The sequence below is a fragment of the Panthera leo genome, chromosome D1 (genome assembly GCF_018350215.1).
Source record: "Panthera leo isolate Ple1 chromosome D1, P.leo_Ple1_pat1.1, whole genome shotgun sequence".
NCBI lineage: Eukaryota > Metazoa > Chordata > Mammalia > Carnivora > Felidae > Panthera > Panthera leo.
The window spans coordinates 22,785,386-22,907,281 of NC_056688.1; the positions used below are offsets into that span (position 1 = coordinate 22,785,386).

The 121,896-nt window shown below is 40.2% G+C and overlaps 5 protein-coding genes and 1 pseudogene across 14 annotated transcripts; 3 read left to right on the forward strand and 3 right to left on the reverse strand.

Moving 5' to 3' along the window:
* The first annotated feature begins 27,347 nt into the window (after nucleotides 1–27,347).
* On the forward strand, nucleotides 27,348–30,023 carry PATE3 (prostate and testis expressed 3). Its single transcript, XM_042904391.1, has 3 exons — nucleotides 27,348–27,396; nucleotides 29,271–29,393; nucleotides 29,899–30,023. Exons 1-3 carry the CDS (start codon nucleotides 27,348–27,350, stop codon nucleotides 30,021–30,023), a joined length of 297 nt encoding a protein of 98 aa, XP_042760325.1.
* A 14,813-nt stretch (nucleotides 30,024–44,836) lies between these two features.
* On the reverse strand, nucleotides 44,837–87,943 carry LOC122199380 (prostate and testis expressed protein 13-like). Its single transcript, XM_042904390.1, has 6 exons — nucleotides 87,708–87,943; nucleotides 70,295–70,517; nucleotides 66,258–66,504; nucleotides 47,115–47,138; nucleotides 46,628–46,768; nucleotides 44,837–46,310 (listed from the first exon to the last, which is right to left on the reverse strand). The coding sequence occupies exons 3-6, from the start codon at nucleotides 66,313–66,315 to the stop codon at nucleotides 46,120–46,122; spliced, it is 414 nt and encodes a 137-aa protein (XP_042760324.1). The 5' UTR covers nucleotides 66,316–66,504; nucleotides 70,295–70,517; nucleotides 87,708–87,943; the 3' UTR covers nucleotides 44,837–46,119.
* On the reverse strand, nucleotides 58,510–59,984 carry LOC122199378 (annotated as a pseudogene).
* HYLS1 (HYLS1 centriolar and ciliogenesis associated) lies at nucleotides 85,354–99,167 on the forward strand. Of its 8 annotated transcripts, none has more exons than XM_042904386.1 (4): nucleotides 85,354–85,372; nucleotides 90,523–90,566; nucleotides 95,366–95,484; nucleotides 97,873–99,167. In XM_042904386.1, the coding sequence occupies exons 3-4, from the start codon at nucleotides 95,471–95,473 to the stop codon at nucleotides 98,795–98,797; spliced, it is 939 nt and encodes a 312-aa protein (XP_042760320.1). In that variant the 5' UTR covers nucleotides 85,354–85,372; nucleotides 90,523–90,566; nucleotides 95,366–95,470; the 3' UTR covers nucleotides 98,798–99,167. The 8 variants fall into 8 exon arrangements, with proteins under 8 accessions (XP_042760320.1, XP_042760316.1, XP_042760317.1 ...); XM_042904382.1 differs by lacking the exon at nucleotides 85,354–85,372 and adding an exon at nucleotides 87,451–87,573; XM_042904383.1 differs by lacking the exon at nucleotides 85,354–85,372 and adding an exon at nucleotides 87,580–87,743.
* On the reverse strand, nucleotides 92,053–101,358 carry PUS3 (pseudouridine synthase 3). 2 transcript variants are annotated; one of them, XM_042904379.1, is made up of 5 exons: nucleotides 101,299–101,358; nucleotides 94,415–94,841; nucleotides 93,737–94,302; nucleotides 92,639–92,829; nucleotides 92,053–92,497 (listed from the first exon to the last, which is right to left on the reverse strand). In XM_042904379.1, exons 2-5 carry the CDS (start codon nucleotides 94,787–94,789, stop codon nucleotides 92,187–92,189), a joined length of 1,443 nt encoding a protein of 480 aa, XP_042760313.1. In that variant the 5' UTR covers nucleotides 94,790–94,841; nucleotides 101,299–101,358; the 3' UTR covers nucleotides 92,053–92,186. The 2 variants fall into 2 exon arrangements, with proteins under 2 accessions (XP_042760313.1, XP_042760314.1); XM_042904380.1 differs by lacking the exon at nucleotides 101,299–101,358 and adding an exon at nucleotides 99,923–100,042.
* DDX25 (DEAD-box helicase 25) lies at nucleotides 101,092–121,671 on the forward strand. 2 transcript variants are annotated; one of them, XM_042904378.1, is made up of 12 exons: nucleotides 101,092–101,191; nucleotides 103,315–103,381; nucleotides 103,637–103,678; nucleotides 104,171–104,306; nucleotides 106,327–106,419; nucleotides 106,508–106,610; nucleotides 108,112–108,226; nucleotides 109,085–109,262; nucleotides 116,200–116,437; nucleotides 117,532–117,694; nucleotides 119,735–119,923; nucleotides 121,384–121,671. In XM_042904378.1, the coding sequence occupies exons 5-12, from the start codon at nucleotides 106,358–106,360 to the stop codon at nucleotides 121,443–121,445; spliced, it is 1,110 nt and encodes a 369-aa protein (XP_042760312.1). In that variant the 5' UTR covers nucleotides 101,092–101,191; nucleotides 103,315–103,381; nucleotides 103,637–103,678; nucleotides 104,171–104,306; nucleotides 106,327–106,357; the 3' UTR covers nucleotides 121,446–121,671. The 2 variants fall into 2 exon arrangements, with proteins under 2 accessions (XP_042760312.1, XP_042760311.1); XM_042904377.1 differs by lacking the exon at nucleotides 101,092–101,191 and adding an exon at nucleotides 102,561–102,669.
* The last annotated feature ends 225 nt before the right edge of the window (nucleotides 121,672–121,896 follow it).

Consider the following 121,896-nt stretch of genomic DNA (forward strand, 5'->3'; position numbering starts at 1 on the left):
AACTGAGCATATTAATGAAAATTTTATCCTCAGAATTGATGGAATCACATGAGATTATAATCTATTTAGTAGAATATCTTTGTAAATTAATGTTTGCATGTGGGACAAGATGGTCTCCAACTGGATTCCCTATGATGGAGGGGGCATTGCCTCACCTTGCATTGCTTGGAAGATCTTCAAGGGAATAGGACCTGAAGAGCTGAACCACCCAATGACTTTCCACTGGATTCAGAGAGCTGAAGCTCACCCAGATTGCCCTCCTAAAATACACATCTTGAAGCTCACCACAATGTCAACCAATTCATTGCTGTGGAAACAAAATTCTATGGGTTACCAAGTACCAGTATCAGACTGGTGGGGAAGGAGCAGGCCAACCTCCTTGTTGGATTCATTCCTTCGACACATATGTTGGATGCTTGCCACGTGCTAGATATTGAGGAGTTGCTTTAGGTGCTGGGGATACTTCTAAGAACAAAAGAGACCATTAGGGGTCAGGGGCTAGATAGTGTTTTGAAGAAAGACTCAGAGGGACAGAGGGACCGATTTCAATCTAAATGGAATTAGAGATTATGACATGGAGAGTCTAATCATGCTCCCTCAGAAAGAACGGAACTTAAAAAAATGAAAGACTGATTTCCCATAAAAGCCCAATTTAAAGACAATGGAGCCTTATCTCATGACCACTGAACATCTGCCATAAAGCTCTCGCTATACTCAAGCCACTGAAATTACTTCGTGAACGCTGGCTGGACTCCCCCCTCTTTGCATTCCTTGACCATAAGTATAGCCCACCCCAAATCCTGAATGGACTCACCCGTAGCTTGCTACAGCATGTGTTTCCCCAATTGTAATTTCTCTGCTATTACTGAATGAACTCAATTTCTGGCAAGGTAAGCTTGCTTCTATTCACCTCTTTCTTTAGGTAGACAGAAGAAAGCTAGGACCTGGGTCATGTCTGTGAGAAGGCCAACTGAGATAGATTGCACTTTCCTTCTCTTTCCATTGGACTATGGAAATGGTCGTATTTAGTGTGTAGTTTGCATTTTTGCTACACCTATGCCAGCCACTCAGTAAAGTCTGATATGTCCATGTAATTCTGCAAGGTGGTATGTTGGGAATAAAGGAACTAGGCCTTCCTACATTAACTCCTTTATTGAGGCCCATTTCATGGTAGCAGCACCATATCAGCTTAACATAACGCTCCCATGGCTTCTGGTTTCAAATGACAGCTTTACTACATTTGTGACCCTAAGAATGGAACTTAACCTCATGTATTCATAAGGTTGTAGTAAGAATAAAATGAGATAATGTGCGTCAATGGCATAGATCAGCACTCGGCACAAGAAAGTGCTCATTACCTTTTAAATGTAAAAATTATAATAAGTTATTAAGTCAAGAAGGACAGCAGCCGAGGAGTCCCAGAGAGTGACCAGTATCAAATGAACCAGGGCCTATTGTGGAAATGAGATCACACCGAGAACCAGGTATAGGATTAATCTGAATTAGGAGTGAATTTAAAACTAATCTCCTTTTATCTCCAATGTATTTGCAAGAGGAGCCCTTTGAAGGAGGAGTTTACAAAAGTACAGAACCAGAACTTGGAGAGGAATACTTTGAGTTGCTGCTGGTTGAAATCACTGAACCACAAGGGCAGCCAAGTGTGAGAGAGAGACACTGAGTCTGGCATTAGACACTGCCTGGGGTTTCAATGCAGCCGATGCCTCAGGGTAGATGGCCAATCTCCAAGAGCCCTAGAATAGAAACTTGGTTTTGTAGATGGTCTTAGAGAAAGTACATTTCACTTCTGGACACCTGGTACAAGAAAACCAAAAATATCTTTGCTTATATACTGCAGTTTGGTAAATTACTGCAAAGACAGTGCAAATAGGGAACATAGGAACATAGTTGGGGCATTCAGGACTCATTGGAGAAGACTTCTGAGGCTTTGAACAGTGAAACATTACTGTAGGCTCTGAGACTAGAGGAAGTGGAACCAAGGAAAGGTCTATTTGATCTTTCATGTGATTTTTCTCCTTTGCCTCCTGCAGAAACCAGCCTGACCCATTCTACCTGGATACTCCCTATGTAGGAATAAAGCAAGATTTGGTATAGAAATAAGGGAAAACTAAAATAATATAGTAATATGCATGACCTGACATTTTACTTTTTATTTATTTATTTTTTTAGTTTGCTCCCTGCTCAACGTGGGACTGGAACTCACAACCCCAAAATCAAGAGTCCCATGCCCTACTGACTGAGCCAAGCAGGCGCCCATGGTGTGACATTTTTCAACAGATAATACTACATAACAGTAACCTCATCAACCAAAGAATTATTCTGAGAAAGGGTTTCCCAAATTCCTTCATGTTTAATTTGTAATGGAACCTGGAGGACACATATCAGAATATTCTCTTATGGCATAAGAGGAATGCCTCATCCCCCATTAGCCTATGATGCCTATGGTCAGAGGAAGAGAGGAGAAGTGGAGTGGGAGCGGGATAGCAAAGTGTCTCCATTCCTTCTTCCCAACAGGCAGAGAAAAAGGTCACTGTACTGACTCTGGTGACTTATTCTGATCACAAGGGGGGAGTTTAAGTTGTGCCTACACAATGGGGGCAAGAAAAATTAGGTTTGAAAATCGGGATTCACTAGAAGATCTTTAATTATTCCCTTGCTCAATAGTCTTGTTGAATAGAAAAGACAACAAAGACAAATCCAGCAAGGATTCAGATCTTACAGAAATGAGGGCTGGGGTATGCCACCAGGTCGGGAAGCCTATCCAGTTGATAGGCCAGCAGAAGTGAGAGAACAGAGAATACAAGTGCGGGAATGCAGCTGTGACGACCAACCATCTCAGTTACAGGAGTGGGAGTTGTGGCAGCTATATTTCAGATTGCTTCATCATTTCAATGATCTCCCTTGCCCTCCCCCCCTCACTAGAAAGAGCCTTGGTGGTTGCTATTTCACTTTTTTTTTTTTTTTTTTTTTTTTTGGTGATAGTATGGTTGAATTGCTATCACCTCCCAAGGATAAGGTAATGGGAATTTTTATATTCCTGGTGCTGGGACTGTCAAGTTTCCACCCAGGTGAAGAATGGATGCTGAGAGATTAAAGGGGTGAATCCTTGCCAACACCTCTTGTTTCTTGTGTTGTTAATTTTAGCCATTCTGACAGGTGTGAGGTGGTCTCTCATCATGGTTTTGATTTATATTTCTCTAAGGATGAGTGATGTTGAGCATCTTTTCATGTGTCTGTTAGCCATCTGGACGTCTTCTTTGGAAAGAGGTCTATTCATGTCTTCTGCCCATTTCTTAACTGGATTATTTGTTTTTTGGGGTGTTGAGTTTTAAAAGTTCTTTATATAGTTTGGGTAATAACCCTTTATTCAGTATATCATTTGCAAATATCTTCTCCCATTCTGTGGGTTGCCTTTGAGTTTTGCTGTGCAGAAGCTTTTTATCTTGATGAAATCTCAATAGTTCATTTTTGCTTTTGTTTTGTTTCCCTTGCCTCCAGCAACGTGTCTAGTAACAAGTTGCTCTGGCAGAGATCAAAGAGGTTGCTGCCTGTGGTCTCCTCTAAGATTTTGATGGTTTACTGTCTCACAGTCTAGGTCTTTCATCCATTTTGAATTTATTTTTGTGTATGGTGTAAGAAAGTGGTCCAATTTCATTCTTTTGCATGTGGTTGTTCAGTTTTCCCAACACCATTTGTTGAAGAGACTGCCTTTTTCCCACTGGACATTCTTTCCTGCTTTGTCAAAGATGAGTTGACCATGAAGTTGTGGGTCCATTTCTGGGTTTTCTATTCTATTCTATTGATCTATGTGTCTGTTTTTGTGCCAGTACCTAACATCTTGATGACTATTGCTTTGCAATATAGCTTGAAGTCTGGAATCATGATGACTCCAGCTTTGCTTTTCTTTTCTTTTTCCGGGATTGCCTTGGCTATTTGGGTTTTTTTGTGCTTCCATACAAATTTTAGAATTGTTTGTTCTAACTCTGGTGGGATTTTGATAGGGGTTGAGTTAAATCTGCACATTGCTTTGTTTCATTCTTCATTGCTTGTTTCATTCTTTCCTCCAGATTAAGAGAGAGAATCCCAAGTATCGACATTTTAACAATATTTATTCTTCCGATCCATGAGGAATGTTTTTCCATTTCTTTGTGTCACCTTCAATTTCTTTCATACGTGTTCTGTAATTTTCAGTGTACAGATCTTTTACCTCTTAGGTTAGGTTTCTTCCCAGGTATCTTATGGTTTTTGGTGCAATTGTAAATGGGATTGATTTCTTGATTTCTTTTTCTGCTTCTTCACTTTTGTTGTATAGAAATGCAATTGATTTCTGGGGCGCCTGGGTGGCGCAGTCGGTTGAGCGTCCGACTTCAGCCAGGTCACGATCTCGCGGTCTGTGAGTTCGAGCCCCGCGTCAGGCTCTGGGCTGATGGCTCGGAGCCTGGAGCCTGTTTCCCATTCTGTGTCTCCCTCTCTCTCTGCCCCTCCCCCGTTCATGCTCTGTCTCTCTCTGTCCCAAAAAAAAATAAATTAAAAAAAAAAAAAAAAAAAAAAGAAATGCAATTGATTTCTGTACATTGATTCTGTATCCTGCAACTTTTTCTGAATTCATGTATTGGTTCTAGCAGTTTTTTTGGTGGAATCTTTTGGGTTTTTAGCATATAGTATCATGTCATCTGTAAACAGTGTAAGTTTTATTTCTTTGCCAATTTGGATGCCTTTTATTTCTTTTTATTGTCTGATTTTTGTTGTTAGGCCTTCTGGTATTATGTTAAATAACAGTATTGAGAGTGGGCATCCCTGTCTCTACCCTGACTGTAGAGGAAAAGCTCTCAGGTTTTCCCCATTTAAGGATGATATTAGCTGTGGGTTTTTCACATATGGCCTTTATAATGATGCGGTATGTTCTCTCTAAACCTACTTTGGTAGGGGTTTTTTATCATGAATAGATGTTGTACTTGGTCAAATATTTTATCTGTATGTGGTGTATCACATTGATTGATTTTAGAATATTGAACCACCCTTGCTATCCAGGGATAAATCCCACTTGATCATGGTGAATCATTTTTTAATGTATTGTTGGATGTGGTTTGCTAGTATTGTATTGGGAATTTTTGCATCTGTGTTCATCAGGAATATTGGCCTACCGTTCTCTTTTTTAGTCATGTCTTTACCTGGTTTTGGTATCAGGGCAATACTGGCCTCACAGGATATATTTGGATGTTTTCCTTCCTTTTCTATTTTTTGGAATTGTTTGAGAAGAATATATATTAACTCTTCTTTAAATGCTTGGTAGAATTCACCTGTGAAGCCATCTGGTCCAGGACTTCTGTTTGTTGGGAGTTTTGGTAATTGATTCCATTTCTTCTCTGGTTATTGGTCTCTTCCAGTTTTCTATTTCTTCCTGTTTCTGTTTTGGTAATTTACACTTTTCTAGTCCATTTCTTCCAGATTTCCCAATTTGTTGGCATATAGTTTTGCATAATATTCTCTAACAATGTTTCTATTTCTGTGGTGTTGGTTGCTATTTTCTCCCTCTTTGTGATTTTATTTTTGGGGGTCCTTTCTGTTTTTATAGTAACACAAGTTGTTGTGAGTTGGCTTTTGTATACCTACACAAGGATAAATGGAATTGAGGAAAAATTTTGGTAGTTCAAGGGTTTATATTATTGACTGTTCTTTCATCAGTATCTTTGCTATGCAGGCAACATGAGTGATGATCTTGTTATCTGTTTTTACCTAGCCTAGCAAATTGCCAGCAGTATCATAACGGAAGAGAAAGTTAACCAATCTTCTACTTCGATATGTTTGATTTACTGAATAATATAGTGTTGTCCTATTTTTTTTTTAAGTTTATTCATTTATTTTGAGAGCAGGCTCTGCCCTGTCAGCACAAAGTCCCACATGGAGCTCAATCTCACAAACTGTGAAATCATGACCTGAGCTGAAGTCAAGAGTTGGATGCTTAACCAACTGAGCCACCCAGGCACCCCCAGTGTTATCTCATTTAAATTATTTATGTCCTTCATTTAGTTTTTAAGCTACTAAAAATAATTTTATGTTCATTTTTAAAAATCAAAAAGGAGAAAGGGACAAAAATATAAATTACCTACAACATTAGTATTGTCTGAGATTTTTTGTCAAATAGTTCTTTATTATATTTTGCACCTCTCTGTTGAGATTCCCTCATGTCTCTCTTTTTCTGTAAGTTCTTGAGAATATTTATAATAGGAATTTTAAATTCTTTGCCTGTTAATTCCAACATCTGGGTTGTTGCAGTCTTTTTATATATTGATTCTCTGAAACTTTTTCCATGGCTTTACTTCTATAGGAAAAGAAAATAAACTTATGCCAGAAAAATATATCACTCAATGCTTAAAACTAGATAATACATTAAAATACCACCATTTTTCACTATTAAAATTAGTTGAATAAAAAAGTTGATTGAGAGAGAGGTAGATAGATAATAGACATGAAGTGAAAATGGGATCACACTAAACTGCACTATTTTAAAACCCCCTATTTTAATGAACATATTCTAACATGTTTTGAAATCCATATATTTGTATTTATATTATATCACTTCTATGGATGCATGGTGTTTCGGTATACCAATGTATCACATTTGATTTAGGCAATCCTGATTGTTTCTACTTTTTGACTTTTATTATCAACACTGCCACAGAGCTTGTTTCCTCATGCGAATTTTTTTTATCTCGTTTCATTCTTTCCTCCAAATTAGAATTGTTTTCTTGTGATATTTTTTTAAGAATTGGGGTATAATTGACATAGAAATATTAATTTCATGTGTAAAACATTGTGATTCGATATTTGTATAGATTGCAAAATGATCACCACGATGTTTCTAATTAATATCCATCATCACACACATTTACAAATTTTTTCCTTGTGATGGGAACCTTTAAGATTTACTGTCTTAGCAATTCAAGTATGCAAAACAGTATTATTAACTACAATCACCATGCTGTAATTATATCTCTTATTTATTTTATAACTGAAATCTGTATCTTTTGACTTCCTTCACCCATTTCATCCATCCCCTACCCCCCACCTCTGGCAACCACCAATCTGTTTTCTTGTTCTCCGTATCTATGAGCTTGCTTGATTGTTTTTATTGTTTTTCTTTGTTTTTAGATTCCACATGTAAGTGAGATCATATGGTATTTGTCTTTCTCTGTCTGACTTATTTCAATTAGCATAATGCCCTCAAGTTCCATCTATGTTGTTGTAAATGGCAAGGTTTCTTTCTTTTCTGTGGCTGAATAATATAATATATGAATATCTATATGATTGACAAAGCTTCACCATGTCCGTTTAAGGAATTGTGGACTCTTGGTGTTGCCAATTGTTCCTGATTGGCCCTTTGATGTATGTGCGTGCATGTGCACACACAAACACACACACACACACCACTTTCATATGTGGTCAGATCTATCAATCTTATCCTATTTGTGATCGATGTTATGATTCAAAACTTCCTCTATCACTAAATTATATAAATATTGTTAATATAATAGTGAGTTTAGAAAAAGAGAGTGCTTTGGGATTGTGTAGAAATTGGATCCAATTCCAACTGTGCCACTAACTAGTTGTAACAAATTGTATTTTTCAAAGATGGCTGCCACAATATCTCCCCTACCACAAGCTCTCTTTGCTACTCTCCAATCAAAAAGTGGAGCTTGGCCAGGCTTGTGACTCACTTGTAACCAATAGAATGTAGCAGAAGTAATAATGCATGACTTCCAAAGCTAGCCCATAATATGTGACGCAACTTTCACTTTGTTAGAATATACACTTGCCTTTAGAGCCCTAAGCTTCTGGGTAAGAAGTCTGGAGCCTCCATGCTGTGAAGGAGCCCAAGAAAGTCCATATGAAGGTATTCTGACCAACAGCCACAGGTGACATCGCACCTTAAACCAGCATCAACTGCAAAGACATGTGAGTGAAGACACCTCATGGTGATTCCCGTCTTCAGCTCTAGAATCACCTCCAGACTCTGAATCTTCCCACCTGAGGTCCCAGACATCGTGGAGCAGAGACGAGCTATCCCCACTCTGTACTTTCTAAATTGTGATCCATAGTACCAGTCAATACAATAATTTTTTAATGCAGCAATATTAACTGGAAAGCTGTGTAACACTTGTCAAATTACTGTACTTGTCAAATTACCCAATTAGCATCTGGGCAACCAGTCTGTTCTTCAGGTTTCTCCTCCACTAAAATGTCTTACAATAATAGCTACCTCATAGGAAGTTCCGAAGATTAAATGAGATCATACATGAAAAGTACTTAACATGTGTCTAGCACACTGTAAGAGGTTAAGCAATAATAGCCACAACAATATTTAAAAGGTTTTTTGTTTCTTTTTAAATATTTATTTATTTATTCATTCATTCATTTATTTTGAGGAGAGGAGGGGTGGAGAGAGAGGGAGAGAGAATCCCAAGAAGTCTCCATGCTCAGCACGGACCCTATGCAGGGCTCAATCCTACAACTGTGAGATCATGACCTGAGCCACAATCAAGAGTCAGATGCTCAACTGACTGAGCCATCCAGGAGCCCCAGGTTTTTTGTTTATGGCATTTAAATCTTTAATACATGAGACATTTATTTTGGTCTAATGTGTAAGGTTCTATGAATTACTTAGCAGTTGACTCCAAGTTAACACTTAGATTAGTAGTCAAATTATTGTCTTTTAAAAGGTATGTGAAGAAAAAACTCCTGCACAACTACATGCATATATGAAAAAAGAGCATGTGCATTGGAAGATTGATAGTTGGGGTGGTATCGTGTGGGTAAAGAAATTTTCACCTAGGTCTTATTGTGTTCACTTGTTCAAGATGAAAAATGGGACTAAGAAGAAAATCCGAAGATGGGGTGAACCAAGCGGTAATATCCAAGCTTGAAGCACTTATAGCTGGGAAGCCGAATAAGAAAGATTCTCCTCATTCATGAGGATGAATCCATTTATATCTTATACACACCGTCACTCATAGGTACCAGAATGTAACTTCAGTTTCTAACCCAACTTCTCGTTTTAGAGCATCATTCACAGTGATGGTGGAAAATATATGGTCTTCTTACAATTGGAGGGGGGAAAAACAGAAGCAAGGGAGGTCGGCGGGGGGGGCGGGATGTTAACAACTACATGGTCTCAGCTGGGAGACTGGCTTCGGTCAGATCCCCTGGAAAAGCTCTGCAGCACAAATTGCACCACAGGCTCCATCCCATCGCGATGCAAGGAGTCTGCCATTTGTTGGTTGTGGTCTATGCTCAAGTTGGGAGCTGAACATCTGGGCAAAGCAGCTCCTATTTGGCAGAGGGCAAGTCTGCAGAGCAAATAGCTATCAGTTGTCATAAGCCAACACTCAATGCAGCTGGGAGGCAGAAGCAAAACAATGATCTCTGTCTCTCTCTTTTTCCCCCCTAGACTGATGTCTCCCATCCCCATGATTCCATAGGTGAGCAAGCCCCTGTGCAACTAGGAATAAAAATATGTTCTTTCCGTAACTCAAAATATCCACATTACACTGGCTTTTCCAATCTGTCCATTTTGAAAAGGTTCTCTTCATGTCTTGCTTCATCCTGGCTCTGTAAAATCCCAACTGAGAATTCCTCAGAAAGGATCATATTCTCAGACACAGACAGAATGCACCAAACTACTCAAGTAGAGGGGTAGTTGGTTTATTGTTAAGAATTTTACAAGGCCTGGGGCGCCTGGGTGGCTCAGTCGGTTGAGCGTCCGACTTCGACTCAGGTCATGATCTCGTGGTTGAGGAGTTCAAGCCCCACGTCGGGCTCTGTGCTGACAGCTCAGAGCCTGGAGCCTGCTTCAATTTCTGTGTCTCCCTCTAGATCTGCCCCTCCCCCACTCATGCTCTGTCTCTCTCTGTCTCAAAAATAATTATAAACATAAAAAAAAAAAAAAGAATTTTACAAGGCCTAATAAAGGAGAAAAAAGCTCATGGAAATCCAGGACCAGGAACTGCAGTAGGCCTTATAAGGAGAGAAATGCCAGGATTATTCTGTACCCAAGAAAGCTTCATCACCTTGGTCACATTCCACCGTCAGTGCTACTCCATTTCTCTCTGCCTGTTTGTTTCACTCTGTCTGCCTGCCTCTCTTCCCACCACTATTAACTTCTGCTATCTCATACCATCAGTTTACTCATAATGTCATCTTATATAGGACACTTTGTAACTACAACACTACCTCATGGCATCTCTGTTCATTTCTATTGTCTTCAACTACTGTGCCACCTGCTTTATTTTTCTCAATTTTTTCCTCATTCTTTTTTTTTTATTTATTTTGAGAGAGAGAAGGAGAAAGAGAGAGAGAGAGAGAGAGAGAGAGAGAAAGAGAATGAGCGGGGAGGGACAGAGAGACAGGGGGAGAGAGAATCCCAAGCAGGATCCATGCTGTCAGCACAGAGCCCGACTCGGGGTTAGAACTCACAAACTGCAAGTCCTTATCTGGGGCCAAAATCAAGAGTCAGATGCTTAACTGACTCAGCAACCCAGGCACCCCTTTCCTCATTTTCATAAGGAGAGACTGACTGACCATTCTTGCAGAAGGTCTCCATTCCCAATTAAATCACCTTTTTCAATCTGGTGCTAGCTGGTCACCTGGCCATCCAGGGCCCTGATAATTTAAGCCAATTTCACCCACACCAAATTGTCTCTCAAATTTTAGTTTCCACAAACTGAAATGCCCTTTCTTTGATGCCTCATCCTTATGCCTGTCCAGCTTTCTGTCTGCCTGAGATTTCCCTCCTCTAAGAGCCCTACCAAAGAAAGATATGGCTCATGTTGACCACAAATTGGGAAGCCAGAGCTATTTTTTCTTTGATCTCCATAACCCATGGGCAAAAGGAGAGCGCCAGAAGGTGTCAGGGCTAATCCGAAGAGAATCTCAATTCCAACCAGAGGAGTGGATATAGATGAGCATAAAGTATGGCCAGAGAGTTCTTGGTACAAGTTTGTGACTATTTTGACCCAATCCTTTGCATTACCATATAGGAGATAATAAATAACCAGTTCCAAACCCAACTGTATTTGTGGCAACCCTATTTCCATCATAAGGAAATCCAAACTGCCAGATGTGAGCAACAGGGATTTGCAAAACTTCAGTCTAGTTTAGTCTTCCATCGTTAATGAGACTCAGCTACCCTCCACTCTCTCCTTGTGACCTCACTAGCTGGCTTTCTCTCTCACTCTCTACCAGTGGTTGGAAGAGGAAAGCAAAATACAGGTCTGGGGGAAGAGACTAGGGGATGGTGAGTTGAAGAATGACCCCAAGTCCAGGAGAGATATAGACTTAAACTCCCTCAGGGAGGTTGCAATAGTTATTATGTCTGCAACAGATGAGCTCTCTTCTTTTCTCAAAACTCAAGAAGTTGATGTCCTCACAGTTGGTCAAACATGACAGTTTGGAATAATAATACATACTTCTCCCTGAAGAGATGAAAGAGAGAGAACACAATTGTAATGGCTCCATGTCCTTCTATCATATTCCCAGGAGTATTTTCTCTACAGAGCCTCACTAACCTTTCGCTAAGCCCCAATCAGCTATAAGGCTGAATCTACCAATGACTGACCCAGAGAATGGATTGTATTTCCCTAACTGATAGGAGACATCAACTTCTCCTTTACCCAATTTTGTCTTAAGGAAAAGTCTTTGCCATCCCCTCTAAATGACCACTCACCCATGCACAGGTGGCTATTTCTCAGACACTCTCTACTCCACATTACCTTTTCTCGTAAGGAAGTAAAGGTTCTCAATAGCACAGGACTGTTGGTGCTTTAGGATGCAGATCTTCATGGTGTCATAGCATAACCCAAGATGATATTTTTTACATTTATAACATGCTGTTGCAGAGTCTGCGAGACAGAGAAGGAGGTAATTAAAAGATGTAGTCTGGAGAAGATTCTCCAGGCCTGTGAGTTTCTCTACGGGGACTTACTATTGTCTAGTGGTTCCTGATCTTTCTCTGGCATTTGACTCCTTTGATAATCTTGTGAATCAATTGTATATGATCAAAATATCAGAGTTCCTATAAAATTTATCTATGGACGCAAGTAATGAACAAGTTATTTAACCTGATGATTTTGTCCAGTAATGGGGAAAGGAAAGCAAAGAAGGAGATTTCAGCTTCCTTACTCCAAGAAATGGACTAACTTGGTCTGGGAGAAGATAGAGTTCCTAGGATTGTAGAATAAGAATGGATTACAGCCCTCTCTGAAGACTGAGAGGAGGTTTGTTCCTAAACACATCATAAATGATCTGTTTACCAGAGATTGTGGACGAGCCATAATTGTACCTGTCAGATGGTCCTTAAATTCACCTTGGGAAAAAGAAAAAAGAAAAATCTTCTTTTTCATAATCTCATATACATCTGCCAACACCCAAAGAGCCAGTTGTGGAAATTTCCCCTTCCTCAGCATCTGCCCATCTCTTAATCAACAATCAGCTCTCCCCATGTCTCCATGACTTACCATTATTTGAGCAGACCAGAAAGACAATGCACAGCAGAAACACAACAAACATCCTGAGACTTTTATCACGTACAGCTTTCTGTGAAAGGTGCTGGTTGATCTCCAGTCATCTGTCCTTGCGCTACTCATCCAAATCATATAATCATAAAATTTCAGGGACATACAGCACCTCAGTGTTCCCAGAACAAAGCCACCAACTGAAGTTTCACTACCTCTACGGCATCTATTTCAAAATTCTCCTCAATGATGAGATCAACAGTACATATTATATATGATCCATAATATAATATGGAATTATATAGACTATATTATAATATATAACATAAATTTTATATTATACATTATTATATTTATAATTTATTATTATATATATTTTAAGATATATTATATGTATTTTATATATTATATAATATATATCTATAATATATATTATAATCTATAATACAAGATATACTATACTATAATATATAATATACATGTATATAATTTCTATTCATTGTTGCATACCTAAGCCTTGTGCTTTGCAAGTAGAGTCAAATTTCTCTCCTACATTTTAACATTTCGGGTATTTCAAGACGGGATTTGGACACCTGGCTCTTTGTATCTCTCTTCACTAATCTGGTTACTCTCCTCAGAATAATCTCAGATTTGTCTTTGTCTCATGTAGACCAAGGCAGACTCCAGGTATAGTCTGTATGTGTGGGGGGTATTGGAGTACTGCTTTTGTGGTGGAGGAAAAGGAGCTTCAGGAAGAAGGTGAGCAAAAATAAAATTTGTCTAGTTTGCCTTCGGGTGTTATTAACTGATTGATTGGTATTCTAATTAAATAATTTCTAAGCATATACCACATGCCAGTATCACAGGAAGAAAAGATGCTTACGCAACCAGGACGTCAATCAATGGCCTCACTAAAGACATCGAAAAGGACATGGAGCGCAGTTGGCTCTGGACATCTAGATGAAAGTCCTTCAAATTTGACTGCCTGCCCGGAGAAGGCTCCCGTGAAGAAGGGGGTGCTGAACAGGACTTGGAGGGCTAGCAATGTGTGAGCTGGAAAAAGTGAGTAGGGACAGGCACCCAAAGGAACAGCAAATGTCAGAGTACAGAGATGTCAAACAGCCTGTCACAGCGTGAAGAGAGCAGGTCATGTGGCTGCAGAGACATGAGTGTGCCAGAAACTCAAGTACAGAGAGACACAGTCTGCTGGAGATGATGGCGTATGGGTGAAGGGAGGGGCCCAAGGGGACATTGCACGGGTCTTGCTGCTGACACCACTTGGTCCCAAGCTTGCAGGATGGAATTTCTTGCTTGTTACTGTGCACTTGCAAGAGGTCAGTGAAAAGAGCCATTTTCCCCGGAGTTAGGAAAGATATGAAAGCATACACTCCTCTTCAGCACCAATATTGAATTGTGGAAAGGACACATCCTTTAATCCCAGACTCAAGTTTGCCAGTATATGGGCTCAAATCCTGACATTGCTATTTGCCAGCTATGTAATTTTTGGGTGAGTTACTGACGTTGAGAATAATTTTCATATCTCACACGATCAGTATTAGGATTATATTACAGTTTGTGAAGAAAGGGAAGCTCATATTTGTTGAGACCCTGGAAACTATCAAGCACTAACTCCCTGTGTGTTGCTTACAATTTCAGACAAGCAGCCTTGACCCTTTTGCTAGGGTAGGCATCAGAAATTTCCATCATAAGGAGTCATACACAAGAAAGGGCATCTGGCTAGGAAAGACAAGGAGGTAGTGGCTATAGCTGTGGTCTTAGCATTCAAGGGCAAGAGCCCGGCTGTGAGGACGGTATCAGGAGTGTTTTGTCAAGGGTTAACTTTCAATAAGGCTTACATTTGGCTTTGGGTGTTCAAAAAGATGGGAAGTTAATAACAATCTCTTCTAGAATGGACTTTGAAGACAGAAAGTCAGATTCAGAACAAGCTGTCTGAGTTGGCTTGAATAAGTGAGCAGCTGGGAACAAGTTGAGTTCTGATTCACTGAGACTGGGTGAGAACTGGATCCATTCTTAAAGCTTAAGGTAGGCTCCATATGCTTATGACAAGCCATTTTATATCTCTACCTCAGACCCCTATTCTGACTTCTAGATTCACGTCTACAAATAACCATTGAATTTTAGGTGGCTCACAAAGTATCAATCTCAGGCTGTCTCAAAATGAAATCATAATCTTTCTGATTCACTAAACCTGCTCCTACTGCAGTGTTTAGGGTCTCAATAAACCCAGGAATCATTCTTTATAGATACCTGTGCCCTGTCCTCAAAGAGAATCAAATAGCAAGTCTTATCCATTCTACCTACTAACTTCTCCCTCATATGGGTTTATTTTTCTCTATCCACTGCCACTACCATAACCTTCAGCTTCATCTCCTGCCTGGTCTAAGCAATAACCTTATTTTTTGGCCTGCCTGGTTGTAATCTTCCCCTATTATAGTCTGTTCTCTATAAAGTGGTCAGAGAGCCCTTTTATAGGCCATCGATGCCGCACTCCTGCTCAAAACCGTCCAATGACTTTTCATCACGCTTTGAAGAAAATCCAAAGGTCCTCCCATAGCAAGTCTTCCCCAGGCTGAGCAAAGGCCATTCTCCCATTTCATTTCCTACCACATTCCCCTTGCTCATTCAAATGTCACCCTCTCAGGGCAGCATTTCCTGGTTGACATTAGGAAATGTTAACATCCCTTCTTCAACCTTTTCCCTGTTTCTCTTTTTAATAGCAATTCTCACTACCTGAACTTACATATCTATTTGGTCACTTGTTTGATTCTTCCAGTAGCACAGAGCCAAGACTTTGTTTTATTTACCACTGGATACCCAGCATCTGGAGGCTCAGAATATAGGAAACACCCCCCAAATATCTATGGAACAAACAAATAATGATCTTCCCACATCCGCTCTTGAGTCCTTTCAGCCCATTATTACATAGGAACCAGGTTGATCAGATTCATTTTTGTTTTTGTTTTTTTTTTTTAATTTTTTTTAACGTTTATTTATTTTTGAGACAGAGAGAGACAGAGCATGAATGGGGGAGGGTCAGAGAGAGGAAGACACAGAATCCGAAACAGGCTCCAGGCTGTCAGCACAGAGCCCGACGCGGGGCTCGAACTCACGGACCGCGAGATCATGACCTGAGCTGAAGTCAGCCGCCCAACCGACTGAGTCACCCAGGCGCCCCTCATTTTTGTTTTTTAAGTATAATAAGGATGTGAAAATGAGGCTCTTTCTATATTCCAGCTAGGATCCCAAAATAGTAGGTGGCAAGTATTTTTACATTTCAAAGTGAAATGTGCTAGTCATGCAGATTAACAAAGAAAATCAATGAAAACCAGTTTCAGTATCTAGGACCCTTTGACCACCTAGATGGTTTAAAGAAATAAACATTAATGTGTCAAAATAACAAATAAACAGCAGGGGAGTTTTTATAGTCTTGGAGGGGGAGATGTCTTTCAATATATGGCTAAAAATATACAACCATAAAAAAATTTTATATGTTTGGCTACATTTTAAAAAATCTTCTGAAGCAGGAGGTGGGGTTAGGAACCAACCACTAACTCATAAGCAAGGTCCGAATAACAAATAAACAACCAGTTACAAAATATTTGCAACTCATAATGCAGACCGAGGACTGCATCTTCCTATTTTACAAAGAAATCCTAAAAATCGGTTAGAAAGCTATTAAGAATTCAAGAAGAAAGGTAGATAGTTAATAACAGCATTAGTTCACAGAAAAAGGAATTTAAATGGTCTTACGCATATAAAATGTGCTGAGCTTTACTCATAATTTGAGAAATGTGAGCTGAAGCTAAACTCAGATACGATTTGACTTTATGGGTAGATCTAGGCAATCATCAGAATCTAATCACACCCCTAAATTGGTGAGGTTGGAAAGCAGCACTACTCATCACTCATACATCACTACTAGAGGGTAAGTTAATACATCAGTCGGGGGGGGGGGGGGGGGGGGCGGAATTAGACAATGGCTATCGAAATTATAAAGATCTAGGGATCTTACCCAAGTCATTTTGTGGAATTAGCCTTGCACATCTGTGAAAAAGTGAATACACACGGTTATTTATGGCTTGATAACTGCAAGATTGAAAACAATTTATACTGATCTCATTTATATGCAAAATCTTTAAAAAAAAAAAAAAGTCAAACTCATAGAAACAGAAAGTAGAATGGTCGTTACCAGGGGCTTGGGGTGGCAGAATGGGGAGGCTGATCCAAGGGTACATGCTTTCAGGTACGAGATGAAGATGTTCTGGGGATCTAGTAATGTACAGCATGGTGACTATAGTTAACAGTGCTGTACTGTGTACTTGAGAGTTACTAAGAGAGTAGATCATAAGCACTCTCGCCACACAGGCACATGCACATGCGCACACACACAAATACAACGGTAATTATGTGGCGTGATGGATGTGTAATTAACCTGATTATGGTGATCATTTCACAATGTATGAATATCAAATTATCACATTGTACATTTTAAATATATATACTTATGTTTGTTATATAAAACAAACAATAAAGCTGGGGGAAGAAAGAAGAGAAAGTTTATGGACCAGTTGGGAATAGCTACATAAATTGTGATATATCCACACAATAGAATATTATGCAGGCAGAAAAAAAAAAAAAGAATGAAGAAGTTTTTTGAAGTGAATTTAGTAACACATCAAATATACCTTGTAGGCTAAGTGAGTCACATCCTATTCAGCTGAAACTGAATTTATACATCTTAAAATATCTAGGACATGAGGATAAGGCTGAAATTTTACCAAAAAATAATTAGGAGGCTATTACATAAAAATATTGATTTGAAAAGCTTGCTATTATAGCTCAAGTATAGTACTTTCTCAACACCATCAGCTTGTAGATGGCTCCTCTGGCCACTATTCTGTACGTTCGCAATACTAAATACAAGCCCATTTTAAACTGAATTTAGTAAAGGAGTAAAAAAACTTTAAGCCAGCTCTGCCAGTCATAGATACTGATGAATGACATATTACTATCTGGATTTGGACTATTTCTTTCCCGCTAATAATAATTAGTAAAAGACAGTGATCTCCTCTTCAACTCCTGGTCCACGGTGATGATGCAATCTCATTGAAGTCATCCCATATACTGAAACTCTGCATACCTTGCTTCATCATCTGCGTCAGGAAATAGAACTTTGGGGAGGCTGGGTGGCTCAGTTGGTTAAGCATCCGACTTTGGTTCAGGTCGGATCCCTTTCGCATTCCGCTTAAAATATATAAGAGTGCATATTTTAACAATAAGCCCGTTTAACAATAAGCCCATCAAACTAGTGGAGCTTACTACAGGCCAGTTACTTTAAGCTATTTACATTCATCTATAGAACTAGATTTGTGTGGTGTAAATGTGGAGCTATAGATTCATACATATATATTCCTGTCCTCTAACATTGATTCATATTTTAAACTCTTTGATTGTGACTTCTTACTAATAAAGAATTTCTTATTCAAAAAAGTTGAGTAATCCATATCTCCAGTCATTTTCTTTATCAGAAGCATTTTTTCACTGGATTCTTTAGAAATGGCTTATAGGAATAATAATTCTCAAATTCCTGTATGTCCAAACACTTTATGTTCTTTACCTTTGAAGGTGAATTTTGCTACATTCAAAATCTTTGGTTCACATTTTCTTTCCTTACATATCATAAATACATCACTGCCGTTACAAAAGTCTAATGATAAACCAATTTTCTGTCCCTTATAAATTATGGACATTGGTCTAAAAACTCAAAGGATTTTTTTTCTTTTTTCGTAAGTTTGGTAATTTTACAAGAATATGTCCTGATGTTGATCATTCTAAGTTGACAGCATCAGGCACAGTGTGCTGTTGCAATGTAAAGTTTCGAGTCTTTTAAAATCATTTTAGAAAAGTGTTTTATTATGATTATTAATTTTTAGTATTCTTTTCTTTTTCCTTGGTTGTCTTTTTTCAGGAGCTTCTTTATCTGTATATTGAGTCTTTTTGTTTATTTAAAAAATTCTAACCTTTTAGGAGCACCTGGGTAGTGCAGTCAGTTAAGCGTCTGACTCTGGATTTTAGCTCAGGTCATAATCTCATGGTTTGTGAGTTTGAGCCCCGTGCTGGGCTCTGCACTGGCAGTGTGGAGCCTGCTTGGGATTCTCTCTCTCTCCCTTTCTCTCTGTTCTTCCCTTCCTCACTCCTTCTCTCTCTCTCAAAATAAATAAATAAATAAATAAATAAATAAATAAATAAATAAATAAATTTTAACCTTTTAAAATCTACAAATCTCTTCATTTCTTTTAAATTTTAAAATTTCTACCTTTTCACTTTCTCTTTCTCTTAGGTCAATATTCCACTATATATGCTTATATTCTTCAACTTTTGTTAGTAGAGATGGTGGACCACGGGCCTGAGCATCACAGTGTATTCTCGTTGAGTATGCCAAGATGCAAGGCCTTGACCACTCTCTTTTCCAGGCCATCGCCTGGGTTGTGTTCACAGTGAAAAATATTGAAGAATGAGGTAACATCTCCACCAGGACAAAGAGCAGTTGTGCTTCCACTTAGTATATAAGTGGTCAATTCCTCTAACTCAGTGTTCCCTAGCTGTAACGCAAACCCACAGTGAGTAGCATCTACCTGGGCCTCAGCTATGCTGCCTGTGGGACTCAGAGAACTTGAGAATTGATGCAAAGCAACATGGAGTCTGGCTCCTGCTTTTGCCATGAGAATGAAGTCTTCTGTCTCTGATCCAGGAGTTTTGTTTCTTCTACCAGCATCTATAAAACAAGAACAGGCCAGATTATTAGCTCGCAGGTAGGGTAAAATCCCAGACCCTTTGCTGTTCCTGACAGTTTGGGAGATGAGGGTACGATGGTGACAGAGATATGGCTTTCTGGAAGATGAAGGACAAGGGTTCCCACAGGATCGTGTTAAGAGAGAGAGAAGACGTCTGGGGATCCAGTAGCAGGTGTTCTCACCCCAAGGGGCTGGGGAGGTACGGGAAACTTCTTCTCCTAGCTGTTTGTTTGTTATTACTTTTCTATTGTTGCATAACAAATTACCATACACACAGTGGCTTAAAACAACACAGATTTATTATCTCACAGTTTCTGTAGGCCAGAAGTCTGGGCACAGCGTAACTGGATTCTCTGCTTAAGATCTCACAAGGCTAAAATCAAGGTGTTATCCAGGGCTGTGTTTCTCATTTGAAGCCAACAACCAGTTGAACAGCTCAATCTGTCAACACTGTGTGAGTGAACTTGAAAGTGACTCCTCCCCCAGTTGAGCCACAAGATCACTACAGCTTCAACGATACCTTCATTATGTCCGTGAAACACTCGGAAGCAAAGGACCCAGCTAAGCCACACCGATTCCTGACCAACAGAAACTTCAAAATAATATATTTTGTTGTTCTAAGCCACTAAGGTTTAGGAAATTGGCTACACAGCAGATCATGAATATACTGGCTGAAAGCACAGAGGACTGCAGCGCAAAGCCACAGCAGCACCTGATGGGAAAGGAGAGAGCCCCAGAGTGGGGGAGTTATGTAGGAGTGAGGGGGGCCGTACCAATAGTGACAGAAGGTGCGGAGGAGGAGGAAAAAACTTCCCACTGCTCCAGCCATGCCCTACACACTAGCCTCACCTCCTCCCTGCATGCCCCACCCTCCTGACCACAGACTAACAATCTCCCTGCAGCTGTGGTAACCCCAGAAGTGTGTGTGTGTGTGTGTGTGTCTGTGTGTGTGGTAAACAACCTGGACTTTTTCCCTTAGGGGAAAAGCTGTGGCCCACTCTCTACCTCTGAGCCCTTCAACCGTAATGACTTTTCTGAACTATAGACACTGTGGCTGATGATAGTCAGACGTTGGAGCTTCTGGCAACAAAGAGGTAACGTCCACTTGGAGATTGCGACTTCTCACCTCCTTGACACACCTCTAGCTTTTTTGAAAAGCAGCTATGGATCTGCTACTGAGTGCTAATGAAAACTGAAGCCCAGTCCAAGGAAGCCTTGTGATGTATTTTCTAGGCTGATATTCACATTTGGGAGTGAGTCAACTCAGACTTGATAACTCAGTAAAGGGGCAGGGTTCAAAAGCTCAAAAGGCCTCACTAGTCACATGAAATGGTATATTCGTGAGACATATGAAGTATATTCTCAATTGTAGCCTACTGTTGTATTTTCTTAGTAGTGATTTTTAGAAATCAGAAGACTTGAATTTTGATGAAGTTAAATTTATAATTTTTTTCTTTTATGATTTGTGTTTCCATGTTTCATTATAGAAGTCTGCCTACTTGAATGTGGTGAATATCTTCTCTTAAATTTTCTTCTAGAAGATTTATCATTTTAGTTTATATATATCATATATGATCCATGTAAAGTTAATATTTCTGTATGGTGTAAAGGCAAAGTTACATCTTTCGCCATAGGGCTATCCAATTGTTCTTGCACAGTTTGTTGGAAGGACTTCTGATTTGATAATTCACCATTATGTGGATGTTAATAGACACTCTATCAAATTTTAAAAGTTCTCTTCTATTGTTATTTGATGATAATTTTATTATAAATTGATATTCGGTTTTTATCATTGAAGTTTTGTTTCTCTTCTTCCATGAATGGGGACAATTAAATTGATTCCTTCCTCTAATGTCAAACCTTACTTGCATTCCTCAAACTGGTGCAGCCACTCAGGAAAATAGTATGGAGGTTCCTCAAAAAATTAAAAATAGAACTACCCTACGACCCAGCAATTGCACTACTAGGCATTTATCCAAAGGATACAACTGTGTTGTTTCAATGGGGCACAAGCACCCCAGTGTGTACAGCATCTATCAACAATAGCCAAAGTATGGAAAGAGCCCAAATGTCCGTTGACTGGTGAATGGATAAAGATGTGGTACATACATATACAATGGAATATTACTCGGCGATTAAAAAGGACGAAGTCTTGCAACTGCAACAATGTGAATGGAAGTAGAGCATACTATGCTTAGCAAAATAAGTCAGAGATAGATAAATATCATATGGCTTCACTTATATGTGGAATTTAAGATACACAACAGATGAACATAGAGGAAGGGAAGGAAAAATAAGACAAAAACAGAGAGGGAGGCAAACCATAAGAGATTCTTTTTTTTAATTTTTTTTAAATTTTTTTTTTCAACGTTTTTTATTTATTTTTGGGACAGAGAGAGACAGAGCATGAACGGGGGAGGGGCAGAGAGAGAGGGAGACACAGAATCAGAAACAGGCTCCAGGCCATCAGCCCAGAGCCTGACGCGGGGCTCGAACTCACGGACCGCGAGATCGTGACCTGGCTGCAGTCGGACGCTTAACCGACTGCGCCACCCAGGCGCCCCAAACCATAAGAGATTCTTAACTATAGAGAACAAACTGAGGGCTGCTGGTGGGGTGCCGGGAGGGGAGAAGGGCTAAATGGGCAAGGGGCATTAAGGAGGGCACTTGTTGGGATGAGCACTAGGTATTACATGTAAGTGATGAATCATGAGATTCTATTCTAGAAATCATTATTACACTATACGTTAAATAACTTGGATGTAAATCTAAAAAAATTTTTAATTAAAAAAATTTAAATAGTTAATAACCTCCCAAAATAGAGAGCCCCCCCCCTCACCCCGTACCCTCCGTAGGTTCACTGGTGAATTCTGCCAAAAACTTAAGGAAGAAATTATACAGATTCTCTACCATCTCTTCCAGAAAATCGAAATAGAGGGACCATTTCCTAACAAAATATGGAATAAAACAGAATAAAACTACTTATTCTACAGATTTTAAAAACAATAATAATAAACATTATTAATAATTTGAACTTACACAATGTTATATGTCAAGCATGTATCAATAACTCTGGGAAAATATTAATGAAAGGGACAAAAGATTTGAACAGATGTTCAATCTGTTTACTAATGAAGCACACGAAAAGAGCCAAATAAATTGACAACAAATTTTGTATTTCAATTCCATCCTGCTAAAGCTTTTCCCACAGCACTTAAACATTTGCAAGAGGGTGAGAGGGAGATGTTGGCCAATGAGTACAAACTTACAGTTAGAAAATGAGTAAGTTCTAGGAATTGAATGCACAGCATTGCGATTACAAGTCACAGCCTTGTGCTACATTTCTTGAAAGTTGCTAAGTTACACAAAGCTACATGTAAATTATATCTGAATAAAGTTGGGGGAAAAGAACATAAATTTGCAAGGATATTGACCTCTACCTTCTTCTTTAATATCGGCAATTCAGCCAAGAAATCTTTAATTTTTCAGTAACACCTTAACGATAAATACAGAACCTTGAGTGCAAATTTTTATCTCATTCAGATGGTTAAAAGTATCTTTTAGGTGAGCCAGACCATGAATAAAGTCCTCTTTTTCAAATTGTTTCAAGAGTAGTTTTGCTTTTTCTTTAAAAAGTAAACAAACAAATAAAACTTATCAAAATCGGTACTAAAGTTTGTCCCTTTGAAAGCCAGAGAACTTCGGTGGTGACAGAGAAGATTTTCTTATTCCCCGCAAAGGCATTTTTAAAATGTGATGATTTAGAAAATTACTTTGGATAAAGTCGATGGCTCTTTTGGCTGATGACAGAATTTCTTTTAGAGTTGTCTGAATAGTCTTTTGTCAGTGCATGTCTGTCACAAAACAAGTGAGTAGCTAGGAGGTGAGGAAAACCAGACGCCCACCCAGCATTGTAGGAGTTCCGTTCTGTCTGCAGAAAGAGACATTGCTTCCCTCAAAGTTCTGCATGATAAAACCACCTTTTTTACCTATTGACAAAAAGTCGTTCGTTGACTTTTACACTTCCCAGGGGAGACTCATGATGTAAGAATTCTTCGATGGCTTCAGCATGCGCAGAGCAAGCAAAACCAGAAGGAAATGGGAAGCTTGGCAACACTGAAGGTGGCTTTAGTTTCATCCCATTGTAAAATGAAGGGGTGTGGCAGAAGTGCCAATTCCTCAATGGCTGCTTCAAGGTTTTAAAGAAATAGGAACTGTTGGACAAGGAAAATGGATGACAGAGTTTTTTCCTTCGTTGCAGTCCACGAATCAGTGCCGACATGGTTCACCAAAGTTTATCCGATATAAGTGGAGCTTCTATTTATTCAGCAGGCTGGTAAGAAAATGTGCAGAAGCTCCAAGAAAAGGGTTTTGTAAAATGGCACAACTACGTTTAGAAACACGCCAAATCTTTCCAACTGAGCTTTCTTATTAGGAAAAATTCCAAATTCTAAGATATAGTTTCTGGACAGAGAGAAGTGAGATGCACTTTTACTCTATCTGCATTCACAAGAACATTTACACACACACACACTCACACACACACACACACACACACACATACATAAAACCACCGTGACCTTTGTGTCCTAGTAAGTTCAAAGATGCAAATGAAGACATCTGATTCCTGTTTTTTCACTTACTTCTATTAGGAACAAAATCTTAGGCACTGCTAACGTTTTGTAGTTTGTTGCCAACATTGAATATGGAAGGGAGTGATTGATATCCTTCAGAGTGTAGCCAAGAGCGGGATGCCCCAAGATGGACCACTTTGGCATGAAAATTATTTTGAGTTAAAAAGCAATCAATCAAAAGCCAGCAGATTCAGGAAAAGCACCCCTCAACCTCTTGAAAGAATTTAGATGGAGGACCTGCTCCAGGAAGAGAGCTATCACCCATAGATAAAACTCCAACATGGTAAGAGCTAGGTATGGTAGATGGGAGGAACCTAGTTCTCCATGTCCCATTGTTTCGGAGTGGCCCAGCAAATACTTGTTTACCAAATACTTACTCTTTTTTAAAATCTTCCCATAAATTGCATTCCTATCCTCTGAGGTCCCAGACCCGTGCCCCCTTTTCCTTAGTTTGGGGAGATATATATATATATATATATATATATATATATTCTATGTCTGTGTGGATCCGCCATAGATATGCTATTAAATTTGATTTTCTCCTGTTAATCTGTCTCATGTCAATTTGATTCTTAGTCTGGCTAGAAGGATCTTGAAGGGGACAGCAATTCTTGCTCCCTGACAAGAGGTTAGTGAAAAATTTAAAATTTTCTAGCAAGGTTCATGGACCTCATGAAACTAAGAGGCCACTAAACCCCATATTAATAAATTTTGCTCAGGAACCAAGATAAGGTGCTAACAAAAATCTGTTACCACACCTGCATAAATTCAGTCCATAAACAGTCCTGAAAGGGTGTTTTGAAACTTTTCATTACCATCAGGACTTTTCATCTAAAACATTATATTAACAGCAATATTGTGAACAAAGAGAATGTTAGTGACACTGATCTATGCTTGAACCTCAGCCGGGCTGCTTCATGGACGCTTCACCACCAGGGTGTTGTGAGGGCTCCATGAAACGATGCGAGTAGAAGTGGCTGGCCCCATGTGTGGCACGTAGCAAGCACTCAATAAATGCTGGTTTTGTTCTTCTCTCCTTCACCTCTCTTATTACCAGCAATTGGAAGAAGAGGGTGATTTCCCTAGGCCCTGCAAACAGGCTCCTCGCCATCACACTTTTTAAAGATCATTATTTCATACTCTGTATACACTCTGAAAAGCCATTACTTCCCCTGGAAGCCAAGGAACAAAGCAGCCTGACTTCTGACTCTATGTCCGTTCCCTCCAAAAAACAAAAGGGCAGCATTTAGAAGCCAGATTAAGAGGGTTGCTCATCTGTGGTATCACCAAGATTTCAGTTACCAACCCTGAAGCCAAGAATGAATATGAGGACACAATGTTCTGCTGTCTCATCAGAGCAGGACAAATGGCATCTAGGCTGAGTAGATGGCCTTCTTGCCATGGGGCGCATTAATCTGGGACTCTGTATCAGTGGGATTGTGGATAGTGGTATCATGTGAGATTTAGCCGTCATACGCTCAGCACATCACCATGTGCCAGGCAAAATGCTAGGTCAGAATAACAGATCTTAGTATCCATATTCATGATTTACATTATGAAACCATGGAATGTTAAAGTCGTAAAGGACCATAGAATTGTTGAAGTCTAAAAATCACAGATAAATGGCTTGCTAAAGATGCCATGAATTACATAGTAATCAACCAAAAGTCTCAGACTCCCAGGAAAATCCACTTTTTCCATCGTACCACACAGCCTCTAGTAGGTTCTAATACTTATTCTTTCCTATGCCGTGCTAAATGAAGAAGGAAATTGTTTCCAAGAAAAAACTTGATGGGTAAGGTTCTGGGGGAGGATGAGGAGTAAGTCAGGTACCCAATGTTTGGGTAGAATTGCAAAACTTCACAATCTTAACTAGAAATAATCCAGCAGAAAGGAGATTCAAAACTCAATGGGCCTTTCAGAAAGCATCTGCCAAGGGGAACCTTGAAAGAAGAGTAGACACTGAAAACCAACTGCAGTTTAACCTGGAATGTTCTTTACTTCATTTGCTATGGTTTTAGAGTCATTCTCTTTAAACAGATAAATCAGAGAAAATAGGTGACAGATGAAATGCCCTGATAGCCTTGTAAACCCAAGCACCAAAGGCTCAGGGCTTTGCCTTCTTGATAAGCCTTTGAAAAGTCCTGAAAAAAATGCCATCCAGTTTCTAAGATGCCCTCCTGAAATATGGCAGAATAGAAAACTAGACTCAAGACTTCACAATCTGGCTTTTCATTCTAGAATCAATTCTTTTCGAAGAAACGAATTCCCTCATGTTTCTCTTCTTGGGCAATGATCGGCTCCACACTCTGGTCATAGAAAAAGAACATTGTAACTTTTGCGGCATTTGACGTAAGACTTCATGTCACCCAATCTTCACCTGATATCTAAAAATGTCATACTTGATATGTTTTAATGAACATATTGTTCCTACAAGCAAGAATATGTCCTTAAATTAGCTCTGCATGGAAGATTCCCAATACCTCTTGCCAAGGTGCCATCAGCTCACTGACACAGGTTAAGCAGACTTGGGATGCCAGGGTTAGTCATGGTTTCCCAGTGCTTTACCCATGGTGAGCCTTAACTGAGTTAACTTTTGTAGAGATAGATACCTAAATCATAGAAAAACGAGCCAGTTCACAATATAAATTTGGTAAAGATCATGTTGTGTGGTAATTCTAGCAAGAATCTCCCAGCCCTACAGAGTAAATAGTCCCTGACTGTGGAGGACAGATTTCTGCTAAGGTGAAGTCGTTCTGGGCTGAGAATCAGAAGTTCTAGGCTGAAGGCCCAGCTTGGTCATAGATCATACATCTTTTTCTCTTTCATTCTCCTGTTTCTTCCCCATCGGGTGAGGAGCTATGTGATCTTTTCTTACTTATACATTGCTCTACGTGCACACACAGAACTGTACCTGGAACACCAAAGTTCTCAATAATACTTATTCGTTGATTGTATGAATAAATCTCCAAGAGGCATTGAATCAAGGTGGTTGAAAGTGTGGCCTCCACTAGATATGTAATCATGGGTAAGATACTGGACCTCACCAAGCCCCAGTTTCCCTCTCTGTAAAATTAGAATAAGAATGATAATGTAGTAACTATAACAATAATTGCTGTGCTAAAGATTATAATTAAAAAACCAAGTTAGCTTAATGTAAACCCCCAAATTTACTAATTATCTTTATGCTTTGCTATGGGGTAGAGAGAGAATGAACTTGAGCTTCCAGAGAAAAGCTTGTGTGATTGGTTTCCCTTAGGCATGAATAATTCCTGCCCTGTGAAGAAGAAGGTTTCCTCCCTATAGCCTAAAGAGCTGTTCTTGCAGTTCCTGGCTTCTTTTCCTCCTGTACAGAAGACTTCTGGTTCAGGATGGACAAACACTTCTTGATAGTCTCCTTCCTTTTCTGCTTCATTGTAGGTGAGTCACAGACCTGAGAAGTGGGCTCCAGAGGCAGGATCTCAGGAGCCCTTGGAAACTCTACGTGTACAGGAGGTATCCATGGAGGGCTGAGCCTTGACCACGTTTACAAGGGAGGGGAAGCCATTCTTCAGAATGCTCCTTCTGCCTTACGGGCCAACTTTTCTGACCTTTTCAACATTCTGCCATTCCTCACCAGGGGCTCAAGCCTCTATGGCTGCCCCTTCCTACTCTTTCCCCATTCTGTCCCTACCATTCCCCATAATCTAAAATCCTAGCAAGATTTTCCTTAAGTCATCCTTTCCATTCATAAATCTGTATCCCATTTGCTGTGACAGCTGGTCAGTCTATAATGAATAATTTTGTAGTTTGTTTTAGACAATGACTTTTGATACCCTTATCAGGGAGTTTATATGAAAACAAGTGATTATAGGAGAGGAAATACTGGATGCTCTAGAATCAGAATTTTTAAATTGCTGTCTTAACATGGTTGGAACAGGAAGGTATTATGCTAAGTGAAATAAGTCAGTCAGAGAAAGACAGACACCATATGTTTTCACTGGTAAGTGGATCTTGAGAAACTTAACAGAAGACCATGGGGGAGGGGAAGGGGAAAAAAAAAGTTACGAGAGGGAGGGAGGCAAATCATAAGAGACTCTTGGATACTGAGAACAAACTGTGGGTTGATGGGGGGTGGGGGAGAAGGGAAAGTGGGTGATGGGCATTGAGGAGGTCACTTGTTGGGATGAGCACTGGGTGTTGTATGGAAACCAATTTGTCAATAAATTATATTAAAAAAATAAATAAAACAAGAACAATTATTTCTCACTAAAAATTTTTTAAAAATTGCTGTTTTAAAATCTCTGTACCTTTTTTACTTTGAGTAAAAATTTACTTTGAGTAACCTTTGGTTACTCATCTGAGAAATGGGGAAATACTTACTCACGAGGCTCTTGTGATGATTAAATCAGATGCAAAGTGAGAAAGCATGGCCCAAATCAGATGCTCAATAAATGCTACTTTCCTTTCTCACCTAGGTGCACCAGGGAGAGGTTTTTTGTTTGTTTTATTAAACCTGTATTTCTGATTAGCTCACCCCACAATACCATGGGAAGTGTTACTAATATGTTGTAATTCATGAGGACTTTACATACATTCAATTCAAAGTTCAAAATTACAGAGTATATTACCTCATAATATCTAAGCGGCGAATGTTAATAACCTAGCTTGGGTAAAATATTTTTTTCTTTTTTTCTTTTTTAAAAATGTTTGTTTATTTTTGAGAGAGAGAGAGAGAGACAGAGACAGAGACAGAGTGTGGGTGGGAGAGGGGCAGAGAGAGAGGGAAACAGAATCTGAAACAGGCTCCAGGCTCTGTCAGCACATGGCCCGACATGGGGCTCGAACCCACAAACTGAGAGGTCATGACCTGAGCGGAAGTCGGACACTCAACCGACTGAGCCACCCAGGCGCCCCTTGGGTAAAATAGTTTAAAGCATTCACCCTCATTATTACACTCCCACCTATCTACAGTGCTGCCAAGTTGGCTAGGCCATCATTAATAGAACCGTTTTAAAGCTGGAAAAACCAAAGTCATGGGGGCTAAATCTTTGCTCTGAGTTACCTAGGTTAAAACGGCCAAAATAGGGATCCAAAGAATCCTTTTATACTCACAATCGCATTTCTCTGTGATACGAAGTTGGTGAGAGCTCCAACTGCTTACTACCTGCTATTCTACCCACCACCAGCTCCTCATTCACCGCCCCCCCACCCCCCGCCGTCACCCCTACTCCTCCACCCTCCACAATCAGGTCTAGATAATTCCAGCTCTTTCCAAAGTGTCCCTGGTCTGACACCAGCTCTACACTCTCCAGCAGTGACACCTCTGAAGTGCGTAACGTGCCACCTTCGCACACGGACAGATCGCTGTAGAAGAGGCTTTGGTTCCTGTATTGCTCAGACGTTTGAGTCGTGCATGTCTTTAAAGATCTTCCAGGGTAAGGTAGAGGGCCAGTAGAGGTACCGTGAAAATCTTAGAAAATTCTTAGGAGAGCACTTCAGCCATTTTGTATCTCAGACTACGGCCAGTCTAGGAGAGGAACCGACGAGCAGAATGCCTCTGAGCTCAGGTCCCTGTGCATGCAGACAGAAGAGGATTGGGGGAAATGAGACAGGAGGAAGAAGACGGGGGCCCTATATTCCCAACGAAATGGACCAGATTCTAACTCTGAAGACACTAAAGCACTAGTTGCTAATCTACCAGGAAAGGAAATGAAACAGCTATATAGAGTTGTAGGGACCTCAGGCAAACGAACATGAAGGGGGCCGGTGGTTTCTACATCTCCCTGCCTCAGTCCTCATGGTACGGATACGCTGTGAAGCCATCCCTAAACTCACCCTGATGCCTAATTAAATTTCCATGGGCAGGAATAGTGCCAGGTTTGACTTGTCTTTAGAAAACTTAGATCACTGACTTATTTTCTATGTTCTTTCTTATTACAGATAACATTCTGCAGTTATCATATATGGTGTGTCAGAAATTCTGCAGAGACTTGACATTTGATTTCCACAATCGGACTTACGTTCATAAATGTTGCAGATACAATTATTGTAACATCGAAATCTAAGATATTTGCCCTCCCGAGGCCTCACTCTGAAGTGTTGATGTTTCTCACCCTTCATACCCTGCCTGCCCTTGCTTTTTTGCCTTGTCTGTCTTGTAAGTACCCCAGCTGTCTCTTTAATTCAGTGTCACCCTTCCTGGCACTTCCAGCTCGGTTTCTATCTCAGTCAGAGGATAATGATTCTGAACAACAGACCTCTCCCATGACAGGGATTGGCATTTCTATACTCAAGAATCCTGTCCCAAGAGGCTCTGTACAGCGAAATTTAAAACAAGACTGTTCCCAAACCCTATGATCAGCTAAGATAGTTGAGGTGGACTAGAAGCACTTCAGCTGAACATTCACAAATACTTTTTCTTAAACTCCCATTTTTATCATTACTATAATTAAGCAGAAATAGCAGCAAAATGGATGGTGGACACTTGAGATTTTCCTCTACAGACACAATCTTATTTTCCAAGTGGACAGTGTTCACTTCAAACTCAGTCATGATTTTCTTGGCACCTGCAAAGTACACCCGCATACAACGTTAGTATGAAGGAGAAAATAAGGAAATTCCTGCCACTGTGATATTCATAGCTCACACATGGCCACTTGTAGGTCTGTTAGTATGTAGTCCAGATACATCACAACTGTCCTTTCTTCTCTTTCCTCTCCTAATCTTTCTCTGCTGCTTACCTCTATGTTACAATATGCAAAAGGAACCAATTCAAACTGGATTATAAATTGAATAGGAAAAGTACCCAATAAAACTAGAAGAAAGCATAGCATGCATTTATAACTTTGGAATAGGCAAAGGTTACTTAAACATGACCTAAAAAGCAAAATCATTTTTAAAAATTGATAAATTAGACCACATTAAAATTAACAATGTCTGGTCACTAGAATGTATCATTAAGAGAGTAAAAAGGCAAGTTAAAGACTTGGAAGATATTTGCAATACTTATATCCTCCATAGAACTTGTATCCAGAATGCAAAAATAATTCTTACAAAAAGCTGAGGGACTTTATTATTTTTTTTTAATATATGAAATTTACTGTCAAATTGGTTTCCATACAACAACCAGTGCTCATCCCAAAAGATGCCCTCTTTAATGCCCATCACCCACCCTCCCCTCCCTCCCACCCCCCATCAACCCTCAGTTTGTTCTCAGTTTTTAAGAGTCTCCCATGCTTTGGCTCTCACTGAGGGACTTTATTACCACTAGACCTGACTTGCAAGAAATGCTGAAAGGAGTTATTTAAACTGAAATGAAAAGATGCTAATCAATGGCATGAAAACATACAAAAATACACAATACACTGCTTTAGCTTCATGTACAGTCAGACCTAGAAAATTCTAATAGGATGGTGTGTTAACCACCTAACTATATAATACAAAGGGCAAAAGGGAAACCATTAGTATAATTGTAGCTCCTGTAATTATTAATAAATACACAATATAAGAGATAAATAATAACCTCAAAATAAAAGGGGGGAAGCTTTTGTAGACAATCAAAGGAAATTACCATCAGCTTAAACTGGACTATTTAATCTACTTAACACTTGATCTCCACCATCAGACTTAGGTGCAAAAATGATGTAACTACAATTATTGTAACTTCAATAAGACTCATGGTAAGCACAAAGCAAAAACCTAGAGTAGATGCATAAAAGCTAAACAAAGGGGAGAAAGAGCAAACGACCATGGAAAATATCAATTTGCAAAGACAGGCAGAGACAGAGCGAAGAAAGAAACAACATAGACACAAAACAACCAGAAAACAATCAATAAGATAGCATTAGTAAGTCCTTACATATCCATAACAACTCTAAATGTAAATGGATTGAATTCCCCGGTCAAAAAAGGGCACAGAGTGGCTGAATGGATAAAACAAGATCCAACTGTATGCTGCCTATAGGAGGTTCCCTTCAGTTTTAAGGACACACATAGGCTCAAAGTGAAAGCATGGAAAAATGATATTCCATACAAGCGGAAACCAAAATAAAGCAGGTAGCTACACTTATATCACACAAAACAGATTTTAAGCCAAAAATAGTAATAAGAGGAAAAGAAGGTCAATACATAATGATAAAGGAGCTAATTCATCAAAAAGATATGATAATTATAAATATATGCAAACTTAACATTGGAGCACCTAAATGTATTAAGCAAACACTAACAGATTAAAGAAGAAATAGACAATGACACAATAGTAGCAGGAAACTTCAATACTCCACTTTCAGCAATGGATAGATCATCCAGACAGAAAATCAATGAGTAAACAATGGACTTGAAGCATACCTTAGACCAAATGGACCTAATGGACATTTGTAGAACATTCTATCCAACAGGGACAGAATACACATTCTTCTCAAGTGCACATGTAACATTCCCCAGGATAGACCATATAACAGAACACAAAACAAGTCCTAGCAAATTTAAAAAGATTGAAATCATACCAAGTATCTTCTGCCCACAAGGCTATGAAACCAGAAATCAATAACAAGAAGAAACTGAGAAATCTACAAACATGTGGAAGTTAAATAACACACTCCAGAACAACCAATGGTTCAAAGAAGAAATCAAAAGAAAAAATAAGATATATACATACATATATATGTATACATATATATATGTGTGTGTGTGTGTGTGTGTGTGTGTGTGTGTATAGGGAGAGTGGGAGGGAAGCAAAAATGGAAACACATGGGAATGCAAGCTGGTGCAGCCACTCTGGAAAACAGTATGGAGTTCCTCAAAAAGCTAAAAATAGAACTACCCTACGACCCAGCAATTGCATTACTAGGCATTTATCCACGGGATACAGGTGTGCTGGTTTGAAGGGACATATGCACCCCCATGTTTATAGCAGCACTATCAACAACAGCCAAAGTATGGAAAGAGCCCAAATGTCCATTGATGGATGAATGGATAAAGAACATGTGGTATACATACAGTGGAGTATTACTCAGCAATCAAAAAGAATGAAATCTTGCCATTTGCAACTATGTGGATGGAACTGGAGGGTATTATGCAAAGTGAAATTAGTCAGAGAAAGACAAATATCATATGACTTCACTCATATGAGGACTTTAAGGGACAAAACAGATGAACATAAGGGAAGGGAAACAAAAATAATATAAAAACAGGGAGGGGGACAAAACAGAAGAGACTCATAAATATGGAGAACAAACTGAGGGTTACTTCAGGGGGTGTGGGAGGGGGGATGGGCTAAATGGGTAAGGGGCACTAAGGAATCTACTCCTGAAATCATTGTTGCACTATGTGCTAACTAACTTGGATGTAAATTTTAAAAATAAAACTTAAAATCATCGAAACACAACATACCAAAACCTATGATATGCTACAAAAGCAGTTCTGAGAGGGAAGTTATAGCAATGAATGCATATATTCAGAAAATATATATCAAATAAACAACTTAACTTTATACCTGGAAGAACTAGAAAAACAAAACAAAATAAGCCCGCAGCTAGCAGAAGCAAGGAAATAGTAAATATCTGAATAGAAATAAATAAAACAAAGACAAGAAAAACAATTTTAAAAATCAACAAAACTAAGATCTGGTTTTTCAAAAAAAATTAAAAAAATTGATAAACCATTAGCTAGGATAACTAGAGAGAGAGAGAGAAGATTCAAATTATAAAATCAGAAATGGAAGAGGAGACATTACACTGATAACACAAAATAAGAATTATAAGAGACTACTAAGAACAATCATATGTCAACTAATTGATTAACCTAGGAGAAATGGATCAATTGCTAGAAACATACAACCTACCAAGACTGAATCAGGGAGAAATGAAAATCTGAATAGACCAATGATGAGTAAGGAGATTGAGTCACTAATCAAAATTCTTCCAACACAGAAAACTCCTGGATCAGATGGCTTCACCAGCAAATTCTATCAAACATTTAAAGAAGAATTAACATTCTCGCAGTTCATGGGTTCGGCGCCTGCATCAGGTTTTGTGCTGACAGCTCAGAGCCTGGAGCCTGCTTCGGATTCTGTGTCCCCCTCTCTCTCTGCCCCTCCCCTGCTCATGCTCTGTCTCTCTCTCTCTGTCAAAAATAAATAAACATTAATTTTTTTTTCTTTTTATTAAAAAAGGGGTGCCTGGGTGGCTCAGTTGGTTGAGCGTCCGACTTCAGCTCAGGTCGTGATCTCACAGTCCGTGAATTCGAGCCCCGCGTTGGACTCTGTGCTGACAGCTCAGAGTCTGGAGTCTGCTTCGGATTCTGTGTCCCCCTTTGTCTCTGCCCCTCCCCTGCTCATGCTCTGTCTCTCTCTCTGTCAAAAATAAATAAACATTAAAAAAAATTTTTAAAGAAGAATTAACATCAATGTTCATACTCTTTCAAAAAATTAAAAGGAGGGAACATTTCTAAATTCGTTTTACAAGGCCAACATTACCCTGATCCCAAAGCCAGATAAAAACATTATTAAAAAACTATAGACTAATATCCCTGGTAAATATAAACATCTCAACAAAATATTAGCAAATTCAACGACATATTGAAAGGATTAATCACCGTGACCAAAGGGGATTTATGTCTGGGATCTGAGGATGGCTCAACATATGCACATCAATAAATCTGATATACCACATTGGTAGAATAAAAAATTAAAATCATATCATCATCTCAATAGATGCAGAAAAGCATTTGACAAAATATAACAACATTTCATGAGAATAAAATCATCAAAAAAATGGTTATAGGGGAAACATACCTCAACATAATAAAAACTGTATATAACAAGCCCACAGTTAACATTATACATACAATGAAAAGTTGAAAGCTTTTCCTCTAAGATCAGGAAGATGACAAACGTGCTCACTCTCACCACTCTTATTCAAGATATACTGGAAGTCCTAATCATAGTAATTAGGCAAGAAAAATAAATAAAAGATGAGAAAGGAAGAAGCAAAATTGCCATTATTTGCAGATAATATGAACAACTCTGAAGATGTAACCCAAAAGCTACTGGAACTAAGCAACAAATTCAGGAGAATTGGTGGATATAAAATCAGCACAGAGAAATTAGTTGCATCTGTACAAAACATCTGAAAAAGAAATAAAGACAACTATCTCCTTCAAAATAGCATTCAAACAAACAAAAAAGTATTTAGGAATAAATCTAAGCAATAAATTTAAGGAAGGAACTGAAAAATCTGTACAATGAAAACTACAAGACATTGATGAAAGAAATTGAAGAAGATACAAACAAATGGAAAGATATCCCATGTTCATAAATTGGAAGAATTAATATTGTTAAAATATCTATCCATATATCCAAAGCCATTTATAGATTCAACACAATTCCTATCAAAATTCCAACAGCATTTTTTACAGAAATAGAAAATCAATACTAAAATTTGTATGAAACTACAAAAGACCCTGAGTAGAAAACCAGTCATGAGAAAAAGGAACAAAGCTAGAGGCATCACAATTCTTGATATCAAACTATACCACAAAGCTGTAAAAATTAAAGCAGTATGGTACTGGCATAAAAATAGAAGGATAGACCAATAGAACAGAACAGAGAGCCCAGAACTAAACTCTAGCATTTATGGTCAATTGATATTTAACAAGGGAGTCAAGAACACTCAATGAAAAAAGGATAGTCTCTTCAACAAATAATGTTGGGGAAAGTGGATAACCAGATGAAAAAAAGAAAAAGAAAGAAAGAAAGAAAGAAAGAAAGAAAGAAAGAAAGAAAGAAAGTGATTGGACCCCTATCTTACATCATTCACAAAAATTAATTTGAAATGTATTAAAGACTTAAACAAAAGACCTAATACTGTAAACTCCTAGAGGAAAACATAGGAAAGAAACTTCTTAACATTGGTCTTGGCAAAGATTTTTTTAGGTATCACACCAAAAGCACAAACAACAAAAGTAAAATTCAGCAAGTGGGTTTCAATCAAATTAAAAGCTTCTACACAGCCAAAACACAAAAAATAAAATGAAAAGATAACTTGCAAAATAGGAGACAATGTTTCCAAGCCATATATCAGATAATGGGTTAATATCCAAAATGTATAAAGAATTCATACAATCCAGTAACACTAAAACAACTTATGGCATTTATTGAGCACCTAATACATGCCAGGCAATTAATATAAGATCTAATTTCTTTCTTGCAACAACTCAGTAAAGAAGATGCTATCATTTTTGTTTCATAAATAAGGAAACTGGGGTTCTGAGATATTGAGAGTAGTTTAGGGCCATTTGGTGAGATAGTAAGTAACAGCACTGGGATGATTCAAATTGGCATGTTTGGGCTCAAAACACATCACTCTCTCTATGAATCCAAAGGAAGAAAAGAAAGAGAGAGAGAGAAAGGGAAAGAGAGAGGGAGAAAGGAGGAAAGAAAGAAAGAAAGAAAGAAAGAAAGGGAAAGAAATAGAGAAAGAAATAGAGAAAGAAGGGAGAGAGAGAGGGAGGAAGGAAGGAAGGAAGGAAGGAAGGAAGAAAAAAAGAAAGGAAGAGAGGGAGGGAGAGAGAAAGGAAAGGAAAAGAAAATCCAATTAAAAACGGGCAAAAGAACGAAATAGGCATTTTTCCAAAGACTTCCAATGGTCAACAGGTACATGAAAAGATACTCAACATTACTAATCATCAAAGAAATGCAAATTCAAACCATAATGAGATATCACCTCACACCTATTAAAATGGCTGTCATCAAGAAAAATAGAGATACATATTGTTGAGAATGTAGAGAAAAAAAGGAACTCTTGGACACTGTTGGTGGGAATGTAAATTGGTAAAGCTAGCATGGAAAACAGCATGGAGGTTCCTCAAAAATTTAAAGATAGAACTACATATGGTCCAGAAATTCCACTCGTGGTTACGCATCCAAAGGAAATGAAAACAGTATATCAAAGAGATATAAGCACTCCCACGTTTATTGCAGCATTATTTATAGTAGTCAAGCTGTGAAAACAACTTATACTCAACAACAGACTAATGGATAAATAAGAGATGTGATACCCACCCCCCACCATGGGAATATTGTTCAGCCATGATAAAGAAGGAAATTCTGCCACTTGGTGACAACAGGGATGAAATTTTATAGCATTTGAGATAAATTAGATAGAGAAAGCCTATATGTGGAATCTAAAAAAGCCAAACTAGTAAGAACAGAGAGTAGAAGGGTGGTTACCAAGGTCTAGGGCATGGAGGAATTAAGGAAGTGTTGTTTAAGGGTACAAACTTGCAACCAGTAGATAAATAAGTCCAAGAGTTCTAACGCACGAAACAGTGATTACGGACAATACTGTATTATAAACTTCAATGTTGCTAAGTGACTAGATCTTACTTAATTGTTCCTACCACAAAAAAGAAATGATAATACTGTGACATAATAAAAGTGTTAGCTAATGTTTCAGTGGCAATTATATTGTAATATATCGATGTATCAAATTGACACATTGTATACATTAAATTTATACAATGTTATGTATCAATTATATCTCAATAAAATTAAACATTAAAAAAAGTATTCTTGCAGATCAGTTTGATAATGAAAAACTACCAAACAAAAAAATAGGCTAAAGACTTAAACAGATCATTTACTAAAAAGAATACCCATACGGTCAATAAGCATCTGAAAAATGTTGCTGATGAGACTGTAAATTGGTACTTTGAAATATATGGTTATCTTCTCAACCTCATTATTAGGTACATCCTATGATTTAGCAGGTCTACCCTATGTAGCGAAAAGAGTGACTGGTCCATCAAAAGATGTCTATAAGAATGTTCAGGGAGGAAACAGGCCAAGAGGGATGACAGAATTAGCATAAACCACACAATCTGGAGGCATAATTACAGCTCTAATCCCTCTGATTATAAAGACTTGTCTTCTTCCTGTATGTCACTGTGGGCAATTGGACAGGCTGTTTAGCCTGTCCAATTTCCCCAGAAAGTATTTCATTCTTTAATGGAAAGTAGCTCACTGGAGAGCCGATGTGTAATTTGGGGGTGGGGGGGGGTGGGTCGTCACATTTCCCTTTCAATTCCCCTATGATAGGCCTCATTGTGACTAAAATGTTTGCATTTTAATCTTTAAAAACTGTAAAGAACTATTTAATAGTTTCATTGGCTGCTACTTTTCAAGAAAGCATTTCACTTAAAACCCTAACCTTCTTGAGCCCTTTGACCATTCCCAACCATGTTAGTCCTACATCATATTAGGAAATGGCTGTAATCATTGTTTCTTGTGCCTTGAGAGCACTTGAGGCAGCTGTTTTGTTTCCTTTGAACAATAACCCACATAGAATCAATTTTTTTTAATCAGCACGATTTTCCAAATGAAGGGGTTGCCATAAAGGGAAGAGCAGGAGGAAGAGAGGGGAGTGGTAGGAAGAGGTTCACGGCTGCTTTACTGGTGATAACTAGAAACAACCCAATTGTCCATCAACAGCAGAAAATATAAAATGTGGTATATTTATATAGTGTAACACTACACAGCAATATAAAGACTGAACTATTGCTATATGCAACATTACGGATAACTCCCAAAGGCATAATGGTGAGCAAAAGAAGCCAGGCACAAAAGAGTACAGTTCATTTCATCTATACAGTTGCACTCATATGAAGTTTAAAAACAGGACAGAAATACCATGATAGAATTCAGAAGTGTAGTTACATTTGAGGGTTATGATATAGGAAGGAACAGAGAAAGCACTACCTCAGTAAAAAAATTTTTTTTCTTCAACTGCCATTTAAATTTTCAAGGACATCTTTTCAAAAGTTGTCCCCTTCATCTGTTTATGTATTCATACCCTGCTGTTTTCATTACAGACCTTCGTAGTTGATTTCAACATTTGAAAGGCTAGCAGTAGCAGTCTGCCTATTGGTTCTTTTGGTTTCATCAGGTATACACCTTGCATTTGCAAAAGAAAACACTTTTGCCTCTTCTTTTCAAATTCTAAGGCCTCTAATTGCTTTCTCTTGTCTAATTACATTGAGTAATTTTTTAATATTACATTCACTAACTGTAGAGGCAGAGAGCGTGTATGCACACATGTGACTGAGGGAGGGGAAGAGGGCAAGGAAGAGAGAGAATCTGAAGCAGGCTCCACACCCAGTGGGGAGCCTGACAGGAGCTCAATCTCACAACCATGAGACCATGACCTAAGCCAAAATCAAGAGTCCTAGCTTAACTGACTGAGCCACCCAGGTGCCCCTCCTTACTTCTTATTTTAGCATGAAACCATCTAATATTTCCCCCATCAAATAAACTACTGGCCTTCAGACTCAGGTATATATCACTTTATCATGTTAAAGACATTCATCAATATCAATTTTGAGGGTTTTTTTTTTTAATGTATGAACAGGTGTTGAATTTTGTGAAATGACTTCTTGTTATCTTTTGGGATGATCATCTGATTTTTCTGTTACTATAATATTGTATTAATTGATATTTTTAACATGGAACCACTCTTGTATCCCTAGAATAAGACTCCCCTGGCCATAATGTGTGGTAAATTGCATCATCTGGACCTAATTAGTCATCTCTCCTTTATGTCTCTGTCCTTTAACCTGCAAGTTCTCAACGTCCTCCCACTGCCGGTGGGATTACCTGCCCAGTTTCCTGACTCTAGGCATGGCCTTGTAACTTGCTTTGGCCATTGGGGATGTTAGCAAACTTAATGGAAGCAGAGGTTCAAAATGGGCTTGGATCTTGCTCTTTATGCTTCTGCCATTGTCATGAATAAGGCGTGTCTAAGCTAGTGGATTAGTCCTAGGGGGAAATGAGCATGTAGAGCAGAGCTGAGTCACCCTAGCCAAGGGTGACTAAATCAAAAAATTTCCAGATACCCCCTAGACATAGGAGTCTAGTTCACTGAGATTAGCAGAGCTACTCAGCTGAGCACATTGGGATTATCTGAATTCCTCAAACACAGGAAAATAATTGTTTATTGTTTTAAGCCACTCAGTCTTTGAATGAATGGCTTGTTACTCAACAAAGATGAAATAATTCATTCTATATTATCCTTTTATCTGCCATTGAGATCTGCTTGCTAATACTTTGTCATAGATTTTTAAATTGATGTTTATAAGTGAGATTTTTATAAGGCTATTACATAATCTCATTTGGATTTGGAGATTAACATTATTTTGTTTAATAGAAGGAATAAGTCTCCTTTCCTTATCTATACTCTGAAATAGTTCTTTCTAAATTGTTTGTTTGTTTGTTTGTTTATTTATTTATTTATTTATTTATTTATTTATTTATTTATTTATTTTGAAAGAGAGCACATGTAAGCAGGGGAGACGGGCAGAGAGAGAATCCCAAGCAGACCGCATGCGCAGTGCAGAGCCCAACACAGGGCTTGATCTCATGAACCATGAGATCATGACCTGAGTTGAAACCAAGAGTCAACTGACTGAGCCACACAGGAGGCCAACCAGGTGTCACTATACTCTGACATAGTTTAAATAGCATTGGGATCATCTACTTTTTAAAGATTTTTTTGGAATTCTTCTGTGAAACCATGTGGATCTAGTGCTTTTTTGGGAAATGACAAGAGCTCTTTTATAATTTTATCTATTTTTTTTTTAAATAGAAATCAGTTTGTGTAGATTTTCTAATTCTGCTTGGGTCAGTTTGGTAAAAATCTATTTTCCTAGAAAATTACTTATTTCAACTAGATGTTTATATTCATTTGCATAGGATTATACAAATTAGTTTCGAAACTTAATTTTTTTTTAATTTTGTTTAATGTTTATTTGTTTTTGAGAGAGATAGAGCATGAATGGGGGAGAGACAGAAAGAGAGGAAGACACAGGATCTGAAGCAGGCTTCAGGCTCTGAGCTGTCAGCAGAGAGCCCGACATGGGGCTCGAACCCACAAAGTGAGATCATGATCTGAGCTGAAGTCAGACACTTCAACGACTGAACCACCAAAGTGCCCCATGAAACTTACATATTTTTAAAAATTTCCTTGTTTTGGATGTTTATTTCTCCTTTGCAATCTCTAATATTTGTATTTGTGCAGTCTTCTTTTTTTTAATTTTTTTTTATGTTTATTCATTTTTGAAAGACAGAGAGAGAAGAGCACAAGCAGGGGTGGGGTGGGGGTGGGGGGGACACAGAATCTGAAGCAGGCTCCAGGCTCTGAGCTGTTAGCACAGAGCCTGATGAGGGGCTCGAACTCACAAACCATGAGATCATGACCTGAGCCGAAGTCAGATGCTCAACCGACTGAGCCACCCAGGCGTCCTGTGCAGTCTTCTTCTTTAAGTAACAGGTTAACTTGTGATTTGCTTATTTAGATAAAATTTTTAACTCATTTGTTGTACTTACTTCCTGTTTTCTACCTGTGGCAGACATATCCTAAGGAATGGGATGTACCCAGTGAGTCACAGCCTTGAATAGCCCTCTCCCCTTGAGCGTAAGCAGAACTTGTGTCTTGCTTCTAACCAATAGAATTACCAAAGGTGATGGAATATTATACATATTATTATGTTTCATTATATAATATAGATTTAATCTTAGCAATTAGGAGAGAGACCTTCCCACTGGCCTTGAAGAAGCAGTCATATTGTAAATTGACTGTGGGAATAACCGTGTTGCAGAGAACTATGAATGGCCTCTTGGAACTGAAAGAGGCCCTAAGCAATAGCCAGAAAGAAAACCAGAACCTCAGTTCTACTACTACAAAGAAATAAATTCTTCTTTTTTTTTAATATAATTTATTGTCAAGTTGGCTAAGATACAGTGTTCACAATGTGCTCTTGGTTTTGGGGATAGATTCCTGTGATTCATTGTTTACATACAACACACAGCACTCAAACCAACAAGTGCCCTCCTCAATGCCCATCACCCATTTTCCCCTCTCCCCGACCCCACCCCCCATCAACCCTCAATTTGTTCTCTGTATTTAAGAGTCTCTTATGGTTTGCCTCCCTCTCTCTCTGTAACTTCCCCCCCTCCCCACACTTCCCCCCACTCATGGTCTTCTGTTAAGTTTCTCAAGTTCCATATATGAGTGAAAACATATGATATCTGTCTTTCTCTCACTGACTTATTTCACTTAGCATAATACCCTCCAGTTCCATCCACGTTGTTGAAAATGGCAGGATTTTATTCTTTCTCATTGCCAAGTAGTATCCCATTGTATATGTAAACCACATCTTCTCCATCCATTCATCAGTTGATGGACATTTAGGCTCTTTCCATAATTTGGCTATTGTTGAAAGCACTGCTATAAACATTGGGGTACATGTGCCCCTATGAATCAGCACTCCAGTATCCTTTGGATAAATTCCTAGTAGTGCTATCACTGGGTCATAGGGTAGTTCTATTTTTAATTTTTTGAGGAACCTCCATACTGTTTTTCAGAGTGGCTGCACCAGTTTGCATTCCCACCAACAGTGCAAGAGGATTCCCATTTCTCCACATCCTCGCCAGCATCTGTTGCTTCCTGAGTTGTTAATTTTAGCCACTCTGACTGGTTTGAGGTGATATCTCAAGGCGGTTTTGATTTGTATTTCTTGATAATGAGTGATGTTGAGCATCTTTCGTGTGTCTGTGAGCCATCTGGATGTCTTCTTTGGAAAGTGTCTATTCATGTCTTCTGCCCATTTCTTTGCTGGATTATTTGTTTTATGGGTGTTGAATTTGGTAAATTCTTTATAGATTTTGGATACTAACCCTTTATCCGATATGTCATTTGCAAATATCTTCTCCCATTCCATCAGTTGTCTTTTAGTTTTGTTGATTGTTTCCTTTGCAGTGCAGAAGCTTTTTATCTTGATGAGGTCTCAATAGTTCATTTTTGCTTTTATTTCCCTTGCCTTCAGAGACTTGTTGAGCAAGAAATTGCTGTGCCTGAGGTCAAAGAGGTTGTTGCCTGTTTTCTCCTCTAGGTTTTTATGGTTTCCTTCTCACACTTAGGTCTTTCATCCATTTTGAATTTATTTTTGTGTACGGTGTAAGAAAGGGGTCTAGTTTCATTCTTCTGCATGTTGCTGTCCAGTTCTCCCAGCACCATTTGCTAAAGAGAGTGTCTTTATTCCATTGGATATTCTTTCCTGTTTGTAAAAGGTTAGTTGGCCATATATTTGTGGGTACAGTTCTGGGCTCTCTCTTCTATTCCATTGGTCTATGTGTCTGTTTTTGTGCCAATACCATACTGTCTTGATGATTACAGCTTTATAGTACAGGCTAAAGTCTGGGATTGTGATGCCTCCCGCTTTGGTTTTCTTTTTCAACATTACTTTGGCTTTTCGGGGTCTTTTCTGGTTCCATACAAATTTTGGGATTGTTTGTTCTAGCTTTGAGAAGAATGCAGGTGCAATTTTTATTGGGATTGCATTGAATGTGTAGATTGCTTTGGGTAGTATTGACATTTGAACAATATTTATTCTTCCAATCCATGAGCATGGAGTGTTTTTCCATTTCATTGTATCTTCTTCAATTTCTTTCATAAGTTTTCTATAGTTTTCAGCATACAGATCTTTTACATCTTTGGTCAGGTTTATTCCTAGGTATTTTATGGTTCTTGGTGCAATCATAAATGGGATGGATTTTCTTTCAGTTGCTTCATTATTGGTGTATAGAAATGCAACCCATTTCTGTACATTGATTTTGTATCCTGCGACTCTGCTGAGTTCATGTGTCAGTTCTAGCAGCTTTTTGGTGGAGTCTTTCAGGTTTTCCATGTAGAGCATCATGTCATCTGCGAAAAGTGAAAGTTTGACTTCTTTGCCAATTTGGATGCCTTTTATTTCATTTTGTTGTCTGATTGCTGAGGCTAGGACTTCCAACACCATATTAAACAACAGTGGTGAGAGTGGACATCCCTGTTGTGTTCCTGATCTGTGGGCTTTTCATATATGGCTTTTATGATGTTAAGGTATGTTCCTTCTATCCTGACTTTCTTGAGGGTTTTTATGAAGGATGCTGTATTTTGTCAAATGCTCTTTCTGCATCTATTGACAGGATCATATAGTTCTTATCCTTTCTTCTATTAATGTGATGCATCACATTGATTCATTTGTGAATATTGAACCAGCCCTGCAGCCCAGACACACTACAAAGAGATGAATTCTATCAACAGGCCAAGAGTTTAGAAGTAGCTTCTTCCTAAATTAAGTCTTCAAATGAGAACATGGCCTGGTCTACCCCTTGACTGCAGCCTTGTGAGATTCTGAGCTGAGGACCCAGCTAAGCTATGTCTGGACTTCTGACCTATAGAAACTGTGAGATAATGTGTGTGTTTAAGCCACTAAGTCTATGGCACAAAGCACAGAAAGTAACACAGCCATATGAAACAAATACACCACCTCTTAGATTTCTGTTTTTACTTATTGATGGTTCTTTCTCTTTTCTATTTACTTTGTTCTTGGTCTGCTACTTTGAGTTGCATGTTTAATTAATTTCTTACTTTTAAAATTTTATGTGTGTTTAATGCTATGAATTTTCCTCTGATAAATGCTACTGCTGTATTCCATAGTTTTGGATATATCATGTTTTCTGTTAAGAAATTCTGCATTTTTGTGCGTGCGTCCTGGATTTTCCTTTCAATATAAGAGTTGCTTAATAACATGTTTCTATATTTCCAGGCGGTGACACATTTTTGGTCTTGTTTTCAGCTTCCACTTTATTGCGTGTGGTAAGTGAATATTGTTATATTATTTCTATTTCTTGGAATTTGAGTATTTCTTTGAGGACTTGCAAAGATTTCCCAAGTTTAGATATTTGAAAGAACTCATCAGACTTCATAGAACATACATATTCTCTAAGAACATACTTAGCATACTGAATACAGATTTTATTTAAAGACAAAGGATACAGTGCAGCAAAAAAAAGAGAGGGCAGACAAACTTTAGGGAAATCTGGGAGACATTCCATGTGCAAGCTCCCAGGACTCATCATTTACATACATACAGATTGCCCTCTGTCACTGGATTGAACAATCACAATTTATGTGAGGGATCTCAGTTTCAGGAGTACTTTAAACAGAAGTTCTTAATGAGGGTGCATGTGGTTGGTAGGGTGGGGTGTGGTTATAATGCCTCTCTGACCATGTGATCAAGCCATGTTGGGAAACAGTTTATTTATATCAGCAAATAAAATGACACTGGGGGTCACCGGGGGAGTTTCAGACTTTAAAGAGAACAACATAAATGTATTTTTATCCTGGCCAAAAGTCCAAGCATCTACTGAGAAAAATATAGCCTTTTACAGTTCATATGTAAATCAACTCTATCCTCCAAAGGGCTAATATATGTGACCAATCTTTGTGAATGTTCCATGGGCACTCTATTATCTGAGTTCAGGATTAGATGTAGGTTTATAAGATCCACCTTAATAATGGTATTATATATGTGTTTAATCTCCTTGCTAATTATTTACCCACATGATCTGGTGATTAGCATGCATTCTTTTTCTCATCATAACTCCTATAATTTCTATAGAAGAGTTGTTACCAAAAGTCATGGCTGTGGTATTGGCTGCCTCAATTTTAATAATTTATATCTTTATTGTAGATTAGTGGCTTTAATAACATGAAGTATATATTCTCTCTTTTGATGATCTGGAGCATAAAATATAGGCTCATGATCCATATTAATTTTTAATATATATTTTCCCATGCATTTATATTTGCACATTTTTAATTGCTTTGATTTGGCCATATTTCTGGAAGGCAGCTATGCTCACCACTATACCACCAACGCTGACTATTTGGCCATATTTCTGAAACATCATAGAGTTGGATTTTGCTCTGTTTACCAAACTAAAATCTTTTTTTAAATTAATTTGGCTGATATGTTTAGTCAGTGCAGTCATGTTGTTTTATGGTGCGTGTGTTTGTGTGTATCTTTTCTACTTTATGGTCTGTTTCCATTTATACTATCTCTTTTTTTCTCTCTCTTTTTTGTTTGTTTGTTTGTTTGTTTATGTAATCTCTACACACAACGTGGGTTTGAACTCATAACCCAAAATCCAGAGCCCCATGTTCTTCTGACTAAGCCAGCCCCTATATTATCTCTTTTTCTAGTTCAGGGGGAGAGTATTATTTAAGAAGATGTGTATTCCCATATAGTTTAAAAATCTTAAGCACATGTTTATCTTGATTTACCTCATGACTTTTCAACCATCAAATCTATCCCTTTTCCAAATTTCACGGTAGTATCCATATTTATGTTGCCATTATTACACAAGTCAGCATGATTGCAGCAAAATGTTTCTCTCAGTAAGTCATGGTATACTTGGAACATTCCCTCTTCACAAGGATTACAAGACAGTTTTGTATATCGGTACAGATATCTCCCTAAAGAGAGAAGAAAAATAAAGGTAATTGCCTTACTTAATCACACTGTTTCCCTGGCAATGATGGCTCTCAAAAATCTCATTGGTTTTCTGTAGCCACGGATGAGCCCCAAACTGTGCCTGCATCTCATCTCGGTCTCTCTAGACAGGATCAGGCAAAAGACATCTGCCTCCCACACAGGCTCCACCCGAGGTTGGGGTATGGAGAATTCCATTTTCCCAGCCTCTCTCATGGTCCCTGTTCCCTCCACACCTTGACCTCAAGGAAGGTGGGCACCACTGGTAATTGTCTTGTGTCTCTCTCTACCTCTTACTTACCTGTAATTTTATCATTATAGTAATAGTGATTTATGGTACAACTCCTGTTATATATCATTAGATTGAACTTCCAGCACTTTTTCAAGTGAGTGAGGCATTTGAATCCATCAAAGAAGTCACAGTGATAGCAAAACCGAATCCCTAAAGAGAGAAAAGATTTAAAGCAGAGCTCTAGGGAAAGTAATTCTGCTACCTCTCCTGTCAACATTTACACTGGTGAGGTATAGATGTCAAAGAAGGAAGCTGACACCCTTCCCAACTTCTGCCAGGGGTCCTTACTCCCCTGAGTGGGTGACAGCTATGACTCCAAGGATTCAAGACTCCTCTCCCCTTCACCGAAGTCTGGGGGCATAAAGAAGACATTAGAGCACTGAGTGCAGAGAGTGGAATATAGTTAGGGAGGGTTGAAAATCTGTGAAAAAATCAGGAATGTCCCCTCTCATTGTGCCATTATTTATCCAAAAACTGCAAACCAACTACACCATACCTTTTGATGTCAGGACTCTGTCTCCTATGAGGAGAAGAAGAAAAATTCTCTATCAGCCATTTTACAGTAGCTCAAAAGTCAAGTTGAGAAACCACCTCGGTTTCCTCCCCATATAGCCTCTCACCACCCATCACTGCCTCCCTCACAGGTTTTACCTTCATCCATGAAGAGCACTGTGAATATGCCCAGCAGAAGCAACTGGAACATCCCGGGGCCCATTCCTAAGATGGTCCCAGTGAGATGTCCCAGCTTTATTTATTCCCATCACTTGCCCTCAGGCATCCCACTAGATCACATGATTTCAGATCAAGCCACCTGAATCCTCTCTACAACGTTCCCAGGAGACGGTACATCCTGTCTGCATTTGCATTTCTCCAGATACTTGGAACTCAGCCCACCCAGACAGCTCACTTCACTTTAGTAGATCTAGTATAAGGAACTGATTAACGTTGGTGTAGAATCTCTCTCCCTAGTACCTCTTCACTTCGCTTGTTCTATTCGTTGGCCTACACAGAGCATGTCTAAGCCCACGTTCCAGGACAGCCTTTCACATGTAGCAAATTTGGGGGCCCTGAGCCTTGCGAGGGAGTGGCTCAGTCCCTTTCAGGTACCATAACCATCCAGACACTGGCCTCAGCATGACCTCCAGCGGTACTCCCTCCCTCCCTCCCAAAGCGAGTCGTCACTGCCACCAGGATACTCCAGATGTGGTCTGACCGCCCAGCGTTAACACCCCTCTGAGAGATGGATGGGGCAGCACAAGAAAGGGGGATGCAGAGGTGAAGATGATCAGTTTCCCTTCAGCTTTATTCACTAATTTGTTCAAGGGAGACAAAGACCGGAAACGATTCCAGTGGGGAGACGTACACTGGGGATTATGGGGAGAGAGGAAGACATATTTGGATTAGTCACTAGAAAGGGGACAGAGGGGGGAAGGGAGCAGGGAGGGCTGGAAATGAGCTTTCCCATCAGTCCCCTGCCTTTGCCTCACTTCCTCCAGATGGTGCCACACATTTGTGCCTCCCTCCTTCATCTACTAAGTGTCACTTTATCACCGAGGCTTTCCAATATACACACATGTAAATAGGAAATATTTGTACATACGTGCAAAACTCCCTTACCACGCTTGCCATGTCCCTTTCCCGTTTTCTCTGGCATGCTCAAGCCGCTTTGTCATTCTAAGACTTTCCTTATTTATGTTTTCTTGCCTCTTTCCCCTCTCAAGAACGAAAGCGCCCTGAATGCAAGATTTCCCTGTGTTGTGTTTGCTGCTTTCTCCTCAGCACTTGGGTGCTTTGCAATTATCAGATAGGCAAGACTATCTGATGAAAAAGTGAATGCATCGTTGGTGTGGTTAACCTGAGACACGAGGGAACGGTGAAAAGCCCCTAGTACCAAGTTGCGGGATGACCTATGGTTGGTGATCACCACAGAGAAAACAGGCGATGGCAACGGCAGATTCCCCTGTCTTGGGGACAGAGTGAGTGTGGGGCCCACTTATCTGAGTGGACTTATTCCCAGAGCCAGACACATGCTATTCCCAAGTACGATCCCTCACATAATCTTCGCCAGGAGGGTACTCCCTGTACATCTGGGATGGAGGCCCAAGGGTGCTACCTACCTGCTACGTGCTGAGTGACAAGTTACTCATTTCTCTGGGATCTGGGACCTCACAGGTGAAATCAAGGGCTGTCAGAGGTATATCAGCTGTAGTTATTAGGACTTAATAAATTCACATATGATAATGGTCAGTAAGACCCTACTTGGTGGCAAACATTCTTGATTTCTTTGACTTCTCTGAACAACCACATAGCTTAGAAATAATTGACCTCATCTGCAAGTGTGCTTGAAGCCCAAGTACACTTAGAGATGAAGTATTATTCCCCAGGGAACAAGGTTGGACCCGGTGAGCATATCCTTCCACTACATCATGCTGTTTCTTTCTCTTTATAATCCGAGAAGGGTTGTACATGATACGTATGAGATTCTGGTTTCTTATTGTGAAAATTGTGACTTTATCAGTGTACCTGTCTTCCCTGTTGAATGTGAGGCCCAGAAATGGTGGGAGATTCAGGAGCCGGTGCCCTGGTAAATCCCTTTAAATGGGCTAACACCTGAGTTGCCTTCCAGACTCAGCCAGAAGCTTTGGCTAGCTGCTTAGCCTTTCAACACTTCTGTCCTCAGGATCTTAGTGTGTGCCTCTGACAGACCTTGGACACCCGTGGCCACCTCTCCCTCCCACAGAGAGAGAGGATGTGCTGTCCGGGCATTCTTTCCTCCCCGCCTCCATATCTGAGCCCCCAGAACTAGGTTCCCAGCCCTCCCCTGGGGCCTCTCCTGGGGCTGAGGGTCTGCACCTTCTCCCCTCCACCCCTGGCTCCTATTCAAAGCCTTTCCAGCCTGCTGCCCCTTCCTAGATGGGTGGTTGAAGGACTCGCTGTCCTGCTCTTTGTTGCTCCCGCCCTGCCCAGAGGCTCAACCTGTACCCACGTCCTATCTCTGCAGACAGAAGAGAAGGTAATGGACTTGAGGCCACATCTGGCTCCTTTGTAGTCAGCCCCTGGTTGGGCTCACTTTGTCCCTGCAGGAGGGCAGCGAAAGGGCAAAGGATACAGGGAAAAAGAAAATAAAAGCAGAACACCACCCCACTCACACAGAGAAAGTTCCCTGCATAGAGCAATATCCCCTTCAACCATTTCTGCCAACCTCAGACAAGCACTTTCCCTGGCCCTGCTCAGCAGGGAACACACCTGAGGGTGGGATCATCTGGTCCCAGGTGAGTCCACGACAAGAGGGAGCCTTGCTTTATTACAGGACTCCATCTGAGCCCCACACACCCAGAAAAAAGGACATGTGTGACGGAGGTCCAGGCACGTTTCTCCTCCATGACCATTTCCCTTGCACGCAGTGCAAACCTGCCTCACTGCCGGGCCAGCAGGGGACATGGGGTCTGGCTGACTCGTTCTCCTGGCTGGCCCTTCACCCAGGCCTGCCTCAGAACCACACTCCCTCTAGTAGCTGGACCCACCCCACATCACTGCCCTGCATGCCTGGGTCTCACTCCAGAAACCCTTGCCGTCCCCCCATACTCAACCCAAAGCAGCCCCACTTCCCTCCTTTCACTGTCCTTCAGACTTTCTCGCTGTGGGCAGCCTTGAAGGTACCGTTTTCCCCAGTGGGTCAAATGGAGGCGTTGGGCATGGAAGCAATAGAGCCCCATGTCTTTATTTTATGCCTAAGAAACAGGACTGAATTGCAATTTCACCGCAGTGTGAAGACAGAGGGAGATCCTGATCTGGGTGCTCTCAGCTGTCAGGTCAGGGATCATGTCTGATTGGTGCTAACAGAGCAAGAAACGGGAATTCAGGGTCAGACATGGATTCTGGGTCACCACTTCCCATCGATTCGGCTCCTACCACATGCCCTGCTTTGGAGCTTAACTCATCTAACCGAGTTGACAGCGGATGGATTGTGGGGAGGCCAGGAGTGACAATGGACTTCTTCAAGAGGACTCCTCCTCAAAAGCCCCTATTTCCTGAGGCTTTTCTTACACTGAGTCAGCAGGATCTCCGTCTCTAAGGCAGTGAGGGCTTTGCCCTGAAGTCCTGTTCCATTGCCCCAGCCCACTGCCTAACAGCCCCCTGTTCCAGTTGTTGCCCACCCCGTTTTGGAGTGATGAGTACGGGATGGAAGGCTGCTGCAAGCCACCCCTAACAGCAGTTCTCGCCCAACTTCCAGGACTGCGGTCACAGTAAATGCTCATGTGCTTTCTTTTTTTTTTTTTTTTTTTCTTTTTCAAAATGTAAGTTAAGTTCTAATTCGTTAACATATAGTGTAATATTGGTTTCAGGTGTAGAATTTAGTGATTCATCGCTTACATATAATACCCAAGTGTCAACATAACAAGTGCCCTCCTTAATACCCATTACCTATTTAGTGTGCTTCCCTCGACAGGCTGCTAGGACATTGACCAGTCAGTCTGGAGAAGAGGGACTAGAAGTTATAGTGCTCCCGAGTTATTCTGCTCGGGAGCAGTATAACTTCTGCCTGTTCTCATCTACCCAAGAAAACCCTGGTGTGCAGGAGAGTGAGAATATTGACCTAGGTTCACACAAATTTGTTAGAAAGTTATACTGGGAAAACTTGGACCCACCACTGTGCAGCATAACTCTATGAAATTCACTATTTCTATTTCCCAAGCAAAAGTGAACAGAATATTCTGTCATATATGTTCCCCCAATGCCAAAGCACAAGAACATAACTGAGGTAAGATAATGGAAGATTTGGGTGTGTGGGAACCTCAGGAGTCACACGCACCCCCCTAGCCTGAGTAGGTGTCAGATGCATCAGCCAACAGACTACTCTCAGAGGTCACCTGTCCAAAGAGGGCCATAGCCCAGGCGCTGCAGCTGAGGCTCTAGCATGGCAAGGAGACAAAGCTGGCAGTGGGGTTAGTGCAGGAGTGACCTGCTAAAGGTTAACTATCTTTAAGGCTTAGAGTCATCTTGTCTGGGAGTAAGCAGGAAGAGAAGATCAAGAACAATTTCTTCTAGAATGGCCTTTGAAGTCAGAGACTCCGGTTCAGAACAGACTGGTTTCTCTCGGATGAGTGAGCAGCAAGAAAATTAAATGAATTCCAATTTACCAAAAACAAGGGGAGATCTGGAGTTCTAAAAGCAGGGTGACCACAAATTGAAGGAATATCTAAGGGATTGTGTAAAATCTCTAAATGAATCTCAACTGAAACGTTCTGGGTATGTTCTCCTTGTATCTCTTCCCCCATCTCCAGACCTCCCCTCTCATTGTGATTTTCTGAGCATCTCCAAGTGCTTTTCTAGATCCCAAAGTCCTAGGCACAAGTAGTTTCTTCTAGGAAAGGGCATAAAGAGCCCGGTTCAGGATTATCAGAAGGACTCTATTCCCAGACCAAACCCAGAGTCAGGCACAGCTTCCAGGATTTTGAATGCTGAGTCAATTCTACCACTCTCCCCTTGCTTTCCCAAAGGCCTGACCCTGGGTCTCCCAGATCTCGCTATTTGCCCCTATTTTGTCTTTGAAAGATAAAATTCAACTCCTCAACCCTTCCCACAATGACTGACTGCATGAGAGCATCCAAGTCAGAGAAAGACTGAGCACAGAGGGGCATAATTCTTAAATGCTGCAATTATGGCATCTAAAATACCAAGCTTTGTGCAATGCTCACCTTCCAGGGTCTCACTCAGTGGTACCACTGCACCTTTGTTTTGTCTCCTTGCCTGTACTTCCCTGACCTTTCTTTCTTGACAGGGACTTTTCTAAGTAATATGTGTATTCCCACTGAAACCAGGGTGCAGCAAGGGTGAGGTTAACAATAGTTTCTTCTCTGCTTACCTGGCTGCCAAAGAGGAGGACTTCTGGACCACAAATTTTTCCTGTTACTACAAACAACACGTTCTGCCCTAGGGCACAGAGACCATTTAAGAATCAAAACTGCTTCTTCTTTGGACAGCCAAGCTCCATAAATTTAAAGCAGCTGCTTTAGAAGCTGTTGTTTGCATAAGAAAGGTCGATCGTCCCATAACCATTGTGAGTCACAAATTTTTACATAAATTGAAAAAGCAGCTCCTACATCTACCTTTTTGATTTGGGAGATGAGAATGATGATCCATCTTTCTGTGTTCCCTCTTTGAAAGAGAATATCAAGAATATCCAGTCTTGGAACACCTGGGTAGCTAAGTCAGTTATGCATCTGACTTTGACTCAGGTCACGATCTCACAGTGTGAGAGTTTGAGCCCTGCATTGAACTCTCTGCTGTCAGCACAGAGCCCGCTTCGGATCCTCGCTGTTCCTCCCCCCCTTTGCCCCTCCCCCACTCTCTCTCTCTCAAAAATAAACAAACATTTTTTAAAAAGAATATCCAGTCTTAAAATGTGGTTCTAAAAACAGCAGTTTCAGGATTTCAGCCAGGTCTTTTGGTAGCCATTGGTTGGCAATCGAGCACCAGATACTCTGTTGCTTGAAAAAGATAGTAAGATCCATGGCCTCATTTTTCTGTTCATCAGGATGTGTGTGCATGTGTGTACATACATGTGTGTGTGCAGGTGCATGCATACCATTATTTTCCTGCTGAATGAGAAGACTGAGGAGGAAATATACACCTCATGCTGATGAGCAGTCTTAAAGGGGAAGCAACTTGGCACAGAAACACCACCTAGGACCGGTTCCATGGGTGCAGAGACCCAAACCCCTCTTGAATGGCATGCCAGTGGTAAAGACCTCTGGACCACAGACTGCTTCTATCGTTCTCCTCTAGATTACAGAGGATCTTTTCCTTAAATACAATCCCTATGGCTATCTGAATAATTCACTTTGGGGGAAACAACCTGTAGATTATTATATGTCAGGATATATACTAGTGTGGAGAAAGTAGATCTGCTGCTGATGGCAGGAAGTAGGGCACCTGAGGATACCTGTTCTAAAGGGGGGGATTTATACTATGGAGGATTTAAGAAAGGTATGAACCTGAAGACAGACAACCGTAGTCAGGAATTGGGTTGTGCCCATGAAGGCCCCACTGGTAACAGATTTTCCTTTGTGTTTGTGTTACATCCCTTGAACCATGAGAATAGGCATAGCCTGTGTACAGGTGAAAATTTTTGTTTCCCTTGTCAAACAATCCTTCTCAACTATCATAACATTCTAAAGTTTCAAACTTCCATACACCCCTTTACTGTGGTATTACTAGGAATAAATGAATGGCACAAAAGTGCAGCCCCCCCACTTCTATGCCTCAGCTGAGCCATGAACCATGACAGCAGCTTCTTCTCAGTTGAGCATTATGCTTCAGACCACCTGGGTTCGAATCCCCGGTCTGTCTTTTACTAATGATGCAATCATGCCCAAGTTGGCTAATGTTTCTGTGCCTTCCTTTTCTTATTAAGAAAGATAATTACACGAATTACAGTATAAATTCATACTAATAACTGGGTTGATTTAAAAAATAATTATATTCACCTCATAGGGATTTTGTGACAATGAAATTTGATGATGCACGTAAATAGTGTCTACTACAAGAAAATGCTCATTAGATGCTTATGATTATGATTAGTATAGCTGACGCTTGAACAACGTGGAGGTTAGCAGCACCAACGCCCTGCTCAATCAAAAGTATGCATGTAACTTTGACTTCCCCAAAACTTAACTACTAATAACCTACTGTTGATTGAAAGCTTGACCAATACGCGTTTTGTATGTTACAAGCATTATACTGTATTCTTACAATAAAGTAAGCTGGAGAAAAGAAAATGTTATTAAGAAACTCATAAGGAAGACAAAACACATTTATAGTACTATAGGAATACTTATTTTAAAAAGTCTGCATATAAGTGCAGTTCAAACCTATGTTGTTCAAGGGTCAACTATACAGCCAAAGAATTCCAGGAAGTGGCTAAGATGTAGTTGAATAAGAGTTCCGGTGGAGGTGAAGCGAACGTGGAACATCAGCTACCGCATTTAACTGGCATAGAAGTGAATATGATAACACAAATCCCTTTTACTCTCAAATAAACTTGCAGCAGAAGCCCTCTGAAGGGGCATTTACAAGGAGCACAGACTCAAAGCCCAGAGAGATGTTTGAATCGCTCCTGGATCAAGCCACTGAAGTGGTCAGGCCTGAGGCAGAGGGGCAGCTGAGAGTGAGAGAAAGCCTCTGAGACCTGGATTAGACGCTGCCTATGATTTCAAAGCGACTGATGACAATCCTTTTTTTCTCTCCTGAAAATAACATTTTTTTAAATGTAAATTTTAGTTAATCAGCATACAGTGCAATATTGGTTTCAGGAGTATAATTCGGTGATTCATCACTTACATAAAACACTCAGTGCTCATCACAACAAGTGCCCTCCTAACACCCATCACCAATAGCCCTGGGGTGAGTTTTTGGTCTTACAAATAGTTACAGATATCGACATGTTCAATTTCTGACCACTTATCTGAGAGAGAAAAAAAATTCCCTGTGTAGTTATTGAGGTTAGAGAAAAGGTAGAGGAGGCAGAGGAGAGGGCCACACAGCATAGCACTGGAGAAAGTAATGGCTGATGGTTATGACAGTAAAATATTATTATGGAAATTTAGATGTCTCATGAAGTGCTCTGATAATTTGTTAACTTGAGGAGAAAGAGAGAAGAGATAGGACATTGACTTGGAGGAGAATATATAAGGCTTAGAGTTGACATCACAGTCTTAAGCTTAGCTTTCTTTTTTATCTTATTTTTTTATTTTATTTTTTTCATCATGGTAAGTGTACTCTTCAGTCCTATTCACCTATTTCACCCATCCCTCCACCCGCCTCCCTTCTGGTAACCATCAGTTGGTTCTCTATAGTTAAGAGTCTGTTTCTTGGTTTCTCTTTTTCCTTTGCATGTTTGTTTCTTAAATTCCATATGAGTGAAATCATATGGTATTTGTCTTTTTCTGACTTCTTTTGCTTAGCATTATATTCTATCCATGTCATCACAAATGACAAGATTCCATTCTCTTTTATGACTGAATAATATGCCATTGTATACATGTGTATGTTGTGTATGTGTGTGTGTGTGTATATATATACAACACATCCTCCTTATCCATTCATCAATTGATGCATACTTAGGCTGCTTGCTTACCTTGGCTATTGTAAATAATGCTGCAATAAACATAGGGGTATGTATATCCTTTTGAATTAGTGTTTTTGTATTTTTTGGGTAAATACCCAGTAGTGCAATTACTGGATCATAGGGTATTTACAATTTTGAGGAACCTCCATATGTTGTCTTCCACAGTGGCTGCACCAGTTTGCAAGAGTGTTCCTTTTTCTCCACATCCTCACAAACACTTGTTGTTACTTGTGTTTTTTATTTTTACCATTCTAACATATGTAAGATGATTATCTCTTTGCAGTTTTCATTTGCATTTCCCTCATGATGGATGATGCTCAGCATCTTTTCATGTGTCCACTGGCCATCTGTATATCTTCTTTGGACAAATGTCTGTTCATGTCTTCTGCCCATTTTTTAAATGGATTATTCATTTTGGGGGTATTAACTTGTATCAGTTCTTTATTTATTTTGGATACCAATCCTTTAGCAGATATGCCGTTTGCAAATATCTTCTTCCGTTCAGTAGGTTGCCTTTTAGTTTTGTGGATTATTTCCCTCACTGTGCAGAAGCTTCTTATCTTGATGTAGTTCCAATAGTTTATTTTTGCTTTTATCTCCCTTTCATCAGGAGACACACCTACAAAAATGTTTCTATGGCCAATGTCAGAGAAATAACTGCCTGTGCTCTCTTCACGGATTTTTATGGTTTCAGGTCTCACATTTAGGTCTTTAATCCATTTTGAGTTTATTTTTGTGTATGGTGTAAGAAAGTGGTCTAGTTTCATTATTTTCCATGGGACTTTCCAGTTTTCTCAACACCATTTGTTGAGGAGACTATTTTTATTCATTGTATATTCATTCCTCGTTTGTCAAAGATTAACTGACCATATAATTATGGGTTTATTTATGGATTTTCTATTGCCCCATTGATCTATATAAGTATTTTTATGCCAGTACTATACTGTTTTAATTACTACCACTTTGTAATATAACTTGAAGTCTGAAATTGTGATCCCTCCAGTTTTGTTTTGTTTTTTTTCAAGACTGCTTTAGCTACTTGAGGTCTTTTATGGTTCCATACAAATTTTAGGACTGTTTATTCTAGTTCTGTGAAAAATCCTGTTGATATTTTGATAGGAAGTGCATTAAATCTGCAGATTGCTTTGGTTAGTACAGACATTTTAACACTATTTGTTCTTCCGATCCATGAGCATGGAATGTTTTTCCATTTCTTGGCATTGTCATGAATTTCTGTCATCAGTGTTTTATAGTTTCAGAGTATAGGTCTTTCATCTTGTTGGTTAAGTTTATTCCTAGATATATGATTGTTTTGGATGCAACTGTAAATGGGATTTTCTTAATTTCACTTTCTGCTGCTTCATCAGTAGTGTATAGGAATGCAAGAAATTTCTGTACATTGATTTTTGTATCCTGCAACTTTACTGAATTCATTTATCAGTTCTAGTAAGTAGTTTTTTGGTTAACATTTTCTATACATAGTATCACATCATATGCAAATAGCGATGGTTTTAGTTCTTCCTTACCAATTTGGATGTCTTTTATTTCTTCATGTTGTCTCATAGCTGCAACTAGGATTTCTAGTACTAGGTTGAATATAAGTGTTGAAAGTGGACATCCTTGTCTTGTTCATGATCTTAGGGGAAAAGATCAGTTTTCACCATTGAGTATGATATTCACTGGGGTTTTTTCATATATGGCCTTTATTATGTTGAGTTATGTTCCCTCTAAACCTACCTAGTATAGGGTTTTTATCATGAATGGATGTTGTACCTTGTCAAATGTTTTTTTATGAAACCATTGAAATAATCATATGGTTTTTATTCTCTTATTGATGTGACATATCCTGTTGATTGTTTTGCAAATATTAAACCATCCTTGTATCCTGGGAATAAATCCTATTTATCATTGTGTATGATTTTTTTAAATGTATTGTTGGATTTGGTTTGCTACTATTTTGTTGAGGATTTTTGCCTCTATATTCATGAGAGATATTGGCCTGTAGTTCTCTTTTTCTGTGGTGTCTTTATATGGTTTTGATATCAGGGTGATACTGGCCTCATAGAATGAATTTGGAAGTTTTCCTTCTTCTTCTATTTTTTTGGGGAATAGTTTGAGAACAGGTATTAACTCTTCTTTAAATGTTTGATAGAATTTGGCTGTGAAGCTCTCTGGTCCTGGACTTTTGTTTTTTGGGAAGTTTTTAAAATTACTGATTCAATTTCATTGCTGGTAATTGCTCTGTTCAAATTTTTCTTTCTTCCTGTTTTAGTTTTGTTAGGTTTCTAGGAACTTATCCATTTCTTCTAAGTTGTTCAATTTGTTGGCATATAGGTTTTCATAATCTGTTACAATTGTATTTCTGTAGTGTTGGTTATTTCTCCTCTGTCATTGGTGATTTTGCTTATTTGGATCTTGTTTGATGAGTGTGGCTAGAGATTTATCTATTGTGTTGATCTTTTCAAAGAACCAGCTCCTGGTTTCATTGATCTGTTCTATTATTACTATTATTTTTTTAGTTTTGGGTTTTCTTTTTCTCTTTCTAGCTCCTTTAGGTATAAATTATGTTGTTTATTTGAGATTTTTTATTTTTTTTTAATTTTATTTTTTATTTTTAAAATTTACATCCAAATTAGTTAGCATATAGTGCAACAATGATTTCAGGAGTAGATTCCTTAGTGTCCCTTACCCATTTAGCCCATCCCCCTTCCCACAACCCCTCCCATAACCCTCAGTTTGTTCTCCATATTTTTTTTTGAGCTTTTATATTTTTTATTCTTCATTTAACTTTTAAAACACTACTATAGTTGAATATTAAAACAAAAACAATAATAGCAAGTAGTGAGCTATGATTATAGTCCTTCATTCATTCACTACTGCATATAAAATGCCAGCAGTGTTCTTCACTGGCCCCATTAAGAGGTCTGACACTGAACACCTCCCCTAGGATGATGTTCATCATCCTCATACGCTTCTCCATTGTAATGGCGCCTTCTTTCCTGATTTGGATCAAAGTCCACCAGTTCTACCTGGTCCATTTCATCAGTCTCTTCTACTTCCTTCCTCTCAGGTAGGCGCTTTTCCAGCAAAGACAGTTTATTAGGAGAGAGAAAGCCATTCTCAGGGAAGTTTACCTTAAATTCGATGATTAGGTGACCCTTTTCGTATGGTCTACGATAAATTGGCATGCCTTCATTCAGCACACACTTGATATCTCCATGCTTGACAATCTGACCTGGATGAGAGGTAATGACAATGGTTCTGTTGTCTAGAGTAGATTGGCTTTTGAAAGCCGCACAGTGCTTCAATCAGCTGTATGTCCATACACATGAAAAGATCCTCTCCTCGCCTAGTAAAAACAGCATGGTCCTTCTGATCTAAAACAATGATAATATCTCCTGGTTCCAGTCCAGGTTCTTGGTCTCCTTCACCATGGAATGTTATCTTCTGGCCATCTTTCATGCCTTTGTCAATATGAACTTCTAGAATCTTCTTTTCTTGAACTATCTTCCTTCCATTGCAGCTTTTACATCTATCTTTAGGACTGATCCGTTTCCCATGGCCCTGGCACTCCATGCACACAGATTGAATTTGCTGAACCATTCCAGGTCCTATCTGATGAATTCTTATTTGCATTCCAGTACCTCGGCAATTGGGACAACATTCTACCGCTCCTTTCTTACCACCTTGGCCTTCACATTTGTCGCAAATCACATTCTTTTGCAGAGCTAGTTTTCTTGTTGCACCATTATATAAATCTTCTAAGGTTACAGAGAGCTGATGCACAACATTTTTACCTCTCCTCTCTCTCTGCATCCTTCCTCCTCCTCCAAAAAACATATCAAAGATGTCCATGGGGGAGCCAAAACTACCACCTGCTCCACCTTCTTTAATTGCCTGTTCTCCTCCTTTGTCATATAATTCCCTTTTCTTCACATCAGAGAGCACTTCATAAGCTTGAGAAGTCTGTTTAAACTTCTCTCCTTCATTTGGATTCTTGTCAGGGTGGTACTTCAAAGCCAATTTCCTGTAAGCCTTTTTCAATTCTTCCTGGGTGGCATTGGGTTTGACCCCCAAAACATCATAGTAAGTAGTTTCTTTCACCATTTTCTACAGCCGGTGAGGGGGCCGAGGCCGGTGTGGGGGAGCAGGAAGGAGCGCGTTGCTGGGCGCAGCTCGGGCAGCCGCCGCTCCTCCGCTTTTCAGCGAGCGTTCTGGAAAGTTCTGCCCGGCGCGCCGCAGCCGTCGTCTTTTGTAGCCCTGTTCTCCATATTTATGGGTCTCTTCTGCTTTGTCCCCCTGCCTGTTTTTATATTATTTTTGTTTCCTTTCCCTTATGTTCATCTTTTTTTTTTCTCTTCAAGTCCTCATATGAGAGAAGTCATATGATTTTTGTTTTTCTCTGACTGACTAATTTCACTTAGCATAATACCCTCCAGTTCCATCCACGTAGTTGCAAATGGCAAGATTTCATTCTTTTTCATTGCCGAGTAATACTCCATTGTATATATATACCACATCTTCTTTATCCATTCATCCATTGATGGACATGTGGGCTCTTTTCATACTTTGGCTATTGTTGATAGTGCTGCTATAAACATGAGGGGTGCATATGTCCCTTCAAAATAGCACATCTGTATCCCTTGGATAAATGCCTAGTAGTGCAATTGCTGGGTCGTAGGGTAGTTATATTTTTAGTTTTTTTGAGGAAACTCCATACTGTTTTCCAGACTGGCTGCACCAGCTTGCATTCCAACCAGCAGTGTGAAAGGGATCCTCTTTCTCCCCATCCTTGCCAACATCTGTTGTTGTCTGAGTTGTTAATGTTAGCCATTCTGACAGGTGTAAGGTAGTATCTCATTGTGGTTTTGCTTTGTATTTCCCTGATGAGGAGTGATGAACATTTTTTCATGTGTCAGTTGGCCATCTGGATGTCTTCTTTGGAGAAGTGTCTATTCATGTCTTTTGCCCATTTATTCACTGGATTGTTTGTTTTTTGGGTGTTGAGTTTGATAAGTCCTTTATAGATTTTGGATACTAACCCTTTATCTGATATGTCATTTGCAAATATCTTCTCCCATTCTGTCTGTTGCCTTCTAGTTTTGCTGATTGTTTCCTTCGCTGTGCAGAAGAGTTTTATTTTCATGAGGTCCCAGTAGTTCATGTTTGCTTTGGTTTCCCTTGCTTCCGGAGACGTGTTGAGTAAGAAGTTGCTGCGGCCAAGATCAAAGAGGTTTTTGCCTGCTTTATCCTTGAGGATTTTGATGGCTTCCTGTCTTACATTTAGGTCTTTCATCCATTTTGAGTTTATTTTTGTGTATAGTATAAGTGGTCCGGGTTCATTCTTCTGCATGTCGCTGTCCAGTTTTCCCAGCACCACTTGCTGAAGAGACTGTCTTGATTCCATTGGATATTCTTTCCTGCTTTGTCAAAGATTAGTTAGCCATACATTTGTGGGTCCATTTCTGGGTTCTCTATTCTGTTCCATTGATCTGAGTATCTGTTCTTGTGCCAGTACCATACTGTGTTGGTGATTACAGCTTTGTAATACAGCTTGAAGTCTGGGATTGTGATGCCTCCTACTTTGGTTTTCTTTTTCAAGATTGCTTTGGCTATTCGGGGTCTTTTCTGGTTCCATACAAATTTTAGGATTATTTATGCTAGTTCTGTGAAGAATGCTGGTGTTACTTTGATAGAGATTGCATTGAATATGTAGATTGCTTTGGGTAGTATCGACAGTTTAACAACATTTGTTCTTCCTATCCAGGAGCATGGAATCTTTTTCCATTTTTTTGTGTCTTCTTCAATTTCTTTCATAAGCTTTCTATAGTTTTCAGTGTATAGATTTTTCACCTCTTTGGTTAGATTTATTCCTAGGTATTTTATGGTCTTTTGTGCAACTGTAAATGGGATCTATTCCTTGGTTTCTCTTTCTGTCACTTCATTGTTGGTGTATAGGAATGCACCCGATTTCTGTGTGTTGATTTTATATCCTGCAACTTTGCTGAATTCATGAATCAGTTCTAGCAGTTTTTTGGTGGAATCTTTTGGGTTTTCCATGTAAAGTATCATGTCATCTGCGAAGAGTGAAAGTTTGACCTCCTCCTGGCCAATTTGGGTGCCTTTTATTTCTTTGTGTTGTCTGATTGCAGAGGCTAAGACTTCCAATACTATGTTGAATAACAGTGGTGAGAGTGGACATCCCTGTCTTGTTCCTGATCTTACGGGGAAAGCTCTCAGTTTTTCCCCATTGAGGATGATATTAGCATTGGGTCATTCATATATGGCTTTTCTCGAGGTATGCTCCTTCTAGCCCTACTTTCTTGAGGGTTTTTATCAAGAAAGGATGCTATATTCTGTCAAATGCTTTCTCTGAATCTATTGAGAGGATAATATGGTTCTTGTCCTTTCTTTTATTGATGTGATGAATCATGTCGTTTTGCGGATATTGAACCAGCCCTGCATCCCAGGTATAAATCCCGCTTGGTCATGGTGAATAATTTTTTTAATGTTTTGTTGGATCCGAGATTTTTTATTTATTTATTTTTTTTTGCTTCTTGAGGTACGCTTGTCTTCCTATAAACTTCCTTCTTAGAACTACTTTTGTTGTATCCCCCAAATTTCGGACCATTGATTTTACTTGTTTCCATGTAACTTTTGATTTCTTGGTTAACCCATTCGTTGTTTTTGTTTGTTTGTTTGTTTTAATTTTTTTTTCAACGTTTTTTATTTATTTTTGGGACAGAGAGAGACAGAGCATGAACGGGGGAGGGGCAGAGAGAGAGGGAGACACAGAATCGGAAACAGGCTCCAGGCTCCAAGCCATCAGCCCAGAGCCTGACGCGGGGCTCGAACCCACGGACCGCAAGATCGTGACCTGGCTGAAGTCGGACGCTTAACCGACTGCGCCACCCAGGCGCCCCAACCCATTCGTTGTTTAGTAGCATGTTATTTAACCTCCGTGTATTTGTGCTCTTTCCAGATTTTTTCTTGTGGTTAATTTCTAGTTTCAGAGCATTGTGGTCAGAAAAGATGCATAGTATGACTTTGATTTTCTTGAATTTGTTAAGGCTTGTTTTGTGACCTAATATGTGATCTATTCTGGAGAATGTTCTGTGTGCACTTGGAAAGAATGTGTATTCTGTTGTTTTAGGATGGAATGTTCTCAATATACCTGTTAAATCTATCTGGTCCAGTGTGTCATTCAAAGCCACTGTTTCCTTGTTGATTTCCTGTTTGTATGATCTGTCCATCAATGTAAGTGCAGTGTTCAAGTCTCCTACTATTATTATATTATTATCTATTCTTTCGTTTGTTTGTTAGTAACTGTTTTTATGTATTGGGGTGCTTTCATGTTGGGTGCATAAATATTTGTAATTGTTATATTCTCTTGTTGGATTGTCCCTTTTATTATTATACAGTGTCCCTCTTTGTCTCTTGTTACAGTCTTTGTTTTAATGTTTATTTTGTCTGATAAAAGTATTGCTACTCTGGCTTTCTCTTGACATCCATTTGTATGAAAAATGTTTCTCCAACCCCTCACTTCCAATATGCAGGTGTCTGTAGGTCTGAAATAAATCTCTTGTAAGCAGCCTATAGACAGGTCTTGTGTTTTGTTTTGTTTTGTTTTGTTTATCCATTCTGTCACCCTATGTCTTTTGGTTGGACCATTTGGTCCATTAACATTCAAACTAATTACTGATAGGTATGTACTTAGTGCTATTTAGTTACTTGTTCAGTGTTGTTGTTTTTTTCTATAGATTTTCTCTAATCCTTTCGCCCTTGTTCTCTTCTCATGATAAGTTGACTTTTTTAGTGATATACTTGGATTCCTTTCTCTTTATTCTTACGTATCTATTAGTGGGTTTTGATTTGTGGTTACCATTAGGCGTGTACTTAAGCTCTTCTGCATATAGCAGTTTATATTAAGTTGATGGTTACTTAACCATCTGTACTCTTAACCCATTCTGTACTCTTCTCCTTCCCACATTTTTTTTTTATTTTTTTATTTTTTAAATTTTTTTTCAACGTTTTTTATTTATTTTTGGGACAGAGAGAGACAGAGCATGAACGGGGGAGGGGCAGAGAGAGAGGGAGATACAGAATCGGAAACAGGCTCCAGGCTCCGAGCCATCAGCCCAGAGCCTGACGCGGGGCTCGAACTCACGGACCGCGAGATCGTGACCTGGCTGAAGTCGGACGCTTAACCGACTGCGCCACCCAGGCGCCCCCCACATTTTAAATATATGTCCTATATCTATAGATATTTACTTCCTTTTATTTTATGAATCTCTTGACTGATTTTTAGAGAAGTACTTGTTTTCACTGATTTTGTGTTTCTACTTTTCATACTCTTACGGTCTTTCCTTTCCACTCAAAGAGTCACTTTTAATATTTCTTGTAGGGCTGGTTTATTGGTCACAAACTCTAATAGTTATTGTCTGAGAAACTCTTTATCTTTCTTTCTACTCTGAATGATAACCTTGCTGGATAGAGTATTCTTGGCTGCAGATTTTTCTCTCTCGGTGCTTTTGAATATATTATGCCACTCCCTTTGGCCTGAAAACTGTCTGCTGAAAAATCTACTGATAGCCTAATGGGGTTTTCCCATATGTAACTACTTCTTTTCTCTTGCTGCTTTAAAAATGTTTTTCTTTGCCATTACTTTCTGCTATTTTAATTATTATATGTCTTGGTGTAGACCTCCTTGGATTGAATTTCTGGGGGGAATCTCCGTGCCTCTTATTTCCTTTCCCAGATTAGTTTTCAGCTATTATTTCTTCAAATAAATTTTCTATTCCCTTTTCTCTCTCTTCTTCTTCTGAGACCCCTATAATGTGAATGTTACTATGTTTGATAGAATCACTGAGTTCCCTAAGAGTATTCTCAATTTGCATAATTTTCTTTCCTCTTCTTTGCTCAGCTTAGTTATTTTCCATTACTCTGTCTTAGAGATCATTAATTTGTTCCTCTGTTTCATTTAGTCTACTATTTATTCCATCAAGTGTATTATTTATTCATTTATTTTGAGGGAGAGAGAGAGAGAGAGAGTGCGCGCATAAGCAGGGGAGGGGGCAGAGAGAGAGGGAGAAAGAATCCTGCTTGTGGACTGCTTTTGGTGGTGACCATGGTGGCAAAGCATAAGCAGCAAAAGGAGAACCTAGGATAGCTTTCCTGAAGTGGGGCTTGAACTCAAACTGTGAGATCATGACCTAAGCCCAAACCAAGAGTTGGATGCTTAACCGACTGAGTCATCCAAGTGCCCCCTTTATAAAAAAATTTTTGTTAAGTTTATTTATTTGTTTATGTTGAGAGAGAGAGCGAGAGCCTCAAGTGTATTTTAAATTTCATTTATTGTGTTCTTGATCTCTGATTGGTTCTTTTTTATATCTGTGTTAAGGGTCTCACAGATGTCTTCCACTCTTCTCCAGTCGAGTATCTTTATAACCATTATTTTAAATTATCTTATCGGGCATATTACTTATGTCCATTTCGCTTAGGTCTCTCACTGTGGTTTGCTCCTATTCTTTCATTTGGGACATATTTCTCTGTCTCATTTTGTCTAACTTTCTGTGTCTGTTTCTGTGTGTTACGAAAGTCAGCCACTTCTCTTGCTCTTAACAATAACAGCCTTATAAAGAAGTCCTGTAGTGCCCCGCAATGCAGTGTCCCATGTTCCTCAGGGCCTGGGGCTTCAGGGAGTGTCTCCTATGTGTGTTGCATGGGCTCTGCTTTTGAGTTTTGCCTCTTTTTCCTTCAGTACCATTGTCTACAGAGGCTCTCTTTGTCTATTGGTCCCCAGCAGGGGTGGGGTGCATTTTAGCAAGGTGTGTGGTAGTCTGCTTACAAAATGAGACCTGCCCCTGCTGCTGCCAGAATTAAGGTCCCGCAATACACACAGGTTAGATGTGGTACTGGCAGGGTTTGCATGAGAAGGGCCCACAGCACCAAGACTGAGGCAGGCATGACTGGGAAGGGCAGATCTGCTGAAGCAAGCACTGCTTGATGTAAGCAAGTTAGGTAGTGAGTGTCCCAGCCCTGCCGGTTCCTGCGGGTGGCTGTGTGTTTGTGCTGAGCAGCAGGGGAGGGAAATGATGCTGCTAGCTCCTTTGTTCCTGGAGGGGTCTCTCCAGGTCATGCTCTGAGGTGAGCAAACACTCTCCCTCTCATCTTCTCCCAGCATTTTCCCAAGTCCTGGTCCTACAGCGTATCTGCACAGGCTGTTTGTCATGCTGTCTCTTTAAGGATAGGGATTCCATTTCCTAAAACCCTCTGGGATCTCCCAGAGCCAAGCCCACCAATTTTTAAGATTCCAAGCTTTAAGTCCTGCTGGTTATAAAAACTCATGAAATTCAGCCCCTCTTGCTTTCAAAGGCAAATGTCCTCCCTGCTCATGGGCTCTTCAGTGTGAACGTCTGTCTTTTGCCCTTCTCTGTGCCACCAGCTCCCTCCCCACCGTGTATGGTCATGATCCATTTCACTCCCAGACTGCATCTTTGCCCTTCTTACCTTCTTTGATGTGGCCTAATTTTGATTTTGGAGTTTGTTCTGCCAGTCTTCGGATCATTTTTCTGAGTGATTTATGCTGATGAGAGTGTTATCTAGTTGTATCTGTGGGACAAGGCAAGCTTATGGTCCTTCTACTCTGCCATTTTCCCAGCCAACCTCTTAAGCTTAGCTTTCTTGACAGGAGCTAAGGTAGATAGACATCGCCTGGGCACTGAGGTCCTGCACACAGGTCCTGAGGCTTCTGAGCCTGGGAGAAAGAATAAAAAAGAATAAAATTTATTTTACTTTTGGCTCCTGCAATAGCCAACTTTATTGTCCATGGGTGAATTGGTATTTGTTTCACAAGGAGAGCAGAACAAAGTCAGGAGATAATACTCAAAGATTGACATTCAAAATGAGATTATGTAGAAGACAACAGTTTTAGAAGCCAGATAATTGTTCGGGGAAGAAAGGAAAAGGAAAGGGATTTGTAAATTCTCTTTGGCTCCTCCTTTAACAATCCAACAACTAAAAATGGAGAACTCAGCGAAAATTCCTTCATGATACAGAATGACTGTCCTATAAGACTGTGATGTCCAGGTCCACTCTGTCATAGAAGGGTATGTGTGATTTAGAGGAAGTAAAAATAAACGGCCTCCCTTTTCCAGCTTTCACATTTTGCTACCAGATGTGCTTTGTTAGGTCTGCATGGCACAGTAGTTTTATAATAATAAAATTTTTTAAATAAGAAATACAAGAAGAATTCACATAAATATCCAGATTTCTAGATATTTTACAGCACACATGTGGTATTTTTAAGCATCAAGGATTTGTCAATACTGAACCCGAAATACCCCATGGCTACAATCCACCAGAACTCAATACCCGCTGTCCTTTCCAACTAGGGTCACCTGGTTTCTTACAGCCTCCACTACTCTATATTTTCTCCCAGATATAACTAATTAAATCTAATTTACATTATTTGTTGGCATTTGAGCTTGGGTCTGACCTAAGAGATGATATCAGACATGTATAGCAGAAAGGAGTATAGTGAGAGTGGAAGGTACAAGAGTGAGTTTTTGAGGCATAATTCCTAACTTCAAACTCCACTCCTCATTTAGTAGATGTGTGGCTTCTGTGCCCCTATTTCTTCATCTATAAACAGAATAATACTATCTTAGGACTTTGGTAATAGTTACACGAGATAATATACCCCTAAAGAGCTTGCTACAGCGACTGGTACGTCAGAATTTCTCCACAGATGTTAGCTGTTCTTAATGACATCATTTCCATACTCATATCTACATCATCTGAATACATTTGGTTACTTGCCTTCTCTTTCCCTGTCACTCGAAATACCTTGGTAATGGTGCCTAGCCAAAGTTCAAATCCTCCTTCTCAGGCACTGGCCCTGTACCCCTGGAAACATGAAATTTTCAGTATTTTGTGGCAAGGACAAAGGCAGACACTCTGCCCTGCTGCCTGTCTCAGGATTTTAGCTGAGGTCCCAGGAAAGTCTGCTATAACAGCTGGTGTTCTAGATCTAAGACAGAACCCAAACCTAAGTGCTACAGACCTTCTTTCTGTTTCTAGATGAGAATCTACATCCTTTAACAAAATACTACATGTCTGAGTTGTGAGTTTATAAGCTATCTTCATATTCCCCTCTTCTCTAACCCTTTCTGACAGAGGCTTGGGGCCTTACAAACCTGGTCACTACCTACCTATGTACATATAGGTGACTCTGATTATATCTAACCTCACATAGCAGTCACATCCAGAGTATCAGTAATTTTCCTTTTACAAGGAGATAACCTGTATTCCACCACAAATTAGAATAAGACAAATCAAAACCAAAAGCAAATGAAGCTATCATGGCATAGAAAAATCACAGAATAGAAGATTAAGAAGAAAAGAGCAAATGAAGCAAGAAGTCTGACTCAGTCTTACTCTGCTCAAAAGAATATTCTGTCTTTGAAGCCAAATCTCTTGGAACCACTGAAAAGCACATTCAGAAATTAATCATGCAGCATCTGGGTGTTGTATGGAAACCAATTTGACAGTAAATTTCATATATTAAAAAAAAAAAAAAAAAAAAAAAAAAAATCATGCAGCATCATTTCTCAACCAAATACGTTTTAGTTTTTAACCAAGTGCGTTATTTTTAAACACATTTATTTAAATTTCTATAAAAATTTTAAATCATAATGTAACATATGCCTGCTATAATATTTTAAATAATACAGGAATGTAAAGGGGTGCCTGGGTGGCTCAGCTGACTAAGCATCTGACTCTTGATTTCCACTCAGGTCAGGATCTCATGGTTCATGAGATCGAGCACCACATCAGGTTCTATGCTATCAGCACAGAGCCTGCTTGGAATTCTCTCTCTCCCTCTTGCTCTCTACCCCTCCCCCTGCTCGTGCACATGCACGCTCTCTCTCTTTAAATAAAGTTTTAAAGAAAATACAGGAATATAAAAAGAAGTTGATGATCTTGCCATCCTCCAAAGCCCCCTCAAACCACATATTTTCAAGGTAATCAGTTTACCGTTACCAGTTTGTGTGATTACAGCAGTTGGAGTTAAAGTCCTAAGATGACAACCAGAACAGGGAGCCTCCTCCACCAGCCCAATGGAGACTCCAGTAGACATGGTCCCTCTGACACACTTTGTCTGGTATGCACCCCCCCCCCCCCCCCCGCTGGGTAATGTTGTGATTGCCACAGAATGAGGCTGCTCTTGCTGGTTCCTTTCGACAGAGAAGCAGAGGCTCTGCCTCAATGCTCTCATTCATGCAGCAAATATCTACTAATCCTACCTCTGAGTACTAGGCACTGTCCTAGGAGCTGGGAAAACAATGACAAATATGATAGTCATGGTTCCCACTCTCAAGCAATGAATATGCAAGTAAGTAAAAGAATAATTATGAAGTGTGTTTACATGCTATGAACAAACCAAAGAGAATACTGGAACATAAATACAGAAATCACAGGTGGTCACAGATGAGCTGTGATTTATGCTGATGAGAGTGTAACTCTCTGGGGACGGCAACATTAAGAGAGAGAAGGATGGTGACACTTGGATGGGTCAGTCAACTGAGCTTTCAACTTTGGCTCAGGTCATGATCTGGCGGTTCGTGGGTTTGAGCCCCGCATCGGGCTCACAGCTGTCAGTGCAGAGACTGCTTGGGATCCCCTGCCCCCTCTCTCCCTGCCCCTACCCCGCTCATACTCATTCTCTCTCTCTCTCTCTCTCTCTCAAAAATAAATAGAGGAAAGGGGCGCCTGGGTGGCTCAGTCGGTTGAGCGCCGACTTCGGCTCAGGTCACGATCTCGCGGTCCGTGAGTTCGAGCCCCGCATCGGGCCCCTGTGCTGACAGCTCAGAGCCCGGAGCCTGTTTCAATTCTGTGTCTCCCTCTCTCTGACCCTCCCCCATTCATGCTCTGTCTCTCTCTGTCTCAAAAATAAATAAACGTTAAAAAAAATATATGGTGAAGATGGCAATACTCCTCATTTGAAAATAAAATAAAATAAAATAAAATAAAATAAAATAAAATAAAATAAAATAAAATAAAATAATAGAGGAAAATGGAAGCGTCTGAGCTATACTTTGGGTAGATTGTAGGTGATCCACTAGAATGGAGAAAAGGGTGGATATCAATGACTCTCAGGTATCCGGTATGTGCAACTGAGTGTAAGTGTCATCACTCACAGGGAGAAATCCCCTCGCTGAGGAATTCTGTCATTGTGGCATGAAGAAGGGAGGTAATTCAACTTTGTACATATTATATCTGAAAGTAAAGTGAGACATTCAAGTAAAAATGGCAAGTGGACAGTAGCTATGTGATCATGTAGCTCAGGAGAGAAGACTGGGATGTAAAATTAAGATGGCAGGATATGGGAGAAGGCGGTAGGTGTGATGGTTAATTTTAGTGTCAGCTAGGCTGGGCTAAGGGGTACCCAGATAGCTGGTAAAACATTCTGTCTGGGTGCATCTGTGAGGATGTTTCCAGAAGAAAGTAGCATTTGAATCAGTAGACTGAGTAAAGAAGATCACCTTCACAAATGAAGGTAGACACCATCCAATCCATTGAAGGCCTGAATAGAACAAAAATGCAGATGGGCAAATTTGCTCTCCTGGCTTAAGCCAGTACAGCCATTGAAGATCCTGGTTCTCAGGCCTTTGGACTCAGATTGAATTGCACCACTGGCCGGGTTCTCCAGCTTGCAGATGACTAATTGTGGGACTTGTTGGCCTCCATGATCACATGAACCAATTCCTATAATAAATAAATAATTATATATTTTTAAAGTTATAAATATAGCTTCTATGTAAACATAACATATACATATACATCTGTATTCATCTCCTTACTAGAGCTGCTTCTCTGACTAATAAAGATTTTGGTACTGGGGTACCTGGGTGGCTTGGTCGATTAAGCATCCGACTTTGGCTCAGGTCATGATCTCACGGTTCGTGGGTTCAAGCCCCATGTTGGGCTCTTTGCTGACAGCTTGGAGCCTGGAGCCTGCTTCAGATTCTGTGTCTCCCTCTTTCTCTGTCCCTCTCCCACTTTCACTCTGTTTCTCTCTGTCTCAAAAATAAACATTAAAAATTTTTTTAGTAAAAAAAAAGATTTTGGTACTGATGGTGATTCTAAAGGAGCAGAACTGTAAAGATGAGTATTCTGAATTAGTTCTGGGGTTTGTGAAATTGGCTCTCTAATCCGATGAGATTTAAAAAAAAATGTTTTTAATGTTTATTTATTTTTGAGAGAGAGAGAGAGCACAAACAGGGTAGAGGCAGAGAGAGAAGGAGACAGGATCTGAGCAGGCTCCAGGCTCCAAGCTGTCTGCACAGAGCCCGATGCGGGGCTCGAACCCATGAACTGTGAGATCATGACCTGAGCCAAAGTCAGACGCTTAACCAACTGAGTCACCCAGGTGCCCCTCTAATCTGATTAGATTTAAAGACACTAAGGACTCTATTTCCAGTAGTAAAGAGTGCAAAGATAGTTGATTGCATAATCTGGCAATAAAGATAAGCAAAATATCTCCACTGGGCGCTCATTAATTACTTATAAGAAACAAGACTAAAATGGCTATGTGTACTTTCAAACATTTTCAGAAAACTAACAAATAGGATAAGGTTGGCTAGTTGCTCCCAAGATCACTAGACAATGTGGGGAAAGAAAAGGATGAGTTCAGAGGTTTGAATGTCCAGGTCCTGGGCCACAGAAATGACAGAGAACTTCATGTGTGCCCCGAAGGAGACCTTTTATTTCCTCTAGCTGCAGGGCTGAAATTGCTGAAAATCAAACGCAGACCCTCATCCTACAAGTGGCTGCATTACGATGTAACTTGAACTCCTGGTCTTTCAAAGGCTCTACTGTTACAAAGAGGTCATTAATTGAGAAAGAATAAGTTAGAATGATGGAGGTGGGGACATCGAACTGCTAAATTTTGAAGAGTCTTCTCTGCTGGTGGAAGACTCCTCCCTGTCCCCAGGGGAACTGACTTCCCCACCCTCAGCGGAAGTGTTTCACCCAACTGCAGTGGCACTGGCCTCCCCAGACCCAGTGGCAGCAGTATCCTCATGTCCAGTAGTGTCAGCTGTTCCACCCCCATCTGAGGGGATTAACCCTGCATTGACTGAGGAAACTATAATGGCCACCCCTGAGGCAGCTGCCTTACAAGATAATACAGATTCTCCTCAGGATCCACCCCACCACCCCCTTTGCTTCCAGACCTAGAACTAGAATCAAGTCCTAGCAGGCCACTTAAGGTGAGGTGACCCATGTGCTATACTCCAAAAGAAAGAAGTATTTGATTTTTATAATCCGTACAAGCAGAAATCTGGGGCACATGTGTGGAAATGGATACTAAGGGTATGGGATAATGATGCAAGGAACATAAAGTTGGATCAGGCTGAAGTTATTGATATGGGCACACTAAACAGAGATTGTGCATTTAATTTTGCAGTTTGGGAGTTAGAAAGGCAGTTAGAGGAAGGGATTCAAAGGCTTAGGGAGATTGGAATGTCAGAGTGCATTGTGATTTAAGACTTACTTACCCACAGGGTTTGGTGGGGGGCGGGAGGGAGGAGATGGGGGGTGCTCAGACGTACGTCTTCTCACCACTACTTTGACAAATAAATTTGTGAGGGGAGCCCCAGCATCCTTGAGGAGCTCTATGATCACCCTTCTCTTATAGGACAGAACTTACAGTAGGAACTGCAGTCACAACTGGAAAACCTAAATGCATTGGGACAAATTGGACCCCAGGGTGGCAGAAGCCAAGTGGTGACACCCCAACCCCATCAGCAAGGTGGGCCTGGTTATTGCAAGGGACAAGAGAGCCAAAGCAGCAATCTGATAGTTTGACTTACACAGACTTATAGCTTTGGCTAGTTAATTATAGTGTTCCTACAAGTGAAATAGATAGAAAATCTAATAAATTCTTACTTGTTCTATACAAGCAGGAAAGTTCTACATCGGTGAACAAAAGTCTAACTTGAATCATAAAAACAGAATCAGGGACTCCTCAATCGTTCATTGACTTGAGCAAGTTTACAGACTCAGAATCCTTTGAATGAAGGGGGTGGCTCCTTCTTCTTGAAGTACATTATTGAAAATGTATACTGTCATTATTCCTCCCAGCCTTGCTCAAAGGGACCTATGGCCTTTTACCAGGGTAACTGTGAAGTGGGGAACAGGAAATATTCAGACCTTTCAGGGATTACTAGAAACTGGCTCTGAATTGACACTAATTCCAGGAGACCCAAAACCAATCAGAGTAGGGGCTCAGGAAGGCCAGGTGATAGATGGAGTTTGAGCTCAGGTCAATTTCACAGTGGGTCCAATGGGTCCCTGAACCTTCCTGTGTTTACTTTTCCAATTTCAGAATGCATACTTGGAATAGACATACTCAGCTGGTAGAATTCCTTATTGATTCCCTGACTATGGAATGAGAGCTATTATGGCAAGAAAGGTCAAACAGAAACCATTAGAAATGCCTCTACCTAGGAAAACGGCAAACCTAAAGCAATTCTTAGGAGGGATTTCAGAGCTTAGTGCCACCATCCAGGATATAAGGGATGCAGGGGCAGTGATTCCCACACATTCCCATTCAACTCACCTAAACACTGGACCATGGGATACCAAGTTACCATGAAACCTGAGCTGCCCAGCATGAACTGGGTATTATCTGATCCACCTGCTGATTTTTAGTCCCATTAAAAATCATCTTAGTCAAGATGGTCTAATAAGGACCAGATTTATCCTCCTGCCTAAAGAAACTCAAAAAATGAATAGAATATAGTACATAGTTTTCAAGGCATTGAATATCAGGTAATGTAGCTCAGTGATTCCTGAAGCATGGAAAATTAAGTGAGGTGAGCCATATGACTATGACTGTACCATCTCACACCTGGAGAATTCGCAGGCTAAGGACGTGTGCCTGAATTGAAGAGGCAAAATTGACAGTCTGGAGAGACCAAGATGGCTAGAGCTCACAGAGAAGGGAACTGGAGAAAAGAGTACAGAGAGAATACAGATCTGGAGAGGATCTCTCTCAAGTATTCAACTGAGTACTGATTGGCACACGTGTGAACAAACTACACAAAGCAGGAAAAAGCACCATAAAAAGCACAGTGCTTATTCCCTAGGGCAGAGTGAAAAATCTCACAGTCAAACACAAAGAAATCCACACCAAGACACATCATAGCCGACCTTTTAAAAACTGCAGACAAAGAGAAAAGTCTTGAAAGCAGCAAGAAAGAAATGACATTTTATCCACAAGGGGAAACAATTCAATGGTAAGATTTCCCATCAGAAACCACGCAGGCTAGAAGGAAGTACATTTTCCTATTGAAAGAAAAGAATGGGTAGATCCTATATTCAGCAAAAATATACTTCAGGAATGAAAGGGAGACACAAGACATTCTAAGATGAAGAAAACTAGGAGAATATGTTGCCAGTAGACTGACCCTAAAAGAATGGCTAAAGGAAGTACTTAGAAAATGCTGTTCTTGGGACATCAAGAACAAAGATAAAACATCATAAGAGAATGGATAAACACAACAGACTTTCCTTCCTCATTTGAGTTTTCAAAATTACATTTGACAGAGAAAGCAAAAATTATAATATTGTCTGATGTAGTTCTTGATGTATGAAAAGGAAATATTTAAAACAATTAAAAATGGAGGATTATATTATAAAGGGACATAAAAGGACAAAGGGATCCTATACTGCATTCCAACTGGTAAAATGGCAACACCTATAGACAGTGATAAGTTGTCGCAGACTATGAGTCTGGAGTTCTTTCTTATTCAGCAAGAGAGCAGACACAGAATTGAATACGAGAGTGGCTAATGTCCAGGAGGAGACAAGAGCCCCAAACAGGGGTTTTGTCTCCGTAATTATGGACCCACGTGGTGAATGTGAAGAAAGCAAGATCTTACACACGTGAATGTGGAGAAAACAATCAGACAGTAATCATTAACTTGTGTGTTGTAAGAAGCAAAGGGTCTTGGGAGCCAAGTGGGGTTTATGATCAATGTACAATAGTATATCGGTATCAGATGAAAAGTAATTTCCTGCAGGTGATATAACAAGTTACTCGTGATTCCATTACAATATCTCACTAGCTAACCTTGGGTGCTTTCGCCCCGTGGTGGCAGCTTTCTGTCCTAAGCTTTTTTCTAACCCATTTATGTAAGTAGAACCTATTTCCCCACAATAAGTTATGCATATATAACACCTCGAGCAACCACTAAAGGAGCTATACAAAGAGAGTCACTCAAAAACGTTATAGATAAATTAAAATGGAGGTTTCAGTTCAAGCCAGTGATGTAGTAGGATCCTGCACTCAACCTCTTCCCACAGACATACAAAATCTATATATGGAGAAAGATCCTCTGAGAGAAACCCAAAACTAGCTAAGCAGCTCCTACATGTTAGATAAAAAAAAAAAAAACAAAAAACAAACAAAAAAAAAACATAACATAACATGAAGGGGAGGAGAAACTGAGACACGTCATAAATGTCCCCTTCTCCCACAACACACAGCAACTTATGATCGGGAGAGAACTCACAAACCCAAGTTTCTCCTTGAAGAGTGAAGGGTTTGAACCACACACCTGGTACCCCAACTTTAAAGACCTGCACCTGAAAGACAGTCCCCAAAACATCTGGTTTTGAAAACCAATAAGGCTTGTGTCCATGAGACCCACAAGGCTATTTCAACTAAGAAACAGTTCTTAAAGGGCTTGTGCAGACTCACCCACTCCAGAGTCCAGTACAAAGGCAGCCAGCAGAAAAAGTACCAAGACTTTGGGTGAAAGAAGCTTATCTATTTATCTTAAAGCATCCGCCAGAGGGAAAAGCATCTAATTTAACACTCATCTACAGGCCTAATGAAACACTCTCCAAAACCAGAGGCCTACAGGCATCTTCTTTGTGCTCACCCTCTGCCTTGCTCCAGCCCACTGGTATCTCCTGGAAAGGAACTTATACTCTCCTCTGGTGCTCTGATATTTGTGCCTGCTGCCCACCTCTAGGTCTCCTGGTGGTCAGCGAGGCTTACACTTGTGGGTCCCACAGGATTATAGACAATGGAAAAAGACACCTTAACTACCTCCCAGGGCACAGCAGAGAAACAACAGGCTGAGGTGCCCCGTCTTCCTATGAAAGAGACTTATTAGCTTATGTTCATAGCTATGGCCTGAGGAACAGGCTTATTAAACACACATATAGGAAGCAAGCAGCAAAACTTAAAGGCAGCCTACAGAATGGGAGAAGATATTTGCAAACAGCATATTGGATAAAGGGTTAGTATTCAAAATCTATAAAGAACTTATCAAACTCAACACCCAAAAAATGAACAACCTAGTTAAGAAATGGGCAGAAGACATAAACAGGTGGCTAACAGACACATCAAAAGATGCTCAGTATTACTCATCATCAGGGACATACAAATCAAAACCGCAATGAGATACCACCTCACAACTGTCAGAATGGCTAAAATGAACAACACAAGAAACAACAGATGTTGGCAAGGATGCAGAGAAAGGGGAACCCTCTTGAACTACTGGTGGGAATGCAAACTGTTGCAGCCACTCTGGAGAACAGTATAGAGGTTCTTCAAGAAACTAAAAATAGAGGGGTGCCTGGTGGCTCAGTTGGTTAAACGACCGACTTTGGCTCAGGTCATGATGTCGCAGTTTGTGAGTTTGAGCCCCGTGTTGGGCTCTGTGCTGACAGCTCAGAGCCTGGAGTCTACTTCGGATTCTAATGTCTCCCCCTCTCTGCCCCTCTCCTGCTCATGCTCTGTGTCTCTCTATCTCTCAATAATAAATAAACGTTAAAAAATTAAAAAAAAAAAAGAAACTAAAAATAGAACTACCCTAAAATCCAGCAATTGCACTATTAGGTATTTACCCAAAGGATACAAAAATACAGATTTGAAGGGGTACATGCACCCAAATAGTTACAGCAGCATTATAAACAATAGCCAAACTATAGAGAGAGCCCAAATTTCCACAGAATGATTAATGAGTAAAGAAGATGTGGTATATATATATGCAATGGAATATTACTCAGCCATCAAAAAGAATGACATCTTGCCATTTGAAATGACGTGGATGGAGGTAGAATGTATTATGCTAAGCAAAACAAGTCAATCAGAGAAAGACAAATACCATATGATTTCACTCAATATGTGGAATTTAAGAAACAAAATAGATGAACTTATGGGAGTGGGGAGAGAAGAGAGGGAAGCAAACCATAGGAAGATTCTGAATGATAGGGAACAAACTATGGGTTGACAGAGGGAGGTGAGTGGAAGATGGGCTAGATGGGTACTAAGGAGGGAACTTGTTGTGATGAGCACTGGGTGTTTTATATAATCAAGTGTTTTGATGAATCACTGAATTCCACCCCTGAAACCAATATTGCACTGTATGTTAACTAAAGTTTAAATAAAAAACAAATAAAGTAAATAAAATTAAAAAAAAAATAAAATAAACACACATCTAAGGGCCAACTCTAATCCTCTCCAGAGACCTTGGGGGGAGGGCACTTTCTTCCTATTCTCCGTGTGCTGTACCGCAGATCATTGATGTGCCCTGGAGGGGAGTTGGTCCATACGACTGGTATCCCCTCCTGGGAACACCTCTAGTTGCCTGGCTCTGGTGGCCAGTGGCTCTTGTGTTCACGGTCCCATGGGAATGTAACAAATGAAGAGACAAGACTTGGCAGCTACCAATCTCAGGGCACAGCACAGAGACAGGGACCAAAACACACGCTGGTTTCTCTGTGAAAGAGGCTTATTTGCTCCTCTTGGAGCTTTGGCCTGAGGGGTAAACTGCTGGTTTAACACACATCTCGAGGCCCATTTAGGGACCATCTGGGGATGAGGGCCAGAGGGTACCATCTTAGCACTATCTCTCTATCTCAGTCAGGGTTGCTGGTATTTATGAAAGAGGCCTATTGGATTATCTTCATAGCTGTGGCCTGAGGGGCAGGCTTCTAATTAAACTACATCTAGGGGCCAACTTCTCCAGGGACCAGGGAGGGTAGTGGCGTCATTTCTGTGCTCTCCCTCTGCCCTGCCCCAAGTTGTTGGCATCTCTAAGGTGCTTATGTACACATCTAACACCCTGGCTGCCCAGAGGACACATCGTTTGATAGCCTAAGTCTGATGGCCAGTGGGGCTTATGTTCATGGGTTCAGTGATACAGTAGCAAAGAAAGAAACAACTCTTAACTGGCCATCAGCACAAAGGGAGCAGACAGAAACTCCTATCTCCCAGTCTTCCTCTGAAAGAGGTATATTTGCATACTCTACAAGCTACTGCCTGAGGATCTGGCTTTCATCAGCCTGAATCTAGGTGCTGACTGGGATCATCCCATTCAGGACACTGACGGGTCCTAGCACACCCTCAACTACTCAGAGTCACTAGCGTTAAAACAGGCTGTTTTCACGATCACAAAGGTTTGAAAGGCAACCAAGAGATAGGGCAAGGTTGAATAATAAAGTTCATCTACTGCACAATGCCATTCCTTTAAGACTGGGAGAGGAGGCTATTTTATCTAATGTGTGTACATTAACACAATGAAAATGAAGAAATAGGGGAATATGTTCCAAATGAAAGAACAAGATAAAACATGAGAAAAAAATATTTTGAGAGAGAGTGTGCAAGCGAGTTGGGAGAGGCATAGGGAGAGGGAGAATCTTATGCAGCTTCCATGCCCACCATGGATCCTGACACGGGGGCTCGATCTCATGACTGTGAGACCACGATCTGAGCCGAAACCAAGAGTCAGATGCTCATCTAACTGAGCCACCCAGGCACCTCTAAGTTGGTAATATCAGGGGACTTTAATACTCTGTTTTCACCAAAGGATAGATCATCCAGACAGAAAATCAATAAGTAAACATTGGCCTTAAATGACACATTAGACCAGATGAACTTAAAAGACATATACAGAACATTTCATCCAAAAGCAGCAGAATGCATACCTTTCTTAAGCACACATGGCTTAAGCAAACACATTCTCCTGGACAGCTCATAAATTAGGCCACAAAACAAGTTTTAATAAATTTAAAGAGAATGAAGTCATATCAGGCATCTTTTTCAATTACAATGGTTTGAAACTAGAAATCAATTACAAAAAGAAAACTGGAAAATTCATAAATATATAGAGATTAAACAACATGCTACTGAACAGCCAATGAGTCAAAGAAGAAATCAAATCATAAATCAAAAAATACCTCAAGCCAAATGAAAATGGAAATTCAACACACCAAAACTGAGGGGAGGGGGGGGGGGGCAAAAGCAGTTCTAAGAGGGAAGTTCACAGAGATGAACGTCTACGTTAAGAAACAAGAAAGACCTTAAATACACAACCTAACTTGACACCTCAAGGAACTAGAAAAAGAAGAACAAATGAAGTTCAAAATTAACAGAAGGAAGGAAATAACAAGGATAAGAGTGGAAATAAGTGAAGTAGAGACTTAAAAGGCAATAGAAAAGATCAATAAAACTAAGACCTGCTTTTTTTTTTTTTTTAATTTTTTTTTAACGTTTATTTATTTTTGAGACAGAGAGAGACAGAGCATGAACGGGGGAGGGTCAGAGAGACGGAGACACGGAATCTGAAACAGGCTCCAGGCTCTGAGCTGTCAGCACAGAGCCTGACGCGGGGCTCGAACTCACGGACCGCGAGATCATGACCTGAGCCGAAGTCGGCCGCTTAACCGACTGAGCCACCCAGGCGCCCCTAAGACCTGCTTTTTGAAAAGAATAAGATAAAACAAACTTTCAGTTAGACTCACCAAGAATAAAGTGAGAGAAAATGCAAACAGATAAATAAAAATGGAATTCTAAAAATTATTCCTGTACTCTATATGAAGGCAGGAAAAACTAAAAGACATGAAAAACAAAAACAAAACTAATTCAATGACTGACTTAAAGTCCAAAATATCAATTATTATCCTACCTGTAAATGTTCTAAATACATCAAGACACAGATTGGCAGAGTGGATTAGCAAACATGATACAACTTTATGTTATCTATAAGAAACTCACTCTAAATATAATATTGAAAATAAAAGGATGAAAAAGATACAGCATACAAATAATCAAAAGACAACAGGAGTTATTAACCATAGATAAAGTAGACTTTGGGGCAAAGAAAATTACCAGAGACAGAGAGGAACATTACATAAAAGGGCCAATCCATCAAGAAGGCAGAGCAATTCTAAATAAGCAAACATCCAACAACAGAGCTATAAAATATGTAAAGCAAAAACTGATAGAACTGAAGGAATAGACAAATCCACAATTATAGCTGGAGATGTCCACATTTTTCTCTCAACAATTGATAAGACAACTAGACATAAATTTAGCAAGTACATGGGTGAACTCAGTACCATAATCAACCAAAGGATCTGACATTTGCTAAACCTTTTACCCAATAACAAAAGAATAAACACTGTTTTAGGTGCCCACAGAACATGTACCAAGGTTTGCCACATCTGGGCCATAAATAAACTTAAATAAATTTAAAAGACTTAAACTCACACAAAGTGCATCCTCCAACAACAATGGAATCAAACCAGAAATTCATAACAAAAAGATAATAAGAAAATCTACAAACACTTGAAAATTAAACAACATACTCTTAGGTACCCATGGATCAAAGAGGAAGTTTCAAGGGAAAATTGTTTTAAATGCATTGAACTGAATAAAAATTAAAATATGTCAAAACTTGTAGAAAGGAGCTAACGCAGTGCTCTTTTTATAGCTCCTTTTATAGCAAGAAATGCATACATCTGAACAGAGGAAAAGCCACATATCAATATTCTAAGCTCCCATCTCAAGAACCTAAGAAAACAAGAGCGAATTAAACCCTACACAGAAGGAAGGAAATAATAAGAGGAGAAATCAACGAAAATGAAAACAGAAAAACAATTGAAAAAAATAAAAGAGCTGATTCTTTGAAAAGATCTAAAAAATTTAGAAACCTCTAGTAAGACTGACAAAATAGAGAAGAACTATTATTTCCAACATCAGGAATGAAGCATGGGATGCCACTACAGACCTTGATGACCTCAAAAAGATAATAAGGTAATACTATGAATGACTCTATATAAATAAATTTGACAACTTAGACAAAATGGACCAATTCCTCAAACATTACAGACTATTGCAATTTACCCAATACTGAATTATTTGATTAGTTCCATAACTATTTAAAATATTAAATTAATAATCAAAAAACTTTCCACAAAGGAAACCCATGGCCCAGATGACTCCACTGGTGAATTCTAGTGAAGTACTGCATGTAACTTTTGACTCCCCAAAACCTTAACTACCACTAATAGCCTCTATTCACCAGAAGCCTTACTGATAAGATAGTTGGTTAATACATATTTTGAATGTTACATATATTAGACACTGTAGTCTTATAATAAAGGTAGAAAAAGAAAATATTAAGAAAATCATAAGGAAGAAAAATATATTTACAGTAGTATTATTATATTTATTTTAAAAAACTACATTATCAGTCAGCCTGCACAGTTTAAATCTGTGTTGTTCAAGGGCCAACTATACTATATAAGATCTATAATGCGGCAAGTTATTATTATTTGGTAGACATTGTGCTAATGTGCATTTTCTCATTTAACTTTCACAACAACCCCATGAAAGTCAGATTATTATCTCCATTTTAAAAGTAAGAAAATCGAATCAAAGAGATGCCATATAACTTGCCTAAGTCACAAAACTAGGGAGTGGAGGAGTTAGATTTTGAGCCCAGATAATATGAGCTCAGAGCATACAGTCTTAATTACTATGTCATATCCTTCCATATTATTAAATGTGTTACTGAAAGAATCTGAAAGTGAAATAATTAGGGCTGAACTAGAGATTAATAGTAAAAAGGAAATGGAAGTGAGAGTTAGGAGACTTTAAAAGGAAATAAATGCAAGAACTTAATAATTATAAGATATATAGTGAAGAAATGGGCAGAAAACATGAATAGACACTTCTCTAAAGAAGACATCCGGATGGCCAACAGGCACATGAAAAGATGCTCAACGTCGCTCCTTATCAGGGAAATATAAATCAAAACCACACTCAGATATCACCTCACGCCAGTCAGAGTGGCCAAAATGAACAAATCGGGAGACTATAGATGCTGGAGAGGATGTGGAGAAACGGGAACCCTCTTGCACTTTTGGTGGGAATGCAAATTGGTGCAGCCGCTCTGGAAAGCAGTGTGGAGGTTCCTCAGAAAATTAAAAATAGACCTACCCTATGACCCAGCAATAGCACTGCTAGGAATTTACCCAAGGAATACAGGAGTACTGATGCATAGGGGCACTTGTACCCCAATGTTTATAGCAGCACTCTCAACGATAGCCAAATTATGGAAAGAGCCTAAATGTCCATCAACTGCTGAATGGATAAAGAAATTGTGGTTTATATACACAATAGAGTACTACGTGGCAATGAGAAAGAATGAAATATGGCCCTTTGTAGCAACATGGATGAAACTGGAGAGTGTTATGCTAAGTGAAATAAGCCATACAGAGAAAGACAGATACCATATGTTTTCATTCTTATGTGGATCCTGAGAAACTTAACAGGAACCCATGGGGGAGGGGAAGGAAAAAAAAAAAAAGAGGTTAGAGGGGGAGAGAGCCAAAGCATAAGAGACTCTTAAAAACTGAGAACAAACTGAGGGTTGATGGGGGATGGGAGGGAGAGGAGGGTGGGTGATGGGTATTGAGGAGGGCACCTTTTGGGATGAGCACTGGGTGTTGTATGGAAACCAATTTGACAATAAATTTCATATATTGAAAAAAAATAATTATAAGATATATGGGGATAAGAAAGAGTAAAAAATGATCATTCCTTCAGTGATGAAAGCCCGGGGAACTGATAAGATCACCGAAAGGAATATGGATATCATAAGGGTGAATCCAGAGGGAAACAATAAATAGTATTTTAGATATGTTGTATTTGGGAAGACAAAAAAGGTATTCATGTAGAAATCTTAGTACACAGCAAAGATAAATTTTAGAAACCAGGGAAGAATAAGAATTGGAAATATTTTGAACTTATCTCACATAAAATGAGTTGTGGGAGCGATAAAACCATTTAGCTCTCCAAGGGGGAAAAAAGACCACACTCTGGAAACCAGCAACAGTTGAGAGGCAGAAGAGGAGAGGTGAGAGGAGAGCCAGGACAGGGTAACCTCAGAGAGTTCACCAAATGAGTTTCAAGAAGAGACTAGGCTGCTTTCTCTTTTCATTCTATACTCTTTCCTGGAAGATCTCATTCACACGCATTACTTAAACAACTATCCACCCACATGCAAATACTACAAGGCCATACTTTGCATCTGACCTCCACACTCAGATTTCCAACTGCCTAATTTTACCTCCACCTGGATGTCTCAAGGGCATCTCAAATTCACCATGCCCAAAATCTAACTCTGCCTGTCAAAATATGGTCTTCCAGAATTTTCCATCTCAGAAAGTGGCATCCAGCTGCAAAAACCAGAAACCTACCAATAATCCATGACCTATCTTCCATACATCAACCCCAGTCAATTCAAGGTCAAGTCATTATGAGTTTTATCCACTAAATAGCTATCTGTCCTCTCTCTTCTTGCTATTTCTGGCTGTTAGCATCCTCACCTAAGCCACCACCATCTTCTGCCTAAAATACTGTAACTGCTTCGCATTTGTACTTCACATAATCTTGCCCCCTCAGATGCATTCTCCTCAATGCATCCAAGACAAAATTTCAAATGCACATATGAATGTGTCACATAACACATCCCAATCTTCACTTTAGTGAGTTTCCATAGTTCTTAGGAAAAAATCAAATTCTTTGTCTTGGCCTACATGACCTACATAACCTGGCCCTTGCCTACCTCTTCCGTCTCACCTCTACCCTCTCTTTGCTGGTCTTCTTTCAATTTCTTGAATCTTCCAATCTTCCACCCCCAATAGGCCTTTGCATATGGTTTTCCTTCTGCCTAGAAATCTCCTTTCACCCCCATCTCACCCTTCCACATTTTCCCTACTATCCTTTAGCTCTTTGTTCAGTGGCACTATGTCAAATCTCCCCATTATTAATGTTCTTATGAGACCATTTGCCTCTCCTTAGCACTGGACAGAATTGTAATTTTACAATAATTTGTGATTGTTTGATAAATGTTATTTTCTCCTACCCAACTGGAAGGAAGCTTTATAAGGGCAAGGATCATGTCTTTTTATTCATCATCAAATCACTAAGACATGGCACAGTACCTAACATAGGTATTGTGAAACCAAGTAAAGGCTACCTCATTTAAAATGGAGCTGAGAGGTCAGAAAGGGGAGGTTTCATGCCCTACAGTTCATTGTCAATTATAGATTCCCCAATAAAAAGCGATGTGCCTTGCATTTCCAAAAGGAAGAAGCCTATACTCGACTACCCCAGAAAGAAGAAGGAGGCTTTTTCCACTTGCCTGACAACAGCCCAACCAATGAGAGACTGTCACAACTCAGCCAATGAAAACCCTAGAATACTTCAAATTCCCAGTTTACTCCAAAGTACTTTTTGCTTATAACAGCCCCTCCTAACTTCCTCCTTTCCTCTATAAAAGAATGTCTCTCCTTTGTTCTCTGTATTTGCCCATCATTTTGCTAAACCTTGCATGTCCCAGGTTATAGTCCCAGGTAACAATCCCCTGCTATTCCCAAATAAACCAATTTTTGCTGGTAAAACAACTGACAGCTTTATTTTTAAGGTTAAGTGCTCAACAAATATTTGCTGAATAAATTATCAAACAGTCTCAAAAAAAAAAAAAAAAAAAAGAGAGAGAGAGGAAGAGAGAGAGAACGGGAACCAAGCAAAACAACTAGAGATGACTGTTAAGAAGATCACTAGTTACATTTGAGAGTACACTTTGAATACACTGATGAGCATAGAATCCAGAATGCAGGGACTTAAGAAACAACTGAGCAATGAGAATAGAGAGGAGAAATTGGACAAGTAGGCTGATAGGAGGTGGCAGCAGGGTAGAGAGAGCTGTTTTCATTTTGCTTTGCTTTTCTATTTTAAATTTTTTTAAGTTTGTTTATTTATTTTGAAAGGGCAAGCAAGCACAAGCAGAGAAGGAACAGAGAGAGAGAGGGAAAGAGAGAGAATCCCAAGCAGACTCCACATCGTCAGCACAGAGCTAGATGCAGGGTTTGAACTCATGAATGGTGAGATCATGACCTGAGCCGAAATCAAGTCAGATGTGTAACCTGACTGAGCCACCAGGGCAACCCCTCATTTTGCTTTTCTTTATGCCATTGTTTTTCTCTGTATTTCCAAGACTAAAGAAGGAAGAATTGCAAATGTTAGAGGCAGGAGATAATGAGTCAGGTAAGAGAGGGCTACAGTTGAAGGAGTTTGAAAATGTCAACAAAGGGGTGAGGTGAGCAAACATATCATAAAGGAGGAATTACCTTAAGCATGACAATATAACCAACTGAAAGTAATATTTCAAGCACAGAAAAAGATGCTGATGGGTTAATAAACCTAAGTAGGGAAAGCATCTAAAAGAGACCTCTGTTATAAGTGAGAGGTAAGAAAACCATATTAAATTGCATAAATTAAATGTAATCAGCAAAATTCAGATTATGGGAAACTCCATAGGACCAACAATGTGCTTCCTTCAACAAACTGCACAAGAAGAAAATGGAGGAGGAATTTATAAAAGAAATGTAAATGAAACAACCAGTCACAATGTGTGGACTTGATTGGATCCTGGTTCAAACAAACAAGGGGGAAAAAAAATGAGACAAGTAGAAAATCAAACACTGGTTATTTGATGCTATTAATGAAATATATTAGATATTTTAGGTGTGATAATAGTATTGCGGTTATGCTTTTTAAAAGTCTTTTGTAAAAATATCATATGTAATATTTATAGATTTCAGATGCCTGATATTCTCTTCAAAACAATATAAGAGTAGGTACATGGATAGTGATATAGAATCAACAAGATTGGTCATGAGTTAATAATTATTGGAACTGGGCATTGAGTTCATGGGGCTTCATTACATACAATTTTTTTATGTGTTTGTAACTTTCCTCAATAAAAATTTTTAAGGATACAATTTGGTTTTCAAGAATAGGATTTTATTTTATATACTGTATTTTAGACGGCCTTAGTTAAGGTTTCTTGACCTGGGTGTAATGTATTTCAGAGAATCATGAAGATTATTAAATCAGATCTAGGCAAAGTTGGAGCATAGTGATCCAGAAAAAAACAAGGACTGAGTTGAACACAAGATACCACTTGAAATATGACAGGAGATAGATCCTTTAAGTTGTTATCAATTAAATGTTTTTAAAAATCAAACTTTAACATAAAGGATAACAAGAAAATAATTGGGGGCGGAGGTAAGGAACATGTTAAATGATCAAAGCGGTAGGTAAGAAAAATGACTCTACTCTTGTTTCTAAAATACATTGAGGAGATTTGATGTCAAAGAAAAGGTCATGCAGGTGTAAGACAACCAAACTAGAACAAGGGATATTTGCCCATGAGGAAAGAAAAGAATGTGTGGCACTAAAGTGGTATTGACTGAGATTGAAATCTAGGGGGTAGGGTCATTCAAATCTTTACAACCTACTTTCTGCCATCTTTAGTCCTTTTTCTTTCCCCCAACAAATCCAAAGTGACTTAGAGCTTGTGCAAAGGCCCCGAGACTAAGAGGGAAGAATAAGAGGCAATGTGAAGTGGATTAAATATGATCTTCTCTCTCTCATTGAATCCTGGATTTAAGAAATAATACAAATTTGTCATCCAGCGCCTATTTGTGTAAATTGGGATCCAGAACGCTCAGGACTTGGCAGGACAAATTGTTTAGTTATGTTGCAGGGCAATGACTAGAAAATGCTGAGTCGCGGGGACCTCTACTCATTTTCTTTTCTAGATCTCATCCTCAGCAATTCCCAAAGCGGGTACATACACAAACACACACGTTTTTTTAAGGAGTATGGCTATGTCAAGGGAGCAGACGGGAGCACTCCGAAGGAAAACCCCAAGTGAGTGCCAATCCTAACAAGAAGTCAGCATGGCTGGAGCACAAGTGCAGAGTAACATTGGTACGCACGGGAGACACAGCAACCCGTCAAATCAGAAGCCACGGAAAGGATTCAAAGACCGTGCACAGAACCTGCGTATGTCAGACCCCAGGGGGGCTGTCTGAAAAAGCTGGAGGCTGGAGATGCTCCAGCTGAGCTCTGAGGACCTTCAGTTCCAACGCCACCCACCCCCCGGGGCCGCCCAAAATTGGGAAGGGCGGACATTCGTTCCACTGAGATGAACGGAACGTTAAGGCCGTCCCTCCCAAAACTCAGCTAACTTGCCGTTAACCGAGGTTAGAGAGTCCCCTCCTCTACCCGTAGGCCTGAAGGCGCCGCAGAGACAGTTCCGGGTTACGCGCCAGAGCAAGGAGAGGTTCGAACATTTCCGAATCCACGCCTCAAATCCCGGGCTTCCTCCCGCCAGTGGAGGAAGGCAAGAGAAAATGGCCACCAATCAGAATGTAGACATGGAAGACATTCATGGTCAGAACCAATAGAAGAACTGGAGGGCGGGGCCGAGGATGCAGGTTCGCTCTTCTAGTTTAAACCGCGGCGGCCGGGCGTTAACTGCAGCGTCGAGGTTGGGTGTGCCGTGCGCCTGCGCGAGCTGCTGGACGCTAACGGAACCCTGCGGAGCTTCGCTAGGCCGGCAGCGGGAGTCGGTGCGGCGAGCGGACCTCGGCGGGGCCGGTAAGCGGGTAGAGACTGGAATAGGGGGCACACGGGCCCACGGGGGCAGATCGCCCGCCGTACGGAGAGGTCGAGGTCTGAATAGCACGGAATGGGAGTACCCTCACTGGTGCGCCGTCTCACGTCCGACATACCTTCCAAACCCGGGTTTACTGCTTCCCAAGGTTGGTGTAAGCTGTGTCGTGCTGTGCCCTTGGCGTGCCTGAGCCCCTTGAAGTCACAGTGGGCTCCCGTGGCGCGCCCGACGTCCACTGCCAGCCCGATAGCTGCCCTGGCTGGCACCTCCGTAGCCCAGAGGGCTGCAGGGGAAGGGGGTGGTGTCGCCGCGGGAGCCGGGTTCCCCGGAGGCCGCCAGCATCCGAGGCGACGACCGCGCCCCAGGCCAGGTGGGCACCAGGTGGCCTTTGTTGTTGTGCAGCGACCAGTCTTCCCAGCCGGTAGTTGCGCCCTTTGTGAACTTCTGGGTGTAACCGTGCGAGCAGCTCTCTCGCTAATGAGTTAGGATAGAGTGGAAAAACGAACCCTGTAGCCCTACCCCAGATGAAAACAAACCTTTTTTCTGATTGTAAAGTTATACCGTCCCGTTGATTTTAGAAATAAATCTAAGAAGAACGAACGTATAAAGGAAAAAAGGAAGAAAATTCTAGATATTCCACTGGGCCACAGATAACCATCAAAAAAACCCACTTCATATTTGGGTTCCCTTCAGATATATGCGTTTTGAGTATATATACCTAATTATACTCATAAAATATATTTGGTTTTATGTAATTGTTTTAAATATGATAAAGCATAGTCATTTAAAAAGCAGATTATGCCTTAGTAATATTTTAGGAGCATGTGACTGTCAAATAAATTTAATGGATGCATGGTACTTCTTACAATGGCACTACTGTACAATATATTATTTAACCAGTCCCCTCACGATGGACACTTGTTTTTCCAGTTCTTTCATCATAAAATAGCATGGTGGTGGTTACATGTATGTATACATGTTTGCATTCTTGTTCAATTTATCTCCTTAGAATAATTCTTGGAAGTGGATTATGGCTTAGACATTGTGGTGCAGTTTAAATTGTGACTCATAATGCCAAGCTGCCCTCTAGAAAAATTGATATCCCCCCATCTACACACACACAGTGTGTAGGGTGCTTATTTCTCCACACTCTGACTGACACTGGGTATGAGAAAATCTTACCAATCTGAAAAGGCATCTTAATGTCTTTATTTCCGTTATTAATGAGAGTAAACATTTTCTGTGTGTATTAGTCATTATTTCTTTGGGAAATTTTCTGTCTTTCCTTTATTCTGGTCCCCTATTCTGGTGCATTTACCTTTTACTAGCTTTCTAAGAGGAATTTGAATTAGTGACTTTGAACCTGTTGCACATATTTTCCCCAGTTGTCCCTTGGATTATGGTTGACTTTTGCTGGGTGTTTTGTTCTCTCTTGTTTTGCTCCAATGTTGTGGTTCTTTAAGCTGCTTGCTTTGTTCCAAAGTTGTGGTTCTTTCAGCTACTTGCTTACTTCTCCCCAGAGGTAGAGAAATTTGTTGTAACTCTACAGTAGCCTCCCTGTAATGGTTAGAATCTAACTAGTATCCCAGTTTAAAATCCTCCCCTTTCACCCTTGAAATCCTTGCACTTGGAACTACTAAACCTGGGATACCAAGTTGCTTAGGATTTTTGAAGAGAAGGCACTACTGGGTATTTTGGTCAATATTATCAGTATCTACAAAATATAAGCTGCTCTAGCTTCTATGTGACAGGTTCCTCCTAAGTAAAGGGAAAGGATTATCAGGTCTTTATTAAAAAGAAAGAATTTACAGTTACCTATGAGCTTTACTACAGTTTATGTTTTACTATTTGCAAACACCCTTCTTCATACATTGAAGAAAAAGGAGTGTGCCATAATTTAAATGCAAACAAAATAACATGTTAATCACTGTATAGTATAGTAAATATGACATTAAAAAAAAATCTCTTTGGGCTTTAGTATTGGAGATCCTCCTAGCCCAGAGTCCTATTCCATTTCTGTCCCTGCTTTATTCTGTTTTATCTTTTTAGTAGGTAGTTTTGTATTGCATGAACATTGAAATAAATGGTGTAATACCTCTCACAAAGCACCATTTTATTTGTATACATACCATATATGTGTATGTTACATATAATACATATTATGTGTTGTATGTTCATATATAATGTATATAATCTCATTTAATTCCATTTTTCCAATGAAGAAAATAAGATCTAAGGCCTACTTCTGACTCCATACCGTGAGTCAGAAACTGAAATTTATGATAAATATTACCTCAGATAACGTAAGTAATTTTACAAAGTTAATTTTAGGATGCATCATTGCTTCATCTGTGATGATTGTCCTGAGTGTATCTATGATAACTACCAAAAAAATAATGTCACTAGGGGCGCCTGGGTGGCGCAGTCGGTTAAGCGTCCGACTTCGGCTCAGGTCACGATCTCACGGTCCGTGAGTTCGAGCCCCGCGTCGGGCTCTGGGCTGATGGCTCAGAGCCTGAAGCCTGCTTCTGATTCTGTGTCTCCCTCTCTCTCTGCCCCTCCCCCATTCATGCTCTGTCTCTCTCTGTCTCAAAAATAAATAAACATTAAAAAAAAAAAAAAATTTGGAGCCTGTTTCAGATTGTGTCTCCCTTTCTCTCTGACCCTCCCCCACTCATGCTCTGTCTCTGTCTCAAAAATAAACGTTAAAAAAAAATTTTTTTTTTAAATGTCACTAAATGCTTATTCTTCTAGATTTGATAGTATAGTTTAATTAACCTTGAAAGAATTTTAAGATCTAAGACCCTAATCCTCTAACTCCTTTGCTTCTAAGGAATCTTCCAAGCATGGCGTTTTAGTGTTTTTTGTCCCATGTATCGTTTCTTTAAAGTTGAATTTTTAAAATAGTGATTTCTTAAACTCTTCTTTTCCAGGTTTTTCTCGAAAACTAATGGCAGTGGAGGTACATTGAAATAAGGTAGGAAATTGAAAAAAATAAAATGCTTTGGTTTGTCCTTCCATGTTTAAGTGAGGATATTCTACTATACTCAATGATTACATTAAAAACAAAAGGATCCTGACATCAAAATTAAAGAGGAAGGCTATCTATATATCTCTATCTCTATCTAGATAGATAGATAGATAGATTTTTTTTAGCAGGGGTGGGTCAGAGAGGGAGAGGGAGAATCCAAAGCAGGCTCCATGCTGTCAGCGCAGAGTGGAGATGTGGGGCTCAAACTGCTGAACCATGAGGTCATGACTTGAGCTAAAACCCAGAGTTGGAGGCTTAAGTGACTGAGTCACCCAGGCGCCCCAAGAATGTTTGCAACTTATGTAAAAGGTGGTGAAGAAGATGATGACTATGCAACTGAGACCATTTGTGGCTCACACAGCACTAGACTGATAAGCTTTCTAAGAGATGCTGTGCTTTATTGAGTTAGGCCATTTTCAGGTAGTATTGTGCCTGGTATAAACCAATGTATCAAATATTTAACGGACTAAATTTCTTACTTTTAATTTCTCTTTTAAAAAATAAGACACTCAGGCAAAGCTCTTTATGAGAATTCAGAGGAGTAGTGAATATTTCATTTGATTTTTTCTTTTAATTTTTTTAATATTTGTTTATTTTTGAGAGAGAGAGAGACAGAGAGCATGAGTGGGGGAAGGGCAGAGAGAGAGAGGGAGATACAGAATCCGAAGCTGCCTCCAGGCTCTGAGCTGTCAGCACATAGCCTGATGCAGGGCTCAAATTCACAAGAGTACAAGATCATGACCTGAGTCAAAGTTGGATGCTTAACCAACTGAGCCACCCAGGCGCTCCATTCATTTGCTTTTTTTTTAATTTTTTTTTTTTTTTTTAACGTTTATTCATTTTTGAGACAGAGACAGAGCATGAATGGGGGAAGGTCAGAGAGAGAGGGAGACACAGAATCTGAAACAGGCTCCAGGCTCTGAGCTGTCAGCACAGAGCCCGACGCGGGGCTCGAACTCATGGACCACGAGATCATGACCTGAGCCAAAGTCGGGTGCTTAACCGACTGAGCCACCCAGGCGCCCCCATTTGCTTTTTAAAAAGACAAAAATAACAGGGGTGCCTGGGTAGCTCAGTCAGTTGCACATCCTACTCTTGATTTTGGCTCAGGTATGATCCCAGGGTCGTAAGATCAAGCCTCGCTTTGGGCCCAGTGCTGAGCGTGGAGCCTGCTTAAGATTCTCTCTCCTCTCTCTCTCTCTCAAAATTAAATAAACAGCATAACAAGTTAGACACTTGTAGGATCAGGCTTTAATGAATTTGAGGCACAGGTTTCCACATGTATGTAAACCCCATTTCACAATTGCTTTTTGCTTCTTCCATCTCTTAATCCTTTTGGACAGGAATGAGAATGTTTGAATTCTCTTACTCAAGTAGGAGCTTCCTTCACAGGGCTTAATGTTCTTTTGGTTTGGGGTTTTTTGGGGGGGGGGGCGGGTTTCTTGTTTTATTTTTTCAAAGAGCTGATAATCTGAATTTTTAGGACTTCTTGTAGTACGTATTTTCTTGTATTTCTTTCTCTCCACCTACCACTAGCTGCTTGTTGCCTCCTAGATTCTCTTATGGTTAACTGATGCTTTTAATTTCTGTATCAACACAGACTCTCTTTGTTGGTTTCTCCAAAAGAGTATTTTCTTCCTCCATTATATCATGACAGTCCCTTTTGGCTTTTGTTTCTTCCTCAAGGAATGAATGTGGGTGCTCGATACGTCCCCTACGTACAAAATGCTGGATCCGGGATTCTAATCCTTGGCATTTAGGACGATCCATTAGTGGTTTATATGTGCGCATTTTCACTCCTTCTACAAAGGCACTGGTCTGCTTTATGACAGAGGGCTTAACATTTCTCCATTCTATCATTCCATCCATCTCTGGTCCTATAATACATACAGTCATATGTTACATGGATACTTTACCACAGTAGAATCACCTCCAAACTTTACATAAATCTGCTCGCATAACCCCACATAACTTTGGTTCTGGTAAATAATCGTCTCTTAGGATTTCCCCTGTCATACCTGTCCCACAGGGTACTGCAACACAGTCCAGTCCTTGTAGCATGCTATACAACATGTGAGTTTTCACAGCATGATTAGCCCATAGTTGTTGTAGGTGGGTAACATTGAACTCCTGAACCTCTCGGTCATAAATCCACTTGATATTTTCAAACTTACAGTCATACAAGACTAGAGGAAATTCTATAGCCATACTAGAGGGAAAAAGAGACAAGAAACAGTATGAAAATACACAGTAGCCATCCAACAGTTTTTCAAATACAAGTGGTGGGGGGAGGTAGTTGGATTAAAAGGAGGGGAAAATCTTTGTCAGTACTGAGTAACAGATAAGAAAGCAAAAAACACCATCCCTAACCTTGAACAACTTTATATTTGAAAGACAAAAACAAAAACACAACACAACAAACCATGAATCAACTGGTTAGGCCTCAACCATAATGCTATAACATTATTTTTTACATTTTTTCCCGACTTGTTGATTTTGCAGTATCGTAGCCAGTGAGGTTTATCCAAGGTGTGGTTATTGCTAATTGAAAACATTTTTATGAACTTGTTAATTTTGCATAGTATGAAGTAAAAAACTAGATTTCACTGCTTTAGAAATGAATTGTTAGTCTGTCTGGCCTCGGCCTAGTCTCAAAAGTCTAACTATTCTTCCTACCTTTCTTGCCATTTCAACACTGAAAATAAGGAAAAATTCAAAAGTACAGTAGTATGACTGCCCAATAATATAAAGTAAGGAAGATTTATATGAATAGTTTGAATGCTCACTTTTAAACTTCACCAGAACCTAATAATAATACCCTTAAAATAAATTCAGGGGAAAAAACATTTAGGAATGAATGTTATTTGATTTAAGGGGACTGGTCCAAATACCTATTCCTTACTAATGGGATAGAACAACAAGAGAAGAAAAAGATAGCCCTCCTGCATATTCATGACATTCTCCAAGTTAGATTCAAAGCTTCAAGAAGACAAAATAAGTGACCTAGTTAATTAGACAGTTGTTGGGAGAAGATATGTTAACCTTTAATTATTTAAAATATTTAATATATTTAAAAATATTCTAACAGCAACAATTGTCTTTTGTTTTTAACGTACCTGTACTGAGGTTTCTGGGGATTTTTCTCTATGTTCAGCAGCTCATCAATAATCTCTGGCTTCTCCATTCCTTGGCCAATCAGAAAAAGGATAGCCATCATACAGCGGACTTGATGATAAAGGAATGCCTGGCCAATCACTTCAAACTGACATAACTGGAAAGGTTCTTGCCATCTCTCCTTATCCAGGCTCTGGCCCACTAGCTGTACTTGAGCAGACAGAATAGTCCTCTGAAAATTGATCACTCCGTTGGCTACATCCATTTTACATAAGTTCCTAAAATCATGTGTGCCAACATACTTCTGAGCTGCATCGTTCATGGCCACAATGTCTAAATCAGCACGAGGGAAAAAATAGCGGTAAGTCCGCTCAAGACAGCTGAACCTAGCACTGAAGCTAGGTTCCACAGGGGCCCAGGCCAGTACACGGATGTCTGGAGGGAGTACCCGATTGAGAATGTGGGTATAGCGGATCTCTTTAGCAGCATCACTGACTTCATCTTTTAAATTACAATCCTCTGAAGCCCTGTCCTTTGGAAAGTGAGAACGAAGGTCAAGAGAAATCACCTATGGAATTAAAGGAAGATGGTTGTTTTAAAGACACAATCTGAATCCTTAGTAAGTGCACCTAGAATACATGGGGATCACTTGCCTTAAGAACCAGTATAGTGGCCCTTACCTGTCCAAAGGCACTGACTCCTTTGTCTGTTCGCCCACAGCGGTGATAGTTGGATGTCTGTCTGCTTTCTACTAGTCGAGTCTTGGTTAGAGCCTCAAACAGTTTCTCTTCAATTGTATTGTTTGTGTTTTCCTGACTGGCAAAGCCTTGGTATCCCCAGCCCAAATAGGCTATCTTTAGAGCTACATGTCTTCGACCATGAGCACTGAAATCAAATGCACGCTTAGCTTTTCCAGCTCCTAGAGAATTTTCTCTCACGGTTGAGTCTTTGTTGTTGGCCTGTTCGTTTTTAAGTCTCTGTACCTCCTGCTCCAGTTCCTGTACTCTTTTTAGGAGTTTGACAGTTTGGGTTCTGTCTATGTCACTTTCAGCCATGATAAAAGACAACCAACCCCAGGAATAAAGAAATCGTATAGGTCCACTCTACCTGAAAAAAGAGTAAAAGGATACAACAGTTTCAATGCGGATTACTTTGGTGATGTCCATATCATTCCATCATCTGCAAATAGTACCTAAGATTTAATTTAATGCCTAAAGGATATATTTTGCTTCTGCCCAGGGAGACAAGCATTAGATTAATTGTTCTGGGTTGATCATCCATAGATAACTGTTCTTTTCTATCCTGTCTGGCCAGTTCACAGGGGAAAAGGAAAGGAGCATCAAGAAATGGCATTGTTAAAGTTTAGTCAGAATTTAGGGAAAATATTTGTAGATCCCATTTCTCTCTGCTTCATTAGCTGTGATGATTTTTTTGATGATGATCATGTTTTTGATATTTTTTCCTTAAAACATTTCCTTTTGACTTCTCATTACACTTGTCTACTCTTTCTAATCTTAAAATCTGTTCATATGGAACATATATGTCTACTCAGTTTCCACTGCTTTCCAGTATTTCATATAAAACGAGTGGCTTGTATATTTTGTCCTCTAACACTCAGTTCTGTCTTAAAGGTGGTACGGCAGAAGCTAGCCTGACTGACGAAACTTGTCAATGATTGTACTTCATATTGCAAGGAGAGCCTGAAGTCAAGGGTTTCCCACTCTTAAGTGGTTTTGATGGCAGAGAGAAGGTAATTAAGCATCGTGATCTTTTTTTAAGTTGAATTTCTGTTCTATACCTCTAGCTATTGAAGAGTCAATCTGGAAAATGTAATTAACATGTTGAAATTCCTGACATATTTCAAAATCCTAGCGTTGAATATACTACATCCTTAAAATTGGGACAGTGCTAGACAGTCCATGACTGGTGGTCACTTTATATGGCTTGTCACCAAATGTGTTCTAAGGCTATGTTATCTGGGTACCTCATTTAGTTTCTGGCCTTTGAGAGTTTCTGTATCTATGATATGTTAAAAGTTTAAATACAAAAAAAATGAAACTATAACAAATACTAGAAGAAAACTTTTCTTTTATAGTCTTGGAATGTGAAAGGCGTTTCTATGTAAGATACTATAGAAGCCCAGAAAATATATACATCTGTTTTAACTTAAGGATCAATAAGAGAAAGTCCAACAACCAGAGAGATAAATGGGAAAGGAAAAGCATTTCATACAAAAAGAGAAAAACAGCTGATAAAAGTGTATGAAAAGTTGTTCAGTTCTACTCAATGTAAATACCATTTACAGGAGAACTATTTTTCATCCAGCTGACTGCAGAGGAGGTTTGACAGTACACCACTTTGGAGAGGGAATGGAGAAGCAAGCTCTGGAAGATGCTGTCAGTACAGCCTCTTCACAGGGCAGTTGACAACATCCATCACATTGAGCACACACATATCTTTTGACCCACCTACTCCATTTCTAGAAATTTTACATACACGTGGGCTTGCACAAGTATGTAAAAACTTGAAAGATACTTGGAACATTCATTTTTAACAAGACTGTAACCTAAATTAAATCAGGGGCTGAAACGAATAAATTAGGGCACATCCATATGTCAGAATTCTGTACAACTTTAAACAAAATGAAGTCCATGTGTGCTGATCTCGCTGGATCACCAAGACCATCTTTAAGATTCAGGGGAGTTGCGGGATGCCTGGGTAGCTCAGCTGGTTAAGCGTCTGACTTTGGCTCAGGTCATGATCTCATGATTCTTGGGTTCAAGCCCCGCATCAGGCTCTGTGCTGACAGCTCAGAGCCTGGAGCCTGCTTTGGATTCTGTGTCCTCCCTCTCTCTTTGCACCTCCCCCCTCATGCTCTGTCTCATTCTGTCTCAAAAATAAATAAATGTTAAAAAAAAAAAAAAAGAGAGATTCAGAAGAGTTGTATAATATGCTCCTTTATGGTATAAAAATGTACATATGAATATGGAAGATTACTAGAGAAAGTGTAAGAAACTACCTTTTGCAAGTGAGACTTGGTGGGGGAAGTGGGGAATCCTTATTTAAAATGACCATGTGCAGTACAGCATAGGAAATCTAGTCATTATTGTATATATAGTATTGTAATAACATGTCATGGTGACAGATAGTAGCTATACTTGTAGTGAGCTTACTATAACCTATAAACTTGTCAAATGTACAACTGAAGCTAATGAATATTGTATGCCAACTATATTTTAATTAAAAAAAATTCCCATGTGCATGTACTAGTTTTTGAATTTAATTTAAAAAGAAAAATTGTAGGGCATAAAAGTCCTTATTAAAAAGAAAGAAAGAAAGAAAAATTGTAGGGATACAGGAAATAGTGTGGGCAGTAGCTACCTATCCTAGATCCATTCCAAAAACTAGCATTGGGCATTTGGCTGGTTGATTGGGGTTTAAAAGTTCAGTGACAGGGTACTGAGATGAACAGATTTAGCTTGGCAACTAATGACACATTAAAATCACTTAAGCATACGAGTGTTTATGTGCATATCACTGCTTTGTGATGGTTTTGGATTAAATCACTCTCATCGGTAAAAGCAAGGACTGAAGCCAGACTGCCTGAGTTAGACTTCCAACTCCATCACTTACAAGCCGTGTAACCTTGGACTAGTTCTTTATGCCTCATGTTATTCATCTGTGGAAAACCGGTAATAAGAGTACCAGTTAGCTCACAGGATTCCATGAATTAGTAAATGTTAAGCACATAGAACAATGCTAGCTACACAAAGTGCTCCTCAGTGTAAGTTGCATAATATATGTTAAGCATTATGTCTCAAGCTCTTTTTCTGCCTCACCTGTACTGTCCTAGGAGCTACTACAGGTAGCAGAACTACCAGGCATTAGAAAGTGGGAGCAAACAAGAGAGTGGAAATGAAAGCAGCTGGTAGATTTTCTGGAGCTGAGTTAATGCCCCTCCAAACCGCTACCATGCTACCCTGTTCTAAAATCTGTATTTTATTACAGAACTATTACATTTATGATTGCCTTAGCCATTCTTTCTCCATTTGACTACAATAAAATAACACACAAGAAGGGAATGAACAGTTAATGAGCTGGGAATTATCAGAAAACTGATCAGTATTTTTTCTTCCAGAAGGTCCTACAGTGGAGGGGAAGCAATGGAGGAACTCATGGGACCCAGTGGACAAAAATGGGCCAATATGGATCCAGAAGAAAGAATGTTGGCAGCCACTACAGCTTTTACCCATATCTGTGCGAGGCAGGGTGAGGGAGATGTCAGGAGAGATGCCCAGTCTATGCAATATGATCCCTACAGTAAAGCTTCAATAATTCCAGGAAAGCAGCCTCTCCCTGTGCAACTGCAGTACCCACACGTAGAAAGTAATGCCACTTCAGAAACAGTCTCAGAGGCCTCTCAAAGACTCCGAAAGCCAGTGATGAAGAGAAAGGTGTTGCGGAAGAAGCCAGGAGGGGAAGTCTTAGTGACAGATGAGTCAATTATCAGTGAATCGGAGTCTGGTACAGAAAGCGATATGGATCTCTGGGACTTAAGACAAAAGCTGATGAGTCTGCAGTTCCAGGAAGACAGGGAATCTCCAGCTGACATTTCACAAAAATTTAATTTACCACATGAATACCGAGGAATTTCTCAAGATGAGCTCATTTGCTATCTACGAAGAGAAGGAATGGCCCCTCCAGCTTATGAACAAGACCTGATTGTTGCCAGTCGACCAAAGTCCTTTATTCTCCCAAGGCTGGACCAGTTGAGCCGAAACCGGGGCAAGGTAGACCGCGTAGCCCGATACTTTGAGTACAAACGAGACTGGGACTCAATAAGGTTACCTGGTGAAGATCATAGAAAGGAATTACGCTGGGGTGTCCGAGAGCAGATGCTTTCTCGAACAGAACCCCAGTCCAAGCCTCAGCACATATATGTTCCAAACAATTACCTAGTGCCAACTGAGAAGAAAAGATCTGCCCTTCGCTGGGGTGTTCGTTGTGACCTCGCAAATGGTGTCATGCCCAGGAAGCTTCCCTTCCCTCTTTTTCCTTCTTAAGTGTTTTTTTAACCTCTTTTATGGGATTGTTTGGGGGTAACCTGGTTCTTTCTCTCTTTCCTTTTATTTAAGTAGAAACAACTAACTTAAAAGCCCATGGAACATTATAAAGACTTCACCTACCATTGGTCTTTCCTAAGTCTATATCTCATTGGTATTAAATACTACTTCACTTCCAAATGACCACTCTCAAATCCGGTAATTGCAAGACAAATGCCAGAGAAAGGAAAACAGACCTGGTCTTTCACTTTGTCAGATAGCACTATTTGTTTTCTATACTGTTTTTAACCTTTGGCCAATGTGTGAGTTGCTGTCTTTAAAGTTGCTGGGTGTTAAGCTTACTCATTAAAGAATTTTGGGATTTTGTGAACTTGATCTTTTTTTTACTTACTACTACTTCCTAAGTAAGATGATCTCAAAACTGGGTTATGATTCTCCTTCCAATCATTACTTCCCATCATACTCTCACCACTTAAATAATGAGCACCAGAGGAAAGGAACAAAAAACTGTCATTTACGCACACAGTCCTTAAAGGAAGGAAGGAAAGTATCAACACAGATAATCCTCCATCACTAAAGGAACATAGTAAATCCAGAAAACTTAAGTGATCTTTTTAAAACTAATGTTTATTTTTGAGAGTGTGTGCAAGCACGTGCGCATGAGTGGGGGAGGGGCAGAGAGAGAAAGAGGGAGACACAGAATCTGAAGCACGTTCCAGGCTCTGAACTGTCAGCACAGAGCCCGGCGTGGGGCTTGAACTCACAAACTGTAAGATCATGACTTGAGCTAAAGTCGGACCCTTAACTGACTGAGCCACCCAAGAGCCCCAAGTGATTTTCAATAGATGCTCAGTAACAGTACTACATGACATACAGAATTCTAACCCAAGTTTAATTCCAGAATTACTTCAAAAATACATTGCCCTCCAATTGTCACTTCTAGAATACCATGCTTTTTATAATTTGCCACTGAGATTTTCTTGGAAATTATGCTTGTTGCTTGAAGGCTATTCCCACTATTAAACAGAACTTCATTACGAATACTATCTGTAACTAGATGCAGACACAAATATCCAAGTGAATCTAGCCTATTTGGGTACAGACCAAAATGCTAATTCTGTTCACCTTAAATTGGTTCTATTCTTGATGCCTCTAATCCAACGAGGAACATCTAGAATCTGGAGATTGTCATTTGTAGCATTTGAAGCCATCAGAGGGACAGCAGAAACAGTTTGCTTGTTCAAGGGAAAACAGCTGTGCAACATAAAAATGAACAACTTTGACCATTACTATCTGCTAAAATATACTTGCTCCATAATGTTTGGGCCACATTCATCCAGTTCCACTGGAAGGCATTTATCAGGGAAAGAAATAATCAGTGACTCAAAGATAGATGTGGGATATGCTCACTGTAAAGTAAAAATTGCAAACTATCCAACAGTGAAATGATTAGGAATATTGTCCACTGAAAATAATGGGAAGCTATGGACAAAGTGCAAATTAAGTGAAACCAGTTGTAAACTATACAGTATGATCACAGTCATCTACACATACAAAGCACAAGGAAAAATCAAAACCTTACTGGGTAATGAGATTAAAGGTAGTTTTTATACCTCTTTAAAAACCTTGAAAGCCACATGGCATTTTTATATGCAAATTACACCAATGACTTCTCTTTATATTATCTCAACGCCCACTATCAACACATAGTTTTTAGTTACCTAGTTTAACCCTTTAACCAGAGAACTAGTCCAAAGGGCTTAAGCAGGTAGTAAGATTTGTGGCAAAAAGACTTGGGTCCAAGACTCCTGACAATGTGCATTGCTTCCTCCAGCACACCACAGCACACCCAACGCCTGGAAGGGGGCTGCCACATTACCGCAACGAGGGAATCCTGTGTGCGCCGACCATCGACTGTAAATATAATCAGCTATCGCTAGAGTTTCAATACGTTTTTTGAAGTTGAAAAGATTCAAATCTCAAAATACTAGTAACCAATAGGGTAGTAGAAAGCGTTCTCCGTGATAAACTTTATTTTAAACCAACGAGGGAAGGAGGAATAGCCGAAGGATCAGGAGACACGCACTATGATCACTAACAGTGAAAAGCAATCGCGTGGAAAGCAATCTCCTGAACAATTTTTTAAAAAGTCGCCACGCCTCCCTCCCTACAGACTATTGGAATCCTGACCTCTATTAGTATTAAGTTTTGTGACCAAACAATTCTGAGGCAGCAGAGACTTAACTCCACAGTGCAAGGGCCCTCTAAGTAAACCGAATTACAAGAAGTTCCTACTGCTGCGACTTTCTGCCAGGAGCATCAAGAAGTACCATATACAAAAACAGGGTCCTAAGCGAGATCCCATATTCACCCACCAGCGCTTTCAAGAACAAGGTATGTAAAAGGGGGAGTGGAAAAGAGAAACATCCAGCTGTCTATACATTTAGCGTTTCTCTTAGGAGAACCCAGAAGATAATTCATCCCCAAATCCCCTTACCTACCTTCCGGTTGTCGACCACGCAGCTTTTCGCGAGACAGGAAGCTGTCACTTTGCGTCTTCTGCGCGCGCGCCCAGGGTCTCATGGGAGATGTAGTCCACCCTTGTGGGAAATGTAGTTCCAAGAGAGACGCCAAAATCTGCCTTATATTTTCTAGTCTGACCACCATTTCCCCTCCGACAAAGCAGAATCTGGGACCTATGCTAACACAAGAATAAAATATAGGATAAATCTAGTCCTATAAAATAACGGAAAAGCAGTTTTTCAAGTCTCTGCTATCTGTATACGAAAACTAACATTAAAGAACCTGGTCCGACTTTATATCTACTTAAATGAGTAAAAAGTTACCATTGTAAGACAAAAACATTTGCTATTATAATCCACATGTAAAGGCTGAAAAGGAATTTGATAACCTCAAAACAAACGATTGAGGTGCCCGAGAGTGACCGAACAGAGCTGGGGAGTCGTGCTTCAGCACCACGGAGAGATCATAACTAGGTTTTTGGTTTGTGAGTTTCTGCAGAGACGCTGATCCAAATCTAAAGATTCCAGTTAGAAAACTGATAATGCAGATGCGGATGAGAGGTGAAGGTTTTACCGCAAGGAAAACAGTTTTCTCAGGATTGTTTTAGCAAAGGGCACATATCAGGATTAAAATTAAAACAAGCCGGTATGTGGAAACATCACAGGTATTTGAACAGGGGCAGAAGTTTAGAAATTGGGTAACTTCACTCCCCCTTCTCATCTTTCGCATTTGAATTAATTTGTCAAATGAAACTCATTCATTCTGACCCTTTACTATCCTATGCAATTCTCTGGCCTTTCTGACATCTTTTAATGCAGAAGCGGATATTTGGGAGGAAACGTGGGCACGAGTGCTTGAAACCGGGAGTGGGTGAGCTGAATTGTCTGTAGTGAGTGGTGCTTAAAGAAGGTAGAACTCGCGAATCAGTGCGAAAATTGGGGAGGCTTAGAGTCTCAAGCTTTTGTTGGGTTAGCAGAAGTTAGGGGAACACGAATGTTCACGACAATAGCGCCCCGTCGCCCGTTTCTAACACCTGGGACGGATAGGGTTGCTGGTGGAATAGAAACCTGCCCCAGGATCACACTTCTCTGGCTCCTGCGGCCACAACTCCCCCTGCCCCCACCCGCACCTCCCTGGAGCTCGTGCGCCTGCGCGCCGCGCGGCGGATGCTCGCGGGCGCGTAAGCCCGCCCCCAGGGGAAGCCCATTGGCCGCTGGCTGGGGCCGGGCACTGCCTCGTGCCACGGGAGGGCGCACGTGCTGGGGGCGGGAGCTGCGATCTCGGCTATGGCGTCGTTACTTTGGGGAGGCGACGCCGGGGCGGCGGAGAGCGAGCGGCTGAACAGTCATGTAACCGCCGCTGAGGCGGGGAGGGGAAGTGGGCGGGAGCCAGTACCTCACTCTGAGAGGGAAATCTGCTGGGGGGGATGTGGCGGGGGCGGGGGGGTGAGGGGAAGCCTCGGTAGCGTGTGGCGTGGGGTGTCAAATGGTGGAGGGGTGATGTGGTAAGGATTTGGGGGAGGGCCAGAGGAAGGAGACCCCGAGAGACGCAAGACCTTTGGTTTGAAGGGCAGAACGAAGACCCCTAGAAGTCCTGGGAGAGAAAGCAGCTGATAGTCCCAACTAGACCTCGGAGTTTTTTGTTCTCCCAATTTGACCATTTGGCCTCGGCTAGCTTCCATCTTACCGACCACCGCGTTTTGCTATCTACCATTCCTTGCTGGTTCTGTGACACCGCCCTTTCCCCCCCCCCCCCCAAGGACTGCCACATTTAGATTAGAGGACTATAAAGAGGAACTTAAGGTACAGGGGCAGCAGAAAGTCTCCTTCATTTTAGCATAATTCATACAGGTGACCTGTTCCTGAAAAGAATCCATTAATACCTGAAACTGCAAAGGAAACAATATTCGGGTGGTCTCTCCCAGCTAGTGGGGAGCACTGGGCTGCTTGGTGGCTTGCTTCCTAATATTGATTGCAATTTGTGTCTTTCAATAGTTTTCAAACCTCATCCACCCCCGGAAGAACCTTCGGGGTATCAGGAGTACTACAGTCCCAAACGTAGGTGAGTGCTGTTAGATAAAGCAGATTGGTCTCAATTAATTAAAAAGCATTGCTTTCCTCAGGCTCCTGGCAACTGAAATACCGTAGACTTCCATTAATTTAGTACTCAGCGTCCTCCACTACCTTCCCTGTCTTTTTACCCACTCCTCCACTGGATGACCCTTCATGTCAGTGCACACTGTGGAGTTGGTGAGAGATATTGGGATCATACAAACATTTCTGTTTGGTATTTATTGTTTCTTTTCCATCCTTTTAGATGGTTCTAATAACACGGAAGAAGATGATGAAGACGATGTAGGTAGGAGTAAATTCATTTGCACGTAACCTAGCATTCTGTATCAATTAATTATGACTTTCACAATGTGAGTGAATAATATAATCTTAAGTGAAAAAGGACTTTTTCTCTATTTTCTTTATAAATCGTGAATTTCAGAAGAAATACTAAATTAGGAGTAGGCCGTATTTCTTTAGGGGGAGTTGAAATGCAATATGCGGGAATGAGTCAAGAATTTTCAGCTGGCAAGGCAAAATTAGGTCTGGTGGTGATGGATGTAGGCTTGCTTAAGGCCAGAGGTTGGTGTAACAGCAGAGCATAAGAAACTGGATCTTCATGTAAAAAGGAACTCTCAGTGTTGTCATTCTTTCTAGAACCTTCTTTTAGAAGCAAGATAAGAGTAGGAGCAGTTGCTTGATATACAACCACTGAATGGGAAGGAGCAATTTATTAGGTGTCATTTAGGAAGCTGGATTTACTCATGCAATATTTCCTTTTTTATTTTTGCTTTTCTAGTGGATTTGGCAGCCAATTCACTCTTAAACAAATTAATCCGGCAGTCATTAGTAGAATCCAGTCACCGAGTTGAAGTCTTACAGAAGGACCCCAGCTCTCCACTCTACTCAGTGAAAACATTTGAAGAGCTGCGGCTGTAAGTATTTTTATTCATTTTGTGTGGGAAAATGCCAGAAAGAGTGGTACAGAACAAAATAATCTGCTAATAATAAAACTCTCAGAATACCCTTCTTGTTCTAATATTCAGTATTAAAATGAGATGTGTACATTTTGCGTGCAAGTAAAGTATAGCTGAAAAAGGAGCACTACAATACCTGAGTTGTGCAGCAAATTGAGAACATTTTGATGGTAAAATATTTTAACCTTGACATGCTAAGGGAGATAACTAAGCTCAACACAGCCATATTACTATTTGCCATACCATGATACAGATATAGGGACGTTGATGACCCAAATATTCTCTCTCACCTCCTTTAGATAAGTTATAAGCTGTTACCTTCCTAATTCTATTTTGTTGTAGATGGCATTAAAATGAATAAGTTTCCCAAATGGGTTTGCATTTGCTAGGGATCTGTTAACTCTCATTAAGGAAGTGTGTTTTAATCAGAAGAGTTACTGATAGGGACCCGTTTAAGGGGGGAAAAATCCAAAATCCCAATGCTCAGACATTTTCTAAATGGAAGGAGAAGCCTACCTATGATTAACAGCTGGCTGCCAATAACCTGCCAATTAACCGCATGCAAAATGTGCCTGTTATTGAAGGTGGACATGTTCCAACCTATTTCTTTTTATCTTCTTTCTAACATCTATCATGAGACCTCAGGAAAGATGCATTTAAAAATGCTAGCTCTGGGGTGCCTGTGCGGCTCAGTTGGTTAAGCGTCTGACTTCAGCTCAGGTCATGATCTCATGGCTCGTGAGTTCCAGCCCCGTGTCAGGCTCTGTGCTGGCAACTGAGAGCCTGGAGCCTGCTTTGGACTCTGTGTTTCCCTCTCTTTCTGCCCCTCCTCTGCTCACAGTGTCTGTCTCTCTCTCTCTCTCTCTCTCTCTCTCTCTCAAAAATAAATAAACATTAAAAAATTTCTTTAAATGCTAGCTCAGAAGGATGAGATAATATTGTGTCTTCCACTCCTAGACAGAATTGATGTAAGGATCACCTCGACATAATTTTGTCTTCTCTGAAAATTGCTGTTAAAGCATCAAAGTTTGTCATTCATTAAAAAGAATTAAACAGAGGGGTGCCTGGGTGGCTCAGTTGGTTAAGTGTTGGATTCTTGATCTCAGCTCAGGTCTTGATCTCAGGGTTGTGTGTTTAAGCTCCATGTTGGGCTCCATGCTGGATGTGGAGCCTACTTAACAAAAAACAAAAAAAAAAAAAAAAAAAAAAAAAAAAAAAAAAAAGGAAAGAAAAGAATTAAACAGTAAATCTCAGTTTTCTGCTTGTGTGGAAAATAAAGCTCTCCTGGCAAGTTAATACACTTTTATCAGACAGGTTTTTCCTTTTTTGCTGGGTTCAACTGAAAGTTCATTGTTAGGCTCTTATTACTGTCCTCAGCCTGGGCTTGTAGCGTAGCTTATTATTTTAATGGTAAAACTGTACAATCATGATTGTATATGTTTGGAATTTGAGGTATAAATTGTATATTTCTAAATATTACTTTTGAATCTCAGTTGCAAAGTGGCTTAATTTAAAAATGCACCTTTGGGCAATGAGAAAGAATGAAATATGGCCTTTTGTAGCAACGTGGATGGAACTGGAGAGTGTGATGCTAAGTGAAATAAGCCATACAGAGAAAGACAGATACTATATGGTTTCACTCATGTGGATCCTGAGAAACTTAACAGAAACCCATGGGGGAGGGGAAGAAAAAAAAAAAAAAAGAGGTTAGAGTGGGAGAGAACCAAAGCATAAGAGACTGTTAAAAACTGAGAACAATCTGAGGGTTGATGGGGGGTGGGAGGGAGGGCAGGGTGGGTGATGGGTATTGAGGAGGGCACCTTTTGGGATGAGCACTGGGTGTTGTATGGAAACCAATTTGACAATAAATTTCATATATTAAAAAAAATAAAAATAAAAATGCACCTTTGGAGTTTGTATTTTGGAGGCTGCTGACCAATCATAGGCTTTGTTTGCTTTTTTTTTTTTCTTTTGACAGGAAGGAAGAGTTATTAAAAGGGATCTATGCAATGGGATTTAATAGACCATCCAAAATCCAAGAGATGGCTCTCCCTATGATGCTGGCACACCCGTGAGTTTCCAGGGCAGTGCTATCCCAACTTCATTATTTTTAGTCTCCTGTATGCAGTTTATACCCAGGCATCTCCTCTTTTCTCCAGACCTCAGAACCTCATAGCCCAGAGCCAATCTGGAACAGGAAAAACAGCTGCTTTTGTGTTGGCAATGCTAAGCAGAGTTAATACCTTGGAATTGTTCCCACAGGTAAGAAAAGGCTGAGGGAGAGATGGGAATGCTTGAAGATGCCAATGATATTGTAGTAACGGGTCATATTACTTCAATGATGTGCTGGCATTTAGAATAGACATTCTTTCATAAAATCACAGAGCATTGGGCAGCAGTAGGGGACAGTGATTGGGAACACTGCCTTTATAGTTTGGTTCCAATCCCAGCCTCTCTGCTTACTAGTAGAATGTCTTAGGTGAGTTAGTAGATCTTTCCATGTTTGTTTCCCTGTCTGTAAAGATAACATCTATAAAGGCGTGGATCATTCCTGACTCTGAGCACAGTGTAGAAACCGCTCATTAAGCATTGAATGCATGCATGAATGTATGAATTCATGAATGAACGAATGCCTCATAGGATTGTCGTGCAGATTAAGTAATGTACCTCTTTAGCGCTGTGCTAGGCCTAAAGTGAGCATTCACTGGTGATGACTGTAGGACTAGAGGATCACCTGGTCCACCTCCCCCTTTAGCAGAGGAGGAAACTGGGGCTTGGGGAGGGAAGTGTCTCACATAAGGTCACAGATGTGAAGAGTGACTGAGCAGGGGCAGGAATGGATCTTGCCATGTGCTCAGTCTGGCTTCCACTCATGGAAAGTGGTATTCTCTCCCTGTTTCTCTAACCTGTACTCATCAACTCGTTTGACAAGCTGAGTACCTGAGTACTGAGTGCACTCTATGCCTTGGGGAAAACAAGGCTTCTTTTGGTAAGTTTACAGTTTGATCAGCAGGATAAGCTGTGGAGATGGATGACTAATGCCCAGCATTTGAAACTTTGTGCTTTTTTAGAAAAGTTCACTGAAATAAATATTCAGGGAGGGTTTGATATGATGAATAAAAACTCTTCAGGAAAGACTGTGCATGAACACACATTGAGAAATGTGTGTGGAAACAATTTTTAGCACTGTAGCTATGTTTTCCTCTTCTCTGTATCGCAGATTCTTAACTGATCTTAACAAATGCATTAAACATCACCAGTTTCTTGCATCGGCTTCTTCATTCATCAACCAGATAGAGAGGGGTGGAAGTAGCAGGAAAATTTTAGGGAATATTTTGCCAGCATTGTATACGGTGGATCAAGCAGGGGGTGTTCTGGAAGTAGGCAAACTTAATAGCAGGCAAGAAGTTATGAGGGTCATGCTCAAGCTGTGATTTATCTTGCATTATCTTTCTTCTGGATTCCCAGCCTCCCTACACCTCACTGTCCCCCACAAAAAAAGCATAACCTGTGGCTCTCTATAACTCTTTAGAGAGGAATATGTAAAAGGTGTTTCTCCACCTTCAGCCCCTTCTCTCCCCCACCCATATTCAGCGTTCACCTCAGATCTGTCAGCTGCTAAATTGTGTTCAATTGAAGATATTTTAGTCAACCAAAATCTCCGGTTTTGCACGTGTGCCTCTTCCTGAACAGACTTTAATTGTATGTCAGATTTGCACGATGGCTTGCATGAGCCTTTCAACTTACCCTTTCTCTCTCACAGTGCCTCTGTCTAGCTCCTACTTACGAACTGGCTCTGCAGACTGGTCGTGTGGTCGAACGGATGGGAAAATTCTGTGTGGATGTTCAAGTGATGTACGCCATTCGAGGGAATCACAGTATGTACCAGAAAGCCGGTCCTGGCTGACCTTTTAAATCCTCACTCCGGCAAGCATGTTACATCCCTTCCCGGCTTTTTTGTCTGTAAAGCGGGGGCTATGACAGCACCTGTACCGAAGGGTTGTTACTAGAATGAAATGAAGCGGTGCAGATGACGCTCCGTGTGCACGCCTGGAGCATAAGAAGGACCCAGTAAATGTTAGCTACTTCATTTCCACATCCTGCAAGATGGTGCTTACATATATTTCTTTTTTGAGGCTCAGGCATTTTGTGCAGACAGCTTGTGGTGTTTAACTTTTTCATTAAAGTATTTCATGTGCATAGCAGAAAAAGATCTTTAAAACACAGGTCAGAAGGTAGAAGTGAAAGTTTCTCTTTCTTGTCCTCCAAAGGCCTATTTCCAAGGATAACTAGTTTTGTTCACCGACCTCTGTTGTTTGCTTTCTTTTTCAGTTTATTAACATATGGATGTACATGTATGTATTTGTTTTTGTAGAGTGTGAAAATGGGAGCACTATTTTCTTAGTGTCTACGAACTTAATATGGGGACACCGTCTGGGGACAGTTTGTAGGGTTTCCACCACTGTGCCAGTGCTATTGCTGCAGGGTGGCTTCTTAACCAGACCGTGGGCAGAATCAAATAGTCAAGACTGTTATTACTAAATCCTAGGAAATGAGGAATCTGTCCTAAAGCTCTGCAAAATCAAAATCTGAGAAGGCCCTCAGGGTTTGCATTTGCAAAATCATCACCAAATGTACTTTGACTGAAGAGTCCTGTGTCGCATCACCCTGATGTGTGGATTCTTAGGGTCATTTGCGTCGCACCTGAAGGAGTCCTTCGATCCCTTTCTCCCTAGTTCCCAGAGGAACCGATGTCACCAAACAGATTATAATCGGCACTCCTGGGACTGTCCTAGATTGGTGTTTCAAGCGAAAATTAATTGATCTGACTAAGATCCGTGTATTTGTCCTGGATGAAGCAGACGTGATGATTGACACACAAGGATTCTCAGACCAAAGCATTCGTATTCAGAGGTAAGTTTCACATCCATCCTTGTTCTTCCTGAATCTTCCGTCTGGAGGGGGAGTTTGATTTGTCTGCTGCTCCTAATTGCCTTCACTACTTAATTCCTTACTTCTTTTGCCTTTGAAACAAATTTGGGGTTCCATATTTTCACCAGTTCAGCGGGCCTTTAGACTGCTGGCATTTGCTGGTTTCTTCAGTTTGTAATCTTGCCTGACTGCTCTTCTTTTCTCCACTGGCCTACATGTGGAACCCATGTGGTGAGTTGGCACCAAATTGTGTTCCTAAGTTCTCTATTAGAGCAAAAGTCCAAAGAGAATTTGTTAAAACTTGATAAGGCTGTGGTGAGGATAACCGCTGGGGGGGGGGGGGGGTGGGGGGGGGGTGGGTAGAGAACACAGTAATCTGGAATTGGGAACCACGTGGTCTAGTCCTGACTTTGCCTCTCATTTGTCGAGTAAATCCTGTTGTTTTCCTAGGCCTTTCTCTCAGGATCACCCAAGGGCCCTAAAATCACAGATCACCAGGCCTAACCTGCGAAATTCACCGGTTCAGAATTTCTGGGAGTGGGCTTTAGGAATCTATATCACTTGTTTTTAAAGAAAGCATTTATGCGCTCAGTATTAAACTCAAATGGTACTGAAAGACCCGTCATGAAAAACAGTGACCTCCTGCCCTATCCTGTAGAGAATACACCTGGGTTCTGGTATTAACCTTCATATATTTAAATAACATGCTCACGTGCCTTTTTCTTAATGTGTCATCATCTGCTGACTACCTTGTAGAGGAGGTGGGAATTCTGCTCTTTTGTACCACCACCCTCCCCCATCCTCCTGTCCCCTCTCTGTGGTTAGTTACATCGTAAGAGTTGGTTACGTTAATAGTGATATCATTAGGACATACAGATAACTGTTCGCTGTTGCACAGGGTATTACTATAATTATGTATTTTCTTGTACAACTGCTACCCCCAGAATTTAATAACTGTCTGTTTTCCTTCCTTTGGTTAGTATCACTGTGTGGGGATCTTTAAGTTTTCTCTGCCTATTTCATCATATGTGTCATATGAAAATGCTGTCTCCAGAAAGGCAAATACACTTAAAAAGTCCATCAATGTCTTTTTTTCCCTGAAACTCTCCCGAGCACACTCTCTACGGTTTCAGTCTGGACTTCGTTGTATAGCTGTCTCTCTAGGTCTTCCTGGCCCTCATTTACAGTTTGGAATCTCCTGTTTTCTGGGTCCCTTTTCTTGGTTTACTGTCAATTTACTCAGTACGCTGGAGTATATTCTCTAATGGCTTCCTAAAAAACAATGTCAGGAAGTTTACTTTCCATCTCCCACATGTCTGAAAATATCTTTATTGTACCTGTAAATCTGGTCTTTTGATTGATAGTTTGCTTGGATGTGGAGTCCAAGTTGAAAAGAATTCTCCCTATAAATTCAGAGTCAATGTTGAAAACAAAAATTTTTTAAATACTATAATTCCCTCAGTTCCAGTGTTGTTGCTGACATTTAAAGTTGTTCTGATAGCCAAACTTTTGTACGTGATCTGTTTTTTCTCTGTAGAAGCTTTTAGAATCTTCTTTCTCCATAGTATTCTGAAACTTGACAGTGATATGTGTTTGGGTTCTTTTTCCCTCATTCATTGTTCTAGACACATAGTACACTCACCCTGTTCATTTTTAAAACTTGTGCCTGCCAGATCTGGGAAAATTTCTTAGGTTATTTTTTTCCCTGCAGTGACTAACTTTCTAGAGAGCAGGACACAGCCATGCCAGACCAAAAAAAAAAAAAAAAAAAAAAAGTATATATATGTATACATATATATATGTGTGTGTGTATATATATATATATGAACATAATGTAGAAGAAATAGTCATACATGTGTGTTAACATAAAAATGTGATAAATGGTATATTTCTTTAAAATTGTATATTCTATATTTTCTGTTACATAAATCCTACAATTTAAGCAAAACAACAGTAGAACTAGTTAAGTGGCTATTGGTCGTAATTATCAATAGAACTAATTAAATGAATAGTATGTATGAGAAAGATATAACAGTAGTTTATGTCATTTTTGACATCATAATTTAATTTTTTTTAATTCTTTATTGCATGCTTAAATGTTGTCAGCTGTGCTGTTGTTATGTTCTTAAGATACTTAAATAGAAGACTTTTTACAAGGAGAATGTCAACACAATAGGACTAATTAAACAGCTGTTACCTGTGTTTAAGGACAAAATCAGCAATGACCTATTTCTTTTTGTCTCCTAGTGCAGTAGGCTGTTTCTACTCCTTCTCTTTCCTCCTCCAGTAATACTTCTCTGAACTGCCTGCAGCCTTCTTTCCTTGTATGTAGTGGTAAAACTGAATACAGTCAAATGTAAAATTCATTTTGACTTGAAGCTCTGCTCTTATCGAGCTTACACCAATTCTTGGTATTAGTCCAGTGTGATGTCCTCTTAACAAAAGTGTTTAAGGGGGGCGCCTGGGTGGCTTAGTCGGTTAAGCATCCGACTTCAACTCAGGTCATAATCTCATGATCCATGAGTTCAACCCCTGCGTCGGGCTCTGTGCTGACAGCTCAGAGCCTGGAGCCTGCTTCTGATTCTGTATCTCCCTCTCTCTCGCCCCTCCCCTGCTTGTGCTCTCTCTCTCAAAAATAAATAGAAACATTAATAATAAAGTGTTTAAACATGAACTATTTAAGAGTTTACTGTCTAGCAACAGTAGTTTTTTTAAACACGCAAGAATTCATGTCTAGCTTTCTAGAAACATCCACATCTATGTCTGCAGGCTTGTTTTGTAGACAAGCTATTTGTCATTCAGATCCTTCACATCTATAAAATCCACCACTTAGGTTACCCGGGTCTAAAATGTCCATCGTTTTTAAACACTCTGAAGTCCATTATTTAGCATTGTAATTCTCAGGGAAATGGTTGTGAAGCACCGAGGGGATTTAAGTCTGTGAAATCCAAGATGGATTCCGAGTAAGTTACAGTTTTTAGCAAAGGAACAAGAAAGTCTTGTTCAACTAATTCCCTTTTCTGCTGACAGTCTTGAGTTCTGAAGAAGTCTTACTTCCTTTAAAATGAGTATTTTTTTTCTTTTTTTTTTTGCTTCAGGGCATCACACAGCATATCATTTCTGTTTTACCGTAATTCTTTTTTCCATTCCTATATTCAGCACATTTTCAAGTTGGAGAAAGATGTTCTTTTTGTCTCACACTTGGAAGATACGATTTTATGACTGACTAACATTTTAACTCTTTTTCATGGCCAGCAGCAATGATAGGCATCTTATAGGCATATGTCCAAGGTGACTCTCTTCTTCCATTAACATACAGTAAAAAATGTACTAGATGCTTCTGCAGTTTTTAAGGAAACTAAAAAGTCACCAAAAACCTTGGTAATGGAAGCTCAGCATCACAGTTTAGCAAATTATATGCCTTTTATAAGTGTGGTCTACGAAGTATGCAGGATATTTAGCTAGCAAGATCTTTTTGTTTTCTTTGATAAGTTTATAGACTGAGTGGAATCTGTCAGAATTTATATTTGCATTGTCTGCAGCATATGCAGACAGTTGAACAAAAGCTAGTTTGTATTTGGATAGGATATCAACAGTCTTCAGTTTTAGATTTTCCGTGACTTATTAAAACTTTATAGAAGTCAAGGAGATGTTTTGAACTCCCATTTTTCAAGTCAAAGTATCTAAGAGATAGGAGGAATATATTTCTTGTTGCTATGATTTGACATATCATCCGGTATAGTGTAGACAGCATGATCATTGGTAAAATCTTATAGAATTAGCTGTACACTGAAAGTGGTAAGACATCTGTGGTCAAAATGTTCTCCATTTGTGCACCCACAGGACATTTTACCTGCAGCCTCTAAACAGGAAATGTAAATTTCCTCAGTTTCAGAGAGATATCAAGGGAGGGATACAATAATGCATATCCATTTGTATGGTATGGCCAAACTAATTCAGCATCCACTGTTTCCAGCTGAGCACTGGTGTGCTTTAAAAAGGCAAAACAGCTTTGAATTTAGAAATGGTGCCCATCTCATCCTGAACTTGTGATGTTTGGTCTCCACGTATGCTTTTCACATCTCCTCCTCCACCATGCTTTCCCCCTGTTCTTCCCTTCATGTGGTGCAGTTGCTTTGTTTTTGGTATTTACCTCTTTAACCCAGTTGAGTGTGTCTTTCCATCTGTCGTTAAAGTAACACAGTCATTTAGCTGCCTTTTTCTGTCTTATCTGGATCGTCCTGGCATTCCCTGTTTCTTTTCCATAACTTCCTTTTCTTGTCATGGATGCAATATGCTGCTGTTGTCTCTCTGAGGATGTTAATTATAGTATTTAAATTTTTTTTTTCTATTCTCAACATTGGCTCTGAATTACCTAAGTTTCTTTTTTTGTTTTGTTTTGTTTTTTGCTACAGTCTGTGTCTTTTGTGGTAGGCCTTTCCCCCCTCGAATCTGGTGGTACAATGGCCAGCCTTTCAAAATCTAAAATTAGGAACCAAGAACCTTATTGACAGCTCCCCAGGAGACATACACTTGGTTGCTGGCCTTCTGGGAGGACCAGGGAGTGGGCTGTGTTTTCTCATGTGCATATTTCCCCTCATTCCTTATTTTCAGCTCTCTGCTTTACCCTTACCTTCTACTGAGGCTGGTATCCCCAAGTCTGGGATTTCTGCACAGACAGTAGACTTCTACTTGCACATGTTCAGCTGCCTGAAATGAGGTGGGGTCCAGTTGCTCCTCACACACGTTTTCAGCCAGCCTTCCTATTTAAAATAATTTTGGCCAAAGATCAAGTGAGACTCCCTTCTGGCCATCCTTTACGCTAAGTTGGTGTGTTTATATATAACTGAGAACGAAGGATTCGGTAGCTGAAAAGGGCTGCCTACTCAAGAGAATATTAAGTAATAATTAGAGTGTTTATGTTGGTTGTTTACCCTTCCATTGTTGATTTTCTTCCTTTTGCTTAAAAAAGATTAAATCGCAGTATTGTCCAATAGAAAGATAATGCAAACCACATGTGTAACTTTAAATTTTCTAATAGCCACATAAGAAAAAACTGGTGAAGTTCATGTTATATTTTATATATATCAAAATCAAAAGTAGCATATCAACAAGTAGTCAATTTAATCAATATGAAAATTATTAATGAAATAGTTTAAATTCTGTTTCTCCTACAAAGTCTTCAAAATCCAGGGTGGATTGCAGAACAGCCCGTGTTTCCTTTCCTTATGTAGTCTGTGTACGTTGTCTTTTTGGAATGAAATGGCACAGGCCTTGGGATGCAAGTCCCGGTACCATCTTTCTCCAGATGGAGAACTGTGATATAGCAGATGGCCAAGAGTCTCCCCCACTGACCCCCTCCCCCCAAGCAAGTTAATGCACAGTATCCTTCATATCTTCTGGCACACCGCCCCCACTTACTCTGGCCTCTGGTGCCCACAGCTCTGAGGGCTCTCAGGGGTTCTGAGAGAGCCACTGCCTTTGCAGCTCAACCACCCTTGTCATCACCATTTCCATCTGTAGCGCTCATGTTTTCTTGTTTACCAGAGTTTCCCATCTTCCAGAAACGTATTGAAATTTCTCATCCACCAGTGTCTCCTTTTCTGTCTCCATGTTGTTGTAGATTCATATCTTTTTATCTCTTCATGATCATACTAGTGGTATGTGGGAAGCTAAGGAGGTATGCATGTAGGCGGTCTACCACAGTTGCCAAGAAGTCTATCAGATCGTTACTTTGGAAAGCTGCCCAGATGATCCAGACCCCAGACTTGACAGAGTACTTGGGACTCGCTGGACTCCATGATCTTTCCCGCTCTCTTGTAGCACTAATGCCTTATCTTCTAGGTGCTCTGTCTTCCCCCCAAAAGCAATGATTTCTCTCCAGTGAAATCAGATTAAATTAAAATTTATTGATGTGTAAAATGTGTTCAGAGAAATACATGAATCACAAGTGTACGGTTGAGTGAATTATCACAAAGAGGCCGTGTTCATGTAACAATGGCCCAGACCAAAAAATAGAACCCCAACTCTCCAGGGGTCCCTGTGGCTCTTTTCCTATCACTAGCCCCCTTTCTTCAGGATTAACCTCTGTTTTGACTGCTAGTTCCATAGATTCATTTTACTCATTGTTGAACTTTATGTAAATTGGCCCTCTGTTCATTATGGGTTCAGCTCATATTTTGCATGCAGTAGCGTTTTTATCTTTTGTTCCCCTTTTGTGTATATCCAGGTTCTTCCCACTCCAAATAAAGTTAGCTGCGGCTGCTGTTCTTTTCCTCCCAAGAACTATAACACCTGCCATTGAATGACTAGCCTGTTTCCTTCCCCACATTTAACTTTGTGTGAAACGATACCATGAAGACTATCTAGACCACACTCTTGGCTCCATGATTTTGCCTCTTTTAAGAAGACAATTGTCAGGGCGCCTGGGTGGCTCAATCGGTTGAGCATCCGACTTCAGCTCAGGTCATGATCTCATGGTCTGTGAGTTCGAGCCCCACGTAGGGCTCTGTGCGGACAGCTCAGAGCCTGGAGCCTGTTTCAGATTCTGTGTCTCCCTCTTTCTCTCTCCTTCCCCACTCATGCTCTGTCTTTCTCTTCTCAAGAATAAATAAATGTTAAAAAAATTTTTTTAATAAAATAAAAGAAGACACTTGTCAAGTGACACCCCATACCCTCCAAAATACATATCTAAATTTTGCCCTTGAGTTCTACATTCAGTTCATGTGTTTTTCCAAATTCTGGTTGGCAAGAAAGGGCAGGACACGTGGCCCTTTGCACAGAGGTGGAGCTTATGGGCAGCACTTCACCCACTGAGCCCTCATGGCAGTGGGTGTAATGTGCTTGAAGATGCCTCCAAGGAGAGCAACAGGGATGGCAGTGGCTGACGGCCCGGCCGTCTTCCCCTTGTCTCTTACAGAGCTTTACCTTCTGAGTGCCAGATGCTCCTCTTCTCAGCAACCTTTGAGGACTCTGTGTGGCAGTTTGCAGAGCGAATCATTCCTGACCCTAATGTTATCAAGTTAAGAAAAGAGGAGCTGACCCTGAACAACATCCGACAGTATTATGTGCTGTGTGAGAATAGGAAAGACAAATACCAAGCTCTGTGCAACATCTATGGTGGCATCACCATTGGTCAGGCCATCATCTTCTGCCAGGTAACTGCTGAGATCTGTCTTCGTCATGCCCAGACTTCCCTGCATGTGGAGGCGAGGGGATGGTAATACTAATAAGTGCCATAGAGCCAGGTGCCATCGCAAGCACTTTTTGTACCGGAGGGTATTTAGTGTAATCTTCAGAACAGCTTGGTATAGGAATTAATCTGTATTTTGTGGGTGAAACTTAGAAATATTAAGCAATGGAATAGGACCTCAATATGATGTTAAATAGAGGGCATCATTATTTTAGGGGGATTGCTTCTAACAGTTCCCCATTTAGGTTGATGTTTACTGTTGGGTTTTTACAGATCACCCTTCATCAGATTAAGAATGTTCTCGTCTAATTCCTAACTTACTATGAGCAAAGTAGCCACTCCGTCTCTCACTGTTAATATTACCCTGTTTTTATTTTCATATTTACTTTTTCCATCGGACATGTTTCATGTTCACGCATTGGTTTTATTTTCTCTCTACCCCACAAACACTGTAAGCTCCATGAGTGCAGGACCTCATCTGTCTTACTTTTGTAGCCCACTAGAATGGCTCCTGCCTGGCACAGGGACAGCACTGAACACATACTTGTAGAATAAAAGAAAGCTCGCTTCTGCCACGGACTAGCCATGAAACCTTGGGCAAGTGATTTCATGTTTTTAAGCTTTGGGTTTTTGGGTTTTTTTAATTTAGGTAGCTATGTCATCAGGTTGTTGTGAGAGCAAATGACTGTAATGCATGTAAAGATTTGAGCGAGATTCCTGGCAGACATGAAGCACTCTTCTTAAAGGGACTAAGGGTGTCATTACTGCATTATCCCATTTTGTCATCACACTACCACGTGAGGTAGGCGAGCATTTTATCTCTCCTTAATGGCTGAGAAGTCAAAGCTCCTAAAGGTTGAGAGGATGTGACCCTAGGAAGTACAGGGGGTGGACAAATTCCATGCCTATTCTAAGATTTCTCTAGGACTTGAGGGAGAGGTAAAGCAAAATCCCTGTGCAGCCATTTCTGGCTTCCCCATCATGCGTAAGTGAGCATTGCAAACACAGCAGGTCTGCTTTGACTTGGGATGCTGTGCTGGGTTTTGTGTTTTCATGTAGACTCGTCGAAATGCCAAGTGGTTGACTGTGGAGATGATGCAGGATGGCCACCAAGTGTCTTTGTTAAGCGGAGAGCTGACCGTGGATCAGCGAGCCTCCATCATTCAGAGGTTTCGGGATGGGAAAGAGAAAGTTCTTATAACAACCAATGTCTGTGCTCGAGGTGTGTGTGTGTTTGTGTATGTACACGCTTAAAGTCAAGTTTGTTGAAGTATATAATTTACGTATGATAAAACTCATGGATTTTAAGCATACAGTGAGATTTTTGACAAGCATATAGGGTCATGTAATCATCACTATAATCAAAGTACAGATACTTCCCTCTCCCTCCAGAACTTCCTTGTGCTCCTTTGCTGCTAGCCTCTTCTTCATATCATCTGACCCCTGGCAACTACTGATCAGATTTCTGTCTACTTTTTTGTCTCTTCCAGAATGCTATATAAATTAAATCATATATAGGTAGCCATTGTGTCTGACTTATCCTACTTGATATAATGCTTTTGAATTCATCAGTGTTGTGACATATATTAGTAGTTAGGTCCTTTTTATTGCTGAGTCATATTCCCTTGAATGGATATACCACAATTAGTTCATTCACGAGTTGATGGACATTTGAATTATTCACAGTTTGGGGCTATTTTGAATAAATCTGTAATAAACATTCATATGTAGGTCTTGTGTAGACATGTTTTCATTTCTCTTGGATAAATAAAGTAGGATTTGGGGGTCATATGGTAAATGTATGTTTAGCTTCATAGGAAACTGAAACTGTCTTCCAAAGTGACTGTACCATTTTTTATTCCCACCAGCAATGTAGGAGAGTTCCAATTGCTCTGCATCCTTGCCAGCAATTAATACTGCCACTCTTTTTCATTTTAGCCATTCTAGTAGATGTGTGTGGTATCTCATTGTGTTTTTGACTCATGCTCCCTAATGACTAACATTGATCATCTCTGAGGTGTTTTTAATTTTAAAACTATTGACTACTTCGGGGAAAATTCTTTGTTTTTTCAGGAGACAGGCCTTCCTACATTATTCATTCTTCCCATACCCTTGCCTACACCCCATACTCAAACCATGTTTCCTAATTCATTCAGATAGAAATGAAGACCTGCTATGCAGGTGGAGCTCAGCACTGTGGAAGAGGAGCCTGAGAAAAGATGAGGTCCCAGCCCCTCAGGAGCTCAGCGTCTAGCACTTGACTATCTAGACCAGTGCCATCCAGTAGAACTTTCTACATTGAAGTAAATGTTCTGTTCTGTGCTGTCCAGTTGGTAGCCAGTGGCCATATAGGGCTGCTGGGCACTTGAAATGTGGCTAGTGTGACTGAGGAACTTGTAATTTGAATTAATTTAAAGTTAGATGGCCATATTGGATGGCACACCTCTAGACCTTGGAGGAAAGAGGGCACCAGGAGCTCCAAGGAGGACAAGGATTGTGACCGAGACAGCTTTGTAGTGCTGGGAGACAGAGGCACTGGGGGATCATAGAATTCTTCCAGGAACGTTAGATGTGAAAGGTTTTGAAGAAAGGGTAGAATCTAATTTGATAAGAATTTACAGTTTGCTTGGGAAATGGCAAGGCTGTGTGACTACAGTGTTGGATTTGAGTCAGGAGAGGAAGAGATGAGACTTCAGGTGGTTTGGAAATCTGGAATTGTTTGTGCTTCATCCTGTGCAGTTTGGGCAGTCAGCCCTGAACTTAGGTGTCCAGGACGTTGCCATGGTGACCGTGGTCAGAGAGATTGGAGGAGAGAAGAGGGGGAACTTGTCTGGAGGTTGTTACAACAGTGAGGCAAGGGATAAAAAAAAGTCCTGGCTGGAACCATGACTGCGGCATGGAGTGGCGTGGGGTCCAGTGAAGGGTAGGGCACGTGAGACAGGGGTTCCTGCCGGGGACTTAGCACAGTAGGAACGGAGAGGAGGCTCTGTGGGCTTGGCGAGAGCCCTGTCCACAACACACGCTCTTTGTACATACTGAAACTTCTGTAGAATTAGCTTCTACTGACACTCTTAAATCTAGCATCCTAGGCGCCCTGGGCCAGCAAATTGCTTGACCACAGTATCCACTTCAGTGACATAAAACCAGCTTTTGTTTGTAAATGATGGCTGTTAAGAGAGAGTTTCCCTGGCAGATGGGGCTCATGAACAGCTGTGTCCTAAGGAGACAGTCGCAGGACCCCACAGTGTCTTTCCTCTTCCAGGGATTGATGTGAAGCAGGTCACAATTGTTGTGAACTTTGATCTCCCTGTAAACCAAGCTGAGGAGCCAGACTATGAGACCTACCTTCACCGCATAGGGCGGACGGGGCGCTTCGGGAAGAAAGGCCTGGCCTTCAACATGATTGAGGTGGATAAGCTACCCCTGCTTATGAAGATCCAGGATCACTTTAGTAAGTAGCACCTGTCACAGTGGGAACTGTGCATCCTGCTGATGGTGACAGTGATGGTGTCTGTCACGGACCTAGTACCCAGAGGTTTAGGGTCTATGGGGGCAGGAGCCAGGGAGTGGGAAGCTCCTAATCCACAGTGAGTGCTAGAGCTCCTAATGTGAGGCCGTTGAGTAAATCATCCATATATGGTAGCTGAAGAACAACTTAAAAATCAAGTGGAATTAATATGAGCTCAGGTTTATGTTATTGCCCATTATGGGACCCGGGGCAGCTTTTCATGTCCTAAAAGCACCATCCAAAACAAAGTAATAAAGTCCTTTAGGATTATATTTTGTTCCTGGAGTGCTTGGTGGCTCAGTTGGTTAAGCGTCCGACTCTTGGTTCCAGCTCAGGTCATGATCTCATGGTTTGTAGGTTCGAGCCCCAAGTCAGCCTGCTTGGGACTCTCTTTCTGCCCCTCCCCCACTCACACTCACACGCTCTCTCAAATAAACTTGAAAAAAATTATATTCTGTCCCCAGCTTCCCCTCTTATTTACATTGTTCTCTTCCTCTGGCCCCCCCACCAACTAGGATAGTCCTAAATTCTGAGATCTGCTGCCCTTCTTCCCACCCCACATCCAAACAAGGCAGACTCTGGTAACCTTCTGGGCTCTTGGACCAGCAGCTTGCACTCTGATGGAAGCTCTGATGGAAGTTCTGATGGTAACCTGAGGCATCCACTTCTCAGTTACCCCTGGCCCCAAGGCCCACGGACATGACTGGGGAGCAGGGGGAGAGGTACACTCGAATGACCCCGAATATATCTTCACCTTTTGGGAAAACGGTACTTAACTTTTGTGGGAAGCAATGGACACTGTCCCTGGGGAAATGCATAGAGGCACACCTATGCAGTTTGGAATACGATTTTGGAAAGTCTAGACTGTAGCACATCCATGGACGCTTCAGGGAAGTTGATTAAGCAACTCTGTGTTAGGAGAGGCAAGGAGGGATGGCAGGCAGAAAGAACCCTTACCATCCATCCACGCCTGCTATGGTAAGCTCCTTATGACCAAATCCTGGGAAGTGACCTCAGCAGAGGCACCTTAGCTTCCCTCCCTGTTGCCATCCCTCACCCCACCCCACACACGCCCATTCATTCCTCCTAGTAGGGCCACGCCCCTTCCCAGGCTCCCCTCACCTGCACTCTGGCCTTTTTTTCTGCCCCAAGGTATCTAGACACAGATGTTCTATTGTTTGGTACATTTGATGCTCTTTTAGTTAGTTTTAATTGGTTATTTTAATCCTATCTCTTCCTTATCTAATCTAGAGAATGTTCTCTCTCAGGGCTTTCCATACAGGGGATGACAGGAACACTTATTTGTGAAGGTGTCACTGTCTTCAGATATTCAGAGCTGGGTGGAATGAAATTCTGTGTATGCCCCAGGCTAAGACTGCTTCTGTTCTCTTCCCTTCTCTTAGATAGCAGTATCAAGCAGCTCGACCCTGAAGACATGGATGAGATTGAAAAGATTGAATATTGAAGACAGAACTGTGTTGTTTGTGAAATGTCCTAGTTTATGTGAGAATGTCCCAATGGGTTTTGAAGGTAATTTTTTCCATTGGGGCTTTTTCAAAGTGAAACTGTTAAATATGGCAAAATAAATGTCATGGTAGCCTTAGTCTTAAGACATGAGGTCTTTTTGAAACCAAGTTGGTGTGAAGCACTGATCTTTTTGAATAAAAAAGCAAGATTATTTCTTATTCTAACCTTTTTGCAGGTATCATCTTTGTGTGGGCCACTGGGGTGTTTGGGGAACTTCGTCTGTAGGGTCTGAGCAGAGTGTGCCTCTTGTGAACATGTCACAGTGCCACGAGATGGCAGTAGAACTTCACCAGTTCTGGGATCTGAGCCGCGGGCCAGGAAGAAGCCCGACAGCTCCAGGCCTCACTCCCTGGGCGACCCTTTAGAGCTAGTAGTGTCCTTCTCCCTCA

What these genes read in the sequence shown, in the direction of transcription:
- DDX25 (XM_042904377.1), top strand. Translation starts at nt 102,607, where the DNA reads ATGGCGTCGTTACTTTGGGGAGGCGACGCCGGGGCGGCGGAGAGCGAG. An exon ending in ACATTTGAAGAGCTGCGGCT is followed by an intron (nt 104,307 to 106,326) that starts GTAAGTATTTTT and finishes TTCTTTTGACAG; the next exon opens with GAAGGAAGAGTTATTAAAAG. An exon ending in AACCAATGTCTGTGCTCGAG is followed by an intron (nt 117,695 to 119,734) that starts GTGTGTGTGTGT and finishes TTCCTCTTCCAG; the next exon opens with GGATTGATGTGAAGCAGGTC.
- PATE3 (XM_042904391.1), top strand. Translation starts at nt 27,348, where the DNA reads ATGGACAAACACTTCTTGATAGTCTCCTTCCTTTTCTGCTTCATTGTA. An exon ending in CCTTTTCTGCTTCATTGTAG is followed by an intron (nt 27,397 to 29,270) that starts GTGAGTCACAGA and finishes TACACTCTCCAG; the next exon opens with CAGTGACACCTCTGAAGTGC. An exon ending in GTCTTTAAAGATCTTCCAGG is followed by an intron (nt 29,394 to 29,898) that starts GTAAGGTAGAGG and finishes TTCTTATTACAG; the next exon opens with ATAACATTCTGCAGTTATCA.
- PUS3 (XM_042904379.1), bottom strand. Translation starts at nt 94,789, where the DNA reads ATGGCTGAAAGTGACATAGACAGAACCCAAACTGTCAAACTCCTAAAA. An exon ending in CCCCAGAAACCTCAGTACAG is followed by an intron (nt 92,830 to 93,736) that starts GTACGTTAAAAA and finishes TTTTCCCTCTAG; the next exon opens with TATGGCTATAGAATTTCCTC. An exon ending in TGCAGTACCCTGTGGGACAG is followed by an intron (nt 92,498 to 92,638) that starts GTATGACAGGGG and finishes TATGTATTATAG; the next exon opens with GACCAGAGATGGATGGAATG.
- LOC122199380 (XM_042904390.1), bottom strand. Translation starts at nt 66,315, where the DNA reads ATGATCCGAAGACTGGCAGAACAAACTCCAAAATCAAAATTAGGCCAC. An exon ending in ATTAGGCCACATCAAAGAAG is followed by an intron (nt 47,139 to 66,257) that starts GTAAGAAGGGCA and finishes TTCTCCTCATAG; the next exon opens with GAGACAGAGTCCTGACATCA. An exon ending in CTATAATGATAAAATTACAG is followed by an intron (nt 46,311 to 46,627) that starts GTAAGTAAGAGG and finishes TTCTCTCTTTAG; the next exon opens with GGAGATATCTGTACCGATAT.